Below are 125,953 nucleotides of genomic sequence, written 5' to 3'. Positions count from 1 at the left end.
CATTCTGACATGAGGAGTCGTACTAGTGGCAATGCATAGTAACGACCTAATTGAATATAGAGCGTTTGGTAGTATATCTTCCCAATGGGGCAGTTTCATGTTGCTAGAGTGTAAGGTCGGTTGGATGGCCTTTCATAAAGTCCCATTGAGTTTCTCAACTTGCCCATTACCCTCAGGGTGGTATCTACTTGTTTTAGAGGTGGCGATACCTTTGCCACGTAAGTAATCTTTGATTTCTCCTGCAAGGAAGTCGGCAGCCTGATTAGTGTATATCATATCGGGCATACCAAAAATTGAAAATAGTTGGTTTAGGCAGTGGATCACGGTTTTGCTAGTCATATCCTTACAGGGGAAGGCAAAGGGAAAGCGATTATATTCATCAATTATAGTAAGTATTTGTTACCACATACAGAAGTAGGTAAAGGACCTTTAAAGTCAATGTTTAATCGCTGGAAAGGTAGTATAGCCTGTACGAGTGTTCCTTTGTTACAACTGGAAAATTTAGGTGTCAGATACTGACAGGAGGAACACGAGTCTGTTATATTTTTAATTTGTTCTAAAGAGAAAGGAAGGTTTCTTGTCCTGATGAAGTGGTTGAGTCGCGTGACACCAGGATGGTATAGTGTCACATGCAAGTCGTGGAGGTCTTGCAAAGTGTGCGTTAATGCAGAGTTGCAAGAAAATGTGTCAGCAGCTGTATTTTCCGTTCCTGGATGGTAAACAATACTGAATTTGAATTGTGACAGTTTGATCCGCCAACGACATATCTTATCATTTTTAATTTTAGATTTCCTCTTATTATCAAACATAAAACTGATGCTCTTTTGATCTGTAATAACTTTGAAATGTATCCCGAGTAGGAAATGTTGCCACTTTCGGAGAGCTTCGACAATTGTAGCAGCTTCTTTTTCGACAGCATGATGTCTAATCTCATTCGGGTTTAGTGTCCGAGAAAAGAATGCAACAGGTCTACTCTGTTAGTTTAGAGTAGCAGCAATGCAGTAATCACTGGCATCAGTTTCTACTACAAATTCTTTATCCGGGTCAACAATTATAAGGGTAGCTTTTTTTTTTTTTTTTTTTTTTTTTTTTTTACAAAGGCATCACCATATTATCAAGGCCGAGAGGCCACTCAAGGATAAGGGTTAAAGAGTGTACAGTAGAAATTGGTCAATATAGTAATCATTAGTCTGTTATGAAGTATGTAGCTACGGCTACAACTAAATACGAAACTGCGTGCGAAGCACACACACAGCTCTGTACGAAGACATCTGCCGATAATAAAGCTTCTGGCGCTTAACATACAAACCACGGCCTTTGTCCTCTTTTGTTTACATTTCGCCTCATTACATGGTGTAACAAAGTGGGACTTAATTTTTTCTTCTTTCCGGAACAACGTAAACACTGTGGATAATTATAATCGTTCAGCAAAACGAACATATTTTAACTCGGACTTTGTGTTTACATATCCTGGCACGGAATTGATCAACCACGTGGATTCGGTCATTTTTATACATTCGTCGGCTACAACATGGCATATGCAATTCCACCACCAGTGAAAATGAAAATGGACGGCGATTTACGAGAGAACTGGGCCCTCTTCAAATTAACCTGGGAAAATTATGCAGCTGCAACGGAAATTGAAAAAAAAGCAGCAAAAATACAGGTAGGAACTCTGCTTTCTGTTATCGGTAAAGAATGCTTACAGATATATAAAAATCTGCCAATATCGGAAGATGAACAAGCGAGTACAAAAAATATTTTGGAAAGGCTCACAGACTACTTTGAGCCTAAACAAAACACCATATACCAACGGTATATGTTTAATTCCTGCACACAGGAACAGGACGAAAAATTTGACAGTTACTTAAATAAATTAAGAAACCTAGTTAAAACCTGCAAGTACGGTGCGCTTGAGGATGAATTACTGTGTGACCAAATTGTGATAGGTACCAGCAATAATAATGTACAGGCCAGACTCCTTAGCAAATCTGGACTTACCTTAGACCGGACAATAGATATTTGCCGAAGCACTGAACAGGCTGAACAACAGCTCGGCAAACTTAACAAATCAATAGAAAACATCCACTTCACAAAAGCTGACAAAAAAAAGACACGCGAATTTATAAAGGACTGCAAATTCTGTGGACAGAGTCACGACAAAGGGAAATGTCAGGCCTATGGACTAACGTGTGCGATCTGCCTAAAGCGCAATCACATTGCCAGGGTATACCAATCACAGACACAGCCCACCCCACCACAACGGCCAAACAAACCCATGACGCAACGAACTGCAAAATGTCGAAACAGAAGTGCCCAGCAGTGACGAAAGTATTTATGTTCTGGGGTCTCTCTCAGACCGCAAACAGTACCACGCAGACATTTGTCTATCCATCCCAGGAGACAGTGCAAAGACCATGTGTAGATTCCAAATCGACACAGGAGCAAGCTGCAGCACCTTGGCCCTTGCTGACTATAAACATCTAAAAAAAAAACACCACTACAGCCTTCTCACACAAGGTTAAGGCTGTACGACAATTCCATACTGCAACCCTTGGGCTCAGTAATACTTCATTGTGAGATAAATGGCATAAGAAAAAAAGTCAACTTTCAAGTGGTGGACAGCAACTCACCTTCACTACTTTCCGGACAGGCTAGCTTAGCTCTGAGGCTGATAGCTTTTAATACAGAATGTGTGCAACAACTGAGTGAAGTAAAGGAGACAAGGACAATTACTAAGGAAGATATCCTCAGAAAATATGAAGACGTTTTCTCTGGCCTGGGGAAACTACCAGGCGAATACCAAATCGAAAAGCAACCTTTGATGACCCACCCGATACCAGTTCACCCTTGGCAGTCTGTTGCTAGTGACTGTTTTGATATAAATGGCAAACACTTTGTAGTAGTGGTGAACATATTTTCAGACTTTGTGGAAGGTGGCCAACTCCCTGATCTAAGCGGAAACTCCCTTCTCAGGGTGATCAAACCTATGTTTGCCACACATGGTACACCAGCTACCATGATAACTGACAATGCTACCAACTATATAAGCAGCGAGTTTCACAAATTAACACAGTCATGGGACATCAGGCACATAACCTCCAGCCCTCACCATCACCAATCAAATGGACGGGCTGAAGCGGCATTGAAGCTGATGAAAGGAATCATAAAAAAGTCAACAAAAGAAAGGAAAGACTTCTGGCAAGCCATACTTGAATGGCGCAATGCTATCACACCTGGCATGCATAGTTCACCGGCACAAAGGTTCTTTTCAAGGCGCACTCGCTCCATGCTACCTTGCAAACCCACAGACTACATACCACAAGTGCAAGCAAATACACAGCAAGCGCTCATAAATAAAAAACAGGTAGCAAAAAAATACTATGATAGACACGCTAAACCTCTGCCAGACCTCACTATTGGACAGCCTGTTAGAGTAAAATGTCACCCGCAGATCCCTCACAGCGATTGGAAACCTGGTATCATCACTAGCAAAGAAGCACCACGCAGCTACGGAGTCCGAGTAAATGGGAAAATCTACAGAAGAAACCAAATACACATTCGCCAACCAACCACCCGCTCAACCAATACACTCATCATACCTAATCATGTTCTCATACCGCAAGCAGCAGAAGATAATGCTGACCAGGCGAAACCAGTGTTGCAACAACTATCAACACATGACAAACAACCTCGCAGGTCTAGTCGTGTTGTCAAACCCCCTACCCGACTAAGAGACTATACACTAGACAACAAACACACACAAAACATCAACAAAACACAAGAGACACAACAAATTTAAAATGAATACACAGACACACAAATATCAGCAAAACACAACACATTTAAAAGTAATAAACAAAAACACACATAAGCTCAGACTGCAATGGGTAATAAAAAAAAACAATAAAACATTACTGAATAAGGGGGATGTTATGAAGTACGTACCTACGGCTACAACTAAATACGAAACTGCGTGCAAAGCACACACAGCTCTATACGAATACATCTGCCGATAATAAAGCTTCTGATGCTTAACATACAAACCTTTTGTCCTCTTTTGTTTACATTTCTCCTCATTATTTCTGAAGTCGGTCTTCAGCGTCTGAAAAGAATTTAGAATAGACGGGGGCAGTGGAAACTCCTTGTTATGGTTGAGAGGCAGTATCTTATCAGAAAAGTTTCGAATGAATTTACTATAATAAGCGAACATACTAATTATTCGTTTTTGAAACCGGAAATTTAGAGGCGGTGGCATTGCAAGGAGTAGTTTTAGCCTCAGGTAATCAGGAGCAATTTGGTTGTTCTGGATTGTATAACCAAGAAGTGTGATAGAAGTAGCAGAAATGATGCTCTTGCTTTGGTTGAGCATGATGTTGTATCTTTTCGCTACATTATAAAACCTTTGAAGGTTATAGTCATGCTCTTTTTTATCCTTTCCGCATATTGTCACATTGTCTATTTTTTTTTTTACATAGGCATCACCATATTATCAAGGCCAAGAGGCCACTCAAGGATAAGGGTTAAAGAGTGTACAGTAGAAATTGGACAATATAGTAATCATTAGTAATGATAATTTGGTAAATTTGATAACTTATATGGAACGGCTCATCAAGAACTTATTTACGTTAGACTTGAACACAGCCATATTGTAGTCAGCTGGAAAACAGGAAAACGGAAGACAATTCCACAGGCGTGCAGTTTTAAGAAAGAAGCTTTGTTCATGGAATCTACGTTTAGGTTTAGGCACAGATAAAGAGTGGGGGAAATTATTGATAGTGTTTACAGCTAGACGAGTGTTTCTTGTGAAAGTTTGGCGAGGGGGGACCATAGATTGAAGCTCAGTCGAACACTTTCCATGAAAATAACGATACATCAGAGACAAACTCGCAACGTCTCTTCTGTGAGATAGAGGTTGCAAGGAAGAGAAAAGGACATCTCTTACAAGGCTACGAAGTCTATTTTGAACTCTATCAAGGCAGGACAAGTCCTTTCTAGCAGCTCCTGCCCAGATGTGGCAACAGTATTCCATCCTTGCATGTACCTGGCTCTTATATAGATAGAGAATAGCATCAGCAGTAAGATATTTACCGGATCGATAGAAAGATCCCACCATTTTTCCAGCGGCCTTGGCAACAGATTTGATGTACGTGTTCCATTTAAGATCAGGAGTAATGGTCAAGCCCAGAAGCTTGTCAAAACTGCTCAAGATCAGAGGAGAGAGAATTGGAGAGAACTTGGTCGTTTACTGTCTTAGATGTGCTACCATAAATGGTAGTGTCATCAGCATAAATGTCTACAAATGATGTAAGGATGTCTACATACACAAAAGTGTCTGTTAATTTTTCTCTTTCTACAATGCCATCTATGCATCTTTGAAAGGCACTTACTCCGTTAGTGACGCCAAAATGGATACAGGTAAATTGGTAAAGTTTTCCATTTCAAATGCTGTATATTTCCAATCGGCGTGACTAATTGGGATTTGATGGTAAGCAGACTTCAGGTTGAGTGTTGTAAAAACGTTGTATCGAGCTGTCATCAACCATTTTATTAATGTTCGGCATGGGATAGGCATCCAGTTCTGTAAATCTATTTATGGTTGTCGCTGTAGTCGACCACCATGCTTTTTTTTTTTTTTTTTTTTTTTTTTTATTCTCATTAGAGGTCACTAAAACTTGGGCTCGCCAAGGAGATATAGAGGGCTCTATTATGCCTTCCCTCAACATTCTGGCAGTTTCCTCTCTAATAAATGTTGTCATTGAATGAGTGACGACGAGATTTCGTGGCAATAGGGGTCGTCCGTGTGGAAAAATGAGAGAAAAGGGGAGGAGGAGAAATTTTGATACATGGAAAACTGCCCCTCTTACCCATTGCTCCAATAACAAGTTCTTCCGCCGAATTTCAGGGTCACAGTTTTGTATTGTTTTAGGAGGTCTTTTTCAATAATCATATCAATGAACAGATCCTTAATTACTTCCACTGTCATGGCATGGTGGTTTTTACTGTTTAGGGAGATGTCAACAATAGTTTCGCCAATGATTTTGGCATGCTGATTAGGGTCCGCCAATGCTACGGTTTTCTGTATGGGAATAATAAAAAGTTTCAGCTTTCTTGCTGTATTTTTTGCTAATAAAGGTCTCCATGCTGCTGGACACTACTTGCCTATTTATTTTGCATTTCGTGTATGTAATGTCTTTGGCACCCGTTCCTAGTCAGGAGAGATTGGGTGAGGGGAGTCCAGGTCGTATAACACAGCAGCAGTGGAGGAGGAAGATTTACATACCTTCAACCAATGGCCATTTTTCGTACATTTCCTACACTCGGTGTTATGCGCAGGAGGACACATCGCCAGTGAATGTCATGTGTTCCAACAGAAGCAACAAATTCCTTTTGGTAGGGTATTTCCTTTTATAGTGGCTAAGGGAGTATCTTCTGGTTTAATTATGGTAGCGGCTACATTCGAGTAGTTATCGAAGCTTATTGTATGCTTCTTCTCCGCTTGTTCTAGAGACCTAGCCATTGTAAAGGTCTCTTGTAGAATTGAAAATGGTTTTTCGCGTAGGCGCTGACGAATAGACGAGGAGGAGATGCCGCTAATGAAAGCATCACAAATATATTGCCTTTTCGGTATTATTATACAAACACCGTGACAGGGTTAGGGTTAGGGTTAGGGGGTTAGGGTTAGGGTTAGGGTTAGTGTTAGGGTTAGGGTTAGTGTTAGGGTTAGGGTTAGGGTTAATTCGCTGTCACGGTGTTTGTATAGTTTTACCGCTTTTTCTTCTCCTCCAGCGCTTACTGCTTGAAATTCGCAAGATTTAGCAAGAACTTCCAGTTGTTGCATGAAATCGTCGATAGTTTGTGCCGGTTTCTGTTTATTCATCAGAAGTTGATGTCGGTTAAATATAATGTTTGCTGGTTTTATGTAAACAGCATCTAGCGTTTCTATAGCGCCATTGTAATCTGTAGCATCGCTTATTATTTCAAATACTGTCGCTGAGACTGAATTAATCAAGGCGAAGAGATTTTGTGCATTATTTTCTATTTCCCTGTTGTTTAAAGTGCGTAAGTAATACTCGAATGTAAGTAATACTCCAACGCCAATTTCCAGTGTTTATAGATTTTTTTTCTGAATTTAGAGCTATTGGTACTACGTTGAACCTATCCGGACGCAGTACTTTGTCATTTTTTTTTAAGTTGATAAAATTGAAATGAAAAGTAGAGATAAAAGAAGAGTAAACAGGAATGCCTTTCGTAAAGGTTTTATCAACTTAAAAGTATACACGTGTTTTCGAGAATCAATATGGCGGAATCCTTAATTCTGGCCAAGGGGAATAACTATGATCCTTTATTTCCGGAAGAGTCAAAGCAATTTATTCTCACAGATGTGATACATACTGACCAAGCTGCTGACTTCCTTGTGCGAGAAATTAGAGACTTCTTGCATGGAAAAAGTATTGCTACCTCTATCCTAAGTAGTTACCCCCCTGAAGGTGATGGACAGGTTGAGAAACTGAACAACATTTTATGGATGGCCGTTCAAATAATCTTACACTCTAGCAACATGAAGCTGCTCTGTTGGGAAGACGTATTACCTGATGCCCTCCATTCAATTAGATCGTTACTCTACACTGCCACTAATGCGACTCCTCATGACAGACTATTTAAATACAGCAGTAAATCCTCCTCCAGGACTTCGATTGCTTCTTGAATAAAACCGGGCCTAATATATGTGAGAAATCATACTAGAACAAGTAAGCTCGACTCCAGCCACTTTTTTTAGATATCAGCCCAGCCCTTACTATGCTCATGTGCGACTACCTTCTAACACACAGAAACTACAGTCAATGTGCAAGACTGCAAGACATAGCTCCTAATTCCTCGAATGAAACAGACATAATGAATGAAAACAACCCTGCTAGCCTCGAGGTCTCTCAAGAACTATCTACTGATGAAGACGAGGCTGATGAAGAGAAGAATCCTTTTCCCACTCCTGAAGAAACTAACACCTTCCAAAATGTTAATACAAAGGACATTAATCCCCACAAATCAGTACGAAAAGCATCCAGAATACAAAGACTCCGAAGCAAACTTAAGGATTTCATAGCTTGATGCTGTACAGACAACACCTACTGATCCCTTCTTACTCCCCTTTCATACCTTGAAGATCACAAAATATAATGAATGCATTATTTCTTACTTAAATCTTAGTGGAAATGTATTATTTTGTTTACTAAAGTTATGGTTTCAGTAGTAAAAAAATTAATGAATTTATTTTAGATTTTTTAATGAAAATAAAGCATCATAAATTTTAACAATTAAAAAATTATTCAATTTTTACAGGAACATTCCGAAAAAACCCTTTAGAATCCATATTAATGAATTCGATATGATTCAAAGAAAAATTAATTTCCCGAACTACTGAATTAAGCCTTGTTTATTCAGTATTTTCACACAAAAAAAATTATAATCGCAAAAAGTATATTTCCATATATATATTTTTTAATTACATGTTTCGCATAATTTTTATATGCAAGATTTTAATATTTTCCTTGCTTGAATGAATGCGAAACTGTCAGCGTAACATAATTATTATATAAGCTTGAAAAATAAAAAATGTAATTTAAAAGCAGAAACATAGAAAAATAATTAAAGAATGGTAAAAATTAGACAAGCGTTAACGATAGGAATGTATAGATGCACATTCGGGAGAAAAAAAAACAGCATCCCTTATTTCCCTTTAACTACCTGACGTCATTTTCAGACAGTCTTTTGGCTTATATATATATATTATTATATGGAAAAATGCGCGCATGAAAAGTAATATTCTTAAGATTTTATTAAACCTGGAAAAGTAAAGGACAAGAAATTCAACCTGGAAAAGTAAAGAACAAGATATTCTAGTAAAGTAAAAAATAACAATTTTTTAGACTTAAAATATTGCAGCTAAAAATAAAATTTGAATATTGATAAATATTTTATTTATTATTTGCATATGTTGTTGTTTATTGTTGAGTTAGAAAGGGTGTCAGTCGCTGGATTGAATTTATTTCCCCCCTATTATTTGCATATATTTATGTAGTGAAAATTGTTTGAATAAAATTAATTCATTAGTTAGTAGATGGAATTAATAATTTTATAATTTACATAAAAATGAATTAAATGATTCTAATTATGATATAATAAAATTATTAATTTTTATGTAAATTATAAAATTATTAATTCCATGTGGATTTATAAGATCAAAGAATCCAACCTTGATCGCTCTTCCGGGCCCGTGGCGCAGTTGATAGAGACGTTGAATCTCTACGGTTCCAGATGAGCATTGTCTGAAGATAGCGGTTTCAATCCCACCCAAAGCGTGCCAGAGGTTAATTGTTCAAAATGTGGTGAGACAATAACTACAGATGTCAGTGATGGCTGAGAATGCAGTTAGGAGATTCGAAGTTTCTATCCGTCATGGTTACCACCAGATAAAGGCCAGAGGAATAGTTGGCAGAAACGTTGTGAATAAACAAACCAATAAAAAGATAAAAAAAACAACTAATAAAGATGAGACTAATAGTCCGAAATAAAAATAAATTAATAGCCTTTTGGCTGTCTGCAATTTTGGGCTTCTGTATAATACATGTGACGAGGACTTTGTTTTCTTTTGGTTGAATGGAGCAAGGATCTCTTGCTTTTGGGAACTAATTTAGCGATTTTTTTTGTACAAACAAGGTGTTTTTTTTAAATTCAATTCAATATCTTAGGACTTTGCTAATTATCTTTGAAATAAACCCAGGAAACTAATATTTAACTTTCAAAGGATATTTACAATGAATTTATTTAACTTTAAAATTTAACTGAATTAGCTCGCCGTCAAAAGAATTTTTCCTGACTTTTTTTTCACAAATATCTGCCAATACATAACAAATTAAAAGGTGAAATATGGTTTCAAGCGAAAATTATAGTATAACAAAGTACTTCTGAGTCTAGTATTCTGGAGCACTCTGACGAGGATATTAGGATAAATCAAAAAACGATAGTTAAGGATTTAGAAATGCTTTTCTGGTCTAGCGCAGTGCGGGTTATGGATCTGTGTCAGGTTTACTGAGATTCCAGAGTTTAGAAGTTTGAGTGAATTATTACGATAGAGGTTATTTTGTGTAATTAGTGGGCTGGCCACTGGAGATGTTGTGAGGAGGGGTTTTCTGTTTTGGTCCCTCAAACTTAGCGAGTGTGAATGAATACGAATTCAGTGGCTAAGGTACAAGGACTTTAGTTTGTTAACAACATCCATGGAAGAGAGAGATGGTTAGGGTTAGAGAGAGATGGTCAAGAAATCGTCGAGTTGAGGAGAAAAAGGTCCCTGTTTGACTATGACGACAGCATGGCTGGAAAGAACTGCCCGACGATGGTCATCAGAAGTGTGAACAACATCCAAAAGGAAAAATGCTAGGAGATTAGAAAGTTGATCTAGTCGAAAAAAATAAAAAACAAGAGATCTGTCAGTGACTGACAAAAGAAAAAAAATAAGGATAGAGTCTGACTTTTTTTTAGTCTGTCAGAGTGTGGAAAATCTAGGAGTAAGGAGAAAAGGTAAGGGGACTTAAACGTGTGCAAACGTTTTAGTAAAATGTCATACATTTTTGAAAACATGCCGAATGGAGAAGTGTTGTATTGTTCATCCTAAAAAACACAGGAAAGTAAAGTAAATGTGAGATGAGACTTTTCTTGTTGATGAAATATTGTTATTATTTATTTAACAATTAACAAAAGTTATTGACGATTCTTCTGAAACTGAAGATCAACAAATAAAAATGGTTAATGAAAATATTATTTGATTCAAACATAAAACAATCATACAATTAAATCTTAATTGAAATTTAACTAAGATGCAGATGTTTTTCGTGATGGTATTACAGAAAATTAAACAGATCATTATCGTTTTTCTTATTTTACTCTAGGTGAGGATGGGGAATTCTACTGTTTGTTTTTGGAGCAAAAAAAGCAAACAAAAAATCCTGTATTGTACAGACATGGAATTACATCTTTCTAATCGATTGTTTTTCAAAAATTAACAAAAGTTCTCGGATTGTAAGAGAAAATAACAAGTTTAAGCAATAATAATAATAATAATAATAAGATAAATAAAAAAATTATAATTTTACACAAGATGATTTTTCAGTTTGATAAATTATAAATCGAGAATAAAAACATACCTGGTTTTAATAAAAATATTATTTTATTCAATATTTAATATAAAATTTTAATTATAAACGTGCATGAAATAGAATCCACTTTAAATTTGATATTTTGTCAATGTTCATCTGCATTCTATGCAAAATGTGCTGAGTGTAAAGATTTTATATATGTGTGTTTGTGTATCTAAATAAATATACGCGCATTTTGCATGATATATAGTTGTTTTTTATATTTCACTGTCAATTTTCTATCACAGCGTTTATGTTTTTTTATGTTGTTTTACGTCATTGTGAGGATACAATATTTGGTTATCTTATTGGTTATATTGAGGTAAGTTATTTCAGATGATGACATGTTTTTCTGTCTAAATTTGGCATGATTGAAAAAGAATAGCTACACATTTAACAAGTGTGTTTGCATATGCGTAACTAAAACTGCTTTTATAGTAAAAGATAAAAAATCAAAATGTGGCTTTTGCTTGTTTCTTTGTGCTTTTTCAAATGTACTTTGAATCCTGATTTTTCTGGAACAAGAAAAGCTAACGGCATTCACACGTTTACATCCTCATATAAATTAGACGTTGTGTTTTGCTTACTTCACAAGAATAAGGCAAATTGTTTTAAATCTTTTATCGCCACTGAAAGGGATATATTTGTTTGAAGTGATCTTCCTATTCACGTTTTCAATGCTGAATTGGTATTCTTTAGCATGACGCTTTCAGTCTACCTTTTCACGTCTCTCTTGAGATGACTCAACTAGGCGATATGCATGGCTTAATAAATAATTTGGACATACTCATAGTCACAACACATACGATTTTTATTTCTTTATATCAAATTGTTTTATGGCATTTATTTATATTAGTTATGTGAGGCTTTTTTTCATATTTGTGGCTAAATTTTATTCTTAGTCCAAGTATATCAACCAGTGTTGATTAATATATGTATCTTTAGATTTTTATAATAAGAATAGCAAATAGAATCACAAATGTTTTTCCTTTCAGTTTATTTTATTTTAGTTAATTTAAAGAGATCATGGGGCTAACAATTGATTTTGTTATGCGTGAAATGTATATCTGAAAGCTGTTTTGAAAATAGATGTTGCCCCTTTTCTGTTTGTTGCTCATGTTTCCAAATGTTTGCACATCTTCCAATGGAGGCATCTACATACTTTGTCCAGTATGTATTCGCATATGTATGACTAACGCTGATTTTATGGTGAAAGAAGAGCCACACACATCACATAAATATGGTTTTTCGCCAGTGTGGATTCGCATATGTGTCTTTAGGTTTGATTTTCTAGAACAAGAATAACTACAAGATTCACACGAATATGGCTTCTCACCCGTGTGCGATCGCATGTGTACAACTAAATGCGTTTTCTGGCTATAAGCACAACTACATAGTTTACAAGAGTATGGTTTTTCTCCAGTGTGTGCTCGCATATGTTGAACTAAATAAGATTTCATTGCAAAAGAAGAGCCACATACTTCACAACAGAAAGGTTTTTCTCCAGTATGTTTTCTCATATGTTCAACTAATCTTCGTTTAGTAATACAAGAATATTCACACACATTACAGGAATGTGGTTTTTCACCAGTGTGGGTTCTCATATGTTCAATTAAATTTGTTTTCCAAGGAAAAGAAGCAGGACATACATCACATGAATGCAGTTTTTCTCCAGTGTGTGTTCGTGTATGTGCAGTTAAATGCCCTTTGCTATAAAAAGATGAGCCACATATATTACAGGAATGTGGTTTTTCACCAGTGTGTTTTTGCATATGGACTATCAAATACGCTTTTTTAGTAAATGAAGATCCACACATTTCACAAAAATATGGCTTCTCTCCAGTGTGTTTCCTAATGTGTTCCATGAGCAAAGTCTGTCTGCTGAAAGAAGAGTCGCATACTTCACAAGAATATGGTTTCTCTCCAGTGTGTTTTCTCATATGTACAACTAAACTTGATTTTTTTGTACAACGATATTCACACATTGTACATGCATATGGCTTCTCTCCAGTATGTATTCGTTTATGTTCGACTAAATGTGATTTCTGAGAAAAAGAAGAGCCACAACCTTCACATGAATATGGTTTTTCTCCAGTGTGTTTTCGCATATGTATGACTAACGTTGATTTTAGAGAAAAAGAGGTCTGACACACATCACAAGAATATGGCTTTTCCCCAGTATGTGTTCGTGTATGTATAGCAAGATGTGTTTTACTTGATACGGAATGGCCGCATATTTCACAAGTATATGGATTGCTTTTAGCTTGTGCATCCATAACTGTTTTTAATAGCAAAACTAGAATCGTAATGTGATGATGATGATTGTGATGATGATTACGGGTTGTTTCTAGAACATTTTACTATTTTGTTTATAGTAAATTGAAAATGATGAATATGCATTCTGTTCAGTCATAATTTTCTTCAGTTCTTTGTTATATCTTAAAATGGCCAGAGATTAATAATATGCTTTCACCAATTATAAATAATGCAAAAGGATTGTAATTCAAAATGTAAGATTTTCTTTTACTGAAACTTTTATTTCAATAGAAAACATTTCCTATTTGATAAAAAAAAATCCGTTTTTCTATTTGTTCTGTTTACAGTTAATTTATATTGAATAATGAATCCTTCAAGTTCTTAATTAGTATTACGATACATTTTCTTGTCCGTGTATTTTCTTTTCTTCTTAGAAAATGAAAGTTTTCATGAAAAGTGTGTTTTTCTATTCTGTTAATTCAAATTTGCCATCACAAATGATTCCTTTGAAATAATTTCTCTTTGGTAATTGCAAAAATTTTCATGAGAATATTCTTGCTGTCCAGTAATGATTCGAATGAGTTCCTTTTAAACAGTTACAAATAATGCAAACCAATTGAGATTTATTTAACAGGTATTTGCATTCAGCATGTTAAATATCTCCTTGGTATTTCAGACAGTTTCAGATTCTCTTTTTCAAATGAAAAGAATCTATGAAGATGAATTACAAATATTGCACAACAATTAAGATTTGTTAAAAGATTCTTGCATTCAGCGTGTGAGATTTTCAGAAACTTTTGTCAAGAGATTTTCTGTAATGTTGTCCATCACAACCAACATTTTCTGTAATGTTGTCCATCACAACCAACATTTTCTGTAATGTTGGCCATCACAACCAACATTTTCTCTTATGTTGTTCTTGATTGTAATTCACAACCAGAATTCAACTTTAGCAAATGTTTTTATTAAGGAAAATCTGTGAATAAAAATGAATAAAATTAAAGAAATAAATTGAAATAAATTTGAATATTTTTATTTACATTTCAATGCATAATTACATTATTTGTTTAAAATCAATAGCTTTTCATTCATTTTATTTTGGTTTATAGAAATTATCGTGGAGCTAACACTTGATCTCATTATGACCTGAATTTATACCCGTGGGCTCATCTCTATTACAGCCTGGATACCCGTGGGCTCATCTCTATTACAGCCTGGATACCCGTGGGCTCATCTCTATTACAGCCTGGATACCCGTGGGCTCATCTCTATTACAGCCTGGATACCCGTGGGCTCATCTCTATTACAGCCTGGATACCCGTGGGCTCATCTCTATTACAGCCTGGATACCCGTGGGCTCATCTCTATTACAGCCTGGATACCCGTGGGCTCATCTCTATTACAGCCTGGATATCTGTGGGCTCATCTCTATTACAGCCATAATAATTTGGGCCGGTGAAATTGATAAGGCTTGTTCGATATTGCAGTATTTGGATTAATGGTCTTGTCTTCTGTGTTCATTTATGCCAATCTAAACTTAATTGCTCAAAATAGAAGAATCACAAATGGTAAAACTTTTAGATTTAATTTAAAATTATGACTAACACATATGTGAATTGTCTTTCTATCGTCTTTGTTACAGATGAAAGCCTATAATATATATGACTTACTTTGATCAGAGATGACAAATTCAAATAACAAGTAAAATTTATATATAAAAATTTGAACCAAATGTAAATATTACTGTTTACATATTTCAATGCATAATCATTATATTTGTTTAAAATTACTATTTCACTGAACTCATCAAAGTGAAGATAAATTGGATTACATTATAAAAATATTCAGTTAAATTTAAGTCAGAAAAAGGAAATATCAATAATTAATAATTTTTAATTTAGTTATGAGCAAAATAATATTAGCCCTAACATTTTATTTGATGATGATAAGATCATTTTCTAGTATCAATTTGATTTTTTTCATTTGGATATTTTTAAAGTCGATCTTAAAAAATCATTGACAAATAATAACTGACAAATAATAACTGACATATGCAAACTTTAATAAAAGAAAAATGCTGTTATATAGTTGAACAGTGTAAACAAAATTGGTATGTGAATGTAGCAAGCAGGTCCACTAAACAATATCAAAATAACAAAATGTTCAAGTTTATCAGAAGCTTTTAAGAAAAAAGTCTGAGAATGAAAAATTAATAAAATTAAAGAAAGATGATTTTTAAAAAATCTTGAGGTAAAAACACTTTAAGGAATAATCTACAATGTATTTCTGGTTGTCAACAGTTTCTAGGAAACTAGTGGGCCGAACTAGATGAAACTTTGGATGGACTTTATTATGATGCAGTGAATTTAATTATTTAGAGTATTAAGGTATCCGTTTGGTACACATAAACTAATAATAATATATTAATGTGAAAAAGTAAACTAATAGGGAGTGAGATTTAAAAAGAATAAATGAGCACAGATCTAAGCATGTTCCACTATCACTTGGCACTAATTCGAACTCAACATAATATAAGATGTGCCCATTAAAATAAGCCAAAATGTGTTCACATTTGTTGACAATTAATGATTTCATTCATCATTTTAAGAAGGAGGAAAAATTATCGGAAATTGAATTACATATAATATTATTTAGATGCAGACCCATGATACTAAAAAAGCTTTGTTGCATAGTTGAAAGATGACCAAATACAAATGCTGTAATGTGGCTTTCATTTGATGATTTTCCAGTATCAATTGGAGTTGTTAAGCAATGCCTTCATATATATATATATAAATATATATACTTGTAAAGAAGTGAACCATAGCGGAAATTCAGTCGACTAAAATAAGATGGAAAACGGGGTTAGGAAAAAGAAAAAAATATGGGGGAAGTTACATGTAACAAATGTATAATTCAGTAAAATAAATAAGTGGATTAAAAACAAGATCGTTAAAAAGGAAGTATGAAAATAAAAAAGGCAAAGGAAGTATGAAAATTAAAAATGGAAAGGAAATATGAAAATAAAAAAGGCAAAGGAAGTATGAAAATAAAAAAAGGAAAAGGAAATATGAAAATAAAAAAGGCAAAGGAAGTATGAAAATAAAAAAAGGCAAAGGAAGTATGAAAATAAAAAAAGGAAAAGGAAGTATGAAAATAAAAAAGGCAAAGGAGTATGAAAATAAAAAAGGAAAAGGAAGTATGAAAACAAAAAATGGAAAAGGAAATATGACAATAAAAAAGGAAAAGGAAGTACGAAAACAAAAAATGGAAAAGGAAATATAGAAAATTAAAAATAGAAAAGGAAGTATGAAAATAAAAAAAGGCAAAGGAAGTATGAAAATAAAAAAGGCAAAGGAAGTATGAAAATAAAAAAAGGCAAAGGAAGTATGAAAAAAAAGGCAAAGGAAGTACGACAATTAAAATTGGAAAAGGAAATATGAAAAAAAAGGAAAAGGATATATGAAAATAAAAAAGGCAAAGGAAGTATGAAAATAAAAAAGGCAAAGGAAGTATAAAAATAAAAAGGCAAACGAACTATGAAAATAAAAAAAGGAAAAGAAAGTGTGAAAATAAAACAGAAAAAGGAAAAGTATGAAAATAAAAAGGCAAAGGAAGTATGAAAACAAAAAATGGAAAACGAAATATGAAAATAAAAAAAGGAAAAGGAAGTATGAAAATAAAAAAGGCAAAGGAAGTATGAAAACAAAAAATGGAAAACGAAATATGAAAATAAAAAAAGGAAAAGGAAGTATGAAAATAAAAAAGGCAAAGGAAGTATGAAAATAAAAAATGGAAAGGGAAGTATGAAAACCAGAAATGGAAAACGAAAAATGAAAATAAAAAAGGCAAAGGAAGTATGAAAATAAAAAAAGGCAAAGGAAGTATGAAAATAAAAAAAGGCAAAGGAAGTATGAAAATAAAAAAGCAAAGGAAGTATGAAAATGAAAAAGCAAAGGAAGTATGAAAATAAAAAAAGGCAAAGGAAGTATGAAAATAAAAAAGGAATAGGAAGTATGAAAATAAAAAAAGGATAAGGAAGTATGAAAATAAAAAAAAGGCAAAGGAAGTATGAAAATAAAAAAGGCAAAGGAAGTATGAAAATAAAAAGGCAAAGGAAGTATGAAAATAAAAAAAGGCAAAGGAAGTATGAAAATAAAAAATGGAAAAGGAAATAAGAAAATAAAAAATGGAAAAGGAAATAAGAAAATAAAACAGGAAAAGGAAATATGAAAATGAAAAAAGGAAAAGGAAGTATGAAAATAAAAAAGGAAAAGGAAGTATGAAAATAAAAAATGGAAAAGGAAGTATGAAAATAAAAAAAGGCAAAGGAAGTATGAAAATTAAAAAAGGAAGAGGAAGTATGAAAACAAAAAAGCAAAGGAAGTATGAAAATAAAAAAAGCAAAGGAAGTATGAAAACAAAAAAAAGCAAAGGAAGTATGAAAATAAAAAAAGGCAAAGGAAGTATGAAAATTAAAAAAGGAAGAGGAAGTATGAAAACAAAAAAGCAAAGGAAGTATGAAAATAAAAAAAAGGCAAAGGATATATGAAAATAAAAAAAAGGCAAAGGAAGTATGAAAACAAAAAAAAGCAAAGGAAGTATGAAAATAAAAAAAGCAAAGGAAGTATGAAAACAAAAAAAAGCAAAGGAAGTATGAAAATAAAAAAAGCAAAGGAAGTATGAAAATAAAAAAAGCAAAGGAAGTATGAAAATAAAAAAAGGCAAAGGAAGTATGAAAATAAAAAAGGCAAAGGAAGTATAAAAATAAAAAAAGGAAGTATGAAAACAAAAAAGGCAAAGGAAGTATGAAAATAAAAAAAGGTAAAGGAAGTATGAAAATAAAAAAGCAAAGGAAGTATTAAAATAAAAAAGGCAAAGGAAGTATGAAAATAAAAAAGCAAAGGAAGTATGAAAATAAAAAAAGGCAAAGGAAGTATGAAAATAAAAAAAGGAATAGGAAGTATGAAAATAAAAAAAGGAACTGGAAGTATGAAAATAAAAAAAGGCAAAGGAAGTATGAAAATAAAAAAGGCAAAGGAAGTATGAAAATAAAAAGGCAAAGGAAGTATGAAAATAAAAAAGGCAAAGGAAGTATGAAAATAAAAAATGGAAAAGGAAATAAGAAAATAAAAAAGGAAAAGGAAATATGAAAATGAAAAAAGGAAAAGGAAGTATGAAAATAAAAAAAGGAAAAGGAAGTATGAAAATAAAAAATGGAAAAGGAAGTATGAAAATAAAAAAGGCAAAGGAAGTATGAAAATAAAAAAAGGCAAAGGAAGTATGAAAATAAAAAAAGGCAAAGGAAGTATGAAAATTAAAAAAGAAAGGAAGTATGAAAACAAAAAAGCAAAGGAAGTATGAAAATAAAAAAAGGCAAAGGATATATGAAAATAAAAAAGGCAAAGGAAGTATGAAAATAAAAAAGGCAAAGGAAGTATGAAAATAAAAAAGGCAAAGGAAGTATCAAAATAAAAAAATGAAAAGGAAGTATGAAAATAAAAAAGGCAAACGAAGTATGAAAATAAAAAAGGCAAACGAAGTATGAAAATAAAAAAAGGCAAAGGAAGTATAAAAATAAAAAAAGGCAAAGGAAATATGAAAATAAAAAAAGGCAAAGGAAGTATGAAAATAAAAAACAGCAAAGGAAGTATGAAAATAAAAAAAGCAAAGGAAGTATAAAAACAAAAAAAAGCAAAGGAAGTATTAAAATAAAAAAAGCAAAGGAAGTATGAAAATAAAAAAAGCAAAGGAAGTATGAAAATAAAAAAAGGCAAAGGAAGTATGAAAATAAAAAAGCAAAGGAAGTATGAAAATAAAAAAAGGCAAAGGAAGTATGAAAATAAAAAAGGCAAAGGAAGTATGAAAATAAAAAAGGCAAAGAAAGTATGAAAATAAAAAAAGGCAAAGGAAGTATGAAAATAAAAAAAGGCAAAGAAAGTATTAAAATAAAAAAAGGAATAAGAAGTATTAAAATAAAAAAAGGAATAAGAAGTATGAAAATAAAAAAAGCAATAGGAAGTATGAAAATAAAAAAAGCAATAGGAAGTATGAAAATAAAAAAAGGCAAAGGAAGTATGAAAATAGAAAAGGCATAGGAAGTATGAAAATAAAAAAAGGCAAAGGAAGTATGAAAACAAAAAAAGGCAAAGGAAGTATGAAAATAAAAAAAGGAAAAGGAAGTATGAAAATAAAAAAAGCAAAGGAAGTATGAAAATAAAAAAAGGCAAAGGAAGTATGAAAAAAAAAAGGCAAAGGAAGTATGAAAATAAAAAAAAGCAAAGGAAGTATGAAAACAAAAAAAGGCAAAGGAAGTATGAAAACAAAAAAAGGAAAAGGAAGTATGAAAATAAAAAAAGCAAAGGAAGTATGAAAATAAAAAAAGGCAAAGGAAGTATGAAAATAAAAAAGGAAAAGGAATTATGAAAATAAAAAAAGGAAAAGAAAGTATAAAAATAAAAAATGGAAAAGGAAATATGAAAATAAAAAAAGGAAAAGGAATTATGAAAATAAAAAAGGAAAAGGAAGTATGAAAATAAAAAAAGGAAAAGGAAGTATGAAAATAAAAAAAGGCAAAGGAAGTATGAAAATAAAAAAGGAAAAGGAATTATGAAAATAAAAAAGGCAAAGGAAGTATGAAAACAAAAAAAGGAAAAGGAAGTATGAAAATAAAAAAAGCAAAGGAAGTATGAAAATAAAAAAAGGCAAAGGAAATATGAAAATAAAAAAGGCAAAGGAAGTATGAAAATAAAAAAGGCAAAGGAAGTATGAAAATAAAAAATCGAAAAGGAAGTATGAAAATAAAAAAGGAAAAGGATGTATGAAAATGAAAAAGGCAAAGGAAGTATGAAAATAAAAAAAGGCAAAGGAAGTATGAAAATAAAAAAGGCAGAGAAAGTATGAAAATAATAAAAGGAAAAGGAAGTATAAAAATAAAAAATGGAAAAGGAAATATGAAAATAAAAAAAGGAAAAGGAATTATGAAAATAAAAAAGGAAAAGGAAGTATGAAAATAAAAAAGCAAAGGAAGTATGAAAATAAAAAAAGGCAAAGGAAGTATGAAAATAAAAAATCGAAAAGGAAGTATGAAAATAAAAAAGGCAAAGGAAGTATGAAAATAAAAAAGGCAAAGGAAGTATGAAAATAAAAAATGGAAAAGGAAATATTAAAATAAAAAAAGGAAAAGGAAGTATGAAAATAAAAAAGGCAAAGGAAGTATGAAAATAAAAAAAAGGTAAACAAATATGTACATATATATTTTTTCGATTTTCCAGAATATCCAACAAAGTAGAAAAGGGGTGACAAAAATAAATACAAAACAAATGTTACCAAATGAAAGTAACGTTATTCTTCTAAACACCTAGTTGAGAAACACATCCAATAAATGTCATCAGTTGTGCAACAAACGTAATGTCATTCCCAGTATTTTTTTTTTTTTTTTTTTTTTTTGCCATTATCTTGTGTTTGGTAACATTACATTTTTCTATATTTATTTTTGTCGCACCTTTGTGATTTGTTGACTATTCTGGAGAAAGACCTTTTGTATTTTTCTTACAAGATCACCCAGCGTAGTATAAACATACCCCTCCTCATGTTAAGAAGGGCTTCATGCTTATACTACGCTGGGTAATCGAGTAAAAAAAACAAACATACCTGATCTTTTTTATAATCGGGTCCATCAGAATGAAAGATCGAAATAGTAATACACACGGACGAAAAAACGCTTTGGATAATCACCGATTTCAAGGTAGTTCTACTAAAATAGCCATATTTTTTAAACCAAAGCACTTCAAGTCTTCAAATTACTACTGTTTTGTTCGGAAATGAATATACTTTCAAATGAATTAATAAATATGAATGTACATTATATATTTTAAGAGTTTTAAGCAAATAAAGTGATAAAAATGTGAACGTCATAAAATGGCGTTTTCGGTAAGGTTTTGTAATGACCCCCCCTGTTTTCTAAAGGTCCGTACCGTGATTGTATGAAGAATTTCGTCATGAAATTTGGGAACCAATTAGAAGAGGTGTTAATCTTAATACTGTCAAGTGTCCGAAATATTTTTGACTATTTCTTTTTTTGTCGTGTTAAAAATAAGACTTTAATATGACGAATATTGAACATTTTGAAAAAAAAATTCTTCGGACACCCAGTAGTAAGTAAATCAATCTTTTTACTATCTTTATCAATTAAAAGTATTATTTTATGTTGAGTAGGACCGCGGTAATTGATAATTTAAAAGGACCTACCCGAAAAAAAATTGTTTATATTTCTCGAATTTGGTCAAATGCAGTTAGTATTTTAAAGAAGTAGCAGCAGCTCCAGCCTGTAGAATCAGCCATAGCACAGCACAGTGTAAACAACACGCGTTCTTTAATTTTTATTCAAGAACGAATTAAGAAAAATATGAAAATATGAATATAAATGTTCTTATACGTTTAATGAGAGCTATTTTGTTATCAGAATAACATTAGTTTAGAACTATTCGGTTTTCAGAATGTATAATAACAATCCCAACCAATTCGGCATTATGAATCTGTTGCAATTTCTTACATTGCTCGTCAAATTTAAAAACATGGTTAAAAAAACAAAAACTACAATTAGGAAGCTTGCATGCACTTTTATTCTTTAAATTAGTCTTGAACAACGAATTAAAACAATGTTTTACTGCGAACAGCCACAAATGTTTTTTTTTTTAAATCAAAATAAGTATCAAAATCTCGTTCATACATAGATTCGAAAAAGTTGTCAAAAAACAAATATATAACAAATAAATGTTATCAAAGGCAAGATAAGTTACTTTTCTACCTAACTGGATATATTTTTTGTGTTTTTATTCAATGTAACATGTTTATTCAGCTCGAAATACATACAGTGTTTACCGATGTATTGGAAAATTAAAAATAGCGCCCGGCCCGACTCTCTTTGACACGGTAAGTTTGAGAAAAGGAGTTAAAAATAAAAAAAAACTATACAAAATACTGTTAAAAACTCACCGAATATATGTCAGCCTATGTCACGGTAACATATTGAGCGAGTTTCTAGCAGTATTTTGTCTACTTTTTTATTTTTAACTCTTTTCCCCAAACTCACCGTTTCAAGAGAGTCGGGCGGCGGGCGCCATTTTAAATTTTCCAAAACATTAGTAAACACTGTTTTCAAGCTGAATAAACATGTTACATTAAATAAAAACACTAAAAAATTATCCAGTTAGGTAGAAAAGTAACTTGCTTTTGATAACATTTATTTGTTATATATTTGTTTTTTTTGACAACTTTTTCGAATCTATGTGTATAGTAATACAAACCCTCAAAATCTATATCAATATTCTTGAAATTTTAAAAGCAGTTAGAAAACACATCAAACTACAATTAGGAAGCTTTCTATTTTGTTATTTTTTTTCTACTTATTAAGCGAAAGATATTTTACAACCTGCTCCAGCGTAGTATAAACGGCCTATGGAATTAACACCTTCAACCTCGAAAATAGAAATCAACAAATTTTTGAACGCTCTCTTTGAAAAAAAGCTCTCTTAACTTTATCTCTAATACAAATTATGTGTGGCAAGTCTCCTCCTAAAACACTCTTTAACCCTAACAATAACACTAAGTTCGAGTGGCAAGCGCCCCCCCCAACAAAATACCTCTGTAAGCCACATACAAGCATCTAAAACAAACAAACAAAAAATAGACCCTTCCTTAAAGAAAAATACACATAAAAATAAATTGGTTAACTGTCCTAAAATGCTAGAATGGCCAGAAAATGATGAATTATTTTACATTAAATTTTTGTGAAACTAACTGCTCCCCCTCTAATATTGTTTTTGTTAGCTTTGTCTCTGTTAAGTTTTCAGTATGTTCGCACATAATTTTCCTTAGCCCTACAATTAATTCAAAGACCGAATGGCAACCCTCCTCATATTCTCATTGCATAGAAACCCTCTTAAAACTACACATAATCATCTTAAAAAAAAAAAAGCATGCATATTTTCCCATAGAAAAAAAAAGTTAACTGCCCTAAAATGCTAGAATGACCTGTAATAGGAACTTATTTTACATTCAATTCTAAAATAATTTGTTTATCTTTCATTAAAGTATTTCATGGCATTTTATACATAATTTCCTAAAAAGGTAGAATCACATTTTGGAGGGGTGGTCAGAAGGAGTTGAGTGGGGTTAAACAGAAGGTGTTAATCTACAATAATACCAAAGAAATATTGCAATATATTCATTTTTAAATGGTCTTATGTTTAGATTTAAGTTTTTTGTACATAAAGCACATTACAATTCAACTTTGAGTTCTCCAACTTCTTTTCTGTTTATGGATACATGGCATTTTTAAGGAATTGCTGCATATTTATGCACATTTACTGCAGATTATTTGGAAACCATAAACTTTGGGAGATTTTCAGTTGCATATTCTGATTCCTTGTACAAAAATACACTTATATGGTAAATTTCATTTCTTAGTCTTGTGTTTTAACAAAGATATGACATTTTTACTGAAAAAGTAGTGCAAAAAATGTGACGAAACGCATATGGTCTTAAAGAGGGAAAAATATCCAAACGTGTGAGGCACAAAAATAGCCATAACTTCCTTAATTTTAATCAGATTTCAAAAATTTAAAAAGATTCTTTCTTAGCTCATCAAGCTCTTTCTATGCATACCAATATTGAAATATTCAATGCTATTTCAATTTTTTCATGTGTATTGCTAATCGAAATAAAGATTATTATTATCATTATTATTATTATTATTATTATTATTATTGTTGTTTGTACTTTAAATATATAAAAGGTCATGATGAACTTTTCAAACTTTTATATAAACAATAAAAACATACGGAAAAGTGTGAAAAATCTTACCTTTCGCTAGAGAATACTGAATGTGAAAAAAGTAAAGGAAAAAAAACGAGCTAATATCTTTTCGTTTTTGTGTTGAAAAGATAAAAATTGATAATTTCTCTTTCTTATGTTTCCAAATCGGTAAAGATTAAAATATTGATTAAAAATATTAAAAACAAAATTAAAAGACGGAAAACTGCTTATAACATATGATATCGTGTAACAACAAAAAAGACTTCGTCCAGTGTGTTCCCTCCAACGCATCAAACAATAAAATATAAAACTTATTTGTTTAACTTGATAATAAAATGGCTGCCGATCTCGTTTAATTCTCGTCCAGAAAGTTCGATGTAATTTAAGGGTCGTAATTTCTGCATGCACAAACAATGACGGTTTGTTAGGATTTCTTGAATCGCGGTTATTTGGCAGTTTAACTCACAGTATTCTTGTATCATGAAGACCGGAAAGTCGAAGGAGGCGGTCATCGAATGAAAATCGTCTCCATGCGTAAAAGTTCCGACTTGTTTCTTTTCATGTAATATTTACGTTTATTTACTTATATATTAAAAATTCATTGTTCACTTCGGCTGCGAATATCAACTGCCTAAATATGATTGACACTTTTATTTTATTAATTTTTTTCAATATTACAAATAATTTTTTAAATATATTGTCGGAATTATTATGTCCCTTGCATTAGTGGGAGTTCCCCCCCCCCCTCTTTGTTCAATGTTTTATAAACGTGAATAAACAAGACTTGGTCAGTCGGCCATGTTGATCTGAACGATTGATATCCTCGTCCTGTTGTTATTAATAGAAACGTAACAAAACATGGTGTCAGAACAAAGGATTTACAAACAAATGTGAGCAAAATACGCGGAAAAACTTATACTAAATACCGAGCCTCAGAGCCGTTTAAAAAAAAAAAAAAGGAAAAAGTGAAATTCCATAAGCAGAATGAATAGCCACGTGAGCCCACCAAAACCCTTTCCGTTCGACTAACCCGAGTTATGGGGAAAATGGATACAACGGTTCAACTGTTACCGGACAGTGTCCAGCCTTGACAAAAAACCAAGTCCTTGTCAGGTGGACACCTTAATATATTGTATGGGCGATAAAGCTGAAGACATTTTCGCCATATGCAAGCTTGCACCCGAGGTAGCCCAGAACTTCACTATAGTGGTAGCAAAGTTCAATGACCATTTCAAAGGCGACACAAACATAATTTATGAACGAGCCAGATTCAACCGAAGGTGTCGAGAGGGAGGCGAGTCCATTGATTCATTCATCAATAATCTCCATACACTAGCTAAAAAATGCAATTTCCAAGACCTGCACGAGGAATTAATTCATGACAGAATTGTAGTTGGGTGCACGGATCCTAATTTATCACTAAGTTTGCAAATGATTCCAGACCTCACCTCGGACGGAGCCATCAGACGTGCACGACAGAGTGAAACAATAAAATCACAACAGCATCTCCTGCGGTCTTCAGAACACATCGTTGGTGAAGATCTCACTGACAATAATATTGCAGTCCACTACGTTGGTGGCAACAGAATTCGCAGACAAGGTCAGAGTAAACACATGACAAGACTCGGGCAGAATTGCACTATGAGAATTGACAAAAAAATGAGCGCATGCAGCAGCATAGACCAGAGAACATCTACAAGTTAAGGAGAGACCTACCAGATCTCTTAGATACTCACAAAATTCTACATGGTCCAAGACGTATTCCACTCAAAGTGACTGGAGTGGTCACTGCAACTGTCTCGCATGAAGAGCATTCAACAGAACAGTGGATATTTATTATCCCAAATCTTGAGGAGCCATTGTTAGAAAGGCCAGCCATCAAAGCACTTAAGCTCGTAACTATCCACCCAAATCTGCAGACTATCAACAGCCAAAAACGACCATTTGACCCCAAAAAAGAAATGCCAGACCTATTCACAGGCCTAGTCACATTTGGGGAAGAATGTACCATACTCTTACATCCGGATGTAAGTCCATACTCAGTATCCACACCACGATGTGTACCACTACCCTTGATGAAGAAAACACAGGCAGAGCTTCAGAGAATGGAAAAGCTGGGGGTCATAAGCAAGATTGTTTCCCCATGATGATAGTACCGAAAGCGAACAGAATGATTAGGATATGCGTAGATCTCACAAAGCTCAATAAGTACGTAAAATGTGGACTCGACATGCTCCCCACAGTCGACCACGTTTTGGCTCAGTTAGGGGAAGTAAAAATCATGAGCAAATTGGATGCCAACAGCAGATATTAGCAGATTCATCAGAATCCCATTCGTTGACGACCTTTATAACTCCATTTGGACGATACCAATTCAACCGCCTCCCATTTGGTATTTTGTCAGCGAGTGAGATCTACCAGAGGCGCATGTCACAAGTACTAGAGACCGAAATTGGAGCCATATGCATGCAAGATGATGTTTTAGTATATGGAAAAAATCAACAAGAACATGATGCCCGGCTGAAAAACACACTACAAAAAATTCAGGCTGCTGGCATTACACTCAATTCCGAAAAATGTGAAATATCCAAGTCATCAGTAAAATTTCTTGAACATATACTCAGTGTTGACGGCCTGCGATCTGATCTGGAAAGGCTCACTGGTGTCTGCAAATTCCGAACACCAACGAACATGATGGAAACCCGCTAGTTGCTAGGGATGGTGAATCAATTAGGAAAATTCATTCCAAACCTAGCAAACATGACTAAACCATTAAGGAATTTATTGAGTCAGAAATACTCATTTGTTTGGGACAATGTACAACAGGATGCATTCAGCTCCATCAAGAAAGCATTGTGTTTAGCACCTGTGATATGCCTATACAACCCATCAAATGAGATTGTGGTTTCTAGCGATGCTTCATCTAACGGGCTGGGAGCAGTATTATTACAATAACAGGATGACACAAAATTACACCCCATCGCCCACGCTTCACGAGCCATGTCAGAAACATTATGCACAGATAGAAAAGGAGGCCCTAGCCATAACATGGGCTTGTGAACGCTTTTCAGACTATCTTGTTGGTCTACATTCACAGTGGAGACAGATCACAAACCACTAGTGCCACTACTAGGTACCAAGGACCTCAGTGAACTTCCAGCAAGGATACAGAGGTTTCCAATACATTTAATGAGGTATGCATACGCTTCCAATACGTTTAATGCGGTATACAATTCGCTATGTCCCTGGTAAGGAACTATATACAGCTGATGCTCTGTTAAGAGTGGTATCCGGCAATGGACCCACCAAACAAGATAAGGACCTAGAAGAGTTATCAACAGCGTTCGTCCACACCATGATGGAATCTTTACCTGCCACAGGAAAACGTCTGAAAGAGTTTGAGGAAGCCACTAAAACTGACTTATGAAATCAGCAACTACATCTTACAATATGTAAGAAACGGCTGGCCATCAAAAGATCATGTCCCAGCATCAATTAAACCCTATTGGGCCTACCGCGGCAGCATCACATGCGAGAATGGATTACTGATGTATGGCACACGGATCATAATCCCATCACTACTGAGACATCACCAAAATCCACTCTGGTCATCAGGGAATTACCAGGTTCAGACAAAGAGCTTGCCAATACATATGGTGGCAAAGACTGTCTGACCAAATCAAAAGGACTGTGGAAAACTGACCAAGATGCGCCAAGCTAAGACACCAACCACCTGAACCCCTCATTGCCAAGTTCGCAAACGACTGGGGATTTCAACATGTTATAAACAACCCTTGCTATTCCCAAAGCAATGGAGCTGCAGAAGCCTGTGTAAAAACAATGAAAAGAATGCTAAAAAAAGTAAAAGACTCATATCTTTCTTTGCTTGCACACAGAGCAACACCAATGGACTGTGGGTTTAGCCCCAGTGAACTGTTAATGAGCCGACGCCTCAGGATAAACGTCCCGACTTATCCAGATCTACTAAACCCCAGATGGCTCAATCTTGAGAGTTTTAGACGGACGGAAAGGAACAAGAAAGCTCAACAACGACTCACACACCGTTTTAACATTTATTTTATTTTCACTTATAAATCACTCATTTAAAAGAAATATTAAAACATTAAAATTATATTTTTTATACAATAAATGTTTTGCTTTTCCAATATTTTTGTGTTATTTATTTCGTTATTATATATTTTTTTTGTTTTCGGAAACACTTATTTATATTTGAGGTTCGCAGAATGACCAGTAGAGGGCATTTCTCATTTAAAGTAGAGAGGTCGATAACTCGTCTCAGTCGCCTCATGGCACTGTCATGCAGAAGTTCCCATTTTCTCATATTAAGATATTTGTCATTTGCAAAAGTTCTAAAACTATTCATGCTCACTGTCAGCTTGTAGTATCAAAATGTCATCGTCAACTCTAAATGAGTTCAGGTGAAACGTTGTTACAATTTTTTTATGCAAGTGGAATAACAGTAGCATCTTCCCGAAAAGGGTAGCACATAAAGGTAGCAAATAGGTTCGAGTAAAACAAAATCTTCAAATGTTTTATGAATTTTCAATCTGATTTATGTAGAACACATTATCAAGTTACAAACATGATTTCTCCTCCATCTTCAGTTAATCACATCAGTGAGGTTTTGGATGTTTTCTAAATCATGGTGCTGGAGTTTTGAAGAAAGATGATTCATTTTTCGCTTGGAAGCATTAACTGAGCTTTTCAGAGCTGCAAGGAAAAAACAAAACTGTGATTAATAAATCCCAGATTTGCTTTTTTCTTGCAGCTCTAAATTAAGGTTATTCAACATGTTAATTAGATTAGTTGAAAATATTAAGTCCACACAGCCACTGATCATCACTTCGTTATATTCTGTACTTTTGGCTTCTCGGAAGAAAACCTTGATATGCGGACAGAGATCTCAAAATCTTTTTTTAAATTGTACTGGACTTAGCAATCAGAGTGCAACAATAATTCAGAATGGTCATCATCAGTGTTATTGAGATGTGAACAGAATGGTCGTCTTTGAAAAGATTTGGTGCAAATAGAACAGGCGATCTTCTTTTCGGCATCCATTATTTCTTTCATGTTGAGCATTTTAGGAGATAAAGCTTGTTGGTGTATTATACAGTAGTAATTAAGGAAGTCTTGGAAAGACTCAAAAACACGCGGCTTTTTTGTATTTTTTGTATGCGTTACTTCTAGCTAAAGTTAATACAAAACCCTAAAGGTATTACTTCTTAACCAGCTTTTAAAACGAGTTAAAAATAACCAGACTTTTTCAATTTGATAAAAGTTCTATTATAGCATATTTATTATGGGATGGAGCTGGAACTGTTTAACATGCCAGCTCGACTTAGATAAAGACAAAAAGTATCCATGCATTAACATGGGAGGGGAGACTATCTTCAAGTACTATCCTAAGCTGTGAATGGGTAAAGTAGATATTAATAAGTCCTTCTCACCTTTTATTTTTTTTTTTGGTTTATTTATTTATTGTTTTTCAATGGAGAGTAGATAATGCATGTGGATGTGTTATCAGCGGCTCCAGTAACTCTCGCTTCTCCTTTTTTGTCCTTCAGTCCTCATTTCCAATGAGTGATTTTTCTAACAAAGGATGAAGAAAATACTGCTTTCTAGGTCGGTAGTACTTTGTAAAGAGTAGCCTGAGATGTCGGAAAATTTCTGTTTCTATGTCTATCCTTGTGGTCATGTCACTAGTAAGGGTGTTGGAGGTAAACGTTTCATCTGGGCTGACGTTACCCGCCTGATAGTCAGGGACCCGAACCTTGGATTAACCACTAAGGAGGTTGTCCTATCAGCAGGTGCAAAGTACCGGGGCTGCTGTATTGTCATTTGGTGAATGGATTCTGTCATGTGCAACAAAAAAAATGGATTCTCTCATGTGCAACAAAAAAAAATTCTTGTCTTTTTCTCTCTTATTTTCCCTCTCTGTCCTGCTCCAACCAAGTTTACCGACCTGCTCCACAAACCCCAAAACCTCAACAACAATCATGACAAATCTCTAAAAAATAAACACGAATAAACCTAGAACCCCATCCACCAATGTAGACCCCTACTACCAGTTCTCCTTCTCCAACATCAGGGGTCTACATTCCAACCTTCCAGAGGTTGAAACACAATTACAGGAGACGAAACCGGACATATTCTTTCTAAGTAAAACTGGCATAGGGCCAACCACTTCTCTAGACGAATTCATAATTAAAGGATACTCCAACTTAACATCTAGATCTGACCCCCAAGATCGTCATGGGCATGGAATATGTGCCTACATCAAAGATGGCTTTCCATGTGGTAGGGATATCTCCAGAGAATACCCTAATTTACCTTATATGTGCTTTCCGGGTTGCACTAGCTTACACCACTGCATTTATATTTACCCTCTATCGCCCCCACAACAGTGGGGTTACTATGGTGGAGCATATCTGAGAAAATTGACCACATCCTGTCAACTCATCCTTCGGCTAACATTCACATTTGCGGTGACTTCAATGTCCATAATGTGGAATGACTGATCCACTCAAATAAAACCGATGACGAGGGGACGTTTTGTCATGATTTTGCCATTGCCTATGACCTCACCCAGATTGTTCACGAACCCCCCCCCATGTGCACGATACACCGGGTCAATATGCAAGCCTTCTAGACCTTTTCCTCACAACTTCTCCTGAGCTGTGTTCATGTTCCGTTTTATCTCCTCTGGGATCCTCTGACCACTCTGTTGTAGCAGTTAAGATAAAAATGAAATGTAATAAGTCTTCAGACGTACCTCTCCACCGTACTGTATATTGATACTCTATGGCTGACTGGGATAGCTTCCGTACATTCATATTTGACCTACCTCTGCATTCCATGTTTAAAAAGGATGTGTCCTCTACAGTATCAGACCTGACCGAATGGTTAATTGTAGGTATAGGCCGATTCATACAATCCAAAAAATTCCAGGAAAAACCTAACAGCCAGCCATGGTTCTTCCCTGAACGTGCTGCTGCCATCGTGCATAGAAATCACTTTTTCCATAGCTACCGAGGTAATAGATTTACTGAGACTAAAGCTGCTTTCAGGATTGCCAGCAACTACTGTAAAAGAGTAATAAAAAATGCAAGAGAGCTATATGCTGTCTGTTAAATTCTAAGTAGCTGAGCAGCGGCTTGATTCCCACCAGTTCTGGCAAATAGCAAACAGGATCTTGAACAGAAGCGTGTGTTCTATCCAACTATCATCAATGGACCAGAGGTCATCTCGTCAGCATCAGACAAGGCCAGACTATTTGCCAAGAACTTTGCAGCTAATTCTACCCTATACTACAATGACCATCAACTCCCTGTATTTCCTCCTATAACAGACAACACGCTATGCAACATACAAATATCTGTGCGTGAGGTCACCAAGCTAATCAAGAACCTTGATTCCAGTAAAGCAACTGGCCTTGACGGCATTCCAGTTATAGTGCTGAAAAAGCTCCAACCAGAACTTGCGCCCATACTTACAAAACTATTTAAGCGTTGCCTTAAGTAGAAGTGCTTTCAAACACCTTGGAAAACCTCATCAGTATGCTCTGTATTTAAGAATTCAGGTGAAAAGTCATCTCCCTTTCAGCACAGACCAATAAGTCTCATGTGCGTCATGAGTAAGTTGTTGGAATCCATATTAAATAAAGAAGTAGTCAACCACCTCAAACAGAAACAACCTTCTTAGTGACACACAATATGGTTTCTGCTCTGCAAGATCTACAGCAGATGTGCTAACGGTTATATCACATAGGATTAGTGAATCTCTTGACAAAGATTTCTTTTCTAGGGCAATTGCGCTTGACATATCGAAGGTCTTCGATAAGGTATGGCATAAAGGCCTACTTCACAAGATTTCCAGCTACGGTATTACTGGAAATGTTTTCTCAATCATTAAATCATTTCTCTCTGATAGGTTCATAAGAGTAGTTGTTGATGGGCAGAAATCAGAGGCCCACAGTATTAATGCTGGAGTCCCCCATGGGTCCATCCTGGGCCAAACTCTCTTCCTGATCTACATCAATGATCTCCCAAAACACATACTTAAATCATTCGTTGACATCTATGCTGATGACACGACCATCTATGACAACACATCAAAGGCCGTAAATGACAAAGTTCTCTCTAATTCTCTCTCCTCTGATCTTGAGCACGTAGTACAATGGGGGAAGAGGTGGCTGGTCACTTTTAATGCATCCAAAACCAAGCTTCTATCAATGCTCTGATTCCCATCTAGCATCAATTGAAATGGATGGCTCTCGTCTTGGGGAGGCTCCATGTCTTGACAAGTTTCTGGGTTTGACCTTTACTCCTGATCTGAAATGGAACACGTACATCAAATCTGTTGCCAGGGACGCTGGGAAAATGGTGGGGTCCTTCTACCGCTCCAGAAGATATCTCATTACTAATGCAATTCTCTATCTGTATAAAAGCCAAGTACGTCCAAGGATGGAGTACTGCTGCCATATCTGGCCAGGAGCTGCTAAAAACAGCCTACCCTGCCTTGACAGAGTACAAAATAGACTTTGTGGTTTAGTGGGGTATGCCCTTTTCTCTTCCCTGCAACCTCTTTCCCACAGAAGAGACGTTGCGAGCCTGTCTTTGTTTTATCGTTATTTTCATGCTGAGCTCCAATCCCTCGTCCCCCCTCGCCAATCTTTCTGTCCGGCTGAAACTACTGCCAATAATTTTCCCCACTATGCCTAAATCCAAACGTAGATTCCATGAGCAAAGCTTCTTTATTAGAACTGCACGCCAGTGGAACTCTCTTTCGCCAGTGGAACTCTCTTTCACCTGACTACAACTTGAACATCTTCAAGTCCAACATAAACAAACTCCTGACAAACCGCCCCCTTAAGTAAGACACTCTATCAAAACCCCCAATACTAATGATTACTATAATACAATACTATCTCATTTATTACTGTACACGCAATAACCCTTATCTCTGAGTGGCCTTCGGGCCTTGATAAGTGGTGACAGCCCATGTAAAAAAAAAAAAAAAGAATTGTCCACTCTGCATTTGGCAATAAACCATCACAGGCGCTCGGTCAGTGGCGATGGACACCATTTTGTATACTGAAAGCTGGGTATTCTCAATGAAGTTTGTAAAGGACAAAAATATGTCTTCACTTGCATGTGTTCTTTCATGAGCAGAATTGTTAACGGCTCCTTTTTTGTGCTCATAGCAGTAAACATCATTTGAATAAAAATGCACAACTGGGCTGTGTCACTTGTTGAAGTCGATGGTACCACTTGTGAACTGGGTTACTGATCTGTAGGTTACGTGTTCGGTATTACATAGAGGCAGTTACACTGAAGGTCAAAGGTCATAAGTCACTAATTGTGGAGGATGATATTGGAATAAACAACCAAAAAAAAGAACATGTTAACGAATGCAATGAATGCAAGGAATATTTTATTTTATGCATGCTTGTGCATATACACACACACACACACACATGCATATACACACACACACACACACATGCATATACGCACACATGTATATACACACACATGCATATACACACACATGCATGTACACACACATGTATATACACACACATGCATATACACACACACATGTATATACACACACATGCATATACACACACACATGCATGTACATACACACACATGCATGTACATACACACACATGCATGTACACACACATGTATATACACACACATGCATATACACACACACATGCATGTACACACACACATGCATATACACACACTGTTATGGCGAGATGAGCAATTCACCGCCGGAACTTTTTATCGAAAGAACGTTATCACCGGTCACCGGTTGTGAGAGCCTTCCCTGGGCGGGAACACTTAAAAACGTAACATACTGTCTCTGTAAATATTCTCAATAAACTTCTTTATTTCTTTATTACTTCAGAACCTCTTTATCCATTTATTTTCCTTGTGGAATACCTTTCTTGAATATCCTTTTATTACGGCCACCCACCACAGGATATATCAACTGGCGACGAAGATGAGATACGAACTGTAAATTCATCTAAAAAAAAACATGTGGTAACCGAGAACATTCTGAAAGTTGTTGTTCAAAAAGTTCACTTTTAATTGAAGAAAAAGCTTCTTAGAAAGCGAAAGACTGGTGTCTGCCACAAATTTACACAAGTAAAAAATAATTTTTATATTATTGACGAGTTAAACTCCGTTTTTCTCTTTTTAAACTCCCAAAGAGTTGACGTTATATAACGTGTGTGTGTGTGTGTGTGTGTGTGTGTGTGTGTGTGTGTAAATTGTGACTTTCTTCATGGGAGATATTTTTCATCTCGTTATTACTAAAAATAAAAAAAATAAAAAAATAAATTAATTAAAAAAAACGATTAACGGACGTGTTTTTTGTATTTGGTTAATACGATAAAAAACCAACAAATGAACAATACTGAGGAATCTGTGTTTATTTAATAAAGAAAATTTTTAAAAGAAGTTTACGTATGTCTGCTGAAGTAAACGAAAAAAGAGTCTCTGGAAATTTTGTCAAGTGTTATTTTAACAGTGATTTTTTTTTCGGAACTTTCCTATGTGTTGAAAATTTTCTGTGAAAATAAGCATCTTGTTTTTGAACAATATTTTTTTTTCTCTGTGGTCTTTGTTAACTTGCTTTTGATACATATAAAAAGAAAATGACATCGGAACAAATAGCGACGTTGACGAAAACGTTAACTGAGTGTTTAATCGCTCAACAAAAAGCCCAAATGGATTTTCAAAAACAAATGCTAATTCAACAAGAACGTTTCGAAACTCTTGTAATACAACAAACGACGGATAATCGCTTATTTTGTGAAACGATTTTGTCAGAAAAATCTAAGGAGGGTGCATCCATATTTTTTTCGGCTGAGGGTATAGCGGACTCGCTTTCAGAGCTTAAATATGTTCCAGAAAAGGGTGACACTTTTCCAGCCTATTATCGTAGGTTTGAAACGATATTTACAAAACGATGCGAGAAGTGGTCGGATGAGAAAAAAAAAACACTCTTACTCCAAAAAATGGGCACAGAAGAAAATACTAAATTCACGAATTTGATATTGCCTAAAAAACCGGAAGAGATCTCTTTTTCTGAAACGGTGAAAATTTTATATGTTATATTCAGTGAAAGAGATAGTCTTTTTCATACACGGTATAGGTGTTTAAATATGTCAAAAGATGAAATTGATGGCATTGTCAGTTGTCACATATGCGGGCAAAGTCAACGCGCAGTGTGAACTGTTTAAATTAAAGGATTTATCAGTGGACATCTTTAAGTGCTACATATTTGTCTAAGGACTGACAGCACCGAAGGACAAGGATTTAAGGTCAAAGATATTATCAATCATGGAGCAAGACCCGGAAATAAACTTGCAAAAAGTGACAGAAGAATGTCAAAAATTTATAAATGTAAAAAGGGACACTACGAGGATAGAGGGAAAAGTCACATCCGAAGTCCAGGTAGTAAAACAGAAGACATTTCCAAAAGACAAAGGGAAAAGTTTTGAATGTTGGAGTTGTGCGGGTCCGCACTTAAGAAAAAACTGCCCTTATAAAGACCAACGTTGTACCAAATGTGGCCTAGTGGGACACCGGGCATCCCACTGCCGAACTAAGCAAGACAAAAGACGGAAATGGAAGCCAAAAGTAAATGTTGTCTTGTCCAAAGAAGAAATAAAACAAGGAGGGAAACGAAAATTCGTTCACACACAAATAAATGGTCACTCAGTGAAGCTACTTTTAGACACAGGTAGCGACATATCAATTATTGACGAAGTGACCTGGAAGAGAATTGGTGGTCCAAACCTGAGAAAAACACAAAAAATTGCAAAAGGTGTTTCCGGAGAGCGATTCAAATTCATGGGAGAATTTAATTGCAATGTTTTTCTTGGATCGAAAACTTTTTCCTCAAACCTTTCAGTTGTTCCAGGAATAAATTCTTGCCTTTTTGGAATTGATTGGATTGTTTTGTTTGATTTATGGGAGCTACCCATAAATTCATTTTGCAATAATGTAAGAGCGTTGGAAAAGAAAAATTCCAAACAAAATGACCATTTTCTGGCAGTGTCAAAAATTGAATTCCCCAAAGTTTTTTCAGAGGGATTAGGAGTGTGCACCAAAACTGAAGTAAATTTTGAATTAAAACAGAATGTGAAACCTGTTTTTAGACCAAAAAGAAATGTGCCTTTTTCTTCAAAAGAAGATATTGAAATTGAACTAAAAAGACTACAGAAGAATGGTGTAGTCGAAAAAGTTGACTATTCTGAGTGGGCGAGCACCACTGTGTATGTTAAAAAGAAAAATAAGAAGATTCGGGTATGTGCCGATTTTTCTACAGGCCTTAATGACTGTCTGATGGATTATAGTTATCCACTTCCATCTCCTAAAGATATTTTTACAAAGCTGAATGGAGGTAGAATTTTCTCCAAAATCGACTTATCGGAAGCTTACCTTCAGGTAAAAGTCAGTGAAGAATGTTCTAAGTATTTGTGTATCAATACCCATCTAGGACTTTTCCGACTAAAAAGACTTCCTTTTGGATTAAAAGTGGCCCCAGCACTATTTCAGCAAATAATGGATACGATGCTTGCTGATTTAGATGTTGCAATCGCATATTTGGATGACATCCTCGTCAAAAGTAAAAATGTACAGGAACATAAGGAACACATCAGAGCAGTTTTCCAAAGAATTGAGGAATTTGGTTTCAAGTTAAGTGCCGAAAAATATGAATTCTTTTAAAAACAGATAAAATATCTTGGTCAAATTATCGACAGCCAAGGCAGAAGACCGGATCCTCAGAGAACAGAAGCAATCCAGAGGATGCCAGCACCCAATAATGTTGGATCAACAAAGCCAATAACCCATGCATCCAGATCACTTTTGCCGGCTGAAAGAAACTATTCTCAAATTGTAAAAGAAAGCTTGGCGATTATTTATGCCATTCCATAGATTTATTCATGGAAGGATGTTTACTTTGCAAACCGACCACAAACCCTTATTGACTATTTTTGGCTCTAAAATGGCATACCTACACACTGCGAACAGACTCCAACGATGGAGCATAATTCTACTAAATTATAACTTTAAAATGGAGTACATTTCATCCAAAAATATCGGACATGCAAAATCCAAAAGTGTGCTGAACCTTTGGAAGACACAGTAATAGCTGCATTGACAGAGGAAAAAGAACTCTCCGGATTACTGTGCAACACAATCAGAGAGTTACCAGTGACTCTAGACAAAATAAATAAGACAGCAGAAAAGGATGATCATATTGTGAAAATGAAAAAGTTGGTGCAACTAAATGGAAAATCAAAGAAGGACCCTAAAATTTTACCATTTTCCATTTGTGCTCAAACCTTGATGTACGCAGACAGAGTCGTCATACCGACTACGCTTCAGAGAAGAATTTTAAAAGAATTTCATAGTGGTCATCCAAGCATGTAGAGAATGAAAGCTTTAATGTGTGGATATACGTATTGGCCTAGGATGGACCAGGACATTGAAAAACTCGTAAGAGAGTGTCAAGGGTGTCAGCTAGCAGTAAAGGCACCATCCGTGCAGATACAACCGTGGCCAAAGACTGATACACCATGGACTCGGTTACATATCGATTATGCAGGTCCTTTAAATGGACATTATTTCTTAGTGGTCGTCGACAGTTTCACAAAATGGCCAGAAGTGTTTAAATACAAACACCCTACTTCGATGAGTACAATAGATGCACTAAGAGTTCTCTTCAGTCGTTTTGGAGTGCCTAAAACTATTGTCAGCGACAACGGCACCCAATTTACCAGCAAAGAATTTTAAGAATTCTGCAAGGCTCTAGCCATTGAACATTTAACAATGGCAATCTACCACCCAAGGCCAAATGGCCTAGCAGAGAGGTTCGTCGATACATTCAAAAGAGCCTTGAAGAAAAACCAAGGCATGGACACTGACGAGAAGAGTCTTGAACAATTTTTATCGGTGTACAGGATAACTCCGAACCCAAACACTGATACCGGTTCGTCACCAGCCAAACTGATGTTTGCACGGAAAATCAGATCTGTATTTGACAGAATTTTACCAAGTGCAACCAGAGTAACAACAACAGAAGAAAATTTTCCAACAAGGTTTTACAAACCTGGTGACAGAATATTCTTCCTGAATTACAGGAGTGGAAAAAATTTTTGGGAGGAGGGGATTATCATGAAAAGAATCGGACACATGCTATATTCTGTAAGAAGTAATAAATTCAACTGTCGCAGGCATATAAATCAGCTAAGACCTCGACACACTGATGACTACAAACAGGCAGAAGAAAATGACCTGCCCCTAGAGGTTTTGTATGATTCTTTTAATATTCCCCAACCCTCAACAGAACTTACTCTAGATTTGAGAGTTCCAGCTTCTCCACCAACTCCATCCACTCAAACGATATTGAGGAGAAAAAGTACAAGGGTGAAAAGAAAAGTTAACCGGCTGAGCCCCAAGCCAAAAAGCAAACGATACTAAGCCAAATTCTCTTGGGAGAAATTGTCTTAGGGGGAGGTGTTATGGCGAGATGAGCAATTCACCGCCGGAACTTTTTATCGAAAAAACGTTATCACCGACCGGTCACCGGTTGTGAGAGCCTTCCCTGGGCGGGAACACTTAAAAACGTAACATGCTGTCTCTGTAAATATTCTCAATAAACTTCTCTATTTCTTTATTACTTCAGAACCTCTTTATCCATTTATTTTCCTTGTGGAATACCTTTCTTGAATATCCTTTTATTACGGCCACCCACCGCAGGATATATCACTAAGAGTTATCCCCCTTACACCATAAGTTTCTTTTTTTCTTTGGAGGTAAGGATTTGGAGTTGTCTGCTCTTAGTTTAAGGGGTTATCTATGTGTTTACAGAATCTGACAACATTGCTCGCATCAGATTTTTTTTGTGATGTTTTAAGAGTGTACCTACGTTCTATCAGACCGATCACTTCGTACATGTGTTAAAAGAAAACATGTGATTTTTTTTATTGAAACACTAACTACATATGGAACTGTTTTAATCAGGGAACGAAAATTTGACTTTCGCCGTCTACTTCCAGTAACTGCTAACTTCCTGCTGGTTATACGCAGTTAATATGCCGCCGAATTGTTGTTTTTTTTTTTGTTTTTGTTTTTTTGTGTAGTTAAATACCTTTAATGAATTTATTGGATTCCGGGCAACACCTGGTAGGTACATCTGTGTATTTGTTGATTTCTCTATTCGTTTTTCGTTTATAATAATTAAAAAAAAAAAAAACTTTGGCATTCCGGCATATTTCTCGAGACATTTTATTGTTGTAGACATTACTTCCTATGTTTTTAGACGGTGATAGATAATTTGGTGCCTCCGACCAAACATCTTCCAACAGATATTTTAACTAAATTTATCACATTCTTAGACGAATTATTATTATTATTATTAGTAGTAGTAGTAGTAGTAGTAGTAGTAGTAAACACATTTTCATTTACTAAATTTATAGTTAGTATTATTAAGAATTACTCGGAAATATGATGTACTGAATTTGTATTATAATAATATATTGTATTATAAGGCACTTCTGCATGACAGTGCCAAGCAAGCGACCGTTCTGTAAACCTCAAATGTCTCCGAGAACGTAAAAATATATAATAACGAAATAAATAACACAGAAAATATAGGAAAAGTGAAACATTTTTTGTGTAAAAAAATAATTTTAATGTTTTAACATTATTTCTTTTGGTACTCATGCAGAGATTGATCCGTGCTGAAATAATAACGTTATTATTTAAAAAGCCATTCTTAACATGGGGAGGGGGTGTTTTGTACCTATTCTGTACTTAAACCTTACAATTGAATAAAAAAAAATATCATAAAACTTTAATTAAACGTGGAAATACGATTTAAAAAATAGCGCGGATCACTCTCTGCACTAGCACCTTTCTTTTAAATGAGTGAAGTGAAAATAAAATAAATGTTAAAAACATGGGCACTTCTACAATTTACCGTCGAAACTGGAGACACCATTTTATTTCACGCACCTGCAGTTTAAATGCAAGGGAGAAATCATTATTTTAAAGTATGGCCGAAGCATGAAATAAATAACAAAAAATTTAAACTGGAGAACGAAACGATTGTTTCCGGAAAGAATAAATTAACCTAAAATTAACATTTATTACTTTATTTAATGTTTAAAATTATTTATTTATTTAATGTTTAAAATTATTTATTTATTTAATGTTTAAAATTATTTATTTATTTAATGTTTAAAATTATTTATTTGTTCGAAAAAAAAAAACTATTTTATAAAAATCCAATGTTGTTTTCATTACAAAATTGTTTTATTAAAATTATATTTCTAAATTATAAAATAAACTTTTCTATATTATTTCTAAATTATAAAATAAACTTTTCAATAAATGTTTTTACGATTATATTTTGATAAATTTTTATACAGTAAATGTTTTGGTTCTCAAATGGCGCTCGCGCCCAGTTTAAACCATTATGAATATTTCATTTCATTTTCTGTTTTTAATACAAAAAAAAAATGTTCCATGAAAATCTTTCCCTTTTTCATTAATTAAATCAAAACATTTCCAATTAAACAATTATGGACATATGTTCTCTTTCACTTTCTTTATTTACTGTTTTTCATAGTTCTTTCCGGAAGTTTAATATTTTTGTTATTTATTTCTAACTTCGACCATAGTTTAAAATACTGATTTCTCCCTTGCATTTGGACAGCAGGTGCGTGAAATAAAATGGCGTCTCCAATTTCGGCGATAAAGTGTAGAAACACCAAAACATTTACAGATTTTTTTAGAATTATTTGGGGAGTTTTTCCTGTACGATTGTATAAAATGTAGCAATATATAATTTTTTTTCACAATAAGATTGTATAAAAATATATGCAAATATAATTTTAGTATAAAAATATATGAACATATCATTTTAGTATAAAAAATATATGAAAATATAATTTTAGCAAAATGTAATTTTAAAAACATGAAACATTTATAGCGGTTTAAGATTTTTTGTTTGTTTGTTTGTTTGTTTTTTACACAAAGATAGTTTATTTGTTGTGTTTTTTTTGTTTTTTGTTTTTTTTTTCACAGTAAGATTGTATAAACATAATCAAAATAGGTACTTATACAGTTTAATTACGACATTAAAAAATGGAAATATTGAAAAAAAAATTTTTTGTACGTACCTGTTATAGACTGAAGTTCTTCGAAAAAAAATTTCACTTCATTTGATCAAGTAGTTTTTTTTTTTTTTTACAGCGAAAAACAATTATTTATCACGGCTACGTCAACGTGGCCATTTTGGAAATGTTATTGCAGTGGAGGAATTCCCTAAGGGCAGGTACCTTTCCCCAAGGGCAGGTAACTGCCCTACGTAGCAGAATACCTCCATTTTAGGCCAATCTAGCCCTTTTTTTTCCCACCAGAATGAGAATTTTTTTTTTTTTTTTTGCGAAGACAGATGCCATTTTTGGAGTGGTTTTTTTTTTTTTTTTAATTTGTAACAGAAGAAAATAAAAAGAATAAAATATTAGAAAAATTAGAAATGTGCAACCGAAATTTTCGAATTTAAAAAAAAAACTTAGGGTTTGTATTACTGTATATGGATATGTTTTTAGTGTTTTTATTCAATGTAACATGTTTATTCAGCTCGAAAAGCATACAGTGTTTACCGATGTATTGGAAAATTCAAAATGGCGCCAGAGTCACTCTTTAACACAGTAACTTCAGGAAAAGACGTTATAAATAATAAACTAGACAAAGTACTGTTAGAAATTCGCTCAATATATATTACCGTGACATAAGTTGACATATATTCGGTGTTTTTTAAATAGTATTTTGTGTAGTTTATTATTTATAACACCTTTTCCCAAACTTACCATGTTAAAGAGAGTGTCGGGCACCATTTTGAATTTTCCAATACATCGGTAAACACTACTGCGCATGTTTCGAAAATAATCGCGTAAAAAATTTTTCAGTTCTTTGCATTCTTCAATTTCTTGGCATATTCAATAGTATTCTGCTTTAAAAATAAAAAAAACGGAAAAAAATTGCAGATGTGATGTGCGCATCATTCTGGCGAAAAAAAAAGGCTAGATTGCGAAATCTGGCCTAAAATGGAGGTATTCTGCTAGGTACATTTCCAAAATGGGCACGTTGACGTCGTCGTGATAAATAATTGTTTTTCGCTGTAAAAAAAACAAAACTACTTGATCAAATGAAGTGAAATTTTTTTTCGAAGAACTTCAGTCTATAACAGGTACGTACAAAAAATTTTTTTTTCAATATTTCCATTTTTTAATGTCGTCATTAAACTGTATAAGTACCTCAAAATATAATTTTTGGTTTGTCAATAGAGCAAAATATAATTTAAATATATGTTATTAGGCTAATGTGTAGTTTAGCAACGTAAATTATTTGACAAAAATTTATAAAAATTATTTATTTTTATATAAAATACATTATTACACCCTAAGGCTGAAATAAAACCGAAAAAAATTCATTTTTATTATTTCTTCAACTTTTTTTCTATTAGACTAAATGTACGACAATCGAGGTCGCCATCTTGTTTTGAAAATTTGGCCTTTCTAAGGTTTTGACGGATTGACCTTATTAACGTTAAATTTTGCCTTTTTTTTATGCTCGTTCATGAACTGTTTTTGGTCGCCATATTTTTTGTACTGAAAGAACGTAAAAAAGGCCAAATTTGGCCTTAAAAAGTCCAATCGGTCAAACATTAGAAAGGCCAAATTTTAAAAGCAATATGGCGGCTTCGAATATCATACATTTAGTCTAACAAAAAATGATAAAAGAATAATAAAAATGAATTTTTTCTGGTTTGGATCTAATAATGTTTTATGTAAAAATAAATAATTTTTTATAAATTTGCTGACAAATAATTTACGCCGCTAAACTACACATTTACTAGTTATTTATTTATAAAAATTTATAGAAATTTTTATTAATATTGTTTTTGTTTTTTTTGTTTTTTTCCAATGAGTGATACAATTTATCGACCCCGGTTCAATTGACACACGCTCTCTATCGTCCATTCTTTAAACTAAAATACAGACATTCACATCATGGCACGGTCATGCAGAAGTGCCTATTATGATAATATGTAATATTATAATATACTTTCTGGTAAAACTTGCGGAGAACGTTCTGTTTTATGGTTGTTATAAAAATGGAACGGAAATTTAAATTTCGTTACTATTCAATCGTGTTTTGTTTTTGTTAACTTGCGCACATGCGCCCCTCCCCTACCCCTAAATGAAAAGTAATCGAAAATATAACATTCAACAATCGTACTTATATATATATATATATATATATATATATATATATATATATATATATATATATATATATATATATATAAATGAAAGAGTTGTTTTTATAATTTTTTATAAAATTGTATTAAGAAAAGCAAAATAATTTAATTTAAAAATCAAATTATTTCGCTTTTATTAATACAATTTTATGAAAAATTTTATAAGAAAAAATTTTATAAAAAGAAATTTTATGAAAAGAAATTTTATGAAAAGAAATTTTATAAAAAGAAATTTTATGAAAAGAAATTTTATAAAAAGAAATTTTATGAAAAGAAATTTTATAAAAAGAAATTTTATGAAAAGAAATTTTATAAAAAGAAATTTTATGAAAAGAAATTTTATGAAAAAAATCTTATAAAAAGAAATTTTATAAGAAGAAATTTTATGAAAAGAAATATTATAAAAAGAAATTTTATAAAAAGAAATTTTATAAAAAGAAATTTTATAAAAAGAAATTTTATAAAAAGAAATTTTATGAAAAGAAATTTTATAAAAAGAAATTTTATGAAAAGAAATTTTATAAAAAGAAATTTTATGAAAAGAAATTTATGAAAAGAAATTTTATAAAAAGAAATCTTATGAAAAGAAATTTTATAAAAAGAAATCTTATGAAAAGAAATTTTATAAAAAGAAATTTTATAAAAAGAAATTTTATGAAAAGAAATTTTATGAAAAGAAATTTTATAAAAAGAAATTTATAAAAGAAATTTTATAAAAAGAAATTTATAAAAGAAATTTTATAAAAAGAAATTTTATGAAAAGAAATTTTATGAAAAAAATCTTATAAAAAGAAATTTTATAAAAAGAAATTTTATAAAAAGAAATTTTATGAAAAGAAATTTTATGAAAAGAAATTTTATGAACAAAAAATTTTATAAAAAGACATTTTATGAAAAGAAATTTTATGAAAAGAAATTTTATAAAAAGAAATTTTATAAAAGAAATTTTATAAAAAGAAATTTTATGAAAAGAAATTTTATAAAAAGAAATTTTATGAAAAGAAATTTTATGAAAAAAATCTTATAAAAAGAAATTTTATAAGAAGAAATTTTATGAAAAGAAATATTATAAAAAGAAATTTTATAAAAAGAAATTTTATAAAAAGAAATTTTATAAAAAGAAATTTTATAAAAAGAAATTTTATGAAAAGAAATTTTATAAAAAGAAATTTTATGAAAAGAAATTTATGAAAAGAAATTTTATAAAAAGAAATCTTATGAAAAGAAATTTTATAAAAAGAAATTTTATAAAAAGAAATTTTATGAAAAGAAATTTTATGAAAAGAAATTTTATAAAAAGAAATTTATAAAAGAAATTTTATAAAAAGAAATTTATAAAAGAAATTTTATAAAAAGAAATTTTATGAAAAGAAATTTTATGAAAAAAATCTTATAAAAAGAAATTTTATAAAAACAAATTTTATAAAAAGAAATTTTATGAAAAGAAATTTTATGAAAAGAAATTTTATGAACAAAAAATTTTATAAAAAGACATTTTATGAAAAGAAATTTTATGAAAAGAAATTTTATAAAAAGAAATTTTATAAAAGAAATTTTATAAAAAGAAATTTTATAAAAAGAAATTTTATGAAAAGAAATTTTATAAAAAGAAATTTTATGAAAAGAAATTTTATAAAAAGAAATTTTATGAAAAGAAATTTTATAAAAAGAAATTTTATGAAAAGAAATTTTATAAAAAGAAATTTTATGAAAAGAAATTTTATGAAAAAAATCTTATAAAAAGAAATTTTATAAGAAGAAATTTTATGAAAAGAAATATTATAAAAAGAAATTTTATAAAAAGAAATTTTATAAAAAGAAATTTTATAAAAAGAAATTTTATAAAAAGAAATTTTATGAAAAGAAATTTTATAAAAAGAAATTTTATGAAAAGAAATTTTATAAAAAGAAATTTTATGAAAAGAAATTTATGAAAAGAAATTTTATAAAAAGAAATCTTATGAAAAGAAATTTTATAAAAAGAAATCTTATGAAAAGAAATTTTATAAAAAGAAATTTTATAAAAAGAAATTTTATGAAAAGAAATTTTATGAAAAGAAATTTTATAAAAAGAAATTTATAAAAGAAATTTTATAAAAAGAAATTTATAAAAGAAATTTTATAAAAAGAAATTTTATGAAAAGAAATTTTATGAAAAAAATCTTATAAAAAGAAATTTTATAAAAAGAAATTTTATAAAAAGAAATTTTATAAAAAGAAATTTTATGAAAAGAAATTTTATGAAAAGAAATTTTATGAACAAAAAATTTTATAAAAAGACATTTTATGAAAAGAAATTTTATGAAAAGAAATTTTATAAAAAGAAATTTTATAAAAGAAATTTTATAAAAAGAAATTTTATGAAAAGAAATTTTATAAAAAGAAATTTTATGAAAAGAAATTTTATGAAAAAAATCTTATAAAAAGAAATTTTATAAGAAGAAATTTTATGAAAAGAAATATTATAAAAAGAAATTTTATAAAAAGAAATTTTATAAAAAGAAATTTTATAAAAAGAAATTTTATAAAAAGAAATTTTATGAAAAGAAATTTTATAAAAAGAAATTTTATGAAAAGAAATTTATGAAAAGAAATTTTATAAAAAGAAATCTTATGAAAAGAAATTTTATAAAAAGAAATTTTATAAAAAGAAATTTTATGAAAAGAAATTTTATGAAAAGAAATTTTATAAAAAGAAATTTATAAAAGAAATTTTATAAAAAGAAATTTATAAAAGAAATTTTATAAAAAGAAATTTTATGAAAAGAAATTTTATGAAAAAAATCTTATAAAAAGAAATTTTATAAAAACAAATTTTATAAAAAGAAATTTTATGAAAAGAAATTTTATGAAAAGAAATTTTATGAACAAAAAATTTTATAAAAAGACATTTTATGAAAAGAAATTTTATGAAAAGAAATTTTATAAAAAGAAATTTTATAAAAGAAATTTTATAAAAAGAAATTTTATAAAAAGAAATTTTATGAAAAGAAATTTTATAAAAAGAAATTTTATGAAAAGAAATTTTATGAAAAAAATCTTATAAAAAGAAATTTTATAAGAAGAAATTTTATGAAAAGAAATATTATAAAAAGAAATTTTATAAAAAGAAATTTTATAAAATAAAATTTTATAAAAAGAAATTTTATAAAAAGAAATTTTATGAAAAGAAATTTTATGAAAAGAAATTTTATGAAAAGAAATTTTATAAAAAGAAATCTTATGAAAAGAAATTTTATAAAAAGAAATTTTATAAAAAGAAATTTTATGAAAAGAAATTTTATGAAAAGAAATTTTATAAAAAGAAATTTATAAAAGAAATTTTATAAAAAGAAATTTATAAAAGAAATTTTATAAAAAGAAATTTTATGAAAAGAAATTTTATGAAAAAAATCTTATAAAAAGAAATTTTATAAAAAGAAATTTTATAAAAAGAAATTTTATGAAAAGAAATTTTATAAAAAGAAATTTTATGAAAAGAAATTTTATAAAAAGAAATTTTATAAAAAGAAATTTTATAAAAAGAAATTTTATAAAAAGAAATTTTATAAAAAGAAATTTTATAAAAAGAAATTTTATAAAAAGAAATTTTATGAAAAGAAATTTTATGAAAAGAAATTTTATAAAAAGAAATTTTATAAAAAGAAATTTTATAAAAAGAAATTTTATAAAAAGATATTTTATAAAAAGAAATTTTATAAAAAGAAATTTTATAAAAAGAAATTTTATAAAAAGAAATTTTATAAAAAAAAAAGTTAATTTGGTAAAAAAAATTTTTTTTTTTTTACATAAGTCCAACTCACCGTTCATATTGGAAAAATCGATTTTTAATAAGTTTTCGAGTATGATTACAACGAATAAACACCCCCCACAATCCCCCATGTTAAGAACGACTTTCAGAATAGACATCCCCTACCTCCACATGTTATGAATGGCTTTCAGAATAGACATCTCTAACCTCCTCATGTTAAGAACGGCTTTCAGAATGGACATCCCCCAACGTTGTCGGCATACCTGAAAACCTAGAAAAGTCAACATGTTGAATGTGAATGGAGAGTTGGTTGTAAAACAGAAAGAAATTAAAATTTCTCGTTTTTATTTTTAAAACAACTGTAAAACAGCATTTTCCGCAAGTTTTACTCAATTTTTTTTATTTCTTGACTTTTACTTGCCATCATGTGTGCCTTGTGTGCCCATCTGAATAAGCACCCAATTGGTGTTTATAGTTAATTGTTATTATTGCATCTGTTATTCAGATTTGTATTTAAAGCAATAAGCAAAGATAAAAAAAAAACTTTTATAATTTACTCACTGTGGGAAGTGAACTCTAACACAGCTAACATTAACTCTAACACAGCTAACATTAACTCTAACAGAGTTAACATTAACTCTAACACAGTTAACATTAATTCTAACACAACTAACATTAACTCTAATGCAGGTAACATTAACTCTAACTCAGCTAACATTAACGCAGGTAACATTAACTCTAACACAGCTAACATTAACTCTAACGCAGGTAACATTGACTCTAACACAGGTAACATTAACTCTAACACAGCTAATAGTACCTCTAACACAGCTAACATTACATCTAATACAGCTAACATTAACTCTAACACGGCTAACATTAACTCTAACACAGCTAACATTGACTCTAACTCAGCTAACATTAACTCTAACGCAGGTAACATTAACGCGGGTAACATTAACTCTAACACAGCTAACATTAACTCTTACACAGCTAAAATTAACTCTAACACAGCTAATATTAACTCTAATACAGCTAACAGTACATCTAATACAGCTAACATTAACTCTAGCACAGCTAACATTGACTCTAACTCAGCTAACATTAACTCTAACGCAAGTAACATTAACTCTAACTCAGCTAACATTAATGCAGGTAACATTAACTCTAACGCAGGCAACATTAACTCTAACACAGCTAACATTATTTCTAACACAGCTAACATTACCTCTAACGCAGGTAACATTGACTCTAACTCAGCTAACATTAATGCGGATAACATTAACTCTAACACAACTAACATTAACTCTAACACAGCTAACATTAATGCGGGTAACATTAACTCTAACACAACTAACATTAACTCTAACACAGCTAACATTAACTCTAACACAGCTAACATTAACTCTAACACAATTAACATTAACTCTAACACAGGTAACTTTAACGCAGCTAACATTAACTCTAACACGCCCTCTTTGCCAGAAATAACCTGAGATAAAGAAACAAGGAGTTACCTTCTGGAGGATCTCCATCCGTTTCAGTTTCATCTTGCTAAATCAATGTGGGATAATTTAGCTGACGTTTTCGGGCCAAGTAATTATGTCGTTTGTAGATGAAATGAGTGAAAGAGTATTTGAAAAACCAAGGAGAGACTCGTACACCATTAATATAGGTTTTATTAACTAAAATAATACATGTGCTGTGTTCTTCATGTGAGTCATAATGGTGGAATCGTATCTCCCGGCCAAGAGGAATAATCTGCGGTATTTTATTACCACTAGGGGTCGCTAGAAGTGATAACACAAAAGAGACAGTGAGGAGACAAGAATAATTTAAAACCATAACATTTCCACCACCACTTCAAGAATTATTATGACAGGGGTTATGAAGGAGATAAGGAGTTATGAATCATATTACTAGGGATTCTTTGTACTCTCAATGGTCTTCATATGCATTACTGGAATTTAAGTCGTGGGAGGTGTTGATATCTTCAGAGGTGAGCAAGGAATTCTTTTTCACCTCATCGGCTACTTTTTCATCTGTAGGTAGTTCTTTAGAGTTTCTATTATGAAGTTCTTCATTCGAGGAGTTAGGAGCTATGTCCAACAGGCTGGCAGTAGTTTCAGCATAGCAAGAGTTAATGACCAATGGAATAGCTGGAGATCCAAGAATTAAGTCGATCTTACTAGTTTTAGTATGATTTCTAACATATACAGGGTCCAGGTTTTGCTCAAGAAGTCGATTCACGGCTATATCTGAATAGTTTTTTGTAAGGAGTTACACTAGTGGCATTGCAGAGTAATGACCTAACTGAATGGAATAAATCGGGCAGCACATCTCAACAGGGCAGTTTCATGTTGCTAAAACATAAAATTATTTGAATGGCCTTTCATAAAGTGCCATTAAGTTTTTTTAACTTGTTCATCTCTGTCTGGATGGTATCGACTTGTTTTACATGTAGCAATACATTTTCTGTGTAAGAAGTCTCTAATTACTCCCAGTAAGAAGTCAGTAGCTTCGTCCATATGTATCATATCAGGCATACCGAAAATAGTTGGTTCAAACAGCGGATGATGATTTTGCTCGTCATGTCCCTACAGAGAAAAGCAAATGGAAAGCAAGAATACTCATCAATCACAGTAAGTATTTGTTACCATGTAAGGAAGTTGGTAATGAGTCTTTAAAATCGATGTTCAATTCCTGGAAAGGTAGTATGACTTTTATGAGTGTTCTCTTGTTACTACTGACAAATTTGGATTTCAGATATTGGCAGGAAGAGCAGGAGTTGGTTATGCTTTTTATTTTGTCTAAAGAGAATCCAAGACTCCTCATTCTGATAAAGTGGCAGAGCCGTGTAACACTAGGATGGCATAATTGAATATGCGAATCACAGTGTGATCGAGACTATGTACTATGTGGGGAGTTGGGCAGCAAGATGTCGGTTCATGTTACACTTGAACTTCTGCATGTCAGTACAGTTGGGGAAGCAGGAACCTGGAAGGGAATTCCAAAGTCTAGCGGTTCTGGGGAAGAAACTACTGGAGTAAAAGGCTCTCTTACATCTAGGGATCTCAACTGTGAAGGGGTGGGATTTTGCTGCTTGTCAGGTTTGTCTGGGGTATTTACGTCGAGGGGGTACAAGTGCTTGCAGTTCTTTGGAGTATTCACCGTTCATGTAGAACAGACAGAGAGATGCTACATTGTGTCAATGGGACAGAGGCTGAAGCTTAGATGACAGTTCAGGACCTACTAGGTTGGCGACTCTCTTTTGAACTTTGTCTAGGAGCTAGAGAATATTAGCAGATGCACCAACCCAAATATGACAACAATACTCCATACATGGGTGAATAGTGGCCTTATAGAGGTACAAGATACTTTCGGGCATTAGTATCTTTCTAGCATGGTAGAGAGAACCTATCTTCTTCGCAGCGGTCCTGGCAATGCTTTCAATGTAATTGTTCCAACTCATGTTTCCTGTGAACGTTAGGTCAAGCAGTTTAAAAGATGTACTTTCAGATAAAGAGTCTTTGGCCATTGTTATTGGTGGTAGAGAAGGTTTCTTTTAATTATTGAAGGAAACAAGTTTAGCCGCATTGAATGTGACCATCCATTTTTGTCCCCATTCCACTATAGATTGGAGGTCATCCTCTAGTGTTTTTGCCATTTCTTTAGATATGTGTTCATTTCTTTTCCTGTCATGTCTGTTATAGAGCATGGTATCATCAACATATATACCCATCTCACAGACAATTTTGTCAGGGAGGTCATTTATGAATATTAGGAATAATAGAGGTCCAACGATAGATTCCTGAGGCACTCCCACATTTATATCATATTGTTTAGATGTACGACCATCGAGGACAAGCTGGATTTTTCTCTTATCTAAAAAGGATTTAATTGTTAAGTATTCTTCCAGTGATACCATATGTTCTGATTTTCCTGAGGAGAACCTCATGCCATACCCTATCAAAAGCCTAAGATATATCTAGAGCTACCGCTCTACCCTGCCCTGCTTTGTAAAGTGAATAGTATATACACTCAGAGATTACAGTTAGGATATCTTCTGTGGAATGGGCTTGCCTAAATCCATATTGTTGGTCAGTCAGAAGTTTAGCATCTGTAAGGTGTTGGACTAGAGCTTGGTTAATTATGGACTCAAATATTTTGGCGAAACGTGGGAGGAGGCTAATGGGGCGTTAATTTACTGGGTCAGTTCTTTCGCCAGAATTCTTGAAAACTGGTACCACAGAAGCAGTTTTCCAGCAGGCAGAAAAGTAAAATTCATTAAGACATTTGTTGTAAAGTTTGGAGAGAACTGGAGCTACTTCAGATGAGCACTTTTTTAATAGCACAGCCGGGATGAGATCAGGGCCACATGCTTTTGAAGTGTCAAGATTTTTTATGCTAGCATGCACCTGAGAAGCGGTGATTTTTAGATTATTTAGTGTGGCGTCTGTCCGCAAAGGAAAGTCAGAGAGGGGGGGGATTAGCAGGGTCCAGTGTGGAGTTGGAGGCAAACCGACTGGCAAGCATGTTAGCCTTCTTGGTTGTTGAGCAAACAACCTCATGATTGTTGAATAGTGGGGGAATTGTTGATTGCCCATTATTTACTACACTGTTGTAGATTTTCCAGAAGTCACGGGTTCCTAATTTCTGTGCTTCGATGCGTTTTTTGGTGGTTTCAGTAAATTCTTTCTTAGCTGTCGCTATTTCTTTCTTACAGTTATTTCTGGCTTTTATATACTTCTGTCTGTTTAAACTGGACTTATGTCGGTTAAATCTGCAGTACACATGCTGCCTTTGTGTGATGGCAGCTGCACAAGTAGAAGTAAATCATTGGGAAGAGTGGGGCTTGCTACAAAATTTCCACATGGGAGCATGTGCTTCAATTGCTGTTTTGAACCATTCAGTGATCTCTTTTGCGCACTGTTCAGCAGAAAGTGAAAAGATATTTTGCCATGGGGCGTCTCTGAGGAGATCCCTGATGGCTTCCCAGTCAACTTTTTATAATATCTCATTGTTTTGAAAAATGGCTCTTCCGTTTTGGCTCTAGAGTTTAGGGTGATTTCAACTATTATCATTACATGATCAGCATTCCCAAGTGGGCTGTCGGCATTCGTAATACAATCCTCAGGAACTGTGGTCAGAAACAGATCTAAAAGTGATGCATGTTGTTCTTGCTGGTCAGGGAAACGGGTTGGAAATGTAACCATCTATGATAGGGAATGAGATATAGAGAAGCTATGTGTTATGCTACCAGCTACGTCTGTGTAAGTAGAAAATCCAAGCCAGTTGTTATGGTGGACACTGAAGTCACCAAATACATGCACTTGTGCACTAGTGTCGAGGGAAAGTGCCGTATCTATGCTGTCAGAGACTTTGTTTATTAGGGTACAGTTCTGGGTCGAGGGAGAGCGGTAGAGAAAGTAAAAGTAAGTAATGTTGTGTTGCATCTTACGTCTAAAGCACATAAAGGCTTGATCATCCAATTCTAGTTTTGTTTCTCAAGTCAAGGGAGGGGAGGTGTATCGACTTCAAGCCCGTGCATATGTCTGTCAGAGTCCTTATGGCAGAGTGGGAGATATCCAGGCATGTTAAAGTAGTTAGAGGGGATGGAGGAGTATAGGTTAGTCTCATTTAGTGCTAAGATATCCGGGGTGTTTGTTAGGAGAAATGCTTCAACATCATTTAAATTAGTTCTAAGCCCACAGATATTCGTAAATGCAAGCCTCAAGGGAGGAGGCAATTTGGTTTTGTTTGAGTTTTGTCCTGGTTTAAGCGTAATTTTAGATTAGTTTCAGTTTAGGTAAGGGGTGCTGAACAAGTGGTTATGCAGAATACCAGACATGCAACACAAGTAGACCATCAGTTGACCCTCCATCTACTAGGATTGTGGCCTCAGGAAAGCCCACCGCGGATGAGTGCAGGGTCTCTTTCCATGTGCAACATGCCACTACAAACATCCCGATACTATTCAATAGCTGATGGAGCAGCCGCTCTAAGTGCTACCAAAGAGTTAAGGCTCCTGTACTACCAATCGGGAACAGCAGACGATGATCAACCCAATCTGCTTGTACTGGCATTATAGCATTCAAGCACTCCCACATGTCCAGTTTAGAGGGATGGGATGTGTTGGGAGAGGGGAAAATGGCGTTCATTTTCCTTGTCAGGAAACAAGATCGACCACTGAGTGTTTCTGTCGAATCTCTGTGATTTTGTTTTTATCATTGGAGAACTAAGGAAGAGACAGCTATTGCTATGTAATGTAGATAGCTGTAAATCTAAGTACAGACTATAGCTAGTAAATATCTACCTGGGTAAGAATAAACTAATGCATGCCTTAGCGGTAGAAATGTATAGATGTTTAGTGATAATGACTTCCAATCGGTCAGCATGTGAAGGTTAAGGGCTGAAAGCTAAGGACCCTCCTCTACGGTGTGTGTAATGTATAAGTGTTAGTGGCAGCTAGGGGAGTAGAGTAGACTGTTACTTTTTAGGAGAGGATTAAATTACAGAATACAGTAGAATTAATTATTAGAGTTTATAGTCAAGAAAAGTTTAGTTACAGAGAAAAAAAAGAAAAATTTTATTTTATTTTTGTTGGCAATTTGTAACTGGCTACTACTTCATATTTTTCTTTTAGTTCTATTGAACCTTAAAATTAACTCATAATTGCTATAATCGAGCCATCAAACTGACGTAATTGTACGTTGCTTTTTTTTTAAACGGTTTTCCCATTTTCCCCCACAAATTTCTGGGTATTATAGTCACTTCACTGCTAGTATCTATTTGCGTTTCAATAACACAATTTTATTTTTGTATCTTCATTCTTAGATGCAATATTTTGTATATTATCCTTCTTTACATTAAGCGTTTGTCTATTTTCATCCTCTATTCTTTCCACATTTTTCGTTTTACACACTTCTTTGAAGTAATTCTTTTTAAACACTTTGAACATGTTTTTCGAAACGCTGGGCATTTTTCTTTTTTTCTTTCATGAAGTTGTTCCACTGTACATTCAATTTTTTCTTGTCGTTTCTACCATATACGTTTCCGCTATTATTTCTCCATGGGAGTTTTTTTTTTTAATTATTTTGGTTGTAGGTATGTATTAATTCCTGCTGTTGTATGAATTCTAGACACATATTCAAGGGTATGTTTGTAAATTGTTCTATTAGCTTGTATTTATGTGCCGAATTATGCATACCTTCACTTATTTGAATTAACTCTTCTGTTGTCTGTTCTTCTGTTCCTAGTTTTTCAAGTTCACAGTATTTACTCACACTTCTTAACTGGTGTAAATATTTTACTATCTGTTCATCCACTTCCTACTTCATTGCCATAAACTTGGTCCTTTCTGCGATCACCAGTCAAAAGTCATTTCTTCTAGTTCTCGAGGGTAAACCATTGTAGCAACCTTAATAATTGTTTCACAACCAGCGTTAGCCATGATCACGTTGGTGATTTCATTCTCCCCTCCTCGTTTTTTATTGTCTTTCAACATTTAGCATTTGCAGCGAAGCAACAAATTCACGTATCTACCTATTGTGGATCTTCAAAGACCAGAGAGGATCCTATCGTCGATGCCATTAATATGGCTTGTATAACGCTAAGCAAGTGTTCAACAACCACCTGTTCTAGTTGGTGTCAGTTTATAAATATGAGCTATCTGCTCATATGTAAATTATACTTAATTTGCATATGAGCTTCTGCTCATATCTAAATTATACTTAATTTGCATATCACTACAAGAAACAAACTCTTTTAGATTAGACCTTTTCTTTTATAGTTGCTAAATATCTTCCAAAGGAATTACAACATCAGCTATGTTAAGGTTGTTTTTGTGGCTTTCTGAATGTTTTTCCACCTGCTCCAGTGATCTGATGTGAGGAGGTCTTGAACAAGCGTTGTTGAATTGAGGAGGAAGAGATACCACTGATAAAAGTGCCTTGAATGTACAGTCATTTGCTTTCTTCAGCAGTTACGGCTTGAAAAGTGCACGACTTTGCGAGTACTTCAAACTGTTGCATGAAAGCGTCCATAGTTTGTGCCAGTTGCTGTTTGTTCATGAGTAACAGGTGTCTATTTTACACAGCATTAGTCAGTTTAATGTAAGCAGCATTGTGCTATTGTAGTCTATGGCGTCGATCATTATCTTATAGACACCGGCCGAAATGGTGTTCATTAAGGCTAAGAATTTTGGGGATTGTTTTCAATTTCGCTATTGTTAATAGTAGTTAAATCACGGAAAGTCAGTTCCCAGTGCTTGTATAATTTTTCTGAGTTCAAAGTTGTAGGTTTGACGTCGAATCTTTACAGGTGCAGTAGTCTATCCATTTCTGTTTTTTTTTTCTTTTTGTTAATAAAATTGAAATGAGTGAAAGAGTATTTTTGTTAATAAAATTGAAATGAGTGAAAGAGTATTTTTGTAAATAAAATTGAAATGAGTGAAAGAGTCTTTTTGTTAATAAAATTGAAATGAGTGAAAGAGTATTTTTGTTAATAAAATTGAAATGAGTGAAAGAGTATTTTTGTTAATAAAATTGAAATGAGTGAAAGAGTATTTTTGTAAATAAAATTGAAATGAGTGAAAGAGTCTTTTTGTTAATAAAATTGAAATGAGTGAAAGAGTATTTTTGTAAATAAAATTGAAATGAGTGAAAGAGTATTTTTGTTAATAAAATTGAAATGAGTGAAAGAGTATTTTTGTTAATAAAATTGAAATGAGTGAAAGAGTATTTTTGTTAATAAAATTGAAATGAGTGAAAGAGTATTTTTGTTAATAAAATTGAAATGAGTGAAAGAGTATTTTTGTTAATAAAATTGAAATGAGTGAAAGAGTATTTTTGTTAATAAAATTGAAATGAGTGAAAGAGTATTTTTGTTAATAAAAGTGAAATGAGTGAAAGAGTATTTTTGTTAATAAAATTGAAATGAGTTAAAGAGTATTTTTGTAAATAAAATTGAAATGAGTGAAAGAGTATTTTTGTAAATAAAATTGAAATGAGTGAAAGAGTATTTTTGTAAATAAAATTGAAATGAGTGAAAGCGTATTTTTGTAAATAAAATTGAAATGAGTGAAAGAGTATTTTTGTTAATAAAATTGAAATGAGTAAAAGAGTATTTTAGTTAATAAAATTGAAATGAGTGAAAGAGTATTTTTGTTAATAAAATTGAAATGAGTGAAAGAGTATTTTTGTTAATAAAATTGAAATGAGTGAAAGAGTATTTTTGTAAATAAAATTGAAATGAGTGAAAGAGTATTTTTGTAAATAAAATTGAAATGAGTGAAAGAGTATTTTTGTAAATAAAATGTAAATGAGTGAAAGAGTATTTTTGTTAATAAAATTGAAATGAGTGAAAGAGTATTTTTGTTAATAAAATTGAAATGAGTGAAAGAGTATTTTTGTTAATAAAATTGAAATGAGTGAAAGAGTATTTTTGTTAATAAAATTGAAATGAGTGAAAGAGTATTTTTGTTAATAAAATTGAAATGAGTGAAAGAGTATTTTTGTAAATAAAATTGAAATGAGTGAAAGAGTATTTTTGTAAATAAAATTGAAATGAGTGAAAGAGTATTTTTGTAAATAAAATTGAAATGAGTGAAAGAGTATTTTTGTTAATAAAATTGAAATGAGTAAAAGAGTATTTTAGTTAATAAAATTGAAATTAGTGAAAGAGTATTTTTGTTAATAAAATTGAAATGAGTGAAAGAGTATTTTTGTTAATAAAATTGAAATGAGTGAAAGAGTATTTTTGTAAATAAAATTGAAATGAGTGAAAGAGTATTTTTGTAAATAAAATTGAAATGAGTGAAAGAGTATTTTTGTAAATAAAATTGAAATGAGTGAAAGAGTATTTTTGTAAATAAAATTGAAATGAGTGAAAGAGTATTTTTGTAAATAAAATTGAAATGAGTGAAAGAGTATTTTTGTTAATAAAATTGAAATGAGTGAAAGAGTATTTTTGTAAATAAAATTGAAATGAGTGAAAGAGTATTTTTGTTAATAAAATTGAAATGAGTGAAAGAGTATTTTTGTTAATAAAATTGAAATGAGTGAAAGAGTATTTTTGTTAATAAAATTGAAATGAGTGAAAGAGTATTTTTGTTAATAAAATTGAAATGAGTAAAAGAGTATTTTTGTAAATAAAATTGAAATGAGTGAAAGAGTATTTTTGTTAATAAAATTGAAATGAGTGAAAGAGTATTTTTGTTAATAAAATGTAAATGAGTGAAAGAGTATTTTTGTTAATAAAATGTAAATGAGTGAAAGAGTATTTTTATTAATAAAATTGAAATGAGTGAAAGAGTATTTTTGTTAATAAAATTGAAATGAGTGAAAGAGTATTTTTGTTAATAAAATTGAAATGAGTGAAAGAGTATTTTTGTAAATAAAATTGAAATGAGTGAAAGAGTATTTTTGTAAATAAAATTGAAATGAGTGAAAGAGTATTTTTGTAAATAAAATTGAAATGAGTGAAAGAGTATTTTTGTTAATAAAATTGACATGAGTGAAAGAGTATTTTTGTAAATAAAATTGAAATGAGTGAAAGAGTATTTTTGTTAATAAAATTGAAATGAGTGAAAGAGTATTTTTGTTAATAAAATTGAAATGAGTGAAAGAGTATTTTTGTTAATAAAATTGAAATGATTGAAAGAGTATTTTCGTTATTAAAATTGAAATGAGTGAAAGAGTATTTTTGTTAATAAAATTGAAATGAGTGAAAGAGTCTTTTTGTTAATAAAATTGAAATGAGTGAAAGAGTATTTTTGTTAATAAAATTGAAATGAGTGAAAGAGTATTTTTGTTAATGAAATTGAAATGAGTGAAAGAGTATTTTTGTTAATAAAATTGAAATGAGTGAAAGAGTATTTTTGTTAATAAAATTGAAATGAGTGAAAGAGTATTTTTGTAAATAAAATTGAAATGAGTGAAAGAGTATTTTTGTTAATAAAATTGAAATGAGTAAAAGAGTATTTTAGTTAATAAAATTGAAATTAGTGAAAGAGTATTTTTGTTAATAAAATTGAAATGAGTGAAAGAGTATTTTTGTTAATAAAATTGAAATGAGTGAAAGAGTATTTTTGTAAATAAAATTGAAATGAGTGAAAGAGTATTTTTGTAAATAAAATTGAAATGAGTGAAAGAGTATTTTTGTAAATAAAATTGAAATGAGTGAAAGAGTATTTTTGTAAATAAAATTGAAATGAGTGAAAGAGTATTTTTGTAAATAAAATTGAAATGAGTGAAAGAGTATTTTTGTTAATAAAATTGAAATGAGTGAAAGAGTATTTTTGTTAATAAAATTGAAATGAGTGAAAGAGTATTTTTGTTAATAAAATTGAAATGAGTGAAAGAGTATTTTTGTTAATAAAATTGAAATGAGTAAAAGAGTATTTTTGTTAATAAAATTGAAATGAGTGAAAGAGTATTTTTGTTAATAAAATTGAAATGCGTGAAAGAGTATTTTTGTTAATGAAATTGAAATGAGTGAAAGAGTATTTTTGTTAATAAAATTGAAATGAGTGAAAGAGTATTTTTGTTAATAAAATTGAAATGAGTGAAAGAGTATTTTTGTTAATAAAATTGAAATGAGTGAAAGAGTATTTTTGTAAATAAAATTGAAATGAGTGAAAGAGTATTTTTGTTAATAAAATTGAAATGAGTAAAAGAGTATTTTAGTTAATAAAATTGAAATTAGTGAAAGAGTATTTTTGTAAATAAAATGTAAATGAGTGAAAGAGTATTTTTGTTAATAAAATTGAAATGAGTGAAAGAGTATTTTTGTAAATAAAATTGAAATGAGTGAAAGAGTATTTTTGTTAATAAAATTGAAATGAGTGAAAGAGTATTTTTGTTAATAAAATTGAAATGAGTGAAAGAGTATTTTTGTTAATAAAATTGAAATGAGTGAAAGAGTATTTTTGTTAATAAAATTGAAATGAGTGAAAGAGTATTTTTGTTAATAAAATTGAAATGAGTGAAAGAGTATTTTTGTAAATAAAATTGAAATGAGTGAAAGAGTATTTTTGTAAATAAAATTGAAATGAGTGAAAGAGTATTTTTGTAAATAAAATTGAAATGAGTGAAAGAGTATTTTTGTTAATAAAATTGAAATGAGTGAAAGAGTATTTTTGTAAATAAAATTGAAATGAGTAAAAGAGTATTTTTGTTAATAAAATTGAAATGAGTGAAAGAGTATTTTTGTTAATAAAATTGAAATGAGTGAAAGAGTATTTTTGTTAATAAAATTGACATGAGTGAAAGAGTATTTTTGTTAATAAAATTGAAATGAGTGAAAGAGTATTTTTGTTAATAAAATTGAAATGAGTGAAAGAGTCTTTTTGTTAATAAAATTGAAATGAGTGAAAGAGTATTTTTGTTAATAAAATTGAAATGAGTGAAAGAGTATTTTTGTTAATGAAATTGAAATGAGTGAAAGAGTATTTTTTTTAATAAAATTGAAATGAGTGAAAGAGTATTTTTGTTAATAAAATTGAAATGAGTGAAAGAGTATTTTTGTAAATAAAATTGAAATGAGTGAAAGAGTATTTTTGTTAATAAAATTGAAATGAGTGAAAGAGTATTTTTGTTAATAAAATTGAAATGAGTGAAAGAGTATTTTTGTAAATAAAATTGAAATGAGTGAAAGAGTATTTTTGTAAATAAAATTGAAATGAGTGAAAGAGTATTTTTGTTAATAAAATTGAAATGAGTGAAAGAGTATTTTTGTAAATAAAATTTAAATGAGTGAAAGAGTATTTTTGTTAATAAAATTGAAATGAGTGAAAGAGTATTTTTGTTAATAAAATTGAAATGAGTGAAAGAGTATTTTTGTAAATAAAATTGAAATGAGTGAAAGAGTATTTTTGTAAATAAAATTGAAATGAGTGAAAGAGTATTTTTGTTAATAAAATTGAAATGAGTGAAAGAGTATTTTTGTTAATAAAATTGAAATGAGTGAAAGAGTATTTTTGTAAATAAAATTGAAATGAATGAAAGAGTATTTTTGTAAAGAAAATTGAAATGAGTGAAAGAGTATTTTTGTAAATAAAATTGAAATGAGTGAAAGAGTATTTTTGTAAATAAAATTGAAATGAGTGAAAGAGTATTTTTGTTAATAAAATTGAAATGAGTGAAAGAGTATTTTTGTTAATAAAATTGAAATGAGTGAAAGAGTATTTTTGTTAATAAAATTGAAATGAGTGAAAGAGTATTTTTGTAAATAAAATTGAAATGAGTGAAAGAGTATTTTTGTAAATAAAATTGAAATGAGTGAAAGAGTATTTTTGTAAATAAAATTGAAATGAGTGAAAGAGTATTTTTGTAAATAAAATTGAAATGAGTGAAAGAGTATTTTTGTTAATAAAATTGAAATGAGTGAAAGAGTATTTTTGTTAATAAAATTGAAATGAGTGAAAGAGTATTTTTGTTAATAAAATTGAAATGAGTGAAAGAGTATTTTTGTTAATAAAATTGAAATGAGTGAAAGAGTATTTTTGTTAATAAAATTGAAATGAGTGAAAGAGTATTTTTGTTAATAAAATTGAAATGAGTGAAAGAGTATTTTTGTTAATAAAATTGAAATGAGTGAAAGAGTATTTTTGTTAATAAAATTGAAATGAGTGAAAGAGTATTTTTGTAAATAAAATTGAAATGAGTGAAAGAGTATTTTTGTTAATAAAATTGAAATGAGTGAAAGAGTATTTTTGTTAATAAAATTGAAATGAGTGAAAGAGTATTTTTGTTAATAAAATTGAAATGAGTGAAAGAGTATTTTTGTTAATAAAATTGAAATGAGTGAAAGAGTATTTTTGTTAATAAAATTGAAATGAGTGAAAGAGTATTTTTGTTAATAAAATTGAAATGAGTGAAAGAGTATTTTTGTAAATAAAATTGAAATGAGTGAAAGAGTATTTTTGTAAATAAAATTGAAATGAGTGAAAGAGTATTTTTGTTAATAAAATTGAAATGAGTGAAAGAGTATTTTTGTTAATAAAATTGAAATGAGTGAAAGAGTATTTTTGTAAATAAAATTGAAATGAGTGAAAGAGTATTTTTGTAAATAAAATTGAAATGAGTGAAAGAGTATTTTTGTAAATAAAATTGAAATGAGTGAAAGAGTATTTTTGTTAATAAAATTGAAATGAGTGAAAGAGTATTTTTGTAAATAAAATTGAAATGAGTGAAAGAGTATTTTTGTAAATAAAATTGAAATGAGTGAAAGAGTATTTTTGTTAATAAAATTGAAATGAGTGAAAGAGTATTTTTGTTAATAAAATTGAAATGAGTGAAAGAGTATTTTTGTTAATAAAATTGAAATGAGTGAAAGAGTATTTTTGTAAATAAAATTGAAATGAGTGAAAGAGTATTTTTGTAAATAAAATTGAAATGAGTGAAAGAGTATTTTTGTTAATAAAATTGAAGTGAAAGAGTATTTTTGTTAATAAAATTGAAATGAGTGAAAGAGTATTTTTGTTAATAAAATTGAAATGAGTGAAAGAGTATTTTTGTTAATAAAATTGAAATGAGTGAAAGAGTATTTTTGTTAATAAAATTGAAATGAGTGAAAGAGTATTTTTGTAAATAAAATTGAAATGAGTGAAAGAGTATTTTTGTAAATAAAATTGAAATGAGTGAAAGAGTATGTTTGTTAATAAAATTGAAATGAGTGAAAGAGTATTTTTGTTAATAAAATTGAAATGAGTGAAAGAGTATTTTTGTTAATAAAATTGAAATGAGTGAAAGAGTATTTTTGTTAATAAAATGTAATTAAGTGAAAGAGTATTTTTGTTAATAAAATTGAAATGAGTGAAAGAGTATTTTTGTTAATAAAATTGAAATGAGTGAAAGAGTATTTTTGTTAATAAAATTGAAATGAGTGAAAGAGTATTTTTGTAAATAAAATTGAAATGAGTGAAAGAGTATTTTTGTAAATAAAATTGAAATGAGTGAAAGAGTATTTTTGTTAATAAAATTGAAATGAGTGAAAGAGTATTTTTGTTAATAAAATTGAAATGAGTGAAAGAGTATTTTTGTTAATAAAATTGAAATGAGTGAAAGAGTATTTTTGTTAATAAAATTGAAATGAGTGAAAGAGTATTTTTGTTAATAAAATTGAAATGAGTGAAAGAGTATTTTTGTTTATAAAATTGAAATGAGTGAAAGAGTATTTTTGTTAATAAAATTGAAATGAGTGAAAGAGTATTTTTGTAAATAAAATTGAAATGAGTGAAAGAGTATTTTTGTAAATAAAATTGAAATGAGTGAAAGAGTATTTTTGTTAATAAAATTGAAATGAGTGAAAGAGTATTTTTGTTTATAAAATTGAAATGAATGAAAGAGTATTTTTGTTAATAAAATTGAAATGAGTGAAAGAGTATTTTTGTAAATAAAATTGAAATGAGTGAAAGAGTATTTTTGTAAATAAAATTGAAATGAGTGAAAGAGTATTTTTGTAAATAAAATTGAAATGAGTGAAAGAGTATTTTTGTTAATAAAATTGAAATGAGTGAAAGAGTATTTTTGTTAATAAAATTGAAATGAGTGAAAGAGTACTTTTGTAAATAAAATTGAAATGAGTGAAAGAGTATTTTTGTTAATAAAATTGAAATGAGTGAAAGAGTATTTTTGTTAATAAAATTGAAATGAGTGAAAGAGTATTTTTGTAAATAAAATTGAAATGAGTGAAAGAGTATTTTTGTAAATAAAATTGAAATGAGTGAAAGAGTATTTTTGTAAATAAAATTGAAATGAGTGAAAGAGTATTTTTGTAAATAAAATTGAAATGAGTGAAAGAGTATTTTTGTAAATAAAATTGAAATGAGTGAAAGAGTATTTTTGTAAATAAAATTGAAATGAGTGAAAGAGTATTTTTGTTAATAAAATTGAAATGAGTGAAAGAGTATTTTTGTTAATAAAATTGAAATGAGTGAAAGAGTATTTTTGTAAATAAAATTGAAATGAGTGAAAGAGTATTTTTGTAAATAAAATTGAAATGAGTGAAAGAGTATTTTTGTTAATAAAATTGAAATGAGTGAAAGAGTATTTTTGTTAATAAAATTGAAATGAGTGAAAGAGTATTTTTGTTAATAAAATTGAAATGAGTGAAAGAGTATTTTTGTAAATAAAATTGAAATGAGTGAAAGAGTATTTTTGTTAATAAAATTGAAATGAGTGAAAGAGTATTTTTGTTAATAAAATTGAAATGAGTGAAAGAGTATTTTTGTTAATAAAATGTAAATGAGTGAAAAAGTATTTTCGTTAATAAAATTGAAATGAGTGAAAGAGTATTTTTGTTAATAAAATTGAAATGAGTGAAAGAGTATTTTTGTAAATAAAATTTAAATGAGTGAAAGAGTATTTTTGTTAATAAAATTGAAATGAGTGAAAGAGTATTTTTGTTAATAAAATGAAAATGAGTGAAAGAGTATTTTTGTTAATAAAATTGAAATGAGTGAAAGAGTATTTTTGTTAATAAAATTGAAATGAGTGAAAGAGTATTTTTGTTAATAAAATTGAAATGAGTGAAAGAGTATTTTTGTTAATAAAATTGAAATGAGTGAAAGAGTATTTTTGTTAATAAAATTGAAATGAGTGAAAGAGTATTTTTGTTAATAAAATTGAAATGAGTGAAAGAGTATTTTTGTTAATAAAATTGAAATGAGTGAAAGAGTATTTTTGTTAATAAAATTGAAATGAGTGAAAGAGTATTTTTGTTAATAAAATTGAAATAAGTGAAAGAGTATTTTTGTAAATAAAATTGAAATGAGTGAAAGAGTATTTTTGTAAATAAAATTGAAATGAGTGAAAGAGTATTTTTGTAAATAAAATTGAAATGAGTGAAAGAGTATTTTTGTTAATAAAATTGAAATGAGTGAAAGAGTATTTTTGTTAATAAAATTGAATGAGTGAAAGAGTATTTTTGTTAATAAAATTGAAATGAGTGAAAGAGTATTTTTGTTAATAAAATGTAAATGAGTGAAAGAGTATTTTTGTTAATAAAATTGAAATGAGTGAAAGAGTATTTTTGTAAATAAAATTGAAATGAGTGAAAGAGTATTTTTGTTAATAAAATTGAAATGAGTGAAAGAGTATTTTTGTTAATAAAATTGAAATGAGTGAAAGAGTATTTTTGTTAATAAAATTGAAATGAGTGAAAGAGTATTTTTGTTAATAAAATTGAAATGAGTGAAAGAGTATTTTTGTTAATAAAATTGAAATGAGTGAAAGAGTAATACTAAAGAGAATTTTAAAAGTGAGGAAAGACTAATACACCACTAAAATAATGCATATTCTTGACGAGAATCGTAATCGTGGAATCGCATCCCCTGCCCAAGGGAAATAATCTGCAGTATTTTATTACTGCTAGAATTGATAATCCTAGATGGGGAGGGGGGGACGAGAATAATTCTAAACCCTAATGGTAGACATGTTAGTTTGAGAAAAGAGACTTGAATAAAAATTTGGATAATCAACTGTTCAATTTCCATTAACTGACATAATAATATTTTATAAAGGTGTATAACTCCCGCCTACTCCATTTCTTTGTCAATTCTATTGCTGATTTGACAATTAAAAGAGAACTGTAATTAAGTTCAAATAATGAGCTGCCGTTTGGTCCAACGTCTTGTTAGCAACTGCTTGTAAAGTAAACTTCCTGCCAAAGATACAATCCCTGTCTTCCAGCAGAAATTATAATATTAACCAATCAGGAGTCCTGTGTTGTCTATGCTATTTCTGACACTATATGTAATGGATGAAGATTGCATATTCCAAAAATCAGAAAAATTGATCAAGTAGTTTTTTATTATTTACGAAAAATAAATTTGCTGTTTTTTTACTAATAAGTAACAGACAAGGCCCTGTTTCTCTAGAGAACACAGGGGAGGTAATCAGTGATTATTTTGACTGTTTTCATGTGCATTATGATTGTCTGCCCTTGTCCGGGATTCATTGATTTCAATTTTCTCACCCTCATCGAAACAGTAAAATTTTCAGTACTTATGCATAACAGCTAGCACAGCTGTTATTTTGGTTTTGTTTTCTCTTTGGGATGACAGGAGAGAACTTCTCAGTCCAAAAAGCACAGAAAATAAATAACAAAAATGAATAAAACTAAGCCATTAACCACAATAAATAGAGAAGTAGTCAACCACCTCAGCAGAAATAACCTTCTTAGCGACACGCAATATGGTTTCCGTTCTGCTAGATCTACAGCAGATGTGCTAACGGTTATATCTCATAGGATTAGCGAATCTCTTGACAAAGGTTCCCTTTCCAGGGCAATTGCTCTTGACATATCAAAGGCCTTCGATAAGGTTTGGCATAAAGGCCTACTTCACAAGATTTCCAGCTACGGTATTACTGGACATGTTTTCTCAATCATTAAATCATTTCTTTCTGATAGGTCCATAAGAGTAGTGGGCAGAAATCAGAGGCTCACAGTATTAATGCTGGAGTCCCCCATGGGTCCATCCTGGGCCCAACTCTCTTCCTGATCTACATCAATGATCTCGCAAAACACATACTTAAATCATTCGTTGACATCTATGCTGATGACACGACCATCTATGGCAACACATCAAAGGCTGCACATCAAATGATGACGTTCTCTCTGATTCTCTCTCCTCTGATCTTGAGCACATGGTACAGTGGGGGAAGAGTTGGCTGGTTACTTTTAATGCATCTAAGACCAAGCTCCTATCTCTACATCATAAACGCTCTGATCCCCATCTGGCATCAATTGAAATGGATGGCTCTCGTCTAGGGGAGGCCCCATGTTTTGATAAGCTCCTGGGTTTGACCTTTACTCCTGATCTTAAATGGAACACATACATCGTCTGTTGTCAAGGTCGCTGGGAAAATGGTGGGATCCTTCTACCGCTCCAGAAGATATCTCACTACTGATGCAATTCTCTATCTATATAAAAGCCAAGTACGTCCAAGGATGGAGTACTGCTGCCACATCTGGGCAGGAGCTGCTAAAAACAGCCTATCCTGCTTTGACAGAGTACAAAATAGACTTTGTGGCTTGATGGGGGATGCCCTTTTCTCTACCCTGCAACCTCTTTCCCACAGAAGAGACGTAGCGAACCTGTCTTTGTTCTATCGTTATTTCCATGGCAAGTGCTCGTCTGAGCTCCATTCACTGGTCCCCCCTCGCCAATCTTTTTCAAAAAATACCCGACTAGCTGAAACTACTGTCAATAATTTTCCCCACTCCTTATCTATGCCTAAATCAAAACGTATTCTATGAACAAAGCTTCTTTCTTAGAACAGCACGCCTTGGAACTCTGTTCCTCTTGCCTGTTTCCCTCCCGACTTCAACCTGGATGTCTTCAAGTCCAACACAAACAAATTCCTGATGAACCGCCCCCTTAAGTAATGACACTTTATCAATTCTCCAATACTATTACTACACTATCCCATTGATTACTGTACACGCAATAACCCTTATCCCCGAGTGGCCATTGGGCCTTGATAAGTGGTGAACTCCATGTAAAAAAAAAAATTTAATGCATAAAAATGTATAAAAATATAATTTTTAAAATTTTATTGTTTTAATATCTGCATGCAAAATGAATGCTGATGCTCAAAATGTATAAATATTTTGACCCCTCTCTACTTAAAAATTCAGCAAAAATCCGAAAATTAACCAATTTTAATGAAATTTTAATGAAATTTTCAATATTTATCAAATAACTAGCGGGGGGAAGGGGGCCCGATTTGCCTGAGCATAAAATACGCTAAAATATGATATTCTAATTTGTCCAGAATCGTATATATTATTCTAATATATATATATATTATATTATATATTATTTCTTATATATTCTTATATATTATTTCTTATATATTATTACAGATTCATGATTTCCCAAGTAAAAAAAAAAGTATTTAGGTGCAATCATCTAGAATCGAAACCGAAACCGTAGCATTCAAAGCTGGTGATGTTACCACTGTTCCAACGTGACACACATGTGAACCGATTAACAATTAAAATTTTTTTTTCAGAAACATTAGACCCTCCCCTAAAATCCATATTAATGAAATCAATATAACTAAAAAAAAAAATTAAATTTTTTAAACTAACGATATTATCATTGAATAAAGCAGTTTTTTTTATATTTTCACACAAAAAATTATAGTTGCAAAAAATATTTCCCCTGGAAATTTTTATATGTAAGATTCTAATATTTTCCTTCCATGAATGATTTAAGAACCAGGTGGTCTCTTACACAAACATTATGTGGTTTGTGGTTGAAGCAACTGGTATATGTATATATGTATGTAGAGAAAGAAAATTGCTATATTTTTGTTGAACTTCTATAAACATAATAGTTTAAGTAATAAATAAAATGCTTGTATATAACATAATATGATATATTTTTTATTTACAGATGCAACGTATTTTATAAGAATCGAGTATTTTTAAATTTGGGAAATCAAGAAATGGAACTTTGAGTTGATATATATATATATATAGAGAGAGAGAGAGAGAAAGAAAAGAATATATCTGCCAACAATAGATTGAATGATATACCTACGTGTGTATTCCCAGAGGTCTGTAGCTATCTATGAAGACAATGTTGACAGCAATCTACAGAGAGAACCACCACTAGCACAAAGAATACATTATGACAGAATAGATGTCAACAATAAATTGAATTATGATGAACATGGAATATGAGTAGTATAAGAATGACTTTATGCCATGATCTCTGACACAAATAAATATTATGTTGTTTGTATGTGTAATAACTATAAGATATAATTTAAATCATAATAAAATCCAGCGAGCTATTTAATCTTTTTGAATTGTGTTGAAATAAAGTAAAACAGATCAGTAGCGATGTATGGTTTTTGTGAGTTCTTTTTAGAAGTTGTCAATGTCCTCCGAGATACAGCATTTGGTATTCCCAAATGGTCACCCATATGGTGCTGACCAGGCTAGAGGTTGCTTGACTTTGGTGATCTAATGAAACCCAGTGTGTCAATGTGATTTTTAATCATGCATAGCTCTTGTGAGACAAAAAAAAAGTTTTCTTGTCTAATTTGCAACTTTTCATTTTCACTGAAATGTACGCTAAAAAGGCATATGCGAACACACACTGGTGAAAAACCATATTCATGTGAACTTTGCAGTTCTACGTTTGCACAACTATCAACGCTTACTAACCACAAGCGATCGCATTCAGGTGAAAAGCCTTATCGATGTGCAGTTTGTCGGGCAGCATTTCCATACCGAAGTTCCCTGAAGGGGCATATGAGAATACACACCGGAGAGCGACCATTTATCTGCGGAGTCTGCAATTCTGCATTTGCATACAAACCTCGGCTAAACAACCACATGCGTTTACACACAGAAACACTTCCGTATCGCTGTTCAATTTGCAGAACCGGATTTTCTCACCAAGAGCATCTCGTGTCTCATATGCAAATCCACTCAGAAGCAAATTCCAGTTCTCTTGAAGTTTATGACCCTGCAATTCCACAAGACATGCAAACACTGACAGAAGAGAATCCATATTTATGTGAAGAATCTTCACTAAGCAACCACACGCAAACACACTCATTTGGAGTTTCTAAAGAAGCTGGCGAATCTTTGGCATCTGGTGGCCTACCTGATACTCAGCAAGAACAAAAAAAAAATGAACGACAAGTAGAGAAACCATATCGATGTGAAACTTGCGAGAATACATTTACAAGGAAATACAGTCTAATAGCACATATGCGTTCACACAGTGGAGAAAAACCATATTTTTGTAAAGTTTGTGATTTTTCTTGTTCACGAAGGGAATCCCTAAAATGTCATGCTCGAACCCACACTCGAGAGAAACCATTTTCATGTGAAATTTGTGGAATTGCCTTTTCTCACCGAGATAATCTGAAAGCTCATCTGCGTGTGCACACTGGAGAGAAACCATATCAATGTGAAGTTTGTCGACGACGATTCACACAGAATTCCAACCTGAAGTCACATATGCGAATACACACTGGTGTGAAACCTTTTTCTTGTGATATTTGTGGTTTGGATTTTACACGCAAAGATATTCTGAAAATCCATACACAAAGGCACACAGGCTTGAAACCGTATTTTTGTGAAATTTGTGGCAAAGAATTTGCAGTGAATTCTCAACTAAAAAGACATACGCGAACTCATACTGGAGTGATGTAATTCTTCTGAATGGTGCATGTGCAAAAAGTCTCTACCAAACTCCTCACTGAATATTTGATCTACAGAGATGAAATTTGATACATAGGATATTTGGATCTGTAGCACACTTTCCATTTGGTTTTTATCTTGGAATAACTTATACTGGCTTGATGTAATCGGTTCAAATAACTCTGGCCTCAATAGAGATGAACACAGAATAAATCTTATGCTGTTTGTGGTTTGAATAACTACAGCCACAATAGAGATGGGCACAGAATTTAATGACAGCAAGAATTATTTAAAAACATGGACACATAAATTTTATACTGTTTGTGGTTTAAATAAGTATGGCTATGTTCTTAATAGAATATAAACAAATATATAGAAACTTGAATGCCTACTATATATGTAACTCTTCTGAATGATTAGAATCTCAGTAGAAACAATAGTGAAAGGAAATGGAGACACCATATCATCTCTGAGAATAACAAGAATATATATGTATATATATATATATATTAGTGTTTGAACGATTAATTGAAATCAGAATCGGGAATCTGAACTTTTGGGGGTATCGGAATCAGAAAAATTATAGTTTAATTTCCAATTCCAAACCGATTATTTCAAATTTTTAAATAAAAAATAGAACACGCAAAAAATTGTTTGTTTTTTTATTAGAAGTTGTTCCTTTACAACATAAGACTGAGAAGGGCCACAGAGTGAGTTATGTTTTTTTAGATATTTAACATTTAATTTATTTTATTTATTGGTCATTTATAACTTCCCTATTGCTTTTGCAATTATTTAGCATCTATTCACTAAATTGTCTATGTGTCCTTATCTGAGGAAGTTTAAATTTTAAATGCTCTAGACGGAGGGAGGGGTAGATTTCGTTGGTGCCAGCTGTACATTGGGATGTTTGTCATCGGCTTCTTCTGAAATAATTAAAGTTTTATGGCACTGTTTTAGACACAAGAATATTCTCAGACTCTCCAAACCTAATTTAATTTTTTTTATTGTAAGCAAAGTAAATATTCTAGAGGTCACTTGTCTATTCAATATCGCAGACCTATTTGATAAATGGCCATGTGGCGTCTATTAGAGACTTTGGACTTTAATATAAAAAATTTAACATGCTTGGAATTTTTTTTCTGGTGTTGGTTTGGTGCCCGGTAAACTCATACCCAGAAAACTCATACCCGGAAAACTCGCCCCTTTTTGCTAGGTAGGAAAACTGGTCCCTTATTGAATAAATATCGATTGAAAAAATATTTTATGACCGTTCTTGAAGGAGATATTTTTTTTTAAAGGCAACTACGCACCTCCATAATATTAAAAAAAAATATTTTTAACTCTTGTTTTAAAAAAATAAACTTAATCACGGAGTCAAGACACGAAAAACAAAACCATATATTTATTTTAAAAAATCATTTAGTTTTAACACTTTTTGTGTTATTATGAAACAAAAATAAAAGAAAGAAAACACGTATTATCAAAGAAAGCAATTATTTTATTTAGAAGAATTAATTTAGTTTAAACAATTCTTGTGTTATTACGAAACAACAAAAAAGAATACACGGTACTCATGTATTTTTGGTATCGCACTGAAATAATTATGTTATTTTGAAAACCATTCTTAACATGGAGAGGGAACGGTATTGTTTAAAAGTCATTTTGGGGGCACTTCTGCAGTATGCGGATGGTGGCTATTGTTAGGGGCAATAACTCCAATTTATTCTTGGTCAAAAAACGCGCTAAATAAGTAACAAACAAGATTTCTTGACAAACTTGAACAAAAAAAAAAAAACTTGAACAAAAAAAAAAAAAATTTATTTAATTTACGAATGGCTTTTGTTTTGTCATCAATAAAGTGATACTAATTGAACCTTCAACTTTCAAGAGAATATCACTTTTACAATTGATTTTACCAATTGATTTGTTCACTGCGACATTAGGGCAGGTTGATTTACAACTTTTTTCAGAAAATCAACATGGCACTGGTGATGATAGTTGGGATTTGATGTGATAAGAACATATACCAAAAATAAGATTCCCATCTTGAACAGAAAATTGAGCATTTAATTTTTAAAATCGTGTAGAAAAATGCTGAAAAATCCTTAATTTTCATTGTATTTTCCACAACACTGACTTTGAAATTTCACTATTTTTAAAAATATTCAATTAAAATTGATATATTTATATGAAATACATTGAAAGAAAAATAAATACATGAATCATAATTTTAACTATGGATCACAACTAGCAAAATATTAGCTTTTACTGCATTGATTAAAAGAAAATTGTAAAAAAGCTAATTAGCAACTAAGTCTTTTAAATTTCACAATTCAAAAAGATATGTGGAGATGTATTACACAATATAATAACTTGATACAAGTTACAGAACCATATATTTTAATTTTTTTATTAGAGGCAATAATATAAACATATAATAGAACTAAATTGTTATGTATAATTTCCTTTTGATGAAATTTAAGGTCTAATTTGGTGGCACGATGAATTTGTAATAATGTGTCTATGTCTTGCTTCCTGCCCATATACAACTTTTTGAGAAAAATCAATCAAATTTGACCAGTGTGTGGCTTTAAAATTGATAGTAGTAATCGTTTTCCTTTTTTTTCTTTTTTTTTTTTTGAGTTGTTCACTATTTCTGGAAAAAACAATTGTTTGAAAACACTTATTTTTTTTTTTATATTTTTGCGATGTAATATGAATAAAACTAACTATTGTTTGGGTAAATTAAATTTTGAGAATTATTGATACAAAGTTTCCCCAAAGGACCAGTAAATGTTGTTAGGCTTTTTGTTTTTCCATCAATTAATTTAAAAATTGCTGTAAATGGCAGTTCTTCTAGTGGAACCTGAAAATTGAAAAATTTGCATATTTAATAATAGAGCCAGATTACATAATAAATACCAATATATTATTTTATTTTCCACAAAAAAGGAACATAATTGCAGGTGAATCTATAGAATTAATTTTACCTCCTTGTTAGAAGGACAAGTACAGATTATGTGCCTTTTTGACAATTTTCTACCTTGCACTTTGCTGCAAAGTCATCACTTCTCAAGTTTATAGCTACAAGAAGATATATCAAACAGTCTGTCTTGCTGTTCCTTCATTCTTTTCACTTTGATTGCTGTAAGAGATTTCCTGTCAATCTGTTTGGTCCTCTTATAGCAAAATATATTGACCTTCTGTCCTATGTAATGTTACCTTAACAAGGGCAATTGTGGATTGGCTTGCCGAATACTAATTATTTCCTTGGCAATTAACTTAGAAATCTCACTATTTTTTAAATGAGGATGACTGTTTTCGAGAAAATAACTAAACTGGATGACTTGTCATGAAGTTGGGGGTGCTGTTTCATCCAAATGACAAAGTGGACCAGCAAATTTTGTGAACCACGGGTTAAAACTGAACGTCGTGCTTTTACTGACATTCTAATCTGAAAAGTAAAATAAATGAATGGATTATAACTGAAGGAAACTGTTTTAGGTTATCTTCCAGTTTCATACGTAAAAAATAAGTGCTAGTTATAAGAAATAATGAAAAACTTTGTAGAGTTGCATTAGATGTATGGAAGAGAGAGAGGACCAAACCAAATCAAAGGCACAGTAGTTTTTAGTTTAGACATTTTTAGCAGATTTTAGCTCCTCTTTCGATAACATGAATTTATCCATAAAGAGATTTATTCTTGCTGTAGCTGTGCCATTTTAAACGAGTGTTTAGTGTTTAGAGTTTGAAAAACCAATGCTTGTGCATTGACTATCCTATTTTTAATAGTGAAATTTTTGTTTATTAAATTTTTAGGTGAAAGTACAAAATAGTTACAATGCAACCCCCTTCCCATATTAAGAATGGCTTTCTAAATAACAAAGTTATTTTAGCACAATAACATAGATGCAGATGCACACATAACGAAAGACCTTTAAAGGAGTTTCCTTATTTACTCGTATTAATCTTTATAGGTTATCTGATTTTAAAACTATAATTATAGAAGAAAAACACTGCTTAAAAACAATTACTCCCTAAAAATAAAAGAAATTAAAATTTGACACTAATTTTCTGCAAGTATTTTTTAAGTAGAAAAACTTGAAAATTTACGTGGTTATGTTTCGTAAAGAATGTGTAGAATAAAATTGTATGGACTATATTTTGTTGTTGTTTTAATATAAAACTGGAGTATTACCATATTTTAATAAAAATTTCAAATAGAATTTTATGTGAAATATTAGGTTGGTGCAAAAATAATGTTTTTGGCGTTCGTTTACACGTCCAAAAAATGCCATTATTTTTACACCAACCTAATAGAAAAACAAATTTTAAAAAAGATAAAACTAATATGTTTAAATTCACTGCAGATACTTGCAATATAATAATATATATTTTAAACAAGTCTTTTTCGTTTTTCCTTTCGAAATAATTAAGCATAAATCGTAATGTTTCCAAATTAAATAATAAACAAACGTTAATTTTCAATATCAATAACGAGCATGTTTGCGACGGTGAAATATAAAATGTTTCCACCCCAAAAAAGTTCCTGAAATGAAAAAGCGAACTTTGGTTGTTATTATTAAAAAAAACATCAGTTTGCCTTTACACTTAATATTTGTTTTATTAATTCATTATCCTCACTCATTTTATTTAAAAATGTAGTTTAAAATATATTTTAAATAATGATTCCATTTTCTTAACAGTACGAATTGTTTTGATGACGGGACGTTCGTGATAATTCACCGAAAAACTTTAATCGCTTCAATTTTTCAACTTTTAAAATTTCCTCAAGATAAAGATTTTGAGAAAAATATTTCGTGTAGGTCTTTTCTATGTCAAACACCAACTATCATCACCATTGCCTCACCGTCACCGGTGTTCCAAAATCGACCTGCCCTACTGCGACATGGGTGCTTGTGGACAGTTCTAGTATTATACATTAATTTTCGTGCCAAGTTGAGTGTAATTTGTTTAATTCTGTTTCTGAATTTTTTAGATGAGGATTAGTTATTCGTATTATTTATATCCATCGGACTACTGTTCTCATCTTGAGTATAATTTTCACAACATTTTGGTTGATGTAACCTCCGACCTTCTTCAAGTGTATCTTGTCGAACCTGGGAATATTTCTGTCAAACTTGCGAATTTGGACAGAATTTGGGACAGGAATCTTTATTTACTTCACATGAGTAACATGTTCTTGTTCTGTCAGCCATGACTAAATAGAGGTACTACGTAATTTGCAATTATATTTTTTTGAACCACAAACCTACACCTGTGAAGTAAATAAAGGATTCTGTTGGAAATAATAATTATAATAATAATATTAATTAATTAATTAATTAATTTTAAAAGTTATTTAAAAAATAGTATCCATATATATGTTCGTAGGTGTGTCACAGTTTTCTAGATGATCAATTATTAGAAATACATAGATGATAAATCATTAGGAATAAATAGATGATAAATTATTAGAAATACATAGATATTAATTTATTAGGAATAAATAGATGATGAATTATTAGAAATACATACATAGATATTAAATTATTAGGAATACATAGATGATGAATTATTATGAATACATAGATGATAAATTATTATGAATACATAGATGATCAATTATTAGAAATACATAGATGATCAATTATTAGAAATACATAGATGATCAATTATTAGGAATACATAGATGATAAATTATTAGAAATACATAGATGATAAAATATTAGAAATACATAGATGTTAAAATATTAGGAATACATCGATGATAAATTATTAGAAATACATAGATGTTAAAATATAAGGAATACATAAATGATAAATTATTAGGAATACATAGATGATAAATTATTAGGAATACATAGATGATAAATTATTAGAAATACATCGATAATAAATTATTAGGAATACATAGATGATAAATTATTAGGAATACATAGATGTTAAAATATAAGGAATACATAGATGATAAATTATTAGGAATACATAGATGATAACTTATTAGAAATACATAGATGTTAAAATATAAGGAATACATAAATGATAAATTATTAGGAATACATAGATGATAAATTATTAGAAATACATCGATGATAAATTATTAGGAATACATAGATGATAAATTATTAGGAATACATAGATGTTAAAATATAAGGAATACATAGATGATAAATTATTAGGAATACATAGATGATAACTTATTAGAAATACATAGATGTTAAAATATAAGGAATACATAAATGATAAATTATTAGGAATACATAGATGATAAATTATTAGAAATACATCGATGATAAATTATTAGGAATACATCGATGATAAATTATTAGGAATACATAGATGATAAATTATTAGGAATACATAGATGATAAATTATTAGGAATACATAGATGATAAATTATTAGGAATACATAGATGTTAAAATATAAGGAATACATAGATGTTAAAATATTAGGAATACATAGATGATAAATTATTAGGAATACATAGATGATAAATTATTAGAAATACATAGATGATACATTATTAGGAATACATAGATGATAAAATATTAGGAATACATAGATGATAAATTATTAGAAATATATCGATGATAAATTATTAGGAATACATAGATGATAAATTATTAGGAATACATAGATGTTAAAATATAAGGAATACATAGATGTTAAAATATTAGGAATACATAGATGATAAATTATTAGGAATACATAGATGATAAATTATTAGGAATACATAGATGATAAATTATTAGGAATACATGGATGTTAACTTCTTAGGAATACATAGATGTTAAAATATAAGGAATACATGGATGTTAAATTATTAGGAATACGTAGATGATAAATTATTAGGAATACATAGATGATAAATTATTAGGAATAAATAGATGATAATATATTAGGAATACATAGATGTTAAAATATAAGGAATACATGGATGTTAAAATATAAGGAATACATAGATGATAAAATATTAGAAATACATAGATGATAAATTATTAGGAATACATAGATGATAAAATATTAGAAATACATAGATGATAAATTATTAGGAATACATAGATGATAAATTATTAGGAATACATAGATGTTAAAATATTAGGAATACATGAATGTTAAAATATTAGGAATACATAGATGATAAAATATTAGAAATACATAGATGATAAATTATTAGGAATACATATATGATAAAATATTAGAAATACATAGATGATAAATTATTAGGAATACATACATGATAAATTATTAGGAATACATAGATGATAAATTATTAGGAATACATAGATGATAAATTATTAGAAATACATAGATGATAAATTATTAGGAATACATAGATGATAAATTATTAGGAATACATAGATGATAAAATATTAGAAATACATAGATGATAAATTATTAGGAATACATACATGATAAATTATTAGGAATACATAGATGATAAATTATTAGGAATACATAGATGATAAAATATTAGAAATACATAGATGATAAATTATTAGGAATACATAGATGTTAAAATATTAGGAATACATGAATGTTAAAATATTAGGAATACATAGATGTTAAAATATTAGAAATACATAGATGTTAAAATATTAGGAATACATAGATGATAAATTATTAGGAATACATAGATGTTAAAATATTAGAAATACATAGATGTTAAAATATTAGGAATACATAGATGATAAATTATTAGGAATACATAGATGTTAAAATATTAGGAATACATAGATGTTAAAATATTAGGAATACATAGATGATAAAATATTAGGAATACATAGATGATAAATTATTAGAAATACATAGATGATAAATTATTAGGAATACACAGATGTTAAAATATTAGGAATACATAGATGATAAATTATTAGGAATACACAGATGTTAAAATATAAGAAATTCATAGATGATAAATTATTAGAAATACATAGATGATAAATTATTAGGAATACATAGATTATAAATTATTAGGAATACATAGATGATAAATTATTAGGAATACATAGATGATAAATTATTAGGAATACATAGATGTTAAATTACATAGATGATTAATTATTATACATAGATGTTAAATACATAGATGATTAATTATTAGGAATACATAGATGATTAATTATTAGGAATACATAGATGTTAAAATATTAGGAATACATAGATGATAAATTATTAGGAATACATAGATGTTAAAATATAAGAAATACATGGATGATAAATTATTAGGAATACATAGATGTTAAATTATTAGAAATACATAGATGATAAATTATTAGGAATACATGGATGATAAATTATTAGGAATACATAGATGATAAATTATTAGGAATACATAGATGTTAAAATATAAGAAATACATAGATGATAAATTATTAGGAATACATAGATGTTAAATTATTAGAAATACATAGATGATAAATTATTAGGAATACATAGATGATAAATTATTAGGAATACATAGATGATAAATTATTAGGAATACATAGATGTTAAATTATTAGAAGTACATAGATGATTAATCATTAGGAATACATAGATGTTAAAATATTAGGAATACATAGATGTTAAAATATTAGAAATACATAGATGATAAATTATTAGGAATACATAGATGATCAATTATTAGGAATACATAGATGATCAATTATTAGAAATACATAGATGATCAATTATTAGGAATACATAGATGATAAATTATTAGAAATACATCGATGATAAATTATTAGGAATACATAGATGATAAATTATTAGGAATACATAGACGATCAATTATTAGAAATACATAGATGATTAATTATTAGGAATACATAGATGTTAAAATATTAGGAATACATAGATGTTAAATTATTAGGAATACATAGATGATAAATTATTAGAAATACATAGATGATAACTTATTAGAAATACATGGATGATAAATTATTAGGAATACATAGATGATAAATTATTAGGAATACATAGATGATCAATTATTAGAAATACATAGATGATTAATTATTAGGAATAAATGGATGTTAAAATATTAGGAATACATGGATGTTAAAATATTAGGAATACATAGATGATAAATTATTAGTAATACATGGATATACAAATAATTTAATGTTTATAGTATGTTATCACTTTCTATCCTTGTTTTTAATAAATAGGATCTCCCTATCACCAAAGACGCAATGTAAAAAAAATGAAATTAAAAAATAAAATGATGTCGCTTTTAGGTCGTATGTGAAACTAAAATATACCTTCTCGGTTTTCTGGCAAGAATCCAAGGGTAGGATCTTGTTGTAAGTAAAACAAATACTGTATACCGTTTAAATAAGGTTTTTATTGGCACAAACGAATGATACATCGGGTCCGACGTCAACACTATGAAGTGACATGGCACACACTACCACGGCCACCGAGCGTAAGAAGAAGGCCTGTTTAGTGAAAAATGTCTGCAGGCGAGGTAGGTAAGATTTGTCAGACTGTCAGTACTATATGAGGGGCATTTGAAAAAGAGCAATAAATTATTTTTAAAAAGAAAAAGGCTATTTATTTACTCCCCCACCGAGCAAATTAGGCACAAGGCCGATTTTTAATGTGAGGAGTGAAGGGGAAATGGGACCAACTCCCCGGGGAGTAGGGGAGCTGGATGGTGACAATTGGTATGGAGGGTTTCCCTACATTGACCAAGGTCTTATATGTGGGGTTACCCCCACATATGGTCTTTGCTTGAAACTTGTTGCCCAGGCCCCAAAGGCCCAGGAACACAGTTCGATAAATACTGAAACTGAAAAAATATAAATATTATCTATGTAAAATTAAGTAATTTTAAAGCAATATACAATTTAATACTGATAAAACTGAATTATGAATTTAGGGAACAAACAATTAAAGAAACATTAAACAAATATTTTTTGGCCTTCGGAACAAGATCAGTGTAGTATCTGTTTGGATGCTACACTTTACCTTTTCTGTCTTCGGTCAGTGGAGGAGAAATCTTTCATGACTGAGATTATTTTTGTTCCTATCCAGAGTGCCCCTTATTGGGAAGCTGGATTTTCCTCACAAGATTATATGTTGAAATATTTAAATAACTATTACTTTAAATACAGAAATTATATTTAAAGTTTTGGTTTTCTGTTCTTCTATGTCCATTTTTTCCCCATGTTTTTAATCAAAATGTGTAGCGTATTAGTTGTCTCACAAGCCATCATCAGTGATTGCTTACTGACAGTAACCTGTGGTATTCCCTGGAGACTAAGTGACAACAAGTCTCCCCAGATTTCCAGTGTTCTCCACCTTTTGACCACTTGTGCAGATGATTGCATGTTATTGCAACAGCCGTTATCACTGATTTCTCGTTGGCATCGGCCATTGGTGTTTCCTGGGGTTTGGGTGACAAAATGCCTCCCCAAGGTACCAGATTTGAACTGCACACTTCCAGTGGATATTTGGTCAGTACATTCTCACCTCGGTCTTTCCATCCTCCCTGACCCTTCGCAACTAGTTGGTGTGGTGTAGCGCCAGTCGATGTCATCTACACCAGTTTTTTTTTATTATTATTACTATTATTATTATGATAATAAGGGTGCTTGTGCAGTGTACGCCCAGGTATTTTAAATATTATTTTCAAGTTAAATTAAATTTTGGGCTTGTATTACTATACACATAGATTCGAAAAAGTTGTCAAAAAACAAATATATCACAAATAAATGTTATCAAAGGCAAGATAAGTTACTCTTCTTCTATCTGGGAAGGTTTTTAGTGGTTTTACTCACGTTAAAACGTGTAATCGCTTCGAAAATCATACAATGTTTATCAATATATTTTAAAAAGAAAAATGTTGGCATGTTTGGTAGAAAAGTAACTTATCTTGCCTTTGATAACATTTATTTGTTATATATTTGTTTTTTGACAACTTTTTCGAATCTATGTGTATAGTAAAACAAAAATTGAAGTTTTAAATATATTTTGAAGAAATAAATTACGCCCGGTGCTAAAACATTGATGAATCACCAATCGTAAAAGAAAAAACAAAAACAAAAAAAAAAACACTGCCGTGAAAAATGCTTACTTTAAAATATTTGAAAATACTCAGTTTTTATTTAGAACGGACTGAAAAATATTCTTATATAAAAATTGGTGTTTTGCAGTAAAAAAAAATAAATAAATAAATAAAATGAAATATTCAACTTTCTCCAATAAAAATAAAAGTTCAAACACAAATTCACTTACGATATTTTGATTAAAATTATCCCAAATGTGCAATTATAATAATTATTTTCCGAATGGAGAATTGTTCTTTTTCTTTAGAACATACATGGACAATCGGTAACACATATTGGTAGCCATATTTTTTTATGCCTGTTAGCATGACCACGTGGTTGAATACCGGAAGCTGTCTATACCTACAACTTAATTAGGAAGTGACGTTACGCTGTCATATGCATCGGCCTTCTTTCTCGGTAGCCACGACACTACTGGAGTAGTATACAGAGCTAGCATTTCATCAGGGAGAGTGCTATTGGGAAGTTTCGTATCCATACAAAACACAATACAACAGGTCTATCCTGTTTAAAGATGGTATTATGATATCGTGTGGTTTCAGTTCACATTGCGTGTCCATACAATGGAAATATCACACAGACTCCTATAATCGTATTGAAGATAAACTGTTATGACCAGGTATATTTTGGCACTACCATTCACCAGATTACTTAGATAAATACTTTTACGGTTTTAACAAACGGTCTACGATAATATTGCAGGGTCTCCATTCACGTTGAACGTCCAGAGAATGACCAATATATTACATATGAAAGATGCCGCTATGGAATTTCCACAGGGCCTGCTAGTTTTAAACAATTTATATAACAAATAAATCTTTCTCAACGTTTATCATGAATTGTTATGCGATTCCATACAGATTTAAGTTTATGACATAATAAGATATACGTAATTTACAATTTCAAATAAACATGGTATTAGAAATTTAAATTATTAACAGTTCAGGATATGAGTTAAGAAATTAAAAATTAGCGTAAAACACTTTAATTATTGACAATAATCGAAATTTTTGTATAAAGTGAAAGAAAGAATTGAAGAAAAAATATTTTCACTAATAATCAAGACTAAAATCTAAGATTTAAAAAATTTTAATTAAAAATTGAATGTTACAAGGTTTCTAAATTTTAAAATGTTTTATAATTAAATTATAATTAAATGTTTTATAATTGAATTATAATTAAAATTTTTTATAATTAAATTATAATTAAAATGTTTTATAATTAAATTATGATTAAAATGTTTTATAATTAAATTATAATTAAAATGTATTATAATTAAATTATAATTAAAATGTTTTATAATTAAATTATGATTAAAATGTTTTATAATTAAATTATAATTAAAATGTTTTATAATTAACGCATAAACATCACAAGCATGAATAGATATATTCACAGATATATAATGTACGTATTTACAATGCCTCCCCACGGGACAGAGTTAGACACCAGGGTCGTTTTTAATGTGGGAAAGTACAAAAATAAAAAATTGTCTTAGTCGCGAAGGACTGCTCCTCCTCAGTGCTTCTCCATCGAAAGAGAACAAGAAATGGAAGTGCAGCAACTGCAGCATTAGGTGTGTCAGAAATTTCGTGAAAAATAGTGAATAATTCCACCCCGTCTTTCCAAGCTTATAACTCTTCGAAAAATGTAATTCAAGCCCTAATTTATTTTTCAATTAAAGGAGCAAGGACGAAGGTTTCATTAAAAAAACAAAAACAAAAAAAAAACAACGTGTTTTAAAAAAAAAAAAAGAAAGGTTTTAAACTTCGGACTTTACAGGTAAATTTCTACAAAAAACACTACTTTTTTGTTTTAAATTTGAATATATTATTTATTGACCTTTTTGTGTCATTATCGAGGATGTCAATAGATTGAATAAGACATGACAGATCAGCTTCTATAAAAATGGCGTCTTTATTTACATCTGACAAACATGAGTACACCCGTAAGCCGGTAAAAACTCCTGTTCAGTCCCTCATGCAACATCTTCCCTTTTCTCAATAATAAAAACAGAAGATAAAGACAAAAAAAAAAAACACAACAAAAAGTCTGATAAGAATTAAAACAGTCTACAAAACACAGTGATCTAGGCATTCCTTGGGCTGACTACCCTCCTACCTAACAGGGATTATTCTGCCCTTTCACTTATGTTGCGAAATCCTTGAATCTCACAGGATCTCTTATTATTCTTCCTGACCGTGTTGTCCACAACCTTTCCGGACTTGGTTTTGTTGGGGATGGGATCGGGTTGAGGTTTTCTCTTATTTCACCTTCATATTGAGGTTGTTCTGAGTTACATATCTCTTCTGTACTCTGCTCTGTATTCTTGGGTAACTCGCTCTGCACTTCATATGGCTGGTGTATTCCTGATGTGAGTGGGGGTGTCTCTGCAGTTTTCTTCAAATCTACTCTATTCCGTCGATATAAGTCCCCACCCACTTTTACATGGTATGATCGCTCATCTAGTCTCCTCCATACAACAGCTTTCCTCCACTCTTTTTGACCATTTATGTGTGGTTTCATCCGTACTACATCTCCAGGATACAATGGTTTAAGTGGTTTTACTTTGTGGTTGAACGAATGTTCTTGCCTCCTGCGGTCTTGCTTCACTGATTTTCTCAGATTTTTGGGCAATTCTGGCTTGAGTAAATCCTCCCTGGTTGGGAGAAGTGTTTTTGTTCTCCTTGACATCAGCTTCTGAGCTGGTGATAAGAGACCTTTGGCTGGCGTATTCCTGTGATCCAACATTGCTAGGTATGGATCAGCCTTATTGTCCATCGCTTTCTGGAAAAGGTTCTTTGCCATCTTTACCGCAGATTACACTTTGCCATTTGCCTTGCTATTGTATGGACTGACAGGTGTATGTGTAAAACACCACTTTTTTGCAAAGGTAGAAAATTCCTGGCTACTAAACTGAGGCCCATTATCAGTTACGACCTGATCTGGTATTCCATGTCGTGCAAAATGGTGTTTAAGTTTAGTTATCACTGTCTTTGCTTGTGTATTGAGAAGATCGATTTCCCAGAAGTTGCTCATATAATCAACTGTGTACAGATAGTCTCTATCTGCAAACTTAAAGAGATCTACTCCCACTTTCGCCCAGGGTCTGTCAGGAACTTCATGGACCATTAATGGTTCTGCCGGGTTGGCCACTTCATATTTTCTACATGTGGGGCACTTTGACACATAGTCTTTGATGTCACTGTTCATATTTGGCCAATACAAGCATTCTCTTGCTCTTCTGCAACATCCTTCTACTCCCAGGTGTGTGGAATGCAGCTTTTCTTTCAACACCGCCCGCTGTGTCAGTGGAACCACTACCTGGTTTCCTCTGAAAATTAAACCATCTTGCACCGTCATTTCATTCCGCATGTTAAAATATGGTCTCACCTCTGGGTCAAGATGTATTTTTTCTTCTGGCCATCCTTCCAGAATTACTTGCTGTAACTGCTGCATGCTTCTGTCTTCCTTCGTGGCTGAGCGCAGTTCAAGCAGCCTTCTCTCTGTTACAGGAATATATTTTGCTTCCTTGACATCATCTTCATCGTCCATATCTTCACTGCTCAATGCATAAATGTATGCTCTTGATAGCGTGTCTGCAAGGAAATTTTCTTACCTGGATGGTACAGAACTGTAGCATCGTAAGCCTGTAGTCGCATCAGCATGTTTTGAAGTCGTTTTGGGCATTTCACCAATTCTTTTTTCATAATCGCCTCCAGTGGCTTATGATCGGTTAGCACTGTTATCTGTCGACCAAACGTATATTGATGAAACCGTTCACATGCGTAGACTACTGCTAGTAGTTCCTTTTCAATCTGTGCATACTGAGTTTCTGTGTTGGTCAGTGCACGGCTGGTATAGGCTAGGGGTTGACTTTCTTGTAGTAGTGCAGCCCCCATGCCCTTCTCACTTGCATCGCATTGGATGACCAAAGATTTGTTGGGGGTCATAGTACCTCAACACTGGTGCCTCACTCACTAACTCTTTAATTTTCCCAAAAGCCTCTTCATGGATTTGGGACCATGTCCATGGAACATCTGCCTTCACTAAATTTCGAATTGGGGCCATCACATCAGATATGTGTGGTAGAAATTTTGCCAGGTAATTCACGAATCCAACCAATCGTTGCACTCCTTTCACATCTGTTGGACACGGCATCTCTTTTATGACTCTTACCTTCCCAGGATCAGGAAGTAAACCATCACTGGTTATTATGTGTCCCAGGAAAGATATAGACGTTTGTCGTAAGTTCAATTTTCCAGCATTCAATCGCATCCCGCGATCACGACATCTCTGCAACAGTTTCCTGAGTTTTAGGTCATGATCAATTGTTGCTTCTTCCATCGTTTTACCCTTCCCAATCACCAGAAGATCATCCGCTTTGTTAACCACCCCCTCCAAATCAGACACATTGTTAAAAAGGGTCTTTTGAAATATCTCTGGAGCTGGAGAAATACCGAAAGGTAAAACCTTCCACCGGAACCTACCGTATGGTGTAGCAAATGTTGTTAAGCAACTGCTGACTTCGTCTAATTTTACATGCCAGAATCCATCTCGTAGATCCAGGGTAGAAAATACCTTGCTGTCAGCCAGTTCTGGTAGTAAATCGTCCAGTGTAGGTAACTGAAAATGTTCCCTCTTCAGAGCCTTATTCAGTGGTCTTGGGTCTATACATATCCGCAGGCTTCCATTTTTCTTAGTTACCAGTGCTAACGCACTTACCCATGGTGTTGGGTCGCTCACTGGTTCAATAACATTCTTCTTAACCAGTTTTTCCAACTCGACTTTTAGCTTGTCTTTAAGTGCCACTGGTATTCTTCGTGTTGCTGCAACATTTGGTGTTACTCCTGGATCCACCTGCAAATGTACCTCTCCTGGTAATTGACCCAATTCTTCCTTGAATACATCTCTGAAGTCATTGATAATGCTGTCCGAGTACTGGGTGCTGGATTCATTAATTTGGGAAACTTTGGCGACCATTTTGAATTTGTCGTTATTGATTGTGACGAGTTCCATTTTCTGGATTGCATTTGCTCCCAGTAAGGGATGGAAATCCTCTTTCACAATGACAAACTTAACTGCATATTTCTGTCCAGTTTTGGGGTTTATCATTTTAACTCAACACTCTCCTAACGGCTTCACTTCTGCTCCATTCCACATGACAAGGGTCTTATTTGAATGTTCCAGTGTTTTTCCAATTACGTGTTTCACATTCAATATGTTCACGGATGCTCCACTATCGAGCTGAAAAGCAATTGGTTTTCCTTTCACCATCATTTCTGCCTTTATCACCTCTTGACTCACAGCATTCACCTTTTCCTTAATCGTTATGTTGTCTACCTGTCCATAGTCTGAACTACTACTGTCGATTTCCTGGTCCTCATATTGGGTTTTGACAGCCTGCACCTTCTTTTTCCTTGATACTTTGCATTTCACGGCAAAGTGGTTTTTCCCATAACATTGATAACAGGTCTTGCCAAATGCAGGACATAACTCTTTTCTCGGTCCATGCCGCAGTGCACACGCCCAGCAATCTCTGTCAGTTTGTGCCGATGTCTTTCTCCTCGGTTTAAAATCAACCTTATTCACTCCTTCAGGCCTTAGGATTCTGGACTGGACCGTGGCATTTTCAGACAGCTTACAAATGTCAATACATTTTTGTAAGTCTAACTGTCTTATTTTCAATAATTCAGCTTGTGTCTGGGGGTTGTGTATTCCCAGCACTACCTGATCTCTGAGTACTGATGAAACGCAATTGTCACAAAAATTGCACGTTTTTACTAACGTCCGAAGTGCCGTAATAAAGGATTCCACAGTCTCTGATCCTCCTTGCTTTCTAGAATGAAATACGTAATGCTTGTAGGTCTCATTCGTTTCCCCTATAGCGTATTTATCGAATGCCTGAATAATTTCGGTGGGTGTTCTTTCATCCTCAGGTGTTAGAAATTGAAATCCGTAGTAAACTTTCAATGCGTCATCTCCCAACGTGTGAAGCAAAAGTGCCATTTGATATTGTAATGACTGTCTCGTCAAACACGTAATAATGGCATAGTTATGCCATTTCAGTTTAAACAACTTCCAGTTCGCCGATAAATTATCTTCCATACATAAGGGCGCTGGTGGTCTTATGCCAGCCACTGGTCTGTTTGTTTCTTCCATGCTTCCTTCCGACATTATTTTTTTCTCCACGTGACGTACGTACGAATTACAATTTTAAACAAGAACAATAAAGTTACTTATCTGTTTCTGCAAATAACTTTCCGCTTCTTATCCTTTTGTACATCTTACTTAGACATATCTTTATCCCACTCGCGGCCACCATGTGTCATTATCGAGGATGTCAATAGATTGAATAAGACATAACGACAGATCAGCTTCTATAAAAATGGCGTCTTTATTTACATCTGCCAAACATGAGTTCACCGGTAAGGGGGTGTAACTCCAGCCAGTTCAGTCCCTCATGCAACACTTTTCTCTTCAATTTGTGATATATAACACTTTGGTGAGTAAATTAATTATTTACTTTTTAATAGACATTTCAAAATGGGAGGCGTGAATGATTCGACCCCCTGTCTTTCCAAGCTTATAACTACTCGCAAAAATGTAGTTCAAGCCCTAATTTTTTTTTCAATTAAAGACCAAAGACTAAGGTTTCATTAAAAAAAAAAACAAAAGAAAAAACTAACAATGTAGTTTTAAAAAAAGGGTTGTAAACTTCGAACTTTACAGGTAAATTTCTAAAAAACACTACTTTTTTTTTGTTTTAAATTTGAATATATTATTTATTGACCTTTTCTCTTCAATTTGTGATATTATAAAACTTTGGTGAGTAAATTAATTATTTACTTTTTAGTAGACACTTGAAAATGGGTGGGGGCGTGAATTAAAAAAAAAACGTTTGTCTAAAATATTATATTCAGTTTATTAGAAAGAGCATAAAATTTCACATTGAAATATCGTAAAAATAGAATCAATAGAAAAATTTTGATAGATTTTTAAAGTTTAAAAATTGAAAAATATTGAGTTCGTAAAATTTATTACTGTTTTTTAAAAAATTTAAAAAAATATTCCTATTACTTTTAAAACAACTTTAATAGTTTATTTTGGAAGCATAATCCATAAGGAAAATAAACAACTCACTTTTAAAAGAGAAATTACGAGTTTTTTTAATATTTTATTCGCAGTTTCGTGTTAGGGGTGCCTGGTGCCAACATCTGAAGAACAGATACGACAGATATATAATGTACCTATTTACTATGCCTCCCCACGGAACAGAGTTAGACACCAGGGTCGTTTTTTAATGTAAGCAAACTATATAAAATAGATTATATAATATATTGCATATCAATGAAGCTAAAAGCTTCGCCCCCAATTCAAATAAAGATTAGGTGAAGCAAAGATAAGGGGATCATGAAGAAAGAAAGAGCCTGTTTCCTCCGTTTGACTATAGATGGCGTTACTGTGTGTCCACCCAGTTACGGAAGCCCAAAATAATGCCACCCTTGAAATAAAAAATAAATGTTTTTGTTATATTTTAATTTTAAACATGTTTTTTTTTTTTTTTTTTGCAAACATATTTAAGTTTTTTGGGTGTTTTTTTTTTTCAAACATATTTACGTTTTATTTTTTTTTTTTGCAAACATATTTAAGTTTTATTTTTCCAAACATTTACGTTTTGTAGCTTGTTTATTTTCAAACATTTCCGTTTTTTTTTTTTTTTTTTTTTTTGTTGCAATTCTTAAATGAAAGTGCAGAATACTTAACGGTACCTATGTACTTATCGTGCCACGCTATTTTTAATTCAAGTTAAATTCAAGTTTTTATTTCTCTTACCTTGAAGTTGTACATAAAATGTTTAAAACAAAATCAACGTTTTTTTCACCCCTCCCCCCCGTATAAAAAGTATATAAAAATACGTCAACTTTTTTTTATCAATTATTTATTTTTTATATCGCATATTTTTTCACATGTGCCCTATCTTTACACACTAAAAAATCCTTTCAAATTATCACTTGTGTAGGTGTGCTGAAAACGAAAATGAAGAAATTTAATTAAAAAAACTAGGGGATCCCCCGGATCACTTTTCTATATTTATTGTAAAGTGAGCCACCCACATTATAGCTACTTTTTTTATTGACGTGGGGGTTGACTAATGAAAATGAACACTACGTTCAGGCCATTTTTAAGGGGGGGGGGGAGATTATCTTTGTTTTTTGTTTTTTTTTTACCGTATTCCGTATTGTTTTCACTGGTCGCCATGTTTTGTGAGTGAGTGCGTGCATTCAATTTTTGTGCGATGCACGCACACACGTACAAAAACATGGCGACCAGTGAAAACAATACCGAATACACTGGATAATAAAGGTATTAATATGAGGAAAACTACTTGTCGCGAACAATTTTAAATGTGATATTCCTTAAAAACAGACCCAAATACCCCTAAAAATCAACTGTTTTTTACTTAAAAAAGATTAAAGCCAAAAAAAAAAATTAAAGGATTTTGGAGGGTGGAAAGATACCGCACACATTTACCGAAAAACATTAAAGTCAAACAACATAATAATGACGGATCCAATAAATTATATTGCCGAAGTGGTTCTTTTTAACTTTTTAAATCTCCGCCGCCACAGGAATTCATGTATGTGGCTGTGGAAATTTTCAGAACTAGTGCCTTGCCTCTCATCGCTCTGAATTTAACCTTAGACAGACTCCAAGTTCCCTCAACAGTGTTGGTATGTACTGTTGGATCATTTGGGTCCACAAAATGATATTTGTGATTGACCACAAAGTGGTTTGCTAGAGCATTATATGCTTGCCACCCATCAGTAATAATCCGTGATTCTGGTCGAACATATTGCTGAATGATTGGTAAAAGAGTTTCTGCATCCCTTTTTTCAACTGGTACCATCATTGTCATATTTGTTTCTCTCTCCACCATACCAAGAACCCATTGTCCGTCTTTATATCGTCCACGGTGGTATTTGCGATGCATGAATTTACTCTCATCAATTTTCATAGTTTGACCAGGACCACCCATTTCCACAGGATTGTCAATCAGGCACATACCACAAATCTTGCGTAAAAAAAACTATACCAATCAAGGGTACTCCTTTTACTGACACCTGTTTGTTCTGCTGCCTTGACTTACAGCTCTTCCATTGACCACCAGTAAATCAAGTCAATGATTTCGTTTAGCGTTATATGCGCGTGATCAAAGAAAGAGCCCACACGTACAGAGTTTTTTCTCCGGCATTTGGGACAAACCCAACAGTAACCGTCTCTGCAATTGGCGATATTTCTTCTCTGCAAGAACATCTTTCTACATGCGGGACTGCCATTTCTCGTCCTCTACTTCATTCCTTTCTTTTCCACGCGCGTAGCCATCAATGACTGAATGAACACTTGTTCCACCTAAACCCCTTTATTTTCAACAGAAAATAAACAACATATCTATTTGATTCAGCAATTGAGTTTTGTTTCCTTCTTTCCATTCGTTTCATTATTTTCTTTTGTAGCGAGTTAGGACATTTATATCCTGGCTCGCAACAGACTGCAGTCATCAACAAGTAGCAGTGGGAGGAGGAGTGAGTGAGAGAGGTGTGCATGCTGGAATTTCTCTATCGATCGCAACTGAGATACCAAAGGGCTAAAAATAGTTCTTAAGGGGACAACTCAAATCAGTACGCCCTGCCAAGCAATTGGTCAGTGCGGCCGAATTACTTTGGCATCGGGCATTGATCCGCTTATAGTAAATAGTTTGTTAACTCACTACAAACTTTATTTTCATTCTGCACTGATGTAAAAATGAAGACTACTGCAGAGTATAGGATGCCTAACCATGAAAATATGCTATACATTTTGATGAAAAACATGGAGGAAAAAATGGACATAGAAGAACAGAAAACCAATAATAGTAAATAGTTTGTTAACTGCTACATCACCCCCTGCTTAGGCGAAAAGCCAATGAAGAGAAATAAAAAGGTAGCGGTCTTTAGAAAAATACAGAACACAACGTAATGTCCGTAAGTTTAGGTTGCTGAAGAAAGAATATATAAGGGGTAATGAGAATAGAAAGTTCCAGCTAATTTTTTTTTTAATTGAAATAAACGAAACATAATTTCATGAAGAAACAAATAAAAGAAAAAAAATATGAAGTGTATATTTTTCTTTTTATAATTAATGTTTTGGGCAATTGACTTTTCGTCCTGTTTTTGTTGTTGGTTGTTTCGCAAACGGAGTGTGTTTGTAAAAAAAGTATTTACTTACACTTGGAAAAGGCGTTTACTCTTTTTTTTAGGGCTGACAATTTTTTTCTATTTTTTTGTACTGACATGTGCAACGAGTTGCTTGAAGAGTGAAGTGAATTGTTCGTTTGGAAGGAAAATTTTTGTTTGTGTTGACATGGGTAGTTCTAGGAGTCTTCGCAAGTGAGTCTGCGGTAGTGTGTGTACATTGCCTGTACAGGCACTTGTTGTGCATTCCTTCATGTTGAACGGTTAGTGTGCAGTTGCCGGCTGTCAACGAAACTTCCAGTTGTGAGTTTATCGTGTGTGTGGTGCATCTCAACTCGAATTGTTGATTCAACTTCTTCCTATGTGTTGATAGGGATGTCCTATAATTGTTTCTTTGTTGTTACATCTGCTGTGCAGGAGAGAATGTGCATAGGCCTATGTGATTTTGCTCCTCGTGTTTGTTGCAGGGTAATGTCAGGAAACCGTGAAAAATGTTTGTCACGCTCAAATTTTTTTTTTTAATTCGGTATGAAGTCGACAGCTCCATGTTTATTTTTCTTTGCCAAGTCTGACGAGGGGGTTCGACATTGTTGTTCATACGCTGCTGGAGAAATTCTCTTTTTCTTCGCCGTCTGTATATCCAACATTGCTTGTGTTTAGTCAAATAATGGGGTGATGTGCCGGTTGTAGTGTAGTTGGCCTTTAAAAAATAATTATTTTTGGAACAAAGTTCTTCAGTTTTTATATATATATATATATATATATATATATATAGTTTTAGTTTGTTACGTTGAAGTATGTAGTAGCTGGTCTCTTCGGTAAAGAAAATGCCCAATGGTTGATTAGCGCGTAAAGAAAAACAAACTATTTGTAAACAAAATGTTTTTCGCTCTCTGTTTTTTTTTTGTTTGTTTTTATTTTTTTTACAGGGTTTTTTTTAAAACAAAATTCTTCAGTATTTTTCTTCTTATTTTTGTTAGATTTTTTTTTTAGAAGAGAGAGATGGGAAACCTGTTTTGAAGTTTTTTTGTTATTGTTTTTTTCTTCGATTTTGAATGCGCTGTGTCTATTTGTATCGGCAATGGCAACACAAGGAAAATGAATAATTTTCTTGTTGTTTTCGTCGAAATTCTTTTCATAAAAAGATATTTCTTCCAGTCATTCTGCCTTTGATTTGGTCCCTTGTTGTTTTTTTATATTTTGCTCAAAAAAAAAAAAAAAAAAGAAATGCCGCTTTGTAATCAAAAGGTCTCTATTCATTTCGGGTCACCATTTTATCGGAGAATAATTACTTAAATAAACACAAGGCCAAACAACATTGCTTTTAACAAAACAATAATAAAGGGTTTATTTAGTAATAGTCTGTTTGGAGGTGTCGTCTGCCATCAGACTGCAGTCGTCAACAAGTAGAAGCGTGAGTGAGGTCCGTACAGGTCGCATGCTGGGGTCTCTCTGTTGATCGCAGCTGAGATACCAAAGGGCTAAAAAATAGTTCTTAAGGGGACAGCTCAAATCAATGCGCCCTGTCAACCGATTGGTCAGTGCGGCCGAATCACTTTGGCACAGGGCATTATCCGCTTATAGTAAATAGTTTGTTAACTCACTACAAACTTTATTTTCATTCTGCACTGATGTAAAAATGAAGACTACTGCAGAGTATAGGATGCCTAACCATGAAAATATGCTATACATTTTGATGAAAAACATGAGGGGAAAAAATGGACATAGAAGAACAGAAAACCAAAACTTTAAATATAATTTCTGTATTTAAAGTAATAATTTAAATATTTCAATATATAATCTTGGCGGGAAAAGCAAGCTTCCCAATAAGGGGCACTCTGGATAGGAACAAAAATAATCTCAGTCATGAAAGATTTCTCCTCCACCGACCGAGGACAGAACAGATACTACACTGTGATCTTGCCCCAAAGGCCAAGAAATGTTTGTGTTTAATATTTTTCTTTAATTGTTTGTTCCCTAAATTCACAATTCAGTTTTATCATTATAAGATTGTATATTTCTTTAAAATTACGTAATTTTACATAATATTTATATTTTATATTTGTTGGTACGGGTTTAGGTTCTTCCAAGTCCCAAAAACTACCGACCAGCTTTAATAATTACTAAACGTACAACAAGTATAAACGACAAGAATTTATTAACAAACATGAAAACATGACAACACTGCAATTCAGAACATTAAGGTAAAAAGATTACTCACTTCAATAGTGGGGTTTACGGGAGGAGTGAGGACTGTATTCTAGAGTTGTACTCTGCCTGTCCAACATTGTCTTTTAGGAGAAGAACTTTTTGCGTCCGTGCCTCATGTGTACGGACTCTTCTCTTCTTTTCTCAAGGGACCTCACTCCTTACCCTACACCGGTAATCCGGTGCTCTTATTTATTCCCCTACATATTGAATAAAGTTCAGTTTCATTATTAATCGAATTGGGTTCCTTTTATTTTCTTTTTTAACATGTTTTAAATCTTTAAAAAAAAATGCCCTCGTATAGTATCGGCAGTGATAGTTTGACAAATTTTACCTACATTGCCTGCAGGCATTTTTCAGTTAACAGGCCTTCCTTCTATATCTCGGTGGTCGTCACCACACGCATGGCGTCACTTAAATAGTAAACAGGCCCAGTTAACATGTTACGGCTTTAACTTCTTTTTCCCCCGAATGGTTTTAGTTAACAAAACAAATTAACTTAGCAAATTGATTCTTGCCTTGTGTCATGTTTTTCTATTTATTCACTTTTGCTATTTTTTTCCAGTGGCATTTTTATTTACCTGTGACATATTTACCCTGCACCGGTTATCTGAACGCTAATACTACATATAAAAATATCACGTCCATTAACAATCCCTCTCACCCCGTCTCAAAAAGACATCGATTTGAACCTCATCCTGCAACTCCCTGTATTTTCAGTATTTGCCTCCCACTACTACTTTAACTCCTACCCTGTTTAGATAAGAAATTGATTTCCTCCTCATCCTGCCACTCTACCTATTTAAATAGTATAAATTTACCTCCCACTACTACTTTAACCCTGTCTAATAAAGACAATAATTTCCTCTTCTTCCTCCTACTCTGTTTTTATGCTCACCTCCCACCACTTCAAATTTACGTGTTTTACAACAACATCGTTAGAACACTGTCATTCTGTCTCTATTTCAGAACATTTATTAAGGTATGTACCTTTTGATCAGGAAATATTTAATTTTAAAGATTATTGTAATTATCTTTGTGAAGAAATTTAATAAATTAAATTAGGTTATCCGACATATTTCTCGAGGCATTTCATTGTTGGCTTAGGGCCTCCGTTTTCTAGACGGTGATAGCTGATTTGCCGTCCCCGACGAAACAACTTATCCAGGTAGGGAGAAGAGTAACTTATCTTGACTTTGGCAGCCTTTATTTATTATATATCTGTTTCTTTACCACTTTTTCAGCTTGTTGTCTATAATAATTGCTCGAAAATTCTTTGAACTATATATTTTTTCTTTGTGTTTTTTTAGGGGGGGGGGTAAAAAGATAGTGCCATGATGTTTTCTCCTTTGGAGACGCGAGAGTCGCTCACAAAGTCAGAAATAAAAAAAAAATAGGAAAAATGATGACAGGAAATAATTGGGTGAAGAGTTCTGAAAATCCATACAGACCAAAACAGAGGCGGTTATGTTATTCGTTGTGAAACCGTCGACGAAGTACAAACTTTTTTTAAACTGATAGCAAAGCTCTAATTTCAGACCCATTTCTGCTATTTGTATCTTTTTTGTCTTACGTTCAACTGCCATTTTGTAAACAGACTACTCACAACGCATGCGTGAAGAGTTGTTTCTTTGTTATTAGAGCAAAATTTGAAATATTGAATTTCAAGTAAAACAAAAAGTATCTTCCGGGTGGAACGATAAAATTGTCGGCTTAGAAAAGACAACATGATTCCGTTTCCGTTTGATGAAAATCGGTTTTCTTTTTATGTTGCAGTCCATCTGCTAATTGGCAAGTTGTGTACAAATTTCAGTTTCTATCATGACTGAAAATGACAATGTTCAACCAGCGAGATCGGAGAAGTCCTGCTGTACAACTCATGCTCTCTACAACACCCAACTAATGTCAACAGAACCGTCGCAAGCACCTCAAAATGCATCACTGGATTGCCGCGAATAACAGGGACGTGCCCAGGATGAAGAAAAAAAAAGTTTTTGGCAAGTTATGGTCTTTGGTGTGGTTTCAAGTGAAGGCCACATCATATCTTTGTACCTGGATGTGCTAAAGAGTGTGGTGCAATCAGGGGACCACTAGCAGACCCTGAGTGTGGCAGCAGGACTCAACACCGGCCCACAAGTCCAAAGAGACCTAGGCTTGGAGTGCTATGACTTTGTACATAAACTCGTCATTATTTAGTGAGTTTGTCAAATTGTGCATGTTCTGAGTTCCAATTTCTGCTGACTGTTCTTGACGGTGAATGTTTGCCTCATGTTTTCTAGTTTCAAAACAACAAACAGTACTTGTTAAGATAGTCGACAGATTGTTTTTATGTAAACAGTTGAAAAATAACAAGTTATCTAAAATGGCCGTCTCTTTTGGGCCATATTTTTTTTTACAAGGTAGTCACCACTTATCAAGACCCAGATGCCACTCAAGAGTTAAGGTAGTAGTTTCGTAATCGTTAATGATGTAGATTGGGTAGAATTAGGATTATTTTAAGAGATGGTTGTTTACATTGGACTTGTAGGCTACCATATTGTAATTGTCTGGGAAGCCAATGGAACAATGTTCCATAGGCAGGCAGTTCTAAGAAAAGAAACTTCGTTCATGGAAGCTGCATTTAGATTTAGGCACAGATAGAGAGTGGAGGAAATTGTTGATATTAGTTGTAGCTAGTTGAGTGTTTTTGTGAAAGTTTGGCAAGGAGAAACCATAGATTGGAGCTCAAATAAGCACTTGTCATGAAAATAACAATAGAGCAGACACAGGCTCGCAACGGTTGTTCTGTGTGAAAGAGGTTGCAGGGAAGAGAAAAGGGCATTGCCTACTAAGTTTGGAAGCCAGTTTTGGACTCTTTCAAGGCAGAATAAGGCACACCAACCAGCTCCTGCCTTGATGTGGTAACGGTATTCCATTTTAGGAGGTATTTGGCTCTTATACAGATAGAGGATTGCATCGGCAGTGAGATACCTACTGGAGCAATACAATAATCCCACCATTTTTCTAGTGATCTTGGCAACAGATTTGATGTATCATGTGTTCCATTTCAGATCAGCTGTGAAATGGAGCTCCAGATGCCTCGTTTCATACTAAAATTTGATTTTCTTAGTTGAAAAAGAACTACTTGATCAATTTGTAATTTTTGGAATATGATATCTTCATTCTCAATTTAATAAAAAAGATACCATAAACATTATAAAATTTGTGTTTTTGGTTTTTGATTAAGCGTAATTCTAAATAAGCATCATTTGTTGTTTTTATTTTTTTGCAAAGATGTTTTCTCATCTTGAAATTTCACATCAACTCACATAAATTCATCACTAAATGTTTAAAAAGTAAAATTATACTTGAATTTATTTTACTATTTTGTAAAAAAAAACATCTTTCTAAAAATATCAGGTACTTGTGCAACTTTATGGCTCGTGCTATTCAAGTTAAATTTAATTTTTATTGTGTCTTTTGTTTATTGGTACTTATGCTGAAAATTATTGTAATGAAATAATGGTATTCTTTAGAAATCCATTCTTAACATAGGAAGGGTGTTTTGTAACTATTTTGTACTTTTACCTAACAATTTAATAAACAAAAAAATGGTACTTATTCAGAGAAGGTACCATGTTAAAGTAATGTTTATTATTTAGAAAACCATTCTTAATATAGGGAGAGGAGTGTTTGGTAACTATTCTGTACTTTCACCTAACAATTTAATAAAAAAGATACTGTAAAACATGAATTTATACAACCAAAAATTAGCACGACATCTTTGCTGCAGAATCAAATTTTTATTGTTAGGTGAAAGTACAGGATAGTTGAAAATTCGGGCTTATCCAGAATTCCCTCTATATAAAAAAATTTATGTACAAATCTTTGATATACTTACCTGTTACAGAACAAAAATGTCATATTCCAAAAATCATTTGAATTGTTTTTCTTTTAAATTAAAATCAAATTTTATAAGGAAGCAAAGAGAGTGTCTTACTGTCATGACTAAAGAGTTATCTCCTCCTTAACAAGAAATAAAAATCAAAATTAGCCTTTTGATGACTAAGATTTGCCATTAATCACTAAAAATTGTAAAAAATGATTATATATATAAAACAAAAATATAGTTTATCAATTCATATGATTTTTGAAATATAATCTTTTTGATCCATGATGAGTATATGCATCATAAAGATTTTTCTGAATTCTTTATTTTTATTATAATATAGGAGGAATTCTGGACAATCATCAAAAAGTCTTGCTTGCTTGTTAAGAGTGGCTTTCTAAATAATGTTATTTCAGCATGGTCAGTCAACTGCACAAGTAGTGTTATATAGTTATTATTATTATTATTAGACGATACCACTTGTGCGCGTATGTTACGTGAGTTCTTATTAGTAATGATATGAGTCTTAGTGAGAGTTCTTGTCTTATTACATATGATGTTCTATCTTAGAGAGAGATGTGTATGTAATGACATTTTATAACACAGACATATAATAACAATACAATTTACCTTTTTGTAGAAATCACAAACACAAAGATGAGCTTTATCCAAAACACATGGTGAATTTATTTAATACGACCGGTCGGGATTTCCTCATTAAGAACTCAAAGTTTCACATCTTAGTTTCTGAAGTGACGTCTCGCTTCAGACGTCCGCCTGTCTCTGTCTCCCCTGACTGTCTCTCTGACTGTCTCTGACTCTCTCCACGACCAACTAACTCCCACCTCCTATATTGAGAAATCCATGCGTCCCGGCCACGTGAGCAAAATTCACGTGTTTCAACATGCGCGACTTTGCACGTTTCCGACATTGATTTCCCAATAACCTATTTTTCTTGTGTTGTTTCCACAAAGGAATTTAACCTACATATCTAATTTATTTAACCATATTTTATTATCCACATTCTTTTAACAATTGAATAGTTTATTTATTATTTATTTCATCCGAATTAACAATTTACTGGACATTCCATTTAAACCTATTGTTCTTTAAAACTTATGTCCAGGGTTCGATTTCTGCTTTCTCTTATTTTCATTTTAACTAATCTCTCTATTTTTATACTTACATGAACAGGGGACAGCCCTTATCATGTAACAGTAGCAAATATTACTTTAAGCTCTAATCTAGTCGATCTATTTCATTTAGGTTAAAAATATGAATCTGAGATGTTTTGGCCAATTATTTTTTTTTACAGGAAGACGTTTTTTGAGTGCATGAAAAACTTAAAAAAAATTAGGAAACTAAGCTTATTTCACTTAAACTTGTCCAGAATTATCCCTATATTAATAAAACAAAAATAAAGAAAAATCTGTATCATCTACATACCTGACATGAAACGAAAATATCATATTCCAAACATCATGTATATTAGGCAATTTTATTTTTAATAAGAAAATCAAAGTATAACGAGTGACTGTATCACCCATCATTTTGAAAAAAATATCAAGAAAAGATATGGAGATAACTCGACAATAATTTAAACTCGATTTATGTTGCAATGTTTATGAATTCCTAATAATCACTAAAAAAGTTTTTCTTTATAAAAATAAAACTACTTGATCAAATTACGTGATTTTTGGAATATGATATTTCCAGTCCATCATGCATTCATAAATTAGACATTTTTATTTCCTATTGTCTGAATTCCTCAGACTGCTGTTCTTATTGGTGTTATTTTCACATTTCTATCGATATAACCTCCTTCAGGTGTATCTTGTCAAATTCTGAAAAATTTATAAATCGGTATATATCATCCATTTTCATAAGATAATAGTTTCAGAATTATTTTCATGTATCATATATAAATATTTGATAATTATTAAGTGTGCGGAAATTTCTTTAAAATGTTATCTTTTATAGAAATTCAAATCGCATAAGGGAAACGGCTCGATATGTGCTAACCATTGTTGTCAGTGTATTAACAAGGTTGCATTTTCTTAAAAATAGAAAACTATTTTTTCTGCTTTCAAAACGAAAGCAGAAAAAAGTTTCATTTTTTATTCTGAGTTTTCAAATTTGATTTCCAACAATACTATTTTGTTGTTTTTTAACTCTTTTAGTACACATGTAAAAATAAAATATGCTAAACATTTTCAGAAATTATAAATGTTATATAATGCTGTATATAACATAATGATGTATTTTTTTTATTTACAGATGCAACCTATTCTATAAAAATGGAGTATTTTCAAATTTGAGAAACCAAGAAAAAAAACCTCAGTCAGTATGTGTGTATATATATGTATATATAGAAAGAGAGAGAGAGAAAGAAAGAATATAAGAGGATATCTGCCAACAATAAATTGAATAATTAAGATGTGCATCCCTAGAGGGCCGATGCTATCTGAAGATTACCCTAATGTTGTTAGCATAAAGAATAAAATATGACAGGATAACTGCTATCAATAGAGTGAATGATAATTGAGGCTATCTATGAAGAAATCTCTTGTTAGCAATCTCCAGAACTTGCATAAAGTCGGTATATGTCTATCCATATAGAGACAGAAAAAGTTGCTATCAATATTTTGAGTGAGGTTCTAAAAAAGCATGCAAACCATTGTGAAAGGACGTGAAAGTTACGTGCGAGAAGTAACACATTGTGAAAGGACGTGATTCTAGTGTGCGAGATTCTAGTGTGGTGGGAGAAGTAACACAGTAATCTCAAATTTTATGACATTTAAAGAAAACATGCATATCAAAAATAAACCATTTACTTGTCAAATTTGCAACTTTTCGTTTTCGATGAAATGTGCGCTGAAAAGGCATATGTGGACGCATACTGGTGTGAAACCATATTCATGTGACCTTTGCAGTTCATCGTTTGCACAACTATCAACACTTACTAACCACAAGCGATCACATACAGGTGAAAAGCCTTATCGATGTGCAGTTTGTCAGACAGCATTTCCATATCGAAGTTCCTTGGAGAGACATATGAGAATACACACCGGAGAGCGACCATTTATCTGCGGAGTTTGCAATTCTGCATTTGCATACAAACCTCGGCTAAACAACCACATGCGTTTACACACAGAAACGCTTCCGTATCGCTGTTCAATTTGCAGAACCGGATTTTCTCACCAAGAGCATCTCGTGTCTCATATGCAAATCCACTCAGAAGCAAATTCCAGTTCTCTTGAAGTTTGTGACCCTGCAATTCCACAAGACATGCAAACACTGACAGAAGAGAATCCATATTTATGTGAAGAATCTCCACTAAGCAACCACACGCAAACACACTCATTTGGAGTTTCTAAAGAAGCTGGCGAATCTTTGGCATCTGGTGGCCTACCTGATACTCAGCAAGAACAAAAACAAAATGAACGACAAGTAGAGAAACCATATCGATGTGAAACTTGCGAGAATACATTTACAAGGAAATACAGTCTAATAGCACATATGCGTTCACACAGTGGAGAAAAACCATATTTTTGTAAAGTTTGTGATTTTTCTTGTTCACGAAGGGAATCCCTAAAATGTCATGCTCGAACCCACACTCGAGAGAAACCATTTTCATGTGAAATTTGTGGAATTGCCTTTTCTCACCGAGATAATCTGAAAGCTCATCTGCGTGTGCACACTGGAGAGAAACCATATCAATGTGAAGTTTGTCGACGACGATTCACACAGAATTCCAACCTGAAGTCACATATGCGAATACACACTGGTGTGAAACCTTTTTCTTGTGATATTTGTGGTTTGGATTTTACACGCAAAGATATTCTGAAAATCCATACACAAAGGCACACAGGCTTGAAACCGTATTTTTGTGAAATTTGTGGCAAAGAATTTGCAGTGAATTCTCAACTAAAAAGACATACGCGAACTCATACTGGAGTGATGTAATTCTTCTGAATGGTGCATGTGCAAAAAGTCTCTACCAAACTCCTCACTGAATATTTGATCTACAGAGATGAAATTTGATACATAGGATATTTGGATCTGTAGCACACTTTCCATTTGGTTTTTATCTTGGAATAACTTATACTGGCTTGATGTAATCGGTTCAAATAACTCTGGCCTCAATAGAGATGAACACAGAATAAATCTTATGCTGTTTGTGGTTTGAATAACTACAGCCACAATAGAGATGGACACAGAATTTAATGACAGCAAGAATTATTAAAAAACATGGACATATAAATTTTATACTGTTTGTGGTTTAAATAAGTATGGCTATGTTCTTAATGGAATATTAACAAATATATAGAAACATGAATGCCTACGAAGGCGAAAGGAAATGAAAAATTATATCATCTCTGAGAATGACAAGAAATACACACACAAAATTCTGACATCCTGTTATTGAATACTCTTTCTCAGAAAAGGTAAAGGCGACACAAAACAGATATCTCTGAGAATGCCAACAGCGGGTTGAACTAGTAAAATAAATAAAACCTTATTCAGTTAAGTTCATCGTGCTGTATATCTATAGTTTTTGCTATTGACCTCGGAGCTTTTCTTGAGTGAAAATAACAGAAAAAAAGAGAAGGAGTAGTAACCATGATTTATATCAGTGTCTCCAAAGACAGGAAGTTTCATGGGAATATCAAATTCACAAGCATTTCCCAGTCACGAATATATCCTGGTGATGGAGAATAATGACGTAAGGAAGTTATCTTTGTTCTCCTTTATACAGCATCTGTTGTTATGTTGTCAATGGTGTATCTAAAAGAATATCGCACACACACACACACACACACCCATTATATATATATATATATATATATATATATATATATATGTGTGTATTTTAATGTTGCGAAAATTAATCAAAATCAAAAAAATTAAGACTTAGTGCTAAAACGATTCTTTTAATTATCTTTTTATTTGACTTTGTTTAAAACTAAATGTTCCACTGCTTGCAATAATAATGAAATATTAATTGATTTTAAACAAGTAAAACTAAAATCAATTTTTTTACGTTTAAGAAAATGTATGAACATTTAACATGTCTTTTTAAGGTAATCGATAAATAATAGCAACTTTATGGTTAAATATTTAGAGATTTATAAAGATTCAGAATCGGTAAATCTATTTGAAATCAAGAATTTAGTACAGAATCAGTAATTGTATCAAAAGCTAGAAACATATTGTAATCATCCTATTACTAATATATATATATATATATATATATATATATATATATATATATATATATATATAACCTACATACCCACACATTTATTTTTATTGTTTAGCATGAAAGAATTTTTCTATATAAGACAAATGCTAATGCAAAGTGGATTGCTGTAACTGTTCTGAATTATAATGGACAAAGGCAGAAATATAAACAAATACCAGAATATCAAGTACGAATTTAAAGCAACATGATCTCTGAACGGATTCCAAATTTTACCTATTGTGGTAGGAATGACTGGCTTGATGTAACAATACAAAGATGTGATCCCTGAAGACTAAACAAATAGAAGTGTTTACAAACTTCTTTTCTGATTAAATTATCATTGAGACATGTATTCCCAGGGGGCTGAGGCTATCTATGAAGGTAACCTCCACTGTTGCTCGCATAAAGAAAAGAATATGATGGTAGATGCCAACAATAGATTGGATGTTTTTATTGAGACGTGTTTTCCCAAAGAGAAACAACTGGTCTAATAAAAAATATTTCACCTGGAAAATCAAGTCGTTTGTATAACTCGGCTTTGGGTGTGTGTGTTTGATACTGTTACATAACATATATAATGATATATATATATATAACATACATATATAATGATATATATATATATAACATATATAATGGCATATATAGCATATAATGATATAATGTTACATAACATATATAATGTTACATAACATATATAATGTACAGCATTATCACATTGACACACTGGTTCCGCTGGGTCACCGAAGTTAAGCAACGTTGAACCTGGCCAGTACTAAATGGGTGACCATTTGGGACTTCCAGATGCTGTATATGCTCCACGCTTATCTCGGCATTGTTTCCAGTCATCCTAGACTCAAACAGTGCCGATTCAGGAGGTGTGGTTGGGAGTGCACAACCCTTGCCTCACAATTGCGCACGCAACTGCCTCTACTTTCGAGACTGAACGGAGGGCATCAATCGATATAACATATGGGACATTTTTTTAAAACAAAATAACAAAATTTTCTGTGGGAATATCAGCTGCACTTTTTAGCATCCAACTTGTTACACTTATATGTTAGATATCCAAGCACAAACAGGATAGAATATGACAGGATAGATGCCAACAATAGATTGGATGTTTATTAATACATTTATCTACAAAGAGAAGCATTACTCTTACTGACAGAAAAAGTCAATATGACAGGATAGATGCCCCAATAGAAATGAACAGTAAATACTAGGAGCACAAGAATGAGTTAAAAACGACATGGTCTCTGATACAAACAAACATGTCCTTTGCAGTTAAAGCAACTGGTTTATGTAAATATGAAAATCACAGAAACAGAGAGAGAGAGAGAGTAGCAACCATTGTTTATGCCAGTGTCCCCAAAGACGTCTTCTTACATACAGCACTTGGTATTCCCAAATTGTCATCTATCTGGTATTGACTAGTTTCAATGTTGCTTAACTTTGGTAATCTAATGAGAACCAGTGTGTCAATGTGATAATGCTGTGTAATGTTTGAGTATAACCTGAAATTTAAAAAATCCCTAGCAATTAGCAATCTACAGTGAGAACAATCACTTTAACAAGCAAAAAAAAATAGGATAGGATGCTAACATTAGAAATGAACCGGAAGTAACAGAAGTGCAAGAATGACTTTAAAACCACATGGTCTCTCATACGAATATTATGCTGTTTGTCATTGTAATAACTATGACACGATATACCTTGAGCTCAAGAATGATTTCAAAACAAGATGGTATTCTGTCATTTGTGATTGAAGCAACTGGTCTATAGAAAGAAGGTTGCTATTAATATTTTTAATGAATCAAAATAAAGTAAAGCAGACCACCTTATTTTGTCAAGCTCATAGTGCTGTATATCTATAAGAAAATTGACCGCAAAACAAACAACACAATATATCTTGTGTTCAACTCTGATTTAAAAACAAGATTATCTTTAATACTTATAAACATTAAACCATTTGTGGTTGAGGCAACTGATCTCATGAAAATATTTGCTGCATTTGAGTATGACCTGAAATTTTTAAAAAATCATACTTTTGCAGTTTATGAAATTAATTTAAAGTCATTCCAATTTTTCAAAGTTTTAGCTATTGACCTCCGAGCTTTTCTTGAATGAAAACAACAGAAAAAAACAGAGAGAGAGAGAGAGTAACAATTATAGTTTACGTCAGTGTCCCCAAAGAGGATGGGGATATCAAATTCAAAAGCATTTCCCAGACAAATATACCCAGGTGAGGAAAGATGACTGCACTAGGGAGTTATTGATATTCTTCTATATACAGCGCCTGGTATTCACAAATGGTCACCTATCTGTTGTTATGCCATGGGTGTCTATCTAAATGAATATCTAAATCTACGAGAAACTATCTTGACACCCATCTTGGTCAATTAGTCTGTGACAAGGATGGTGTTGTGAACTTCAATCGGACAAACTTTGCACAAATCTTCAGCATCTGCAGTTCCTTGTGAATAATTGTGTGTACAGTTCCCACACTGACATCAATTTGTACACTTATTGTCTCTATAGACACATGACGGTCTTTACCAATGAAATTCTTTATTTGGCCAATCAACTCTGGTGTTCTGACTTCATTACTTCTCCCACACCTCTCATCAACCCTCACAGACTCTCTGCCTTCCTTAAATCTCTTATACCACTCAGACTGATACTTGATTCATCCAAGATGGTCCAAACAAAACGAGTCTGAAGAATTTCATATGTTTCTGTAGCATTTTCTCTAAGTTTTAAATAGAATTTTATTGCATATCGTTCTTCTAAATTCTCCTCACGTCCAGATTGCATTTTTGAAATTCACCAGCTTTTACAATCAGGCTTTAGTAGGATGTATTCCAATTCCTGCTGTAGCTGTTCATTTTAATCTGGAATCATAAGAATTGGTCAGTCATCTTATATTCTATAAGATGAATTTTAAATGCCTGTACATGATTGTGTTGTATATCTATAAAAAAATTGATTACAAAACAAATGTATCAGACACACGCTATATATATATATATATATATATATATATATATATATATATATAATTATTATAGTAAAAAAATAATTATATATATATATTTACATTCCTGAATCTCCATTGGAGTTGTGCAATAATAAGAATAATAAGAATAATAATGCTATATCATGCCCATTACTTCCACGGGTGTCAAGAGATCGAACCTGGAACCCAAAACGCCTGTCTTCTAACACAGCGGATAGCTAACTGTCTGTCTACCTGACTGTGTCTAACTCTTTCACTGTTTTCTCTGATGTCACCTACCAGACCACACTTTGTTCTAGTAAATTACAAATGTAATTGTTTAATCTAAATAACCTTTTTCTGTATAGAACAACACTATGATGTGAATTATGTTTTTGTATTGACATTTAATTCATGTTCATTAGAGTTATGCAATAATAATGCTATATCGCACCCAATATTTCTACGGGCATTAAAAGACCTCCTGTCCTCTTACCAAACCAGTGCCTAGCTGACTCTTACTACTTATATATATATCCAACTCTTTCTGTTTTCTCTGACGCTCTTTGTTCTTATAAACTGCAATTGTATTTGTTTATTCTAAATTTACTTTTATTTATGTAACTAACGTTCCAATGTACTTTATTATTTATAACATTAAATTCCATTACGACTCAAAATCTATTTGACAACATTCTTTCCCTTAAAACACAATCAAGAATTATCCACTTAATTATCTATATATTAATATCATAGTACTTTTAACGGATGTCACGGTTTCCAGATTATAAATCATTCGATTGGGAGAACCTATTTATTAAAAAGGATAGAAAGTGATAATATACTATGAACATTAAATTAGTGCATACATCGTGGGATAATAAAATTGGCTCCAAAAAAACAACACTACAGCTTTATTTTAAAGCTTTTATTGAAAAAATCAGTTCTGTTAATTTGATTTTTTACTAGAGCTTACAGCTATTCAATGTAGCCACCTTCAGCCTCAATCCCAGCCTTGATATGGGCCCGAAACTGGAAACATGCCTTTTCCTCCAATGCTGACAGGAGCTTGACAAATACTTGGCGGATGATGGCGATTAGACTGGCTTTGGTGTTGTGGAAGGTTTTGTTATTATGTTATGTTTTCGACATATGCCCAAACGAAGTAATCCAGCGGATTCAGGTTGGAGGAAGAGGATGAGAGAAGAGTACGAAGTTGTAGCACTCCTTCTGAAGACAAGCAGTATATTACATATGAATATATTATGTATGAATATATTACATATGAATATATTACATATGAATATATTACATATGAATATATTACATATGAATATATTATGTATGAATATATTACATATGAATATATTATGTATGAATATATTACATATGAATATATTATGTATGAATATATTACATATGAATATATTATGTATGAATATATTACATATGAATATATTACATGTGAATATATTACGTATGAATATATTACGTATGAATATATTACGTATGAATATATTACATATGAATATATTATGTATGAATATATTACGTATGAATATATTAAGTATGAATATATTACGTATGAATGTATTACGTGTGAATATATTACGTGTGAATATATTACATGTGAATATATTACATGTGAATATATTACATGTGAATATATTACGTATGAATACATTACATGTGAATACATTACATGTGAATATATTATATGTGAATATATTACGTATGAATATATTACGTTTGAAAGATTCTGCTGTGGAATTTCCGCAGGCCCCACTTGTATTTTGAAATATTCTACACCATTATTTGAATCTAAAACTTTATTTTATTCACACATGGACACAGGCGTGAAGATTTTGCATATCAAGTTTGCAAAAGTCTATACAAAATTTCAGCTAGATCAGATCTGTGGTTTCAGAGAAATAATAGAACAAATAGACTAAGAGAAATGAAATATAAATTGTCTATCATAATTATAAAGGCGAATATTTTTTTACAATTTTAATTAAAAGAGTCCATTCTTCTAAGTAATTAATCTTAATTTTTTCAATTATTTCTTATAATTAAATCTTATTTTTTCAATTATTTCTTATAATTAAATCTTGTTTTTCTAACAAAATTTCTCATTCCTATCCTATTCTTCCGCTTTAAATATTTCATTGTAAACCTTTTAAAAAAATTAACATCTGAACAGTTTACAAAAATATATAGCATTTTCTTTTTACAAAGAAGTCCCCACTTATTAAGGCTGGGATGTTACTCGAGGATAAGAGTTAATGAGTGTACAGTGATCAAGGGGAACATGTAGTCATCGTTAGTAGTGGAAATTTGGTAAACTGGATTACTTAAGGGGATGGTTCATCAAGAATTTGTTTACATCGGACTTGAAGACAACCATATTGGGAAGCAGGAAAACAACAGAATTCCATAGACATGCAGTTCTAAGAGAAAAACTTTGTTCATGGAATCTACGTTTACATTTAGGCACAAAGAGTGTGGGAATTATTGATAGTAGTTTCAGTTAGATGAGTGTTCTTCATGGAAGTAAGGACAGGGGGGACCATAGATTGGAGCACAGACGAGCGCTTGCCATGAAAATAACGATAAAGCAGAGACATGCTCGCAACATCTCTTCTGTAGGAAAGAGGTTGCAGTGAAGAGAAAAGGGCATCCCCCACTATGCGGTGAAGTCTATTTTGAACTCTGTGAAGAATAAGCTGTTCTTGCAGTTCCTGCCAAGATGTGACAACAGTATTCCATCCAGCCACGTTGCTCTTATACCGGCAGAGAATTGCATCAGCAGTGTGATATCTACTGGAGAAGTACAACGATCCCACAATTTTCCCAGCAGCCCTAGCAATGGATTTGATGTACGTGTTCCATCTCAGATCAAACCTAGAAGTTTGTCAAAACATGGAGCCTCCTCAAGACAAAAGCCATTCATTTTGATTGATGCCAGATGGGAATCATAGAAGCTTGGTCTTAGATGCATTAAAATTAAACATCCACTTCTTTTCCCATTGCACCACGTGATCAAGATCAGAGGAGAGAGAATCAGAGAGAACTTGGTTGTTTACTGCCTTTGAAGTGTTGCCATAGATGGTAGTGTCTTCGGCATAAATGTCTACAAAGGATCTTAGCATGTGAATTGGGAGATCATTGATGTAGAGCAGAAAGAGAGTTGGGCCCAGGATGGACCCAAGGGACTCCAGCATTAATACTGTGAGCTTCTGATTTCTGCCCATCAACCACTACACTTATGAATCTATCGAAGATAAATGATTTAATAATTCAAGACATTTTTAGCTTTACCGTAGCTGCAGATTTTATGTTATAGACCTTTATGCCACCCCTATCAAAGGCCTTTGATATGTCAAGGGCAATTGCTCTTGAAAGGAAGCCTCCATTAAGAGATTCGCTAATCCTATGAGATATAACTGTAAACACATCTGCTGTAGATCTAGTAGAACAGAAGCCATATTGCATGTCATTGAGGAGGTTATTTTTGCCGATGTGGTTGACTACTTCTCTATCTTACAGATTCCAACAACTTACTGATGACGCACAGGAGACTGATTAGTCTGCACTGAGAGGGAGTTGAGCGATCACCTAAATTTTTAAATACAAGTTTTCCAGGGTGTTGGGAAACATTTCTCCTTAAAGCAATGCTCAAATAGCTGGGTAAGTATGGGAGCTAGTTCTGGTTGAAGCTTTTTCAGCACTATAATAGAAATGCCGTCAGGACCAGTTGCTTCACTGGAATCAAGGTTTTTGATTAGTTTGGCATCATCATGCACAGATATTTGTATGTTGCATAGAGTATTTTCAGACACAGGAGGAAATACAGGGGGGGGGGAGCTGATCGCATAGGGAAGAATTAGCTGATAGGAGTTTGGCTTTGTTCGATGCTGACGAGATTACCTCAGGTCTAGTGATGATGGTTGGGATAGAGCTCACACTTCTATTCAGGAGCCTGTTTGCTATTTACAAAAATTGCTTGGGAACCAAGCCTCTGCTCAGCTACTTTGGACTTGACTGGTTGAGAATACAACTCTCTCGCGTTTTTTATTACTCTTTTACAGTAGTTGCTGGCAGTCCTGAAGGTGGCTTTAGTCTCAGTACATCTATTATGTTGGAAGCAATGAAAAAGTGATCTCTGTGCACAATGGCAGCAGCACATCCTGAAGAGAACCACAGCTGACTATTAGGTTTGTGCCGAAATGTTTTGGAGGGCATGAAGCGGTCTATACCTACAATTAACCATTCTGTCAGGTCTGATACTACAGCAGACACATTCTTTTCAAACATAGAACACAGAGATAGATTTGGTATAAATGTACAAAAGCTATCCCAATAGAGTATCAATATACTGTATGATGGAGAGATATATCGGATAACTTATTACATTTTGTTCTTATCTTAATGGAGACAACTGCGTGATTGGAAGATCCCAGTGGGAACAGAACGGAAGATGAACATAGCTCAGGGCAAGTTGTGAGAAAAAGTTCTAGGAGACTTGCATACTGACCATAAGTGTCAGGCACATGGGTGGGTTCATGAACAATCTGTGTTGGGTCATGAGCAATGGATAAATCGTAACAGAACCTCCCCTCATCATCTGCGACAACCATTCTACATTGTGAACGTTGAAGTCTCCACAGACGTGAATGTTAGCTGAAGGATGAGCAGATAGTATGTCATCAATTTTCTCAGATATGCTCTTAATGATAGTAACTCCTTTGTTATGGGGGTGACAGAGGGCAAATATAAACGCAGTCGTGTGAGCAAGTGCAATACGAAAGCACATATAGGGCAATTTAGGGAAAACCATCTCTAATCTTCATGCTCATGTCGCTCTTGAGGGTCATATTTGCATGTTAAATTAGAATATCCTTTAATTACGAACCCATCTAGGGAAATAGTCGGTCCAATGCCAGTGTTTCTTAGAAAGAATAGGTCTGTAATTAGATTTCAACCTTTTGAAGGTAGAACCCTGATGTTGGAGAAGGAGACATGCTGGTGGGTGGGGGGGAGTTATATTGGAAGTTGGAGTTCTTGCTTTAATTGTGTATTCTTTCTGGAGACTTTTTATGGAGTTTTAGGATTTGTGGAATACCTTGCAGGCTTGGTTATAGCAGGGCAGAGCGAAAAGGTAAGAAAGAAAAAGAAGTGAAGAAATATTTTTTGTAAACCATGATAAGGTAAAGTCTTAACAATTACCCACTAATATGGCATCAGGAAGCCCCACCAAAAGTTACTTCATAGTTCAGAATCCATTCACCAAATGGCAATACAGCAGCCCCAGTACATTGCATCTGCTGATAGGTGATCCTTAGTGGTTAGTCCAAGGTTTGGGTGGTCCCTGACTATCAGGCAGATAACAGAAAAACGTTTACCTCACGCACCCTTGCTAGTGACATGGTCACAAGGATAGAAATAGAAATAGTAAATGTCCGACATTTCAGGCCAAAACAAACATTCGGTCGAGCTAGAATCCAGCTTTTTCTTCTCCCTTTGTCACAAAATTTATTTGCTTTTTTTTTCTTTTTTTTACTATAATGGGGACTGAGAAACAAATTCGGAGAAGTGAGAGGTAGAGGAGCTGCCGACAATGCATCCACAATGACAAAAAAAAACAAAAAAAAAGATAATAATAAGTGTTCTACTTACGAGGGGCATGCAATAAGTAATGACCCTGACCCACTTCCAGTTGTCTGATCTAGCTGAAATTTTGCATGTGCAATGATTTATATCTATATGGGTTATTTGGCAAATTACAGCTCTGAACTAATTGTGGTTTCTGTTTTACAGGTGTTTGAACTGAGTCAGGTGTGAAATGGAGCCTGTTGAATGTTGAGCAGTGATCCGGTTTTTGTATTTGAAAGGACGCACACCACAGGAGACTTTTGATGAAATGAAAGAAACTTATGGTGATAATGCCCCATCATATGACCTTGTAAAACGCTGGCATCGTGAATGCAAACATGGCCGGAAGTCTGTGGAAACAGCTCCCAGACCTAGTCACCCGCCCTTCTGCCATTAATGAGGCATCTGTCCGTCAAGTTGAGGCTGCCATTTTGGAAGATCGGCACATTACTATTCGCCAAATAGCTCAAGATGTCAAAATTAGTACAGGGTCTGTGGAAACTATCATTCATGACCATTTGCATATGCATAAGGTGTCTGCTAGATGGATTCCCAGGTTGTTCACAACATTCCAGAAGAGAGAATGCGTCGAGTGATCGAGGATGAATTTGGAGATGTGCCAAGAAGATGAGTCAAAGTTTTTCATAAGACTAATTACACAGGATGAAACCTGGGTCCATCAGTATGATCCAGAGACCAAAGCCCAGTCAATGCAGTGGAAGCACTTGGACTCACCACCTCCAAAGAAGGTAAGGGTGCCGCCCTCCACTGGCAAGGTCATGCTCACAGTCTTCTGGGACCAGGACGGAGTAGTGATGACAGATTTCCTGGCAAAGGGTACCACAATTACAGGAGCCTATTATGCTTCATTTTTGAGGAAATTAAGGGAAGCTATCAAAATCAAGAGGTGGGATAAGATCAGCAAATATACCCTCCTCCTGCAGGACAACGCTCCGGTCCAAAACTCGCATGTCACCAGATCAGAAGAACGGGCATGTGATTATGAAATCCTGCCCCATCCTCCCTACTCTCCTGACCTTGCATCCTCTGATTTTCACCTCTTCCCAGCCATGAAGTTGTTTTTGAAAGGAAAGCGTTTCCCAGATGATGCAACCTTGATTTCTGACGTCACGTCGTTGTTGGAGGACCAACATGGGGTGTTCTACAAAAACGGTCTCCAGAGCTGCATCAAACGATGGGAGAAATGCATAACTCTGGGTGGTTCCTATGTAGAGAAAGACTAATAACTGTGCCAAGTTTCGTTGCTCTACTGCTATAGGAAGTGGGCATTACTTATTGCACGCCCCTCGTAATATAAGTTTAACTGACCTGTTATGAGGAAAGTATGGTGATAGGTTCCCCTCTCACTAACTGAAATAAAGAAAGAATTAAATTGACAAATTTAACGTGTGTAATTCTTGAAAAACTCGGATAAATTTCCTCAAGTTGTTCCAAACTTGATTTGAATGGAAATTGTCTACCCCTTTTGCTTACATTTGACACTAGGCGGCGCATTTCTTAGTATGTCTATCTGAAAAGTGTTCTTAAAAATGGAATGGTGTCGGCAGGTTTTTTTTTTTTTTTTTTTTTTTTTTTTTTCAAAAAGAATATGGAAAAGCGTTAAATTCAAAATTGGAGAATGCGTTTATTTTGAGAAAATTTACCAAATGAATCACAAGTCATAAATTGACAACAATAAATTCCAATAATAAATTTAAACAATAGTATTTGGGGGAGGTGTGATCGGGGGTTAGTGTAGAAAGAAAAACAATTGCGTGAATAAATTTATACATAAATAAAAGAAAAAATAATACATAACTAAAAAAAATTAATACATAACTAAAAGAAAAATTAATACATGACTAAAAAAAATTTAATACATGACTAAAACAAAATTAATACATAACTAAAAAAAAAATTAATACATAACTAAAAAAAAAATTAATACATGACTTAAAAAAAATTAATACATGACTAAAAAAAAAATTAATACATAACTAAAAAAAAATTAATACATGACTAAAAAAAAATTAATACATGACTAAAAAAAATTAATACATGACTAAAAAAAAATTAATACATAACTAAAAAAAAATTAATATATGACTAAAACAAAATTAATACATAACTAAAAAAAAATTAATACATGACTAAAAAAAATTAATACATAACTAAAAAAAAATTAATACATGACTAAAAAAAAATTAATACATGACTAAAAAAAAATTAATACATGACTTAAAAAAAATTAATACATGACTAAAAAAAAAATTAATACATAACTAAAAAAAAATTAATACATGACTAAAAAAAAATTAATACATGACTAAAAAAAAATTAATACATGACTTAAAAAAAATTAATACATAACTAAAAAAAAAATTAATACATAACTAAAAAAAAATTAATACATGACTAAAAGAAAAATTAATACATAACTAAAAAAAAATTAATACATAACTAAACAAAAAATTAATACATAACTAAAAACAAAATTAATACATAACTAAAAAAAAATTAATACATAACTAAAAAAAAATTAATACATAACTAAAAAAAAATTAATATATAACTAAAAAAAAATTAATACATGACTAAAACAAAATTAATACATAACTAAAAAAAAATTAATACATAACTAAAAAAAAATTAATACATAACTAAAAGAAAAATTAATACATAACTAAAAAAAAATTTAATACATGACTAAAACAAAATTAATACATGACTAAAAAAAAATTAATACATAACTAAAAAAAAATTAATACATAACTAAACAAAAAATTAATACATAACTAAAAAAAAATTAATACATAACTAAAAAAAATTAATACATGACTAAAAAAAAATTAATACATGACTAAAACAAAATTAATACATAACTAAAAAAAAATTAATACATAACTAAAAAAAAATTAATACATGACTTAAAAAAAATTAATACATAACTAAAAAAAAATTAATACATAACTAAACAAAAAATTAATACATAACTAAACAAAAAATTAATACATGACTAAAAAAAAATTAATACATAACTAAAAAAAAAATTAATACATAACTAAAAAAAAATTAATACATGACTAAACGAAAAATTAATACATAACTAAAAAAAAATTAATACATAACTAAACAAAAAATTAATACATAACTAAAAACAAAATTAATACATAACTAAAAAAAAATTAATACATAACTAAAAAAAAATTAATACATAACTAAAAAAAAATTAATATATAACTAAAAAAAAATTAATACATGACTAAAACAAAATTAATACATAACTAAAAAAAAATTAATACATAACTAAAAAAAAATTAATACATAACTAAAAGAAAAATTAATACATAACTAAAAAAAAATTTAATACATGACTAAAACAAAATTAATACATGACTAAAAAAAAATTAATACATAACTAAAAAAAAATTAATACATAACTAAACAAAAAATTAATACATGACTAAAAAAAAATTAATACATAACTAAAAAAAAATTAATACATGACTAAATAAAATTAATACATGACTAAAACAAAATTAATACATAACTAAAAAAAAATTAATACATAACTAAAAGAAAAATTAATACATAACTAAAAGAAAAATTAATATATGACTAAAACAAAATTAATACATAACTAAAAAAAAATTAATACATGACTAAAAAAAATTAATACATAACTAAAAAAAAATTAATACATGACTAAAAAAAAATTAATACATGACTAAAAAAAAATTAATACATGACTTAAAAAAAATTAATACATGACTAAAAAAAAAATTAATACATAACTAAAAAAAAATTAATACATGACTAAAAAAAAATTAATACATGACTAAAAAAAAATTAATACATGACTTAAAAAAAATTAATACATAACTAAAAAAAAAATTAATACATAACTAAAAAAAAATTAATACATGACTAAAAGAAAAATTAATACATAACTAAAAAAAAATTAATACATAACTAAACAAAAAATTAATACATAACTAAAAACAAAATTAATACATAACTAAAAAAAAATTAATACATAACTAAAAAAAAATTAATACATAACTAAAAAAAAATTAATATATAACTAAAAAAAAATTAATACATGACTAAAACAAAATTAATACATAACTAAAAAAAAATTAATACATAACTAAAAAAAAATTAATACATAACTAAAAGAAAAATTAATACATAACTAAAAAAAAATTTAATACATGACTAAAACAAAATTAATACATGACTAAAAAAAAATTAATACATAACTAAAAAAAAATTAATACATAACTAAACAAAAAATTAATACATAACTAAAAAAAAATTAATACATAACTAAAAAAAATTAATACATGACTAAAAAAAAATTAATACATGACTAAAACAAAATTAATACATAACTAAAAAAAAATTAATACATAACTAAAAAAAAATTAATACATGACTTAAAAAAAATTAATACATAACTAAAAAAAAATTAATACATAACTAAACAAAAAATTAATACATAACTAAACAAAAAATTAATACATGACTAAAAAAAAATTAATACATAACTAAAAAAAAATTAATACATAACTAAAAAAAAATTAATACATAAATAAAAAAATTAATACATAAATAAAAAAATTAATACCTAACTAAAAAAAATTAATACATAACTAAAAGAAAAATTAATACACAACTAAAAAAAATTAATTCATGACTAAAAAAAAATTAATACATAACTAAAAAAAATGAATACATGACTAAAAAAAATTATTACATAACTAAAAAAAAATTAATGCATAACTAAAAGAAAAATTAATACATAACTAAAAAAAAATTAATACATGACTAAAAAATAATTAATACATGACTTAAAAAAAATTAATACATAACTAAAAAAAATTAATACATGACTAAAAGAAAAATTAATACATGACTAAAAGAAAAATTAATACATAACTAAAAAAAAATTAATACCTAACTAAAAAAATTAATATATGACTAAAAGAAAAATTAATATATAACTAAAAAAAAATTAATATATGACTAAAAAAAAATTAATACATAACTAAAAAAAAATTAATACATAACTAAAAAAAATTAATACATAACTAAAAAAAATTAATACATGACTAAAAGAAAAATTAATACATAACTAAAAAAAAATTAATACCTAACTAAAAAAAAATTAATATATGACTAAAAGAAAAATTAATATATAACTAAAAAAAAATTAATATATGACTAAAAAAAAATTAATACATAACTAAAAAAAAATTAATACATAACTAAAAAAAATTAATACATAACTAAAAAAAATTAATACATGACTAAAAGAAAAATTAATACATAACTAAAAAAAAATTAATACCTAACTAAAAAAAAAATAATATATGACTAAAAGAAAAATTAATATATAACTAAAAAAAAATTAATATATGACTAAAAAAAAATTAATACATAACTAAAAAAAAATTAATACATAACTAAAAGAAAAATTAATACATGACTAAAAGAAAAATTAATACATAACAAAAAAAAATTAATATATGACTAAATAAAATTAATACATGACTAAAACAAAATTAATACATAACTAAAAAAAAATTAATACATAACTAAAAGAAAAATTAATACATAACTAAAAGAAAAATTAATACATAACTAAAAAAAAATTAATATATGACTAAAACAAAATTAATACATAACTAAAAAAAAATTAATACATGACTAAAAAAAATTAATACATAACTAAAAAAAAATTAATACATGACTAAAAAAAAATTAATACATGACTAAAAAAAAATTAATACATGACTTAAAAAAAATTAATACATGACTAAAAAAAAAATTAATACATAACTAAAAAAAAATTAATACATGACTAAAAAAAAATTAATACATGACTAAAAAAAAATTAATACATGACTTAAAAAAAATTAATACATAACTAAAAAAAAAATTAATACATAACTAAAAAAAAATTAATACATGACTAAAAGAAAAATTAATACATAACTAAAAAAAAATTAATACATAACTAAACAAAAAATTAATACATAACTAAAAACAAAATTAATACATAACTAAAAAAAAATTAATACATAACTAAAAAAAAATTAATACATAACTAAAAAAAAATTAATATATAACTAAAAAAAAATTAATACATGACTAAAACAAAATTAATACATAACTAAAAAAAAATTAATACATAACTAAAAAAAAATTAATACATAACTAAAAGAAAAATTAATACATAACTAAAAAAAAATTTAATACATGACTAAAACAAAATTAATACATGACTAAAAAAAAATTAATACATAACTAAAAAAAAATTAATACATAACTAAACAAAAAATTAATACATAACTAAAAAAAAATTAATACATAACTAAAAAAAATTAATACATGACTAAAAAAAAATTAATACATGACTAAAACAAAATTAATACATAACTAAAAAAAATTAATACATAACTAAAAAAAAATTAATACATGACTTAAAAAAAATTAATACATAACTAAAAAAAAATTAATACATAACTAAACAAAAAATTAATACATAACTAAACAAAAAATTAATACATGACTAAAAAAAAATTAATACATAACTAAAAAAAAAATTAATACATAACTAAAAAAAAATTAATACATAAATAAAAAAATTAATACATAAATAAAAAAATTAATACCTAACTAAAAAAAATTAATACATAACTAAAAGAAAAATTAATACACAACTAAAAAAAATTAATTCATGACTAAAAAAAAATTAATACATGACTAAAAAAAATGAATACATGACTAAAAAAAATTATTACATAACTAAAAAAAAATTAATGCATAACTAAAAGAAAAATTAATACATAACTAAAAAAAAATTAATACATGACTAAAAAATAATTAATACATGACTTAAAAAAAATTAATACATAACTAAAAAAAATTAATACATGACTAAAAGAAAAATTAATACATGACTAAAAGAAAAATTAATACATAACTAAAAAAAAATTAATACCTAACTAAAAAAATTAATATATGACTAAAAGAAAAATTAATATATAACTAAAAAAAAATTAATATATGACTAAAAAAAAATTAATACATAACTAAAAAAAAATTAATACATAACTAAAAAAAATTAATACATAACTAAAAAAAATTAATACATGACTAAAAGAAAAATTAATACATAACTAAAAAAAAATTAATACCTAACTAAAAAAAAATTAATATATGACTAAAAGAAAAATTAATATATAACTAAAAAAAAATTAATATATGACTAAAAAAAAATTAATACATAACTAAAAAAAAATTAATACATAACTAAAAAAAATTAATACATAACTAAAAAAAATTAATACATGACTAAAAGAAAAATTAATACATAACTAAAAAAAAATTAATACCTAACTAAAAAAAAATTAATATATGACTAAAAGAAAAATTAATATATAACTAAAAAAAAATTAATATATGACTAAAAAAAAATTAATACATAACTAAAAAAAAATTAATACATAACTAAAAGAAAAATTAATACATGACTAAAAGAAAAATTAATACATAACAAAAAAAAATAATTCATAACAAAAAAACAAATTAATACATAACTAAAAAAAAAATAATACATGACTAAAAGAAAAAAAACATTATAAAATATTTTTTTAAATGCTTAACAGAATTACATTTTCGGATTTATGTCTGTAATTCAACTTCAACTCGGTTAAATTTATTAACTTAAATGAACATAGTTATTCCAAAAATGCAATAAAAAAATAAACAGTTTTGGTGAAAAGTACAGGTATTGTTTCACTTTGTGTGATTCCATATATCAATTGAGCAATGCGAGTGCTCTCTAACGACCTGCTTGAAAGTTAAGCTTAATGACCAATTCGTCTCTCACTCGATAGTCTCAAATCTGTTACAAACAAAATATGTTTGTATTTGATTGATTCGTGAATTCATAATTCACCACCAATGATAATATATATAATGATAATATATATAATGATAACAAGATGTGTAAGTTGTGCACACTTTGCCAGGAACACCAAGATGTGAACAGGTATGAACCCTAACCCAAACACATCTCATCCTATCTCAGCTTTGGAAGTTCATCACATAAGATGTATTCGAGATTGATGGGCAGCAATTCTTGCTCACCATCAACACATACTCAAACTACACAATCATCGGTACTATTAACTGGCAAAGAAGTGGCAGATGAAATGAAATATTAGACTTCACTTTTTGATTGTCCAGGCGAAATCATGACGGACAATGGTCCACAGTACTTTGGACAGGCTTCCCAAAGCTTTATCAAGTCCTGGATCATCAGGCGAAATCACTAGCTCAGCAGCTCACTACACCAAAGCAATCGCTTCATAGAGAGACATGTGAGACATAACAAGTTAACGATAAAAAATGCAAAAAGCAAAACTGACATTCAGTTTGCTCGGCTGCAGGGTAGCGCAACAGACAGCAACGACCACTACTAGCTGCAAGCTTGGAAGAACTATACTAACCACTTTACCCAACTGATCAGAACCAAAAAAGGAAGAACACTGCAAACAATTCTGTAAGAAATCAGAAAGCATTAAAACCCATCATGTCCATTGTAGTAGAACCAGGAATTACCATCAACGTACCCAGGTCAGTGTGTACGAGTACTAACTAAACTTCACAACACATGGAACCCTTATTGTTGAGAATGATGAATGGCCTACAAGTTACATAGTAGAGATGCTCAATAGAAGTAAATTCTGCCAAAATCACCAAACATTTGTCTGCCATACTAATTCCAATGACACAAAAAGGTTCACTTTGATATCTATTCACCATACAAACACGAATGAACTAAAGCAATGGAAAATGTTAGCAATAAAATCACGAAACATTACCAGACCTACACCAAACAAAATTGCTACAAAAATCTAATAAGAAAACCTTGGCAGTACAAAAACTGATCACATCACATGCTATAAATCAAAGATAAAACAACAAATGCACACAGATATACAATAAATTGTGGGATGTTGTATTACTGCTGATAATATTCATCTCTGCTTACCTAGGACTGTATACAACCAGTAACACCCTGGCATTCTCCTGAATAAAGTTGCTATCGTTTATTCATTTCTTTACTTAATACTAACAACTATTATTTCAGACTGTGTCGAAGCCACAAATCTTTTTCTGGAACTCATGAATCTGAACAAAGTTTTGAATTTATTTAATCTACATTCTGTCAGTCATGATTGGGTAGAATCTTACGTCATTTGTGTCTTCAACGCCCTGAGAAAAGATGCTTCAAGAAATATTAGCCAATTTCATTAACCATGAGTAAAAACAGAGAAATGAGACAAAACGATAAAGCAAGAGAAAGCGAAATGAGCAAAGAGTCATGATCTTCGTCAAAAAGTAAACTGATTAACTGACATGCAAGATTTGTCAATTTGTCAATTTGTCAATCTGTCAATTTGTCACTTTGTCAATCTGTCAATTTGTCAATTTGTCAGACTGCTGATAGTGAATGAGAGCTTTTTATAAAAAAAACATGTAAAAATACATTAAAAATGCATTTCTTATGCATTAAAAATGCATAAGAAATGCATTAAAAAGAAACATGATATGATTTATACTGAAACATGATAGGATTTATACTGAAACATGATAGGATTTATACTGAAACATGATAGGATTTATACTGAAACATGATATGATTTATACTGAAACATGATAGGATTTATACTGAAACATGATAGGATTTATACTGAAACTGAAATTCATTCAATACAGATTTAAAAGATAAGCAAGAATTCAAAAAGAAAAATTTTGTGTTAAAGTAAACAAGCATCACATCATTTTATGGATTTGAACTTTTTTTTAATTTACTATTTTGATTGTGAACATCTATGAAATAAGTTTCTTTACAAAAGTTATAAAAACGAACACATGAAAGAAATATTGATTATAATTGTGTAAAGTTTACCCAAACATCAATCTAGTATTTTGTCTCTCAATGTTCATTCAAATCTCATCTTTACATGTGATTAATTAACATCTCATCTTTACATGCGTTTAATTTAAATATCATCTTTACATGTGATGAATTCAAATCACATCTTTACATGTGATTCATTCAAATCTCATCTTTACATGTGATTAATTCAAATATAATCTTTACATGTGATGCATTCAACTCTCATATTTACGTGTGATTAATTCAAATCTCACCTTTACATGTAATTCATTCAAATCTCATCTTTACATGTGATTCATTCAAATCTCATCTTTACATGTGATTCATTCAAATCTCATCTTTACATGTGATTCATTCAAATCTCACCTTTACATGTCATTAATTCAAATATAATCCTTACATGTGATTCATTCAAATCTCATCTTTACATGTGAATCATTCAAATCACATCTTTACATGTGATTCATTCAAATCTCATCTTTACATGCGTTTAATTTAAATATCATCTTTACATGTGATCAATTCAAATCACATCTTAACATGTGATTAATTCAAATCTCATCTTTACATGTGATTCATTCAAATCTCATCTTTACATGTGATTAATTAAAATATAATCCTTACATGTCATTAATTCAAATCTCATCTTTACATGTGATTCATTCAAATCTCATCTTTACATGTGATTCATTCAAATCTCACCTTTACATGTGATTAATTAAAATATAATCCTTACATGTCATTAATTCAAATCTCATCTTTACATGTGATTCATTCAAATCACATCTTTACATGTGATTCATTCAAATCTCATCTTTACATGTGATTCATTCAAATCTCATCTTTACATGTGATTCATTCAAATCTCACCTTTACATGTGATTAATTAAAATATAATCCTTACATGTCATTAATTCAAATCTCATCTTTACATGTGATTCATTCAAATCTCATCTTTACATGTGATTCATTCAAATCTCATCTTTACATGTCATTCATTCAAATCTCATCTTTACATGTGGTTCATTCAAATCTCATCTTTACATGTGATTCATTAAAATCTGATCTTTACATGTGATTCATTCACATCTCACCTTTACATGTGATTAATTAAAATATAATCCTTAAATGTGATTAATTACAATCTCATCTTTACATGTGATTCATTCAAATCTCATCTTTACATGTGATTCATTCAAATCTCATCTTTACATGTGATTCATTCAAATCTAATCTGTACATGTGATTCATTCAAATCTCATCTTTACATGTGATTCATTCAAATCTCATTTTTACATGTGATTCATTCAAATCTCATCTTTACATGTGATTCATTCAAATCTCATCTTTACATGTGATTCATTCAAATCTCATCTTTACATGTGATTAATTCAAATCTCATTTTTACATGTCATTCATTAAAATCTCATTTTTACATGCAATCAATTCAAATCTCATCTTTACATGTGATTCATTCAAATCTCATCTTTACATGTGATTCATTCAAATCTCACCTTTACATGTGATTAATTAAAATATAATCCTTACATGTCATTAATTCAAATCTCATCTTTACATGTGATTCATTCAAATCACATCTTTACATGTGATTCATTCAAATCTCATCTTTACATGTGATTCATTCAAATCTCATCTTTACATGTGATTCATTCAAATCTCACCTTTACATGTGATTAATTAAAATATAATCCTTACATGTCATTAATTCAAATCTCATCTTTACATGTGATTCATTCAAATCTCATCTTTACATGTGATTCATTCAAATCTCATCTTTACATGTGATTCATTCAAATCTCATCTTTACATGTGGTTCATTCAAATCTCATCTTTACATGTGATTCATTAAAATCTGATCTTTACATGTGATTCATTCACATCTCACCTTTACATGTGATTAATTAAAATATAATCCTTAAATGTGATTAATTACAATCTCATCTTTACATGTGATTCATTCAAATCTCATCTTTACATGTGATTCATTCAAATCTCATCTTTACATGTGATTCATTCAAATCTAATCTGTACATGTGATTCATTCAAATCTCATCTTTACATGTGATTCATTCAAATCTCATTTTTACATGTGATTCATTCAAATCTCATCTTTACATGTGATTCATTCAAATCTCATCTTTACATGTGATTCATTCAAATCTCATCTTTACATGTGATTAATTCAAATCTCATTTTTACATGTCATTCATTCAAATCTCATTTTTACATGCAATCAATTCAAATCTCATCTTTACATGTGATTAATTCAAATCTCATCTTTACATGTGATTCATTCAAATCTCATCTTTACATGTGATTCATTCAAATCTCATCTTTACATGTGATTCATTCAAATCTCATCTTTACATGTGATTCATTCAAATCTCATCTTTACGTGTGATTCATTCAAATCTCATTTTTACATGTGATTCATTCAAATCTCATTTTTACATGTGATTCATTAAAATCTCATTTTTACATGCGATCCATTCAAATCTCATCTTTACATGTGATTCATTCAAATCTGATCTTTACATGTGATTCATTCAAATCTCACCTTTACATGTGATTAATAAAAATATAATCCTTACATGTCATTAATTCAAATCTCATCTTTACATGTGATTCATTCAAATCTCATCTTTACATGTGATTCATTCAAATCTCACCTTTACATGTGATTAATTAAAATATAATCCTTACATGTCATTAATTCAAATCTCATCTTTACATGTGATTCATTCAAATCACTTCTTTACATGTGATTCATTCAAATCTCATCTTTACATGTGATTCATTCAAATCTCATCTTTACATGTGATTCATTCAAATCTCATCTTTACATGTCATTCATTCAAATCTCATCTTTACATGTGATTCATTCAAATCTCATCTTTACATGTGATTCATTCAAATCTCATCTTTACATGTGATTCATTCAAATCTCATCTTTACATGTGATTCATTCAAATCTCATCTGTACATGTGATTAATTAAAATCTCATCTTTACATGTGATTCATTCAAATCTCATCTGTACATGTGATTCATTCAAATCTCATTTTTACATGTGATTCATTCAAATCTCATTTTTACATGCGATCCATTCAAATCTCATCTTTACATGTGATTCATTCAAATCTGATCTTTACATGTGATTCATTCAAATCTCATCTTTACATGTGATTAATTAAAATATAATCCTTACATGTCATTAATTCAAATCTCATCTTTACATGTGATTCATTCAAATCACATCTTTACATGTGATTCATTCAAATCTCATCTTTACATGTGATTCATTCAAATCTCATCTTTACATGTGATTCATTCAAATCTCATCTTTACATGTGATTAATTAAAATCTCATCTTTACATGTGATTAATTCAAATCTCATCTTTACATGTGATTCATTCAAATCTCATCTTTACATGTGATTCATTCAAATCTCATCTGTACATGTGATTCATTCAAATCTCATTTTTACATGTGATTCATTCAAATCTCATCTGTACATGTGATTCATTCAAATCTCATTTTTACATGTGATTCATTCAAATCTCATCTGTACATGTGATTCATTCAAATCTCATCTTTACATGTGATTCATTCAAATCTCATCTTTACATGTGATTCATTCAAATCTCATCTTTACATGCGATCCATTCAAATCTCATCTTTACATGTGATTCATTCGAATCTCATCTTTACATGTGATTCATTCGAATCTCATCTTTACATGTGATTCATTCAAATCTCATCTTTACATGTGATTCATTCAAATCTCATCTGTACATGTGATTCATTCAAATCTCATCTTTACATGTGATTCATTCAAATCTCATCTTTACATGTGATTGATTCAAATCTCATCTTTACATGTGATTCATTCAAATCTCATCTTTACATGTGATTCATTCAAATCTCATCTTTACATGTGATTCATTCAAATCTTATTTTTACATGTGATTCATTCAAATCTCATTTTTACATGTGATTCATTCAAATCTCATTTTTACATGCGATCCATTAAAATCTCATCTTTACATGTGATTCATTCAAATCTCATCTTTACATGTGATCCATTCAAATCTCATCTTTACATGTGATTCATTCAAATCTCATCTTTACATGTGATTCATTCAAATCTGATCTTTACATGCGATCCATTCAAATCTCATCTTTACATGTGATTCATTCAAATCTCATCTGTACATGTGATTCATTCAAATCTCATCTTTACATGTGATTCATTCAAATCTCATCTTTACATGCGATCAATTCAAATCTCATCTTTACATGTGATTCATTCAAATCTCATCTTTACATGCGATCCATTCAAATCTCATCTTTACATGTGATTCATTCGAATCTCATTTTTACATGTGATTCATTCAAATCTCATCTTTACATGCGATCCATTCAAATCTCATCTTTACATGTCATTCATTCAAATCTCATCTTTACATGTGATTCATTCAAATCTCATCTTTACATGCGATCCATTCAAATCTCATCTTTACATGTGATTCATTCAAATCTCATCTTTACATGTGATTCATTCAAATCTCATTTTTACATGTGATTCATTCAAATCTCATCTTTACATGCGATCCATTCAAATCTCATCTTTACATGTGATTCATTCGAATCTCATTTTTACATATGATTCATTCAAATCTCATCTTTACATGTGATTCATTCAAATCTCATCTTTACATGTCATTCATTCGAATCTCATCTTTTCATGTGATTCATTCAAATCTCATTTTTACATGTGATTCATTCAAATCTCATCTTTACATGCGATCCATTCAAATCTCATCTTTACATGTGATTCATTCGAATCTCATCTTTACATGTGATTCATTCAAATCTCATCTTTACATGTGATTCATTCAAATCTCATCTGTACATGTGATTCATTCAAATCTCATCTTTACATGTGATTAATTCAAATCTCATCTTTACATGTGATTCATTCAAATCTCATCTTTACATGCGATCCATTCAAATCTCATCTTTACATGTGATTCATTCAAATCTCATCTTTACATGTGATTCATTCAAATCTCATTTTTACATGTGATTCATTCAAATCTCATC

At 31.0% G+C, this 125,953-nt stretch overlaps 1 protein-coding gene and 2 long non-coding RNA genes across 7 annotated transcripts; 1 reads left to right on the top strand and 2 right to left on the bottom strand.

Annotated features, from left to right (window-relative positions):
• Positions 1-13,708: 13,708 nt before the first annotated feature.
• Positions 13,709-24,755, bottom strand: LOC145269313 (uncharacterized). The gene is made up of 2 exons (XR_013864982.1): positions 24,315-24,755; positions 13,709-14,424 (listed from the first exon to the last, which is right to left on the bottom strand). It is a non-coding gene; the product is annotated as an uncharacterized LOC145269313 (long non-coding RNA).
• Positions 24,756-39,150: 14,395 nt separating this feature from the next.
• On the top strand, positions 39,151-102,219 carry LOC145269305 (uncharacterized). 5 transcript variants are annotated; one of them, XM_080125004.1, is made up of 3 exons: positions 93,801-94,063; positions 94,858-95,276; positions 99,227-102,219. In XM_080125004.1, exon 3 carries the CDS (start codon positions 99,740-99,742, stop codon positions 100,913-100,915), a length of 1,176 nt encoding a protein of 391 aa, XP_079981130.1. In that variant the 5' UTR covers positions 93,801-94,063; positions 94,858-95,276; positions 99,227-99,739; the 3' UTR covers positions 100,916-102,219. The 5 variants fall into 5 exon arrangements, with proteins under 5 accessions (XP_079981133.1, XP_079981132.1, XP_079981131.1 ...); XM_080125007.1 differs by lacking the exons at positions 93,801-94,063; positions 94,858-95,276; positions 99,227-102,219 and adding exons at positions 39,151-39,505; positions 67,811-70,226; XM_080125006.1 differs by lacking the exons at positions 93,801-94,063; positions 94,858-95,276 and adding an exon at positions 39,160-39,505.
• Positions 72,499-93,664, bottom strand: LOC145269312 (uncharacterized). The gene is made up of 2 exons (XR_013864981.1): positions 93,095-93,664; positions 72,499-73,033 (listed from the first exon to the last, which is right to left on the bottom strand). It is a non-coding gene; the product is annotated as an uncharacterized LOC145269312 (long non-coding RNA).
• Positions 102,220-125,953: the final 23,734 nt, after the last annotated feature.

Source organism: Euprymna scolopes, chromosome 45 (assembly GCF_053919585.1).
Source record: "Euprymna scolopes isolate OS-2025 chromosome 45, ASM5391958v1, whole genome shotgun sequence".
Lineage (NCBI taxonomy): Eukaryota > Metazoa > Mollusca > Cephalopoda > Sepiida > Sepiolidae > Euprymna > Euprymna scolopes.
This window is presented reverse-complemented; position numbering and strand designations above follow the sequence as displayed.

What these genes read in the sequence shown, in the direction of transcription:
- LOC145269305 (XM_080125006.1), top strand. Translation starts at nt 99,740, where the DNA reads ATGACATTTAAAGAAAACATGCATATCAAAAATAAACCATTTACTTGT.